The 121,896-nt window shown below is 42.9% G+C and overlaps 6 protein-coding genes across 10 annotated transcripts; 2 read left to right on the top strand and 4 right to left on the bottom strand.

The window, feature by feature from the left end:
- Positions 1–480: 480 nt before the first annotated feature.
- Positions 481–16,080, bottom strand: LOC120031810 (smoothened homolog). Its single transcript, XM_038977631.1, has 12 exons — positions 15,540–16,080; positions 12,545–12,753; positions 11,743–11,952; positions 11,222–11,394; positions 10,602–10,821; positions 10,131–10,254; positions 9,932–10,024; positions 9,420–9,528; positions 8,044–8,229; positions 7,347–7,495; positions 2,026–2,163; positions 481–1,690 (listed from the first exon to the last, which is right to left on the bottom strand). Exons 1-12 carry the CDS (start codon positions 15,802–15,804, stop codon positions 1,071–1,073), a joined length of 2,496 nt encoding a protein of 831 aa, XP_038833559.1. The 5' UTR covers positions 15,805–16,080; the 3' UTR covers positions 481–1,070.
- A 4,370-nt stretch (positions 16,081–20,450) lies between these two features.
- Positions 20,451–36,594, bottom strand: LOC120032244 (tetraspanin-33-like). Of its 2 annotated transcripts, XM_038978244.1 has the most exons (8): positions 36,203–36,594; positions 26,275–26,332; positions 25,216–25,343; positions 24,515–24,589; positions 23,355–23,450; positions 22,846–22,974; positions 22,430–22,591; positions 20,451–22,061 (listed from the first exon to the last, which is right to left on the bottom strand). In XM_038978244.1, exons 1-8 carry the CDS (start codon positions 36,299–36,301, stop codon positions 21,960–21,962), a joined length of 849 nt encoding a protein of 282 aa, XP_038834172.1. In that variant the 5' UTR covers positions 36,302–36,594; the 3' UTR covers positions 20,451–21,959. The 2 variants fall into 2 exon arrangements, with proteins under 2 accessions (XP_038834172.1, XP_038834173.1); XM_038978245.1 differs by lacking the exon at positions 23,355–23,450.
- A 3,253-nt stretch (positions 36,595–39,847) lies between these two features.
- LOC120032127 (prestin-like) lies at positions 39,848–55,667 on the top strand. 3 transcript variants are annotated; one of them, XM_038978073.1, is made up of 18 exons: positions 39,848–40,008; positions 41,149–41,427; positions 41,928–42,067; positions 45,222–45,332; positions 47,765–47,952; positions 48,342–48,506; positions 48,798–49,033; positions 49,358–49,505; positions 49,758–49,871; positions 50,349–50,426; positions 50,697–50,792; positions 51,968–52,074; positions 52,276–52,345; positions 52,586–52,678; positions 52,899–53,027; positions 53,401–53,616; positions 53,844–53,898; positions 54,046–55,667. In XM_038978073.1, the coding sequence occupies exons 2-18, from the start codon at positions 41,273–41,275 to the stop codon at positions 54,183–54,185; spliced, it is 2,241 nt and encodes a 746-aa protein (XP_038834001.1). In that variant the 5' UTR covers positions 39,848–40,008; positions 41,149–41,272; the 3' UTR covers positions 54,186–55,667. The 3 variants fall into 3 exon arrangements, with proteins under 3 accessions (XP_038834001.1, XP_038834000.1, XP_038834002.1); XM_038978072.1 differs by having other exon boundaries at positions 41,146–41,427; XM_038978074.1 differs by lacking the exon at positions 45,222–45,332 and having other exon boundaries at positions 41,146–41,427.
- On the bottom strand, positions 55,640–60,463 carry LOC120032128 (26S proteasome regulatory subunit 7). Of its 2 annotated transcripts, XM_038978078.1 has the most exons (13): positions 60,295–60,463; positions 59,805–59,842; positions 59,458–59,539; positions 59,131–59,230; positions 58,855–58,986; positions 58,668–58,740; positions 58,042–58,137; positions 57,627–57,791; positions 57,253–57,340; positions 56,818–57,020; positions 56,225–56,321; positions 55,832–56,025; positions 55,640–55,762 (listed from the first exon to the last, which is right to left on the bottom strand). In XM_038978078.1, exons 1-12 carry the CDS (start codon positions 60,365–60,367, stop codon positions 55,868–55,870), a joined length of 1,305 nt encoding a protein of 434 aa, XP_038834006.1. In that variant the 5' UTR covers positions 60,368–60,463; the 3' UTR covers positions 55,640–55,762; positions 55,832–55,867. The 2 variants fall into 2 exon arrangements, with proteins under 2 accessions (XP_038834006.1, XP_038834005.1); XM_038978077.1 differs by having other exon boundaries at positions 55,704–56,025.
- Positions 60,464–60,733: 270 nt separating this feature from the next.
- LOC120031984 (dnaJ homolog subfamily C member 2-like) lies at positions 60,734–66,484 on the top strand. The gene is made up of 16 exons (XM_038977877.1): positions 60,734–60,909; positions 61,634–61,824; positions 62,285–62,360; positions 62,505–62,603; positions 63,028–63,250; positions 63,385–63,450; positions 63,790–63,881; positions 64,006–64,127; positions 64,236–64,385; positions 64,524–64,612; positions 64,704–64,773; positions 64,863–65,044; positions 65,382–65,482; positions 65,569–65,679; positions 65,916–66,070; positions 66,338–66,484. Exons 1-16 carry the CDS (start codon positions 60,852–60,854, stop codon positions 66,404–66,406), a joined length of 1,854 nt encoding a protein of 617 aa, XP_038833805.1. The 5' UTR covers positions 60,734–60,851; the 3' UTR covers positions 66,407–66,484.
- On the bottom strand, positions 66,420–70,619 carry LOC120031985 (mitochondrial-processing peptidase subunit beta-like). Its single transcript, XM_038977878.1, has 13 exons — positions 70,515–70,619; positions 69,999–70,136; positions 69,820–69,906; positions 69,586–69,715; positions 69,261–69,459; positions 68,770–68,849; positions 68,429–68,541; positions 67,925–68,068; positions 67,683–67,843; positions 67,383–67,468; positions 67,129–67,217; positions 66,934–67,009; positions 66,420–66,639 (listed from the first exon to the last, which is right to left on the bottom strand). Exons 1-13 carry the CDS (start codon positions 70,614–70,616, stop codon positions 66,575–66,577), a joined length of 1,470 nt encoding a protein of 489 aa, XP_038833806.1. The 5' UTR covers positions 70,617–70,619; the 3' UTR covers positions 66,420–66,574.
- Between the last annotated feature and the right edge of the window lie 51,277 nt (positions 70,620–121,896).

Below are 121,896 nucleotides of genomic sequence, written 5' to 3'. Positions count from 1 at the left end.
AATCAACAAGAGTGATATCTGATCCAAGAGATAGTGACCCGGGATCATGTCAGTGATGGTGACCCTCATCCAATTTGAGTTGAGTTGAGCTGCCTCTTCTGCTGCCATCATTCAATGAAATGTTTCTGACAACAGAAGTTAGTTGTTGCAACATGGGTGGTCATGTCCGTTTTCTGACCAATGCCACAAGTGGAATGATTTTCGGTAAATCACACAGCATTGACTAGTCTGGGAGGCGTTTCCCAAAAGCTGTAGCTAACGAGGTACTATTTCTCTCCACAACTATAGACCCAGACCACTTGTAGAACAGAAAAGTGCTTTATTCAATTAATTTTGCTCATTTAGACAGGCAGACCAATTCTGATATTTTTTTCACTAATTGGTCTTTTTACCAATCAGATCAGCTCTGAAAAATATGTGATGTGAATAGATTTGATGTGATTGGTCAAAAGACCAATTAGTGGTAAAAATATCAGAATTAGGCTGCCTGTCTAAACGCAGCTATAGATTTTTAAACACATTTTTATGAAACTGTAGCTACTGTAATTTGTTAAGAGAAATTCAGAGCCACCCCACTGGGCACAGAAGTCCGTTCAACGTCTAGTTTTGATTTACATTTGGTTGAGTTGTTAACTAACGTGAATTTAATGTGAAATCAACAACAAATGTCACCATTTCATTGGATTTAGCTTAAAGGTTGGGTGAAAGAAATACGAAATGCCCTTACGTTGATGACTTGTTTCAAATACAATCAGTTTTCCACATTGATTCAACGTCATCACATAGATTTTAGGGGTTGAAATGACGTGGAAACAACGTTGATTCAACCAGTTCGTGCCCAGTGGGATATAAGCCAAGAAGCTTTTATGAAACTCACCCTTGGCCTGATCAGTTCTCCTTTAGCCCTTCCCTTTAAATGAGACAGATCTGACCAATTAACTTGACTTGAGTCCTGTTTCATCTTGACTGTTGGGCAGTGACAAAGGAGCACCATAAGTGTAAGTATCCAGCACTTTTCTCTCACAGTCTGTAAAAAAAACAGAAAACCCCACAACCACACATGGTCGCTCTCAGAAGTCAGAGTCAGCATCCATAAGCTCCTCCTCCATCAGGTTGGTTCTAGAGTGAATCTGCCCCCACTCCGCCCTCCTTTGACCCCCATGCGACCTCCCCACGTAGTCTGTCCTCCCAGACACCCCTGCCATAGGCGCCACCTCCCCGGAGCAGTGGAACGCTCCGTTGGGCTGCCAGAAGGAGGGGGGTGGTTGTTGGGGGCGGCAGCGAGGCCCCAGGCCGAGGTCCTCTGGCAGGTCGCTGAGGGAGAGGGGGTTGAGGTCAGGGTACCTGCTCCTTTGGCTAGAGGATGCCCCCAGGGCTCCTCCGTACCTCTCCTGGTAGGGCAGGGGATGAGAGGGCCTAAACTCAGAGTAAGAGCCTGGAAGGACGTCCTCAGCTTCCTCCTGGTGCTGCCTCAGATTGGCCACCAGGCTCCTGTGGCCGGGCAGCTTGGGTAGCCGTGGCACCGAGCTGGTGCCAAACTCTCGCCGACGGTAGCCCTGGTGTTCGGCCAGCTCCTCCAGAGGGCGCGCCTCCTTATTCCTCTTCTTCCTCTTCTTCTTCCTCTTCATCATCTCAGGGGAGATCTCCGCCTCCACCATCCACAGCTTGTTCCTCTCCTCTGGCGGTGGAACTGGGTGAAAGAGCAGGGTGAGATTCAGACTCATAGTGGTAACATGGTAGCAGGATTAAATCAGACTGGTGGCTGAACTGACAATTCTGTAGCCCGGTTATAAAATACTGAATACTGCCATTGTTAGTGCAGCATTCAGTCTGGCTTAACCAGGCTAGTAACATAGGCCCTGTTTGAATCTGTACATGACTGGATAAGTGAAAGCAAAGGCCTTATCCCATTGCTTTAACCAATCCAACTGTCTACGACCTGTTATCGTTTCAAGAAAGAATGCAATGAACTCAAAGAAGAGTGCAGATGTCAGACAATGTCAACAAGCAGGTGGCAGCTCTCACCAGGTGTCCCTGTAGGGGTGACAGAGATGTCCTGCGGCAGAATGGCGCCCCTCCTGGCCACCATCTTGGTGACATGCTGGGCCCAGGCTGAAGACATCTCGTTGGATGGCTCCCCGTTCAGGTCAAAGTTGATGCCAGCTACCAATGAGAAAGAAGACAAGACAGCTCAACCATTACTATCCATTATACAGTAGAAGAGCTCAGCCATTACTATCCATTATACAGTAGAAGAGCTCAACCATTACTATCCATTATACAGTAGAAGAGCTCAGCCATTACTATCCATTATACAGTAGAAGAGCTCAACCATTACTATCCATTATACAGTAGAAGAGCTCAACCATTACTATCCATTATACAGTAGAAGAGCTCAGCCATTACTATCCATTATACAGTAGAAGAGCTCAACCATTACTATCCATTATACAGTAGAAGAGCTCAACCATTACTATCCATTATACAGTAGAAGAGCTCAACCATTACTATCCATTATACAGTAGAAGAGCTCAGCCATTACTATCCATTATACAGTAGAAGAGCTCAACCATTACTATCCATTATACAGTAGAAGAGCTCAGCCATTACTATCCATTATACAGTAGAAGAGCTCAACCATTACTATCCATTATACAGTAGAAGAGCTCAGCCATTACTATCCATTATACAGTAGAAGAGCTCAGCCATTACTATCCATTATACAGTAGAAGAGCTCAACCATTACTATCCATTATACAGTAGAAGAGCTCAACCATTACTATCCATTATACAGTAGAAGATCTCAACCATTACTATCCATTATACAGTAGAAGAGCTCAACCATTACTATGCATTATACAGTAGAAGAGCTCAACCATTACTATGCATTATATAGTAGAAGGGCTCAACCATTACTATTCATTATATAGTAGAAGAGCTCAACCATTACTATCCATTATACAGTAGAAGAGCTCAACCATTACTATCCATTATACAGTAGAGCTCAACCATTACTATCCATTATACAGTAGAAGAGCTCAACCATTACTATCCATTATACAGTAGAAGAGCTCAGCCATTACTATCCATTATATAGTAGAAGAGCTCAACCATTACTATGCATTATACAGTAGAAGAGCTCAACCATTACTATGCATTATATAGTAGAAGAGCTCAACCATTACTATCCATTATATAGTAGAAGAGCTCAGCCATTACTATGCATTATATAGTAGAAGAGCTCAACCATTACTATCCATTATACAGTAGAAGAGCTCAACCATTACTATCCATTATACAGTAGAAGAGCTCAACCATTACTATCCATTATACAGTAGAAGAGCTCAACCATTACTATCCATTATACAGTAGAAGAGCTCAACCATTACTATCCATTATACAGTAGAAGAGCTCAGCCATTACTATCCATTATATAGTAGAAGAGCTCAACCATTACTATCCATTATATAGTAGAGCTCAACCATTACTATCCATTATACAGTAGAAGAGCTCAACCATTACTATGCATTATATAGTAGAAGAGCTCAACCATTACTATCCATTATACAGTAGAGCTCAACCATTACTATCCATTATACAGTAGAAGAGCTCAACCATTACTATCCATTATACAGTAGAAGAGCTCAACCATTACTATCCATTATACAGTAGAAGATCTCAACCATTACTATCCATTATACAGTAGAAGAGCTCAACCATTACTATCCATTATACAGTAGAAGAGCTCAACCATTACTATCCATTATACAGTAGAAGAGCTCAACCATTACTATCCATTATATAGTAGAAGAGCTCAACCATTACTATCCATTATACAGTAGAAGAGCTCAACCATTACTATCCATTATATAGTAGAAGATCTCAACCATTACTATCCATTATATAGTAGAAGAGCTCAACCATTACTATCCATTATACAGTAGAAGAGCTCAACCATTACTATTCATTAAACAGTAGAAGAGCTCAACCATTACTATCCATTATACAGTAGAAGAGCTCAACCATTACTATGCATTATATAGTAGAAGAGCTCAACCATTACTATTCATTATACAGTAGAAGAGCTCAACCATTACTATCCATTATACAGTAGAAGAGCTCAACCATTACTATGCATTATATAGTAGAAGAGCTCAACCATTACTATGCATTATATAGTAGAAGAGCTCAACCATTACTATCCATTATACAGTAGAAGATCTCAACCATTACTATGCATTATATAGTAGAAGAGCTCAACCATTACTATGCATTATATAGTAGAAGAGCTCAACCATTACTATGCATTATATAGTAGAAGAGCTCAACCATTACTATCCATTATACAGTAGAAGAGCTCAACCATTACTATCCATTATACAGTAGAAGAGCTCAACCATTACTATCCATTATACAGTAGAAGAGCTCAACCATTACTATCCATTATACAGTAGAAGAGCTCAACCATTACTATCCATTATATAGTAGAAGAGCTCAACCATTACTATCCATTATACAGTAGAAGAGCTCAACCATTACTATCCATTATATAGTAGAAGATCTCAACCATTACTATCCATTATATAGTAGAAGAGCTCAACCATTACTATCCATTATACAGTAGAAGAGCTCAACCATTACTATTCATTAAACAGTAGAAGAGCTCAACCATTACTATCCATTATACAGTAGAAGAGCTCAACCATTACTATGCATTATATAGTAGAAGAGCTCAACCATTACTATTCATTATACAGTAGAAGAGCTCAACCATTACTATCCATTATACAGTAGAAGAGCTCAACCATTACTATGCATTATATAGTAGAAGAGCTCAACCATTACTATCCATTATACAGTAGAAGAGCTCAACCATTACTATTCATTATACAGTAGAAGAGCTCAACCATTACTATCCATTATACAGTAGAAGAGCTCAACCATTACTATTCATTATACAGTAGAAGAGCTCAACCATTACTATGCATTATATAGTAGAAGAGCTCAACCATTACTATGCATTATATAGTAGAAGAGCTCAACCATTACTATCCATTATACAGTAGAAGAGCTCAACCATTACTATCCATTATACAGTAGAAGATCTCAACCATTACTATGCATTATATAGTAGAAGAGCTCAACCATTACTATGCATTATATAGTAGAAGAGCTCAACCATTACTATGCATTATATAGTAGAAGAGCTCAACCATTACTATCCATTATATAGTAGAAGAGCTCAACCATTACTATCCATTATACAGTAGAAGAGCTCAACCATTACTATCCATTATACAGTAGAGCTCAACCATTACTATCCATTATACAGTAGAAGAGCTCAACCATTACTATCCATTATACAGTAGAAGAGCTCAACCATTACTATCCATTATACAGTAGAAGAGCTCAACCATTACTATCCATTATATAGTAGAAGAGCTCAACCATTACTACGCATTATACAGTAGAAGAGCTCAACCATTACTATGCATTATATAGTAGAAGATCTCAACCATTACTATCCATTATATAGTAGAAGAGCTCAACCATTACTATCCATTATATAGTAGAAGAGCTCAACCATTACTATCCATTATATAGTAGAAGAGCTCAACCATTACTATCCATTATACAGTAGAAGATCTCAACCATTACTATCCATTATACAGTAGAAGAGCTCAACCATTACTATCCATTATACAGTAGAAGATCTCAACCATTACTATCCATTATACAGTAGAAGAGCTCAACCATTACTATCCATTATATAGTAGAAGAGCTCAACCATTACTATCCATTATATAGTAGAAGAGCTCAACCATTACTATCCATTATACAGTAGAAGAGCTCAACCATTACTATCCATTATATAGTAGAAGATCTCAACCATTACTATCCATTATATAGTAGAAGAGCTCAACCATTACTATCCATTATATAGTAGAAGAGCTCAACCATTACTATCCATTATATAGTAGAAGATCTCAACCATTACTATCCATTATACAGTAGAAGATCTCAACCATTACTATCCATTATACAGTAGAAGAGCTCAACCATTACTATCCATTATACAGTAGAAGAGCTCAACCATTACTATCCATTATATAGTAGAAGAGCTCAACCATTACTATCCATTATACAGTAGAAGAGCTCAACCATTACTATTCATTATACAGTAGAAGAGCTCAACCATTACTATCCATTATACAGTAGAAGAGCTCAACCATTACTATGCATTATATAGTAGAAGAGCTCAACCATTACTATTCATTATACAGTAGAAGAGCTCAACCATTACTATCCATTATACAGTAGAAGAGCTCAACCATTACTATGCATTATATAGTAGAAGAGCTCAACCATTACTATCCATTATACAGTAGAAGATCTCAACCATTACTATTCATTATACAGTAGAAGAGCTCAACCATTACTATCCATTATACAGTAGAAGAGCTCAACCATTACTATGCATTCAGTAAAAACCCCAAAGAGGTTATTTATATAGTAGAAGGCTCCCTGGAGTCCCCTGCAGTGTTTCAATAACTAACAGTTCATACAGTCCCTCCAACATAAGCAAGCATGCTGGCCACAGCCGCCTCAGTGCTTACATTATCTGATGACTCAGTCATTCACTACTAGTGTCAGACAGACTTCTCAATGACATTCACTGCCAGTGTCAGACAGACTTCTCAATGACATTCATTGCTAGTGTCAGACAGACTTCTCAATGACATTCACTTCTAGTGTCAGACAGACTTCTCAATGACATTCACTACTAGTGTCAGACAGACTTCTGAATGACATTCACTACTAGTGTCAGACAGAGTTCTCAATGACATTCACTTCTAGTGTCAGACAGACTTCTCAATGACATTCACTGCTAGTGTCAGACAGACTTCTCAATGACATTCACTACTAGTGTCAGACAGACTTCTCAATGACATTCACTTCTAGTGTCAGACAGACTTCTCAATGACATTCACTTTTAGTTGTAACATTGAAGCGTAGTGGAATCTCCATTAATATCAGCCAGGAGTTCCTCAATGATAAAAAAAAATATGGCATTTCATCTGCATAAAAAAATATATATTTTGAATGTTTGAATTTTCAGTTCAGCACTAAAATGTGCCATTTCCCTGAGAGGCATCCAATTCAGCCTTTGGACAGCTCCTTCTCCGGGTCTTTGGGGTCTTACCTACTGGCCCGTCATGGGAGACAGTGTGCATGCTGAAGGACAGCTCCTTCTCCGGGTCTTTGGGGTCTTACCTACTGGCCCGTCATGGGAGACAGTGTGCATGCTGAAGGACAGCTCCTTCTCCGGGTCTTTGGGGACTTACCTACTGGCCCGTCATGGGAGACAGTGTGCATGCTGAAGGACAGCTCCTTCTCCGGGTCTTTGTGGAGCTCCTTGCGCTTGGAGAAGGCCTTGGCTATCATCTTGCTCTTCTTTATCCTCTTGGGCTCATCGTCGCTACGGCCGATAACCCTATGACAGGAACAACAAGTAGATAAATGACAATGTGACAGACAATGTTGACGTATCCCTTGACGTGGCAATCACGGTAAATTGTGCAGACATTAAAGCTGAAATCCGTACTTGGTGAAACTACCACGTCCGTTTGAGATACTACAACAACCAAGAAGTTGCATCAAACAACGAAGATTGTATTTTTTCGCTCAGACATAATTGCAGGTGCGATAGAACAGCATAGTATGTACTGAAGAAAACAAAATGTCTGTGATGCTGGTACTCCTCTCCTCCGTTTCATCAACAAAACAAAAATAATAACAAATGCACCGGGGGCGAACAGTGGCGCTGTTTCACCTTATGCGGATTTAAGCTTTAATACTCAGATAATGCTGTGTGAATGCCTCAGAGATAATAAAATGTGTAACTCCATACTTGGAATATTGTTGTTAAAGTTCATGTACTATTTTCTTACCTTTTATCTACAAGACAACAACTTTTTGCTACAAAGGGACTGCCGCCCAGTCTAATTTTCTGTGTGTGTTCTAAAGGAAATGGCTGCTTACTTGCACCAGGTGCGTTTCCAGATGAGGATAGTGGCCTTGGTCCACACCCAGGTGCTCATGGCGATGCCCGTGCCGAACATGGAGAACAGATTAATCTTTTCCACCAGTAGACTGGGACGGTTCTTGATAGTACATTCTGGGATCGGCTTGTTGGTCTGATGAGCGATCGTCACATTGGCCTCGCACCTGTTCAAAACCAGCGCAGCGTTCATCAATCAACCCTCAAGAGCTCTTTTTACACAGGCAGTTGCATTTTCTGTGGTAAAATACTCGACATACCCACACCCACTGTAAAGCTATATAAATGGGGCATATTCACATACTGAACTGTTGACATTAACCAGTTGTTTACTTGTTGAGACAGGAAAGAGAAATTTACATTTCTGAGGTGAAATTCATACCAGTCCACTCAAAGTCAACAGAGTGGAGAAATAAGGCTGCATTCACAGCACAACAAACCGGTAGGGCTGTGGTTACCACCAGTCTCAACAGCATCATCTGCTGGGAATCTCCCACTACCCCATACAACTGAGGGCATGTTCTAATACTCTTAAATCTCCCACTACACCATACAACTGAGGGCATGTTCCAATACTCTTAAATCTCCCACTACACCATACAACTGGGGCATTGTTCCAATACTCTCAAATCTCCTACTACATCATACAACTGGGGCCATGTTCCAATACTCTTAAATCTCCCTCTACACCATACAACTGGGGCCATGTTCCAATACTCTTAAATCTCCCACTACACCTTACAACTGGGGCCATGTTCCAATACTCTTAAATCTCCTACTACATCATACAACTGGGGCCATGTTCCAATACTCTTAAATCTCCCTCTACACCATACAACTGGGGCCATGTTCCAATACTCTTAAATCTCCCTCTACATCATACAACTGGGGCCATGTTCCAATACTCTTAAATCTCCCTCTACACCATACAACTGGGGCCATGTTCCAATACTCTTAAATCTCCCTCTACACCATACAACTGGGGCCATGTTCCAATACTCTTAAATCTCCCACTACACCTTACAACTGGGGCCATGTACCAATACTCTTAAATCTCCTACTACATCATACAACTGGGGCCATGTTCCAATACTCTTAAATGCATATTTCCTTCCTCCCTTCCTTGAAGTAATCCCTCGTCTGTCATATTGGATTGATGTAAGGAAACTTTCCAAGGCAAAGCTTTTATCAATTATGTCATGTCATATATTGGTGATTACTCCCATGTTCTGAGAAAATATATATATATATATTTTTTTAGAGTATTCCAAAAGGGCCCAGAAGTCCTTAGGTCCTCAACACCTGTTGAATATAGTTCCGGGTTACTGTAGGCTACATGAGGAGAAAAGGAACTCACAACACATATTCTCTGAAGCTCTTCTCCCACTCAGCCTGGTTGAAGAAGTCATAGAAGTGGCAGCCAAACGTGATTAAGACAAAGCCAAACGCCAGGAACCCAAATATACCTGATGAAGAGGAATTACACAAATGATTGGGGATATTTGAAATGCCAGAAACCTCAGGAGTCAGGACACAATATACTTTATATGAAGATAAAACCAAAGTGTTATATAACATATATCGTGCAACAGAATCTACAGTCAATCTATGATGAGGCAATTTAAGTGGCTTTATCAAAAGGTTTATTCTAGCATGCTATTGTAGCATTTTGGGGGGGGGGGGGGGGGCAGTGCTAGGTCTAACTAGGATCGCCTGACCCAAAGGCAGTGGATCTAACCACTGCTCCAAGAAAGCTAGCTCCCTTGTGAAAGTGGTTATCTGTCTTTTCAACACTAGCTAGGTTTGTTACACTGTTATGCCAGTGGTTTGGCTCTGGATATCTGGTGATTTACAGCTAAGGGGTCATACCAAGTCTTAGCATTGTTTCGTTGATTTTGCTCGCTGCCTTCTCACTCAGAAGACCTGGGTGGTTACTCTTGATGGAGAACAATGTCATGACTCCTGCAGACACAAACAGAGGAAATCACTTTGGGAATGTCTGTTTATTTGGTAGCGTTTAAATTCTGAAATATGAAAATGTCTCGTTTTTGGGTTTAAGAGAACTCACCTCGTATGAGGAAATAGCCACCAATGACAAGCACAACTCCAATGGGAGCCAACACAAAGCCAGCACGGTAGCGGTAGTTCTTATAGCCCACGAAACAGATCCCACTGACAGAGTCTCCGTCCACCTGTGTCAAACAACAGAGAACAGAAACGCATACGTGTTTGAATGGCATAACGGCATAAGAGATAAATCATTTGAAAAACAAGAAATTCTGAGTCATTGTCTTTCCATCATGAAAGACAATCATGAAAATAAATAAACTGTAGACACTGTTTGAGATTACCCTATTGCAAAATAACACAGTAACACTTAACTTGAAGCCTGCTGGTATAAAGCATTAAGATTCAGTTACAACGCATTGTGAGACTTGTCATAAGCATGTATAATGTGTTATTATCATAATTATTATAAATCGCAAATCACAGAAATTATTATTTTCAATGGCTAAAATAAATGGTAGGTGTTCCATACCTCAGCAGTGGCTAGAATAGCCACAGTGAGGATGAAGGGGACGGACCATGTGACCATGTGGAAGTATGAGGTCTTGCCCGAGAGAGGCTGGTGGGTGGTGCCCAGGGCCTTGAAGGACGTGTGCCAGGCGTAGGTCAGCATGACGAACCAAATCACCCCAGACATCAGGGAGTAGTAGACGAGGCTGAAGATGATGACACACGACAGAGTCTCGGTAGACCTGGATGGAGAGAGAGAGAGAGCGAAGGAAGTTAATGACTCAATTATTTTTAAGTGTACACTGCCATTGCATTGGCTGTATGGGTGTTATTAATTGTCTGAAACAGTCAATCAATCAGCCAACCAATCAAGTTTGAGAACTAAAGCGAACTTGTGAAAACGAACCTCCTGACTCCTGTACTAGCTAAATACAAGACCCACGAACCTCACCAGAAGATTCAATAAATACTCCTTCAAATTGTATTTTCACATCTTATCTCATAATACTCCCACTTTCTTTCAACCCCTTCAATGTGTGTGTGTGTGCGTGTACAGTGTATGTGTATGTCTCAGGGGGTTGGGTCAGAAACAAAAACCACAACTGATTGACAATAAAATATGAAGTGTTCTCCTTCACTTACGAGGGCTCCCCTAAACGCATGGTGTTGTCACTCTTACACACGATCTCTTTGCGAGCTCCATCCATGAACTGAGCCAGCCAGCCGATACTGCCCATGAAGAAACAGGTATTGATGTAGAAGAGGATGACGGCGGGGTAACGGTTTGAATTCTTCCAGTCCGCCAGAAAGGTGGCCTGTGAAAGGAGAGAGGGAAAGAGAGAAGGAGAGAAAAGATGAATATAAATGAAAAACACTTTTTGCTGTCCTTAGAAAGGCCAACTCACTGAAACACATAGTTCTCCACGAATTACTAACAATATCAGATAAATAAAAAGCATTGTTTTGACAACTTCTGTGAAAAGCAGTATGAACCATTATCTGAACAAGAATGGTATGTGTGTTACAATACCAGTATCTTCATTCCATTTGTAATCTCAAATATAAAAGCTAAAAGTCAAGTCAAAAAAGTTGTTGCTAACAGCTGCAAGTTACACTTGGAATTATGGGTAATGTTGTCCACAACACTGCTGTGTGAAGCTCACCAGAGTGAAAAAGGTGCAGAGCAGGGTGACGGTGCCGAACACAGCGATGTAGGCGTGCATGTCTGAGTGCTCCTCGTCGGTGAACAGGGGGTTGTTGCACTGGATGCCGCAGCCCTCCACATCTTTGTACCAGCTGGCCTGAACGTCTGTCTTCACCAGGGGGGCTTCGCAGTGTCCCGACGTGTTGAACTTCAGCTTCTGCACCTCGTTCTGTCTCACCATGGACGGAAGGCACAGTGAGCTCATAATGTCACTCTGTTTGGTCTATTTTTCATATGAGACATACGCCTCAATATTATATAGTATTTTATAAACTGGGTGGTTCGAGCCCTGAATGCTGATTGGCTGACAGCTGTGGTATATCAGACCGTATACCACGGGTACGACAAAACATTTATTTTAACTGCTCTAATTATGTTGGGTAATCAGTTTATAATAACAATAAGGCACCGCAGGGGTAACAAAATGTGCAAAAAGTCAAGAGGTCAGAATACTTTCTGAATGCACTGTATATAATATATTATAGTATTATATAGTATAATATCGACAGTCATTTTAGACTGAAAAACAATGACACTAGCCTGTTGACTAGATGGGTGGCTCCATGGAGGGGCCACCCACTGGGCACAGACTACAACTCAACGTCTACTCCACGTTGGTTCAATGTCATTTCATTGAAATGACGAGGAAACAACGTTGATTCGACCAGTGTGTGCACAGTGGGTTGACAGTGCTGAAGCCCCCTCAATAATTGGCCTAGCACCCCATCTGGACACATGCATAGTGAGAGCATCTACCATACCGTGCAGCCCATGGGGTACTTGTCCGTCTCCTCACACTTGAGGAAGTTGGGCCAGCCCCTCTCCTGGTCCACGATGCTGCAGGGGCGACGCGTAGCCTGGCACAGGTGCTGGCTGGGAAGCTCCACCTGCCCGTTGTCACACTTTGGCATGTAGACGGCACACAGCAGGGGCTGGATGACCGCCCAGCAGCGAGGGGCGTTCCTCAGACCTGTATGGGTGAGAAGGGAGGTGAGGGACAATAATGTAGCTTGGGTTGACTTCAGTAGAAACCAAATGGATGAGAATGCTCCTAAACTGAGAGAAATTGGCAGGTAGGTACCATAAGAAACACTCATTTTCGTTTTTCAGCAGTGAAACATTTTGCTACGGTGTGCCCTAATGAACACGAACCTGGTGCTCCAGCCTGTTTGTGCTTTATCAAACTCCTCTCTGGGTTTGTTCATTCATTGTCATGCCAACTATCTAAGTACGGTATGATATGACAACTATAATAGTGTTGGCTACAGCATATACAGAATGAGACCAGTCTGGATAAAAATAATACACATTCATCACTTCAGTGTGGTGAGGATGATGATCACTAGGGTCAGGAGATAAGTAGGACCTGGATGTTGATGATGGTGGTCACTAGGGTCAGGAGATAAATAGGACCTGGATGTTGATGGTGGTGGTCACTAGGGTCAGGAGATAAATAGGACCTGGATGTTGATGGTGGTGGTCACTAGGATCAGGAGATAAATAGGACCTGGATGTTGATGATGGTGGTCACTAGGGTCAGGAGATAAATAGGACCTGGATGTTGATGATGGTGGTCACTAGGGTCAGGAGATAAATAGGACCTGGATGTTGATGGTGGTGGTCACTAGGGTCAGGAGATAAATAGGACCTGGATGTTGATGATGGTGGTCACTAGGGTCAGGAGATAAATAGGACCTGGATGTTGATGATGGTGGTCACTAGGGTCAGGAGATAAATAGGACATGGATGTTGATGGTGGTGGTCACTAGGGTCAGGAGATAAGTAGGACCTGGATGTTGATGATGGTGGTCACTAGGGTCAGGAGATAAGTAGGACCTGGATGTTGATGATGGTGGTCACTCGGGTCAGGAGATAAATAGGACCTGGATGTTGATGGTGGTGGTCACTAGGGTCAGGAGATAAATAGGACCTGGATGTTGATGGTGGTGGTCACTAGGGTCAGGAGATAAATAGGACCTGGATGTTGATGGTCACTAGGATCAGGAGATAAATAGGACCTTGATGTTGATGATGGTGGTCACTAGGATCAGGAGATAAAAAGGACCTTGATGTTGATGATGGTGGTCACTAGGGTCAGGAGATAAGTAGGACCTGGATGTTGATGATGGTGGTCACTAGGGTCAGGAGATAAATAGGACCTTGATGTTGATGATGGTGGTCACTAGGGTCAGGAGATAAGTAGGACCTGGATGTTGATGATGGTGGTCACTAGGGTCAGGAGATAAATAGGACCTGGATGTTGATGATGGTGGTCACTAGGGTCAGGAGATAAATAGGACCTGGATGTTGATGGTGGTGGTCACTAGGGTCAGGAGATAAATAGGACCTGGATGTTGATGATGGTGGTCACTAGGGTCAGGAGATAAGTAGGACCTGGATGTTGATGATGGTGGTCACTAGGGTCAGGAGATAAATAGGACCTGGATGTTGATGATGGTGGTCACTAGGGTCAGGAGATAAATAGGACCTGGATGTTGATGATGGTGGTCACTAGGGTCAGGAGATAAGTAGGACCTGGACGTTGATGGTGGTGGTCACTAGGGTCAGGAGATAAGTAGGACCTGGATGTTGATGGTGGTGGTCACTAGGGTCAGGAGATAAATAGGACCTGGATGTTGATGGTGGTGGTCACTAGGGTCAGGAGATAAATAGGACCTGGATGTTGATGGTGGTGGTCACTAGGGTCAGGAGATAAATAGGACCTGGATGTTGATGGTCACTAGGATCAGGAGATAAATAGGACCTTGATGTTGATGATGGTGGTCACTAGGGTCAGGAGATAAATAGGACCTGGATGTTGATGATGGTGGTCACTAGGGTCAGGAGATAAGTAGGACCTGGACGTTGATGGTGGTGGTCACTAGGGTCAGGAGATAAGTAGGACCTGGACGTTGACCCTGACTGGGATTGGTAGCTGGGTCCAGTGCCTTTCAACTCAACACCTCAGCTGTTACGCCAAGAGCTCCAAACCTCTTGATGAGGCAGCTAGCGTTACAATATCATGCACTTGGAAGGTCACTAGTTGTGTGGTCTGTTGTTTTTCCCATGGTGGGGGTGGGGAGTGGGGACAGGAACCACTCTACAGATCAGCTGAGGATTAGTGGAAGGAAACTCAGGTTGATGGCTCACTAATGAGTGTTTATGCATGTGCAGGAATATCTAACACGTCAGAGAATCTTTTATTTTCCTTTCTTTATTTGCTCTTAACCCCCATTTCCTGCAAAAGTCCTATTCCCATGTATTTGGTAATTACAAAAACTATCCATTTGGAGGGGCCCCCAACATTTCATTGCCTAGTTAACAGGCTATACTATACCAATTAACCTACTGACCTCGCATGTGACTATAACCAAATCTACCATAATGTTTAATAGCACAGTGTAATACATCTTATTACATAAATATTATATAGTGCTACTGTTTTTACTTATAATAGAACATTCTGTTTATGTCAAATGGCAAGGTTAAGACTAAATAATCACAAGCGAAAGTTCAATGAATAATCACTAGTGAAAGTTCAACGTATAAAATGCATCGATTTTATTTTACGTTTCCTTTTGCAAATGACAATATGAGCATCTAGATTTTATCCGATGCTAATAGAGGGAGTGGGGTCTGCACTTAATAACACAACACAAATGTATAATACGTTTGTCAATGAATTTAATTTCAATTACAGTAAATGAACAACATGACCCCTTTGTACCTATGCTTATTAACCAAATACAGGCTTACCAGACCACATGGCCAACTTCTCAAATGCTTCGTCTTGGGTACTTGAGTCTTCAGCCAAGACAAGAGACGTGTGCGTGTACGGTAGTGGGGACCCAAGACATGTATTATACTTCAGCACTTCACATGTTGTAGTTTTCTTGCAGAAATCATTGAAAATTGTTTCGTTTCTCTGTACCGTTACCGCATGAGTAGCCAGAAAGGAGGCAGCCCAAACGCAAAGCATCCCCAACACACCAACAATGGCACTCCAGCCATGGGAAGACATCTTGGAGATTCAACGGTGCAACTTTGTTTCCAGGAATTAAAAAATGATACTTTGTATTCCAGTAATCTAAAAAGTAACCGTTAATAAAAATAGCACGAAGTGCTCTTGTTCATTTGATGCCGAATGTAACATTATGATACAATGAAACGAAACGTTTTCCCAGTTTTCACGCAGTCCCGAACTTTTTCATTTAGCATTTTGTCGTATAATCCTTGATTTATCACTGGAATTCCCTACACACAATCCGATCGCCACCAAAAAACGAAAAAATCCATGCATGATATTCAATTAAAATAAAGTGGAACTATTCCTTCCGCTGTTTTTGTTGGATATGCCTATTAAAAAGAAATCAAAGTAACAGATCCACCCTCCCCCACAATTTGCCGTGAAAAGTCTGAAACTGTAACATGATCTCTAGTCTACGCGCTCCATCCCCCTCGCGCTCCCACTTTCCCCTCTTTTGCTGAAAAAACTATTTTCATTTGATCTATGTAGGCCTATCCCAAAAAAGGCCGTTTTGGGGGATTCCTATAGAATTCTGCGATGTGTCTGATGGAGTTTGGTCTTTGTTGTTCTCGCTTGCAGTCGTGTCTGCTATTTTGTTCTGCCTCTGGTATGCACATGGTGGGGGAGAGCCAAAGTAACAAAACGCTCTCATCCCATCCCCCTCTCCATGGGTAAGACTATGCCTTATAGGAATACCAAAAAACAATCTCTCTCCTGCTAGGACAGACTGCAGTAGAAAAGCCATCTGTGTACCTTTATTTCGTATGCTTGTTTGTTTAATCGTCCGTTCATTTAGAGCCTTTATTTCTGACATAACACATTCGTCAAATCAATCACAATCAAATGGTATTGTCACCTGCTTCGTAAACAACAGGTGTAGACAGTGAAACGCTTACTTATGGGCCCTTACCAACACTGCAGAATACAATTAATAAAACAAATAATATTTAAAAAATAGTAACACAAGGAATATATACACAATGAGCAATGATAGCTTGGCTATATAACTGGAGTACCAGTAAGACACTCACTTTGCTCATTTCCAAAAACAAGTATTTGAAAGATCTCAAAAGACCCATACTGTCCTCCACTACTTACATCTGACCGTACCTCCTACATTTGCAATTGTTGCTGTTAAGAATTAGTAGATTTGCAATCATAGACTGATCAGTTATGTTGGTGTGAACAAGCATTTCAGTAGTCTCTTCAAAAGTACTTCAAATCTGTGAATAAACTAGAGCCTCACTTTGCCATACAATTTAAATCTTAGTGATTATGCGAGCACAGTAGGCTATATTTCTTTGTCAGCCCACTCCAAAGACTGTTCATTCACCACCACAAAAATGGTAACTGCGAGTTTATCCGCCAGTGGCATGCCAGTAGCCACTCAGGGAAAGTTTGTTGTCGTGGACATAAACAAGTAAATTATCCACTCCTTAGGCTACTTTGATTCTAAAAGATCAGACAAGATTGTAATTTTCTCTGCTTAAATTGCACAGTTTCTAAATGAGTATGCAGCCTACTGTATGGGTGTTGGTTGGGGAATGGGATGGCCTGGTGGAATTATAAAAAATTAATAACTTCATGGCATTTTGGATGTGTAAAAAAAGTTTGTCTTGTTTATTTCCTTGCAGTCCATATTAATTCAGTTTCCTAGGAGACCCTCATAATGGAAATGTGGATTCTCTCTCCCAGTTAAGGTAGCACTGCTCTTCACCCGAATGAGCCCTCAAACTGACCAAGAAAAGTTCCAGAGGTTGATTATAAGTTAACTGTAAATTAAGCCATAAGTGACTGACATTGGTCAGATTTAAGATTCTGTCTATATCAACCAATGGGACAGCCACTGTAGATTTAATGAATGTTTCATCATTCACATAGACAGAAAACCATACAGTCTCAAACAATCCTCTTCATGCTTGTGATGTGATCAAAAGCCTCTCTCTAACCTGACCATTATGGGGCAGTGCATTAGATGTAATGCTCCAACAGCCTACCTCCTGCTGGTTGAAATGACAATGGATGTTTTGTTTTTGTCCTGTGCTGTATGAATGAGGGGGGCTCCATGTTCCCCCATCGTTCTCTCTGAGTGAAGCATTGGGCCTCCTTAAAACCCACAGCAACATGGCTGTCTGAGAATGAGTCAGGGAGAGACCAGGACCACACACAGAGCACGTGGGCCCCTCACTGGAGCGCCCGGACAAATCTCTCTTGCTTTCTCTGCGCGCGCACGCACGCACCAGAAGAGAGAGACAGACTCACATCTACAGGTCAGTTATTACAGCAGAGAGAAAAGTGCCAATGTGACTTCTCATTTCATAATGGTCTGTGTAACAGAATGTCCACTGGAATACATATTAGTAGTAGGGACTGTGCCTAAGTCCTGTGTGTTAATGAACCTGAGCCTTCCTACAGAACACACTGTCGCTGATGTCTCAATGCCTGCCTCTGAATAACTTCCCCTTAACACTGACATTATGAACACCTGGCCTGTAGGCCTATAATGTTATAGTTCATGCAATTAGTTAAAACAACTGCAGGGCCATGTGCACAAAGCAGAAAGGTGTATGGAGTAGAAGTGCTTCACATGCAGGATTGTGTGTGCTCCCAAGCCCAGGCACATCAGATTTCAGGCCAGGAATGCATCTAAGCTCAGGTTTTCATTCGCCAAACGGGGTGGAGAGGAACCATTTTAATGTTTTACATCTGACTGTTCACAGCTATATTAGACTTTCAGCCCCAACTAGCCTGGAATGAACTTTAGTGTTTGCAACCAAATCATGAACATTTTAAAATATAAATACACTCAACTCACTTATAATTTCCCCTGTGTTTCTAATTCAACATGTTGTATTGTGGGCAGTAGCAAGACCATACTACACTTTTGTTAAGTATTGCAACACTGGCTGGTACAATCTGTGAAACTGCAGCTTAGACAATAAAACAAAATACATTTGTTAAACTGATTGACTATAGAACACACATTTAGTCTTTGTGGATAGCGTACACAGCCATGCTTTCACTTGATACTACTTGCTGCAGTAATAGAACATGGAGCTGTGTAACCTGTTGTCACAATGGTCCTATTGAAGATTATAAAGAGGTTGCAGTTCAGTAGCCATTTATGCCTATATCCATGTGTCATTTTCCCTCATCACCCACCCACTGACAGGTCACAACAAGCCATCTGGGAGTACAATACAGGGAAAGAATGTCATGAGACTCTTAAATATACAGTAACACGTCCTTTTAGACCACCGTTTCCACTGGTATTTACCTGCTGTTTATTAGGACAATTACAAATGGTGTCATTGGGTAGTTTCTGGCACTTAATTACATGAATTCAACACAATTGGTAACCAACTAGCTGATACATGGATTGGAGTGCTTGTTGTGATGATTCCCAAAGAAACAAATAAAGAATTCATAAGCTATTGTCTTTACATAAGAGAGTAATTACCATTGTACCACGTACATTCAAAGTAAATACTCTCTGTACCTAAGGGGAATTGGGAAAATAATTTTGACATGTAAAAATGTGTTTTTTTAATGTTAATTCTTAGGATTTTACATGGGTCAGTTCCTAGAATGAATTCCACACCCATCTGTACCGTTTAAATACAGTGCTAACCAGTAGTCTTGACCAGTAACAGTATGTTGACCCACATTTTGAGAGAAAAAAAACTGGTATGCCCAGTGGACCTAACTGGGTCGTGTTCATTAGGAACAAAACGGACTAAAACAGGACTTGTCCCATAAGAAGCGCTCAATTTAATTTTCCGTTGCGTGCTCTAATGAACACAACCCAGGTGAGGGGAAATGCCAACAGGGCTAGCCGACGGCCCAACATGGTTATGTTATGGAGAGTAACAGCATTAGTGTAAACTCCAGTGTTGCAGCGCTTGCCAATCTAAACACCAGTGCTTGTGTAAAAGGCGTTACGGAAAATAAGACTGTTTATTATAAAATCAGGCCTTTCTGTTGCGCTTTCAAATGGGGAAATCCCTTAGTAGCTCAGTGAGTAATAAACTACAATTACTTTATTGGTCTGTATGGATACCCACAATGCTTCATATCCAAACGATATGATTTATTGAAAGGAATGTATTTACAGTCAATTTAGCTTGAAATATACACTTACTGGCCAGATTATTAGGTAAACCACCCCGTTCGCGAAAATCGGTCGCTCCTACAGACAGTGAGTCGCTTGTCAATGGCTTGCTATATAAAGCATGCAGATAGGCATCCAGTTATTGTCAATTGAATGTTAGAATGGGCAAAACGAGTCACCCAAGTGATTTTGAGCGTGGTATGATCGTTGATGCCAGGTGCGCCGGTTCCAGGATCTCAGAAACGGACGGTCTCCTGGGCTTGTCTAGGGTTTACCGAGAATGGTGAGACAAACAAAAATCGTGCAAGCTAACAGGCGGCATCTCGAAACGCACAACTCGCCGGTCCTTGTCACGGATGGGCTATTGCAGCAGATGACCACACCAGGTTCCAATCCTATCAGCTAAAAACAAGAAGAAGCTGTTCCAGTGGGCACGCGATCACTAACACTGGACAACTGAGGAGTGGAAAAACATTGTCTGGTCCAACGAGTCAGGATTTGGCGTAAGCAGCATGAGTCCATGGCCCCATCCTGCCTAGTGTCAACGATACATGCTGGTGGCGGTGGTGTAATGGTGTGGGGAATGTTTTCCTGTCAAACGTTAAGTCCCTTGATACCAATAGAGCAACGTTTGAACGCCACATCTTGTAGAATCCATGCCCTGAAGAATTCAGGCTGTTCTGGAGGCAAAGGGGGGGACAACAATTTACTCTGTGTGAATGGATTTGATGTAAAACTAAATTGGAATATCCCTTAAAATGTGTAGAAATAAATTGGGTAACACTTTACTGTAAAGGCTGTAGGTGCAATGATTTATTTAAGCAATAATGCTCGAGGGGGTGTGGTATATCGCCAATATACCACGGCTAAGGGCTGTTCTTATGCAAGACGCAACGCTGAGTGCCTAGGTACAGCCCTTAGCCGTGGTATATTGGCCATATACCACAATCCCCCGAGGTACCTTATTGCTATTACAAACTGGTTACCAACATAATTGGCACAGTAAAAAGAAAGGCTTTGTCATACACGTGGTTTATGGTCTGATATACCACAGCTCTCAGCCAATCAGCGATCAAAATACCCAGTTTCTAAAACTTGTTATAGCATGCATGGCAAACTACATTTGGGAGATTTAACATAAACACCATTAGCTAATGAGCTTTATTACATTACTTGGGTTTGCTCTTCCATATTTGAGAAGTGCCGACAGAATTGTCTTGTTCTCAACCCTATGAGAGTATTAGGGGATAACTGGATGGATATAAATAACAGATCAATGTCGTAAACCGCATTGACAAAAAAGTAACTGGACAGAGTCTACATTATTTCAGCAGTGTTTGTACTCCGGTTGCTGGGTTTTTTCCCTTTTCAATAAATTACAGATCGTGCCATATTTGAGATGAGTCAAATGACGAATAGGTGTGAATGGAGGAGTTCTCCATTGGCTGTCTGGCTGGAGTACTTCCTGATTAGATGCATTCCTTTTAGCTCCCCTGGGGCACAGGGTGGGCAGAGTTTCAACATTGACCATTCCATTGGTCATAAAGTGAAAACGCTAACCATCCGGGATACTGGGTGAGCTAAAACGAAACAAGCAGACATTGACACACTGTCCAGGCATCTGGACTTTTTCGGAATCTTGGTTTCTCAGCCATTTCACATGGGTCTTGTTCCTCAGCTACATCAACCCATTCAGGAAATAAACCATTGGTTCTGGTAGCTCAGTTGGTTAGAATATATACTGAACAAAAATAGACATGCATAAGAATCAAGAACGCAGAAAGAGAGCAGACCACTTCGACGTCTCGACTCTTGTCAAATGGTGGATCATCCAACCAGAATCTTTGGCCTCAAAGCCAGTCCTTGCACCATTGAAATGATCAAGCAGCCTTGAAAATGAACAACATCTACATGAAAGCTTGAGCCCCATCCAGCAGAAGGGGGTAGAATTCCAGACTCCCACACCCCCTGGGTGACCCTGAGGTTGATGATCTAGTCCTGGTCCAGTTTGATCGGGTAGGACCTAATCATGACCAGGTTACTGCCAAGGGTCTGTACGGTGCTGCAGGTTGTAGTTCTGAAGCTCAATCTGGTCCTTTATCTGGTTGATCAGAATCTGAGACAAGAGGATCCCCACCAGCTAATGACAGAGAGAGAACACAGGAAAACAATAGAGGCTGGGTGAGCAATGAAGTGACTTTAGAGAAGTAACTTCCCGTGGTTCCTGACCCTCTCTACACTTCTAGATGATGTGCCCATAGAGTTACAATGTGAATCTAAACAGACCAGGGCTGGGGTCAAATTAAATTGAAGTCAGTCAATTCAAGAAGTAAACTGAAATTCCAATTTAACAATTAAAATAACTAAATCTACTTTCAATTACTTCTTAATAACATGAAAAGGAGAAGCTATGTATTTCTAATGTTTGATTTGAAGGAATTGAGTGACATCAATTCGAATGGACCCCAACCCTGAAATAGACTATACAAGTGTGTGTGTGATGTTTACCTGTGGGATAGCCAGACCCAGGGCGATGCCCCCTAGCATGAACAAGTTGCTGTGGATCCAGTTGACCAGCTTGTCGATGCAGCCATTGGTGTGGATGAAGGCACCAGCCTGCAGGAATGGCAGCTCCTGCATCCCCCGACCACACATTGTGTTAATGACCGCCTGCAGAGAGAGAGAGAGGCAGAGAGAGAGAGAGGCAGAGAGAGATACATTTTAATTACAATGCACGTGCACAAGAATGCACAAGCACGTACATGAGCATGCACATTGTGCTCTGTTGAAACTAAACCACACTTGACAATAAAGTGGAACATAAAATAGCACACTTAACTGTAGCCTGTCATGATTTAACCACTGTAACAAGTTGCTGGCAAGATGATTGTAATACCCCAAGGCCCCGATCTCTAACCCCTGACCTCATCTTTAGACAGCAGGCAGCAGGAGAAGGGAACAGAGCAGCGCTCTCGGCTGCGGTTGTCTGTGGTGCAGTTGAAGTACATGTTCTGAGACCAGTCGGTGTAGGTGACACCTCCACAACAGCTGAACTGAGGAGACGAGGACAAACAAGTCATTGGTAATGGTTTGTGTAGCCTGTGTAGTCAACAGCTGTCAGTCTGTATTTGTGTGAAACTCAGTGTGGTGTGTAGATGTTGTCTTTTAACTCAAGAGCTTGTGAGACACATTTCTGATTAAGACCTATACAATGAACTGAACTGTTCTTTTCAGTTGAGGACGATAGAGGAACCTAAAAGGGTCATCTCAAAACCTCGACCAAATCTGACAGAGAACCTTCAATACTGAATAAACAGTAGTGTAACTACCGTCGCTGTACAGTACTTGTTGAGTTCAACGTGTATTATTTGGGAACAACAAGTATTACAGTGAGACAGTGTTGTTTTCCAGTTCTTCGTGGTCCACTCCTCACCTCTTTCTGACCAAAATCGATGAGGTTCTGTAGGTCAATGTCATCCCTATAATGAACGATGGCATTGTTGATAATCTCACTCACTTTATTCCGTGCCTTTAGAAAATACAGAAAAGAAAGATGACATTTGCTTTAAATAATTTGTTTAGTCAATCAACTAATACATTCAATTGTACCCTGAGCAAGACAAGATTGTTCCCACAAGCAGGGGCCATTGAATTACACACATTTATTTATCCTGAGTAAATCCTGGTAATATAATACCCCCATAGTTAGAAAACAGACCTGACTTTCTTTGAGCTGCGTTCTATGTCTTTACACACATGAACACACTCGCAAGCAAGCACGCACAGTGGCACGCGCACACAAAGTATACACGTAGTACATTCCTCTGAAAACCAACAGCCTGCTGCTGGATGAATTAAATCGACCGGTGAAGTGCAGTTGAAGGCAACTAGCAGCAGAGGGCGCTCTCTGGCCACAAGTCACAGACTGGCAAACAGCCCCCCAAAAAAATACTTCCTCTTCTAAATGTACATTAGCATTTTTGTCGTCATTATCATATTTCTGACCCTTATCTTACGGTAATTACTTAAATGAACTGATATGAGCACTAACGGAGCCAATAGAACATTAGAAAGCCAACCATATTCAACAGTCACAATGTATGAAAGTCTAATCCAAAAGCATGGCTTTCGTTGGCTGCTCTTGTAAATATTGTGAATTCACGGCAAATCTTTCTCTTTTAATGATTTCTATTTTCCTCTTGTTGTATATGCTGTGTGTACGTTTCAATTACGCAGATTTTATTCTGCACAAGAACTGCCCTTTGGGGACAGTAACAATCTATTGAATTGACCTCAAAGAGAGATGTTGCACTTCTTTAACAAGAACTGGAGAAGGACAGAATATTAGGACCTGGTCAAGGTATAATGACCTAGCTAGAGGCAGAGGAGACGGGACGTGTGGGAATGAGTTCCCAGAGTAAAATTCTTAGGGGGAACCGACATGTACAGTTTATTATGGGTAATAAAATGCTGCATGATACAACCAATATAAATAATTCCCACAGTGATACCCCCATAATTCCCAGTGATACCCCCATAATTCTCATAGTGATACTCTGATAATTCTATCCTTTCCTAGTGGAGATACAGTACCTTATCTGAGAAGACGAAGCCCAGGACACCTGCAGCTAGCTGCAGCAGAAAGATGATAGTCAGGAAGATGCAGAACTGGAGTAAATAAGGAAGGAAGGAAGGCAGGAAGGAAAGAAAGAAAGAAAGAAAGAAAGGAAAAAGAGAGAGCGAGAAAGAAAGAGAGAGAGAGAGGAAGAGTTAATCATTTGTTCAGTCTGAGGGCATGTCACTCAAGTCTTATGGATAAGAATGTATTAGCCTGGTAATCTTTCAGGGGTCAAAACCCCCCATCAGCAGATACTTTAGTCCTCCTCAGGTTCTCATACTAGGCTATTCAAATGATAGAGCACAACACAGCTGATAATTGGCAGTGGTCCAATTCCAATATTGTTAGAATGCATCCTTCCAGCCTGCCTTCCTTGAGGTAGAGAGCACTGATTCATACGTTTGGCTACGTGAAAGCACCATTTCTATCTTATTGCCTTCACCCACCAATCCTTAACAGATCACTGATTTCTTCAAGGAAGGTAGGTAGGCATGAAGGTTTTATTTATCAAATATTTACAAGTCTGCATTGTGGGGAATAGGTTCGTAAGTAAGCATTTCACGGTGAAGTCTACACCTGTTCTGTGTATTCTGTGAATGTGACCAATAACATTTGATTTGATTTTGATTTGAGGATGCTCTTTTAAAAAGAGTTAGAAGTGGGCTAGACCACTGACTGTCTGTAGGAGGCAGATGTTCTCTCTGAGGGAGCCCACACAGCCACAGAAGGTGATGAAGAACATGAGCACCCCCACGATCAGCAGCAGGATGGCAGGGTCCACCGCTAGACAGGCCATGGCTGCCTCTGGGAGAGGGAGAAAGAGAGGGAGAGAAGGGACAGAGAGCAAGTGAAAGAATCATGTACCGGAGAGAGTGGAGAGAGAGAGTATACATGGCGCCAAAGAGTGAGAGAGAGTATACGTGGCGCTAAAGAGAGGGAGAGAGTGGAGAGAGAGAGTATACGTGGCGCCAAAGAGTGAGAGAGAGTATACGTGGCGCTAAAGAGAGGGAGAGAGTGGAGAGAGAGAGTATACGTGGCGCTAAAGAGAGGGAGAGAGTGGAGAGAGAGAGTATACGTGGCGCCAAAGAGTGAGAGAGAGTATATGTGGCGCCAAAGAGAGGGAGAGAGTATACGTGGCGCCAAAGAGTGTGAGAGAGAGAGAGGGAGAGAGTATACGTGGCGCCAAATAGTGAGAGAGAGGGAGAGAGTATACGTGGCGCCAAAGAGTGAGAGAGGGAGAGAAAGGGAGAGAGTATACGTGGCGCCAAAGAGTGAGAGAGAGAGCTTGATTTGTTTACAATGACTGAAGTTGGTTCTTATCTTAGAAGGAATTACAAACATAGTGGGGATATTCATCAAACCTTAGAAGAAGTTGTGAGCCGTTTGCATATTTGACATTCTTCCTAACAGAGGGACCTTTGGAACCACATAAACAAAATGACATACTCTATAAACGTCCTGTACTGCCTTGGCATTTCTGCCTTGGTGCTGCGACCAGGGTCGTGTTCATAAAGGCACAAAACAGGAGAAATGGAGTGAAACAGGATGGGATGAGACTACCTGGTCCAATAAGAAACTCATTTTCGTTTTCCGTTTAAAAACGTTTAGCTACAGTATGGTGCATGACCTAGGCCTATTGAACTCAGTATGAAAGCACCACTAGAATGCCATACAAACAGCTCTGGAAATTCACACTGAATGTATGCATCGATTGAGTCAATGGAGGATCACTTACCGGCATGTTTCATCATCCTCGCGTAAATGCCAATAGACATCAACACCAATGAGATCATCTGATAAAATGAAAAGAAAAAAGTCACAATGTTATTTTTCTTGTTGTAACTAGGCATATGGAGTAGAACGATATGAGAGTAGACTAAATATGAACCTGGACATAGTGTCTTTGTGAAAGTATAACACAGGAGAAAGACAGTCTCAAAGGAGGAGAACAGGAGGGATTTAAACAGTCCAAAGCAGATGTTTTTATCTCAATATCAAATCATTCATTACCTTACTGTGATTGTTTGTTTTTGACCATTTTAATTGAAAACAAAAATACCTCTTGGCAAATAGCAATTTCTCAATCAAAAATGTTTCTAGGATTGTCTGGGAGTTGTCTGAGTGGGGAGGGGAAAACTGAAAACTAGCTGTTATTGGCAGAGAGGTTTGGAATTATTTTTTTATTGGTCTATTACCAAATGTACTACCTGGTGATGTCACAGGCAGGCCAAAAGTACATTTTCAAACAGCTCTTACAGTAAAAGGGCATTATCATATTCACAATATTATTCCAACCTCAGTGTGGAAATGTATATAAAACAGTAAGGAGGTATGTGAGAAACAGCTCACTCTGGAAATGGAACTCTTCTCCTTTAAGAGCAGACCATCATTATAACTCTATGGAGCAGATACACACACAGCCAGGCAGGCAGGAGCTAGGGGATGTCACTCTGCTGAAGTGAAATTTAACATTCGACTACAGAAACTTTAAGCTGCTTTTCAGAACCAGAATCTTCCCCCTGGAGACCTCTGAATTGTATAAAACATTACATTTTTGTTTCCGTCTGATTCTGAGGAGAGAGAAAATACCCATCCACACAGCAGAGAGTGGAGAGAGAGAGGTTACTGTAGCAGGTGAGGATAAGTCATCTTCCTGCTATACACATCCTGCTATTAATCCTTTCTGGTTAAAGTCGGATTTTACCTTTAAACTACAGTTGTGGCCAAAAGTTGAGAGAATGACACAAATATTAATTTTCACAAAGTTTGCTGCTTCAGTGTCTTTAGATATTTTTGTCAGATGTTACTATGGAATACTGAAGTATAATTACAAGCATTTCATAAGTGTCAAAGTCTTTTATTGAAGTTGATGAAGTTGATGCAAAGAGTCAATTTGTATTTGCAGTGTTTTTGCAGTGACCCTTCTTTTTCAAGACCTCTGCAATCCGCCCTGGCATGCTGTCAATTAACTTCTGGGCCACATCCTGACTGATGGCAGCCCATTCTTGCATAATCAATGCTTGGAGTTTGTCAGAATTTGAGGGTTTTTGTTTGTCCACCCTCCTCTTGAGGATTGACCACAAGTTCTCAATGGGATTAAGGTCTGGGGAGTTTCCTGGCCATGGACCCAAAATATCGATGTTTTGTTCCCCGAGCCACTTCGTTTTGCCTTATGGCAAGGTGCTCCATCATGCTGGAAAAGCCATTGTTCGTCACCAAACTGTTCCTGAATGGTTGGGAGAAGTTGCTCTCTGAGGATGTTTTGGTACCATTCTTTATTCATGGCTGTGTTCTTAGGCAAAATTGTGAGTGAGCCCATTCCCTTGGCTGAGAAGCAACCCCACACATGAATGGTCTCAAGATGCTTTACTATTGGCATGACACAGGACTGATGGTAGCGCTCACCTTGTCTTCTCCGGACAAGCTTTTTTTCCCGGATGCCCCAAACAATCGGAAAGGGGATTCATCAGAGAAAATGACTTTACCCCAGTCCTCAGCAGTCCAATCCCTGTACCTTTTGCAGAATATCAGTCTGTCCCTGATGTTTTTCCTGGAGAGAAGTGGCTTCTTTGCTGCCCTTCTTAACCCCAGGCCATCCTCCAAAAGTCTTCGCCTCACTGTGCGTGCAGATGCACTCACACCTGCCTGCTGCCATTCCTGAGCAAGCTCTGTACTGGTGGTGCCCCGATCCCGCAGCTGAATCAATTTTTGGAGACTGTCCTGGCGCTTGCTGGACTTTCTTGGGCGCCCTGAAGCCTTCTTCACAACAATTGAACCGCTCTCCTTGAAGTTCTTGATGATCTGATAAATGGTTGATTTAGGTGCAATCTTACTGGTAGCAATATCCTTGCCTGTGAAGCCCTTTTTGTGCAAAGCAATGATGACGGCACATGTTTCCTCGCAGGTAACCATGATTGACAGAGGAAGAACAATGATTCCAAGCACCACCCTCCTTTTGAAGCTTCCTGTCTGTTATTCGAACTCAATCAGCATGACAGAGTGATCTCCAGCCTTGTCCTCGTCAACACTCACACCTGTGTTAACGAGAGAATCACTGACATGATGTCAGCTGGTCCTTTTGTGGCAGGGCTGAAATGCATTGGAAATGTTTTTTGGGGATTCAGTTCATTTGCATGGCAAAGAGGGATTTTGCAATTAATTGCAATTCATCTGATCACTCTTCATAACATTCTGGAGTACATGTAAATTCCCATCATACAAACTGAGGCAGCAGACTTTGTGAAAATTAATATTTTTGTCATTCTCAAAACTTTTGGCCACTACTGTACATTAAAAAGGGTTAAAATAAGCCCTGATAAGTAGCTCTACAGTGAAATTCAGTAAAAGTATGAAGGCTTTAGAATGAAGAACTGACTTATTCAAATTAAGATTAGCTCTCATCTTCCTTGACTCATCCAGGAAGTCAGTTCATGGCTATATTTTATTGTGTTCCAGAAATGGTGTCCCCCAGTAGTCTGCTGTCTGAAGAGCAGTTCCTGTGTTCCATCTGTCTGGATGTGTTCACTGACCCTGTCACCACTTCATGTGGACACACCTTCTGCATGGCCTATATCAGTGGATACTGGAATACCACTGACCTGTGACAGTGTCCAATGTGTAAGCAGAAGTTTTACACCAGACCAGAGCTTTGCGTCAATACTTTCATAGCTGAGATGGCTGTTCAGTTTAGAAAGTCTGTTCAAGGGGAAGTTCCCAGCAACCCAGGCCAGCAGCCTGCCGAGCCTGGAGAAGTGTCCTGTGACGTCTGCACTGGGAAAAAGCTCAAGGCACTCAAGTCCTGCTTGGAGTGTCTGACCTCCTACTGTGAGACTCACCTGCAGCCTCATCAGATAGCCCCAGCACTGAAGAGACACAAACTGATCAACCCTGTGGAGAACCTGGAAGACATGATGTGTAAGAAGCACAACACACTCATGGAGCTGTTCTGTAGGACTGACCAGACGTGTGTGTGTGTCAGTTCTGAACAGAGACTGACCACAGGACTCACCACACCGTCCCTCTCGAGGAAGAGTTTGGGGAGAGGAAGGCTCAGCTGAGGAAGACGGAGTCACAAGTGCAGCAAATGATCCGGGAGCGACTGCAGAAGATCAATGATATCAAAACGCTCAGTGGAGGTCAGCAAGAAAGACGCAAATGGAGAAATAGCAGATGTGCAGTTCTTCACTGCTCTGGTGGAGTCCATTGAAAGAAGCCAGGCTGAGCTCATTGGGGTGATTGAGAAGAAGCAGAAAGCAGCAGAGGCGGGCTGAAGGGCTCATTAAAGAGCTGGAGCAGGAAATCACTGAGTTAAAGAGGAGAGGCACTGAGCTAGAGCATATTTCACACACTGAGGACCACCTTCATCTAGTCCAGAGCTTCCCATCCCTGTGCACCCCATGAACACCAGGGACTGGACTAAGATCAGTGTTTACTGTGATCTGTGTGTGGGGAACTTAAGGAGAGCTGTGTCTCAGCTGGAGGTTACCGTTACCAAGGAGATGGAGAAGTTGTGTGATGCTGAGATGAAGGTCCAGCAATGGGGAGTGGATGTGACTCTGGACCCTGATACAAGACATCGCTATCTTGTTCTGTCTGAGGACGGGAAAAAAGTGAGAGATGGATACAGGCAACATACTCTCTAATATGACCTGGAAAGAAATTGGAATATTCCCAGTGTCATGGGAAAGGAGGGCTTCTCCTCAGGAAGATTCTACTACGAGGTGCAGGTTGAGGGAAAAACTACTAGGTTTTGGGAGTAATTAAAGAGTCCACAAACAGAGCCCTCCTGTTACGGTACCCTGAAAATGGATTCTGGAATGCACGACTCCTAGGTGATTGGGTCTGTCCTATTGGTTGCACCGCAATCTGCCTTAAGAAGAAGCTCAGGAGAGTGGGGGTGTTTGTGGATTTTGAGGAGGGTCAGGTCTCCTTTTATGATGTGGAGAACAAGTCTCATATCTTCTTTCATTGGCAACGCTTTCACTGAGAAACTATATCCATACTTCAACCCTGGTTGTTATGGTGGTGACAACTCAGCCCCATTGGTCATCTCTCCTGTCAATCACACAGATTGACAATGAAATGGGAACACATTGATTATCAGTTAACACCCTGCAGAGGTGCTGTCGGCCTACGAGTCCTGAACTGTTCATGATTCTTAACTCAACCATTGTGGTGACTTGAACTCAGTCTTGATCACTAGTAACTTAAGCCTTCTTCACATTGCAGGCCTTAAATGCTCAAATCAGTTTTATTTTCCAAATCCATTTAGGAATAGTGACTGTCCAAACAGCAAGTTACAAGTGACCAAATCAGATGTGTGTGTGTGTGTTAAGACTGCAGTCATTTGCTGACAAGGCTATGCTAGTTGTTATAGTAACGATGGGTGTGTGCACAGTGGCATAGGCTGATTGGTGGTGTGGTGCTCGTGCTTCCTAGCACTCAGAAGTTATGTAGCAGGCTAAGGTGACGACTCCTGCCATGGACGTTTCCTAGTTGCTTTGAATGTTCAAAATCATAGTGCAAGGACACTTTTAAAGCCTCAAAATGATAAGATGATCCAACTTTCAAAAGGAGTCCTTTTTGGCCACAGCAGTTAACTAGCTAGTTGGATAGCTTTCTAGCACATTCACTAATGGGTTTGTAAACAATTAACTAGCTAGTTGGCTACCACATGATCTTGTCAAACTGTCAACAGAGTAGCTAGCAAGCAACACAATATGCCAAATAACAGTCTAAAAACCACTTGATAATTCAGATTTGACCATTCAGACACAAATCTGATTCCTGGCCATGTGACGTATCAGACTTCAAACCACCTATGAAGGTAGTTTGAAATGTGGCTTGAAATATCCTATTCCATGTGCTTTTTGGCTGTTCGGACTGCAGGAAAAATAACAGATGACAATGGGATATGCAACAACAACAAAAAGGATTTGAGTCACTTCCACCTGCCATGTGAACCAGGCTTTAGTTGTTCATTAAAGTTTCTCTCCTTCCCATAATTCAACATGCTATCTACAACTCTTGTATTACCTAACAAGCCTTATTAATATACACTGAACAAAAATATAAAACCTAACATGCAAAGTGTTGGTCCCATGTTTTATGAGCCGAAATAAATGTTCCATATGCACAAAAAGCTTTTCTTTCAAATTCTATGCACAAATTTGCTTACATCCCTGTTAGTGAGCATTTCTCCTTTGCCAAGATAATCCATCCACCTGCCAGGTGTGGCATATCAATAATATGATCATAGAGCATGATCATTACACAGGTGCACCTTGTGTTGGGGACAATAATGTGCAGTTTTGTCACACAACACAATGCCACAGATGTCTCAAGTTTTGAGGGAGCGTGCAATTGGTATGCCGACTACAGGAAAGTCCACCAGAGCTGTTGCCAGAGAAATTAATGTTAATTTCTCTACCATAAGCCGCCTCCGTTGTTTTAGAGAATTTGGCAGTACATCCAACCAGCCTCACAACCTTAGACCACATGTATGGCGTAGTGTGGGCGAGCAGTTTGCCGATGTCAATGTTATGAACAAAGTGCCCAATGGTGGCGGTGGGGTTATGGTATCGGCAGGCATAAGCTACAGACAATAAGAACAATTTCATTGATTCAATGGCAATTTGAATGCACAGAGTTACCGTGACGAGATCCTAAGGCCCAGTTTATATTTTTGTTCAGTATACTAAGCTAGCTATTTTTCTTTACGCTATGAACTGTAGCTTGAAAGATTGTCGGAGCACAAGCTTTAGCATAAGCAAGGAACTTGTGACTCAACTCCAACGCTAGTGACTTGGGACTCTAGTGGGACTTGAGGTTTAGTCACTTGACTACAACACTAGCAATGTGTATGTAACTTAAAACTTAAACAAAAACAATTCAGTGCATGTCAGAACAGAACAGAACCATTGCAAAGTGGGTGTGCTGTAGTATTTACACTAGTTTTAGTCAGAGTGAGTAAAAGTGGCATACAATGTAAAACTAAATTGGATTCTCAAATATACAGTTTGGCACACTGAGAATCATATAACGGAACCAACAAACAACGTTCAACTAGTGACTTTATCCATAATAGGCTGATAGTTCACAGTTCAGAACTAGTGAGTTGGGATATGTTCTGTTCTATAGAGTTCGTTCTCGTTTGACTAAATAAACAACTTGGCAGCGATCAGAGGGCTTTTCTTATAATGGCCCTTTCACTTTTTACTCCAACCTGCAGCTTCACCAACATAACAAGGAGCACACAGCAACCCCTCTCCCACTCCAGTATCCAGTTACCACACCTTGCACTTTGGAGGGAAAAGCCTAGTCTGTCCTCCGAGTAAGGACTAGTCTTCCTCTGCACAAAGGAGGCTAAATGGATAGTTTACAAAAACACTGTTGTTATGTATGCAAAGATAGAGAATAAACTCTTGAGCCATCTATCCAGTCATTAGTTTGAGTTGAGCGATTCATTGGTTGTGGTGTAAATTCTGCCCTCTAAGTTATTTAGGGAAAATGGAAACAGAAAATGAGTGGCCTTCCTACAGCTCTGTACCTCAAATGGAATTACCATGTGGTCACTAGAGATAGATATCTTCCTTGGTGGTTTGTTCAGATAACCTCTCACACCATAGTTCACATTTGTAGCAATACTGATGACTCCCTCGCTTTTAACAGTCTACGCAGGGTGTTAGATGTGTCCTTCCAGACACATTCTCCAGCTAGCCAGGGGGGGTGAAAAACTACGTCAAAAATGCATTCCTCACAGCCAGAGATGCACGTTTTTACAAGATCTTATCCTGTTTGCACAAGGCCGAAGAGTAGCTCTTGCTTGTGGTACGTTGTGAGGGACTGGACTGTAACAATCAGGAGTTTGTTTTTAGGACGTCCATGTTCAAACTTGTAAAACAATGTAGAAGTGGCCAGGGGTGGAGATGGGGGGGAAACCTGGTTCCGTCCGCATTCTGGGAGTGAAATCATTTTGACATGTAAAAAATTGTTTATGGTGAATGAAATTATTTTACATTAGTGTGTTCCTGAGTTACTCTTTTTCCATGTCCACTTCTGCAGGTGACCCATGTGGTAAATTTAGCAGATGTAATGATACCATTATCATACATAATGAAGAATAAAACCTGAAAGGAAAGTATTTTGAGGGCACATCCGGGTGTGGACACACTGACACTGTAGCCTACATGTTGTTTTGCACATAGCTAACCTCAAGCCCTGTCATTTCCTGTTTATGAATCTGTCTTTATCTGCTATGCATAGGAAGGACTAGCTCTGGTCTCGTTGCACAACCAGAAAGAGTTGCCTCTGCTAGTTAATTAACTCCTCTCTGTTAGTAGAGGAAGAACCTACTAAACAACCTGGACAAGAGCTACGGTGTTAGTAGAGGAACGTGTACTAACACCCTGGACCAGAGCTAAGGTCTTAGTAGAGGAATGCCTACTAAACACCCTGGACCAGAGCTAAGGTGTTAGTAGAGGAATACATACTAACACCCTGGACCAGAGCTAAGGTGTTAGTAGAGGAACGCCTACTAAACACCCTGGACCAGAGCTAAGGTGTTAGTAGAGGAATACGTACTAACACCCTGGACCAGAGCTAAGGTGTTAGTAGAGGAATACGTACTAACACCCTGGACCAGAGCTAAGGTAGGCAAACGTTTATGCTAGGTTTCCGCTAGTTATGGAATGTAAACACAGCAGAACAGGACATAAATCCACGTCAAAACCTATTAACACTGCAAAGCAGTACGGACTAAAACCCAACACTGGAAATCCCAGTCTGCAATAACAAGGCTGCTTGTTCTTGCATCTTAGTCAGAAATCCCCTTAAGTGTTGAACAGTGAGTGAAAGTTACGGTTCCCCCAAGCACCTGACAGTAGGCTGACACATCTATACTATCAATTTGCATAGTTTGCAAACTTCTGCTTCCAGAGTTGTTAATGTTTAACAGCTGGCTGCCTTTTTATAGTTGTTATAGATATTCTGTACTCAAGGACAACGTTTGGGGAAGTAGCTAGATGTCATGAGATCAGGAGCATTCAGAGTGGCACATTTTTCCCCAGATGTTTTTCTATTGAACAGATCGTGAGAGATGATGGCAGTGGGGAAAGAGAGAGCGAGAGGTTGTATCAAAGGGCACTAGGCCAGATTCTAGCCTTTGCCGACACTATAGACATGTGTGCCTACACTGACAGCCAAGGCATGGGATGATTGCCTATGCTGTGTGATGTTAAAGCAGGGCCCATATCAAAGGTATGAACTCAATACAGAACGCCAAGCCTGGATATTTCAAAGAGCTCCTAATGTGTCATAGGTCGCTCAGAACAGCGCTGACACTAGTGTCATCACCATCAAAGGCACATCAGTGCTTGGTGACACAGTGATTGGGGGGGAAAGGAGGATGGGGTCCTCCTCACATATTTTGATACAAACTGTGACAAGGAAAGCTCATTCAAAAGGGAAAAAATGGGGCCAAGATTAGTTTCTGATAGTCAAACATGCAAAATGCAACTGTAACAAGCATTTGATGAGGTCTAGCAACAACAAAAAAGATAAGAGCAAATAGCACTCTCACAGATAACTGTTTCAACAGCTTTCTAGGATGTGATTGAAGTATCTAAAAGGCATATTTGATACGCTCATTTGACTGCTAAACAGATTTGGAGAGGAGAGTGCATGGGCCCCCTTTTCACAGAACCCCATGTTGCACCATCAGCATATGAATAAATGAAACTTTGCGTTGCTTGGCAACAGCTTGGTTAAAAAAGGAGTTGTGACAGTGGACTGGCATATACAGAGCAGTGTATAATGGAGTTTTGTTTACTGCTCCTATTGGTTTTCACATTATTATTGAAATGAGAGTCTGGATCCCCTCTATATAAAGACTATTAATTTAGGTCTAAACGTATTCTAGCAGCCAACGTCTATCAAGACTAGGTCCATTATTAATGGAGTAAAATTGGTTATTTAAACACAAATGAGTTCCAAAACAAGGTGACACTTTGACCAATGAGAGAGCTGCAAGGTATGTGCAGGCATTCCTTAGCATGCCTGTAGCTCCATTCCTCACCACTATCACAGCTGTGATGTTGTAGCTGCTGTTTAAACATGTTCATCAGCAAATAAGCACTCCTTTAGTATGACACTAGTAGGAGTCATTGGTGTCAAACATGAAGCAGAATACAACCTCTACATCTCGATCATGTACTCCTTTGAATAGGCAATATTGGTTATTTTCCAAGGTTAAGGATTGATTATGATTGTTTTGTAGCATAGAAGCAAAGGCATAAAAACATTGCTAAATGTTTCATCCTATTGAATATGTTGCCTGAAGGCCAATGGTTAGAAAAACCAGCCCAGTGAACGGTCATTAGGGGAGGGGGGGGCTTTTGATATCATACATGATTGTATCACATAACTATTTTGTGGGGCTTAGAAAGAATGTGTCTTCTTAGTGAGGCGGATTTTCTCATGCATTCACACAGTAATAAACTAACAGCCTAAATCAATGATTAACCAGTCTTCACAGCAAATTTGTACAATGAAAATTTGTACAATGAAAATGTGTGCGTAAACTTAAATTAGGCAGAGTGAGGTGCACAGATTACGCAAAATCAGCAGACAAAGCCAGCAGAAATCTAAACATATTAAATACTTACCCAAAATATTAAGTTAAAAAGGAAAAGTAGATATTTGACAACTGGGCTGACAAAGCTGAACTCTTTATCGTAAGTCGCCAGCGCGGCTCTTTTCCCCATGGTTAAAAATCAGAATTCCCAATCCGTGCGTAAATGTAGGCTATCACCTTCCTTGGTCTTTCCGCAATAGTCCAGGTATATCAACGCATTTATACGTGCGTTTATAGCTACTTTTAATTTACGGAGTAAAGTACAGTAGCCTAAGTTGTAGGGCGAGTCACTTCTCACACTCGGTGGTGCTGGATTCCTATTACATTTCCTTATTCAGACAAGTCTAGAGAAAATAGGCTACATACACAACAGAGACACGAGCAAAAGCCTACAGCCGCAGCGCAATCTTGGGTTTGTAAAGAGGGCGTCTTTCTCTGTATTGTGCGACGTGGGTCACCTGTTTCAAAGTTGATAGTGCTACTGTGATTAATGATTGACGGATGTAGCCGAATGCGTAACTTTGAATTGGTTTGGTATCTGCAATGTAATCAATTACAAAACAATACAAAATAAAAACTATTAATTTGCTTTAATGAATTAAAACATGATTAACAAACCAATGTTATGTTTGAGGTTTGAGGCTATAGGTGCATTTGACTACAGAAGATCAAACTGGTACACAAATTACACAATAAATACACACTTGCTCAAGTTTACATGATTTAGCCTAACACAGTGTCAAATATCTTTAATTTTACGGGTTTGTCAGTTTGACATTAAAGCCCCAATTAGCCGTTTTTATATCAATATCAAATAATTTATGGGTAACAATTAGCTAAGTACATTAATGTAATAGATTTCAATAAAAAATGGGCAAAAAACTATTTCTCAAGCAAGAATTTTGCTAGGACTTTCTGTGAGTGGTCTGAGTTGGGAGGGGAAAACGGAAAACTAGCTGTTATTGGCAGAATTAGGAATTAGAATACTAGACGAGACTTGACACTTCTTATGATGGCCTAAAGGTCAGCCATTCCGATCAGATATTGTGTAAAATAATACATTTTAAGAATTTAAAATATAGCACTCACAGCTTTCCAAGAAAACAAAAATGTAGACATTTCGGGTCATGTATTTTAGAGGCTATTTATACAGAAAATGTGTATAAAAACGGTATTTAAAATGATCTGACAATATTTTAATACACAATTTCAGGTATATCACATGCCTTACATGTATTTTTCTGCATAAGTAAAATCTGGATTATGCCTCAACGGCCATTCATAGACTAGTTTGGATTTGTCCCTGACCAATTTGGCTGCCATTTTCACTCCATTCTGGAACTTTGAGGGTTTATAACATAGACCCCTCTAGCAATTTAATTGGATCTCTATGTTTGGAACTCTCTTTGTTATTGGTCTATTAACCAAATTACCGCCTGGTGACGTCACCTGGCAAACTGAAACTCCCGCCCATGCAAACCTGCTGATTAGAAGGTCCTATGTCGATTGGATTTTCAAGCAGCAACTATCAGGATTTTTTAAACGCTTTTACAGTGTTAGTTAATCAGCTGTTGTACAATTGCTACAAAACATAGAAAAACTGAACTTTGACTGCAATGGGCATTTAAATAATCTGACAAAGTGTGAATGACTCAACATGACAGTTTTGCTTAGGTCATGGCTTTGTCCGGACATGCAGAATTGAGACAGGCAGTTCCTTTGAGATTGATGTTGTCATATGATTACAAAGTAAAACAGATGCACAAAGAGAGAACAGTGAATAGTAGTTATGCCTTGAATTGTGAGGAAATTCAGATTACCATGTGCCTTCATCTGAGATCACCATTTTTTTTTTTTTTTTAAGTGATACAAAATAAAATAAAAAGGACCAAATAATTTACTCTTATGGCCTGTAATGAATGGTGTGATGTGTAAAGGGAGAATGCTGTTATGCCAGGGTATTACACTACACAGACCCTGTCCAGGAGGCTTTTGAGGCCTGGGACTCTCTTAGTCACTGGCAGCCTTCCAGGTAGCCCTCCTCTGGGGTCGCCCTTTAGTGCCAGCTGGCTGCCTGCTAGCACCAGACAAGTTGGATCTGGTCGTCTTATTTTTACAAGGAGGCTATGGATTAAAGGGTCCTCTGTTCAGTACGCCATGCTCCTAGCCTATAGAGTAGAGAAAATACATGAATGTACCCAACCTAAGTTGTTATTTTTTGCCTGATAAGTAGTAGTAATGAAATTAGTGGTGGATATAGTAGTGGTGGTGAAATTGGTACACCCAATTGGCCATTTAAGATTGACTTTGAAGGTTTGAAGTTGTCAAGTTTACACACAGCCAACATTTAGATCCATGACCATTTCATAACCATATGTTTGAATGCAGGACCCACCTGCCCCTTTATAAAGTACAGTACTTAGGCAGTATAGGTGACCTAAGCCTTTGACCAAGTATCTATAATTTAATGCCAGCAATATAATGTCAAAAAGCAGAACTGAGACATCTAGTGATTAGTGACGTACCCTGCTCAAAAACAAGCAGAACCGAGACACGAGCTTGTAAAAAGCATACAATGGCGCCATCTGTCGGAATATTATTTGAGCACGTTAATAATATTTCATGAATATATTTATTTTACACAAGAAGGCCACTCGAGAGCGCCTTTGTATCTGTATGGGTCCGTAGCCCATTGAAGTTGACATTTAAAATGGTTAAGGTAAGGGTTAACGTTCAACACACTGTCACGGCTTATTGTGAAATAGACACAAATTACTTATTCGAAATTCGTGACAGGCACGATTTTCATCACAACGCATTTCCTGTGTATTACACTATTTTCTTGACGCATTTGTGTACATTTCAAGAATTCCAATTTGCCGAGGCTAACATTAGCACGGTTAGGGGTTAAGGTTGTGGTTAATATGCTAGCTAAGTAGTTAAAGGGTTAGGTTTTGGAGTTGGGTTAAGGTTAGGGGAAGGGTTAGCTAACATGCAAAGTAGTTGCAAAGTAGCGAAAATGCAAAAGTTATCCATGAAGCGATTCGAACACACAACCTTTGGTTTGCTAGATTTTCGCGTTATACGCCCCTCCCTTTCGTTTCTGTATTAAGTAACCTACTGTCTTTATCAGTGATTGAAATGCACTGTATACAAAATCGTGTACTGCACACGAAAACATATACTTTTTCGTGTGTCTGTCACACATTTCCAATAGGCAATTCGTGTCTATTTCACAATCTGTGAGACTGGGTTGTTAGGGTTTAGGGTAGGAACGTCCCAAGGACACTGGATAGCAATGCCCATCAATAGGGCCAGGCCGACCGGACTACTATTCCATGGGAGAATGAGTGATCTTGTCTTTAAACATTTTTTATCTGCAAGGCAATTGTCATTGTTGACAACATTCACGGAATTATGTAGTATGATAAACTGAAACAAAACCAATTGATCATTTTTCTTTCTAATTTAGGTGAGTATTTTGGAAATGTAGATGCATATACTTCGGAAAAACACCAACCAAAGAACTATAATACGTATATAGATAGCACCAATAACGATAATAAGAAAAGGGAAATACATTTCTATCATCATCCAACTACTGTAGGAAAGAAAATACAAGTCCCATGATCACTGGTTTAGTGACGTCAGGGTTTACGTGCGCCCCACTCCATCAAGTGATCTTCCTCTGGTCGAGTATGCGGCTGTCGAGTGTCGACGGTTGTAAAACTATTCCCGGTGTTAAGCTGTAACCGGAGCCTAGATGCGCGGTCAGTTTCTAACATTGAATTCGGTCAATCGCGTCAGAGTGTGACATCCTAGGCTGAGGTCGGGAAGGTAAGAAATGGTCCTTCATTCGCATCTGTCATGTGCGCTTTTCATTCTGTAGATAGCCATCACTTTTCCGCTACACATTCCTGATGACACAAGTCGCTAGGCAGCTAACCTGAATTGCAGGTTAAAACATGTGGTTGACGTTAGTTAGCTACCTTTTATTTTGAGGAAGTGGTTGTGTTTTGTCAGTGATGACACAAGTCGCTAGGCAGCTAACAAAACCAGAGGAACAGCCAGTTACTATACACATGGTGTGATAACTTCACGTCTTTGTTGTCAGGGTTCCAGAAGTTCAGTTTAATATATTTAATTTCATGTTGAATTTTTGTTTAAATATTCTGATTTTACAGTAAGTAGTCAGTCATAGCCTATACCTTTACGTCAATGCCTATAAAGGAGGGTAGCTCTCCAGGAACAACGGTTGGAAAGCCCTGCTTTAGACGTTGTTCTGATTAAGAGTAATGTGATCATGTTTACCATTGCCGCAGAAGTCTATAAAGTATATGATAAGAATATGGATGTCTATTTTTAGTAAGGCTGCTGGAGACCTTTCCTCTAAGTAGCTTCCAACCTGAAAGGTCAATATCCTCTGGTTTACCATGTTGTGTAGGCCAGGCTACCACAGTCAGTCTGAAGTGTAGTTTGGACTGTTCTTTAGCCCAACGAATAGGCTCCTATCTCTGCATTGATTTTGGAGTGTAAACTTTCTTATGTAGAACACACATGGGGTGTATTCATTAGTGCCAACTGTAGTACAACTATTTGCAACAACATTTTGCCACGAAAACCAGTTTCTTATTGGACAAGTTCAGGAGTTCACTTCCTGTTTCTTCCCCTTTGGTTCCTAGTGAATAAACCCCTGTTTTTCTTTTTCCACATGGAGCAGAAAATTTGGTCACAATTTTGCGATATCAGTTCAAAAATATTTGCTTGAAAAGATAGCCCATATGTCTGAAAACATTACCCCCCCCCCAAAAAATAATCAGAAACGCATTGTAATCTCCATAAATAGGGCTACTCTATTAATGAAAACTACCAGCCGCATGGTGCTCAACCCTGCTGGAGTTTGGTCAAAACAACGCTTTGCTTCAAAAACATTTGGTCTAAACAGTTACTGACTGTTTTGTCTTCCTCTCTCAGCAGAGCAGCGGGAGGAAGCAGGACGTGTGGAAAAGGAGACAGCGAACCACACAGAGAGAGAGAGAAAGAGCCTACTTAAGCTAGGAGACCCCCCTTTCTCTGACATGCCCAGTGTCCTGTCTGTGTTATGGAACATGTGACGTCCTGCGAGGATGCGCCCCCATCGCTGATGTACCGTGTGGAACGGCCTGTGTTCAATGAGGCCTACCTCTACACCCAGCTCCTGCACCCGAGAGAGAGGATCCCCAAGACCATCAGGCAGAGACTGGCACAGCAGCTCCAGTAAGCATATACGTCGAGTTAGTGTCCACAGACCTGGGTTGTGTTTAATAGTACACACTGTAGCAAAACGTTTTGCAACAGAAAATGGAAAACATTTGTGGTTCTTATTGGACAGGTCCAGGTAGTCCCACCCTGTTACAGATCTGAACAGACTGCAGTGTTGTGCTCTTCAATCCTGGTCATTGGGACCCACAGTGTGTTTAAGTGTTGTTCCAGCCCAGTAGACATACCTATCAGTGTTTTGATGACCTGGATTGAAGAACATTGCTGAGTGTGTGACTGGGATGTGGAATTATGCAATACCTTGTTTCAGGAAATTTGTTGCGACTCTAAAAGCTTATGTGAAGTTATGATTATTATTTTTTTATCTGACAAAATTTGTCTAGTATTACACTAGTAGAAGTACACACCCATTTACTTGCTGCTAGGAAGCTGCCCTAATAGATAAGCTGATTAAGCACACACACACACACCTACTCACTCACTCTCTCTCTTCCCAGCTGCTCATCAGAGAAGGCCAAAGCCATTGCTCTGAGCTTCCTGCCCATTTTAACATGGCTGCCGTCCTACCCTGTCAAGGAGTACCTGTTTGGGGACCTGGTCTCAGGCCTCAGCACGGGGGTCATGCAGCTACCTCAAGGTCAGTGGTGTTGGAGTCAGGGGTATACTGCTGCACTTCCCAGGATGGGTTTAGAGTCACTTCTCAGAATGGTGCTCGTTTTAATAAAGTTATATCGAAGCTGAATCATTGTTGATTGTGCTGAATGTTTGTGATTTTTCCCTTTAAAGCGACTAAAACTCAACAACACGTTCCAATAAAAAGCCTACCAGTTTGTGCTTTGATTGAAATCAAATACAGATATGGCTTGTTGTTGACATGTGCTTTAAAATTCACTCACGAAACAGTAGTTACACATCATTCAAGAAGACTCCATATTCTTTTAACATTAACAACGCAGAGATCAAATGTCTGGTTTGGCAGATGCAGCTTGGAATGTCACCTGTAAAAACATGACAAATTGTCATTCACGATAGGCGATCACCATCATTGACAATTTTGATGTTTAGGAGGGTCTAATTTAGTGCTTGAGGGTAATAAAAAAAAAAACATGTATTTGAGCCAACGTGTAGGTATACACAGATGTTGTATTTTCTTCATATTGTAAAAGGATTTTATTCAATGATACATCTGTCGGTACAAACCTATAAAGAAAAGTGCCACACCGCTGGTGAGACCGGCCATGGGCTGAGCCAACAACAAGGCTGCTAGGCCACCAGCTTCTGCTTGGAGATAAGGGACGAGTGTTGAAGTGGTAATGCCAGATGCTGCCTTTCTGAAGAGATTGTTTTATACTAAACAAAAATATAAACACAACATGTAAAGTGTTGGTTCCATGAGCTGAAATAAAAGATCCCAACAATTTTCCATACACACAAAAAGCTTATTTCTCTCAAATGTTGTGCACAAATTTGTTTACATCCCAGTTAGTGAGCATTCTTTGGCTAGATAATCCATCCAGTTGACAGGTGAGGCATATTAAGAAGCTGATTAAACAGCAGGATCATTACACAGATGCACCTTGTGCTGGGGACAAAAGGCCACTCTAAACTGTGCAGTTTTGTCACACAACACAATGCCACAGAAATCTCAAGTTGAGGGAGTGTGCAATTGGCATGCTGACTGCAGGAATGTCCACAAGAGCTGTTGCCAGATCATTTAATGTTATTTTTTTTAAAACAATAAGCCACTTTCAACGTAATTTTGGAGCATTTGGCAATGCGTCCAACCGGCCTCACAACCGCAGACCAGCCCAGGACCTCCACGTCCGGCTTCTTCTGAGGAGTATTTCTGTCTGTAACAAAGCCCTTTTGTGGGGAAAAACTCATTCTGATTGACTGGGCCTGGCTCCCCAGTGGGTGGACCTATGCCCACCCATGGCTGCGTCCTGCCCAGTCATATGAAATCCATAGATTAGGGCCTAATATATTTATTTCAATTGACTGATTTCTTTATATATATGAACTGTAACTCAGCAACATCTTTTGAAATTGTTGCATGTTGCGTTTATATTTTTGTTCAGCATATACAGTACCAGTCAAGTTTGGACACACCTACTCATTCCAGTGTTTTTCTTTATTTTTACTATTGTGGAATAATAGTGAAGACATCAAAACTATGAAATAACACATGGAATCATGTCGTAACCAAAAAAAGTGTTAAACAAATCAAAATATATTTTATATTTGAGATCCTTCAAACTAGCCATCCTTTGCCTTGATGACAGCTCTGCACACTCTTGGCATTCTCTCAACCAGTGTAACGGATGTGAAATGGCTAGCTAGTTAGCGGGTACGCGCTAGTAGCGTTTCAATCAGTTACGTCACTTGCTCTGAAACCTAGAAGTAGTGTTGCCCCTTGCTCTGCAAGGGCCGCGGCTTTTGTGGAGCGATGGGTAACGACGCTTCGTGGGTGACTGTTGTTGATGTGTGCAGAAGGTCCCTGGTTCGCGCCCGTGTCGGGGCGAGGGGACGGTTTAAAGTTATACTGTTACATTGATGCTGTTGACCCGGATCACTGGTTGCTGCGGAAAAGGAGGAGGTTGAAAGAGGGGTGAGTGTAACAGATGTGAAATGGCTAGCTAGTTAGCGGGTACGCGCTAGTAGCGTTTCAATCAGTTACGTCACTTGCTCTGAAACCTAGAAGTAGTGTTGCCCCTTGCTCTGCAAGGGCCGTGGCTTTTGTGGAGCGATGGGTAACGACGCTTCGTGGGTGTCAGTTGTTGATGTGTGCAGAGGGTCCCTGGTTCGCGCCCGTGTCGGGGCGAGGGGACGGTTTAAAGTTATACTGTTACACCAGCTTCACCTGGATGCCAAGAGTGTGTCTTCACTATTCTACAATGTAGAAAATAGTATAATTTTTTTTTTTAAACTCAAATGAATAAGTGTGTCCTAACTTTGACTGGTACTGTATTTATTATGGATCCCCATTAGTTCCTGCCAAGGCAGCAGCTTCTCTTCCTGGGGTCCATCAAAATTAAGGAAGTTATACAATTTAAAAAATATTTCACAACACATTAAGTGTGTGCCCTCAGGCCCCTACTCTACTACCACATATCTACAACACAAAATCCATGTGGGTGTATGGTGCATATGTTATCGTGTGTGTGTATGCATGTGCCTGTGTTTGTGTTGCTTCAGTCCCCGTTGTTCCATAAGGTGTATTTTTATCTTTTTTAAATGTGATTTTATTGCTTGCATCAGTTACTTGATGAGGAATCGAGTTCCATGTAGTCATGGCTCTATGTAGTACTGTGTGCCTTCCATAGTCTGTTCTGGACTTGGGGACTGTGAAGAGACCTCTGGTGGTGTGTCTTGTGGGGTATGCATGGGTGTCTGAGCTGTGTGTTAGTAGTTCAAACAGACAGCTTGGTGCATTCAACATGTCAACACCTCTCACAAATACAAGTAGTGATGAAGTAAATCTCTCCTCCACTTTGAGCCAGGAGAGATTGACATGCATATATTAATCTTAGTGCTCTGTGTACAGCCAAGGGCCAGCCGTGCTGCCCTGTTCTGAGCCAATTGCAATTTTTCTAAGTCCCTCTTTGTGGCACCTGACCACACGACTGAACAGTAGTCCAGGTGCGACAAAACTAGAACCTGTAGGACCTGCGTTGCTGTTAAGAAGGTAGAGTAGTTCTTTATTATGGACAGACTTCTCCCAATCTTAGCTACTGTTGTATCAATGTGTGTATGCACTGGGTAGTAGAACATCATTCCATCTCTCTCCCCAGGTCTTGCCTATGCCATGCTGGCTGCCGTGCCTCCTGTGTATGGCCTGTACTCCTCCTTCTACCCCGTCCTGCTCTACACCTTCTTTGGGACCTCTAGACACATATCTATAGGTGAGCCATCCCGACGATGGAGCTCCAACTAGTGCAGAGGAAGTCACTTTACACTATTGAGATGTATAATGTGGCTAACCAGGAGCGGAGTCGTGTTCAGTGTTATAAACTGGGTGGTTCGAGCCCTGAATGCTGATTGGCTGACAGTCGTGGTATATCAGACCGTATACCACGGGTATGACAAAACATTTATTTTTACTGCTCTAATTACGTTGGTAACCAGTTTATAATGGCGGTAAGGCATGTCAGGGGTTTGTGATATGTGGCCAATATACCACGACTATATATTGGCCATATACCACACCCCTTCGGGCCTTAATGCTTAAGTAAATGTTTTGAAGCGTGGAGGTACAGATACTACCCGAACGTCTCTAATAAGAACATTGGTTTTTGTTTTCCCTTGCAAACCGGTTTGTTACTTTGTGCCCTACTGAACACTACCCCTGCAGCTTCCCTGTGGTGATAATGGATGTTACTCCTACTGGGTGTTCCAATGAAGTAGTCCTGGTTGTATTCACATAGTTTTCCCGTAGGTCTCGACCCCTGGACAGCCGTGGCCTTTTCACTTCTTGCCCAGAGAGTTTTGTATTCCGATGGCTGTGCCAAGTACAGACTGACCATTCCAAACCACGCCATCTACAGGTGAATTCCAAATAGCACCCTATTCCCTATTTAGTGCTCTACTGTTGGTCAGAGCCCTATGGGGCCCGGGTCAACAGTAGTGCACTATGAAGGTAATATGGTGCTATATGGGACTAAGCCTTCTCATCCACCCAGGGAGCCCAGTCAACCAAGAGTCTGGGTGTTACCTCTGAGAGATTAATATGTTTAAGAGTAACAGATAAAGTGACCAGAATAATAGCTAAACTATTTTTTTCATGACACTTCAGGAAATGAGCCAAGTTTTGAAATGGTTTACTTTGGGAATTGATCGGTGTCCTTGTTAAGCTTGGGTGAGGTCAGGTCTCTTGGCATATAGTGACCCCATCTGTTGCACATAGACAGGCTAGATTTATGGGAACATTCAAGGCAGACATAGCCTTGTCTCCAATTTCAGCCGTCACGTTTGTCTCCTTTTGACAACTCGGTGAGTCAGTGAATCACATTAAACACTTCAACAAGAAAAGAAGAACTAAAACCGTCTTGGAAATAGTTAGCGGCAGCAGTTGTAACAAAATGGCCTCCGCCCAAATTGTGGCCTTAAGGAGGGCAGTTGCTGTAGTAACTTGCGACTGCCTTCTCTCCCTCTGAGGCAGGGATGAAGGAATATTTTGGCACCCGTTCAAGTCTTGGGCAAAAGCCCGTGTCAACATCTCTAGTTGCAAACGTAACGAGCTAACACAAGCAAACCTGACCTGGAAATGAGAACACCTTTTTAACATGACTTTTTACATGGCTTCATACCTCTTTTACCAGACACAGAGACTTGCCCCGGCAGAGGCGCCTGGACTGGGTTCACAGCTGTTTGCACTGGTGTGGCACTGATGTCTCCCCTCTCTCTATTAAACAATTACTGATAAAGAACCCGGCACCTTGGCGACTGACTGATAACCTCGAGGGGAATGAGTGCTATGATCATTATTTGACCAAGGGGGAGTGCCAAAGCTACCAAGTCAAACTGTTTTATGAGTCAATGTCATGAAATAATAATATATTCCATTTAACAGACACTTTTATCCAAAGCGACTTTCAGTCATGCGTGCATACATTTTCCGTGTGTGTGGCCCCGGGAAGCGAACCCACAATTTTGGCGGTTCATGCTCTACCAATTGAGCCATACAGGATGAGAGGCAATGGTCAGTCAGACTCACCCGGCTGAAGAGAGAGTGCTCCTCATAGTTCATTTCATTGAATTCATTTATACTTCTATTATTCTATTTTATTTCAGAGTGATGATGTCATCATATTCAGTATCAATAAGCTGCCAGGTGTTAAGTCCTTTGTCTGTGTCCCTGAACCCTATAACTCCTTAACCCTGTCCCTTAAAAGCCCATACCCCTAAACCATTAACCCCCAGCGGTGTCGGAAGTCAATTCCTGGAGGGCCGAGTGTCGGTTGGTTTTCGCTTCTCTCCTGTTCTTCATTGATCAGTTAAGGTCACTAATTAGTAAGGAACTCCCTGGTTGTCTTGGTCTTAATTGAACACATTTTGCATTTACATTTGAGTCATTTAGCAGACACTCTTATCCAGAGCGACTTACAGGAGCAATTAGGGTTAAGTGCCTTGCTCAAGGGCACATTGACAGACTTTTCACCTCGTCGGCTTTGTGATTTTGAACCAGCGACATTTCGGTTAGTGTCATAACGCTCTTAACCATGAGGCAGCCTGCTACCACAAATGGAAAGGAAATAGCAAAAACAGCTAACATTCAGCCCTCCAGGAGTTGAGTTTGACACCCCTAATGTTAAGGCTGTGGCTGTGCTCTCTGCAGGCACGTTTGCGGTGATCAGCCTGATGATTGGAGGAGTGGTGGTGAGGGAGGCCCCTGACTCCATGTTCACCATCCAGGCCCTGAATGGTACCGCCACCAACACCACCGTCTTCATCGACACAGAGGCCCGCGATGCCAGGAGGGTCCACGTAGCCGTAGTCCTCACCACCCTGGTGGGAGTCATACAGGTGGGTTACACTCCCCTCTTCCACCTTCAGAAAAATGTCCCCTCAAATAACCCAGCATCCTCTCTGCTGGACAGTAAGTGCATGAGACCACTGATTATTCCATGTTGCCACTAGCTTTCCCACCACTAGTCAGTCTCTCAATAAGAGGTCAAAGTTTTCATGCTGAAGATAAGGATCATCCCATAACCTTGGGGGTTTGTGGTTTCAACAGGTTGCTCAGCGCCCACTGTTTACTCAACCATAGTGGGATCCACAGGACCGCAACTTAGTTGACCTAATGTCAACCTACTTTATCTATGTTGACATTTATTATGCAAGTAAATCGTCATCATCTACTCTCCCCTTGTTTGTCTTTCTCTCTGTTTGTCTCTTTCTTTCCTTCCCCCCAGCTGGTCCTGGGGTTGTTGCGGTTTGGCTTTGTGGCCATCTACCTCACGGAGCCCCTGGTACGCGGATTCACCACGGCCGCGGCAGTCCACGTCTTCATCTCTCAGCTTAAATACCTGCTGGGCATTCAGACCCCGCGCTTCAGTGGGCCCCTGTCCGCTCTTCACGTGAGTCACTGACGGGGCCTCTCAGAGGCCTCTGCCGCTGGATGGGGTCCCCTGCATGAGGAATGGAGTGGTTAAATTTTAAACGGCAGCAGACAGGAAAGTCATCCACATTATAGGAGTCCGTGGATGTACTCTGCTGTAATACATGGGCATTAGGCCTAGTTTACAAGCCTGCATGGTTTAGTTATAAATCGACAAATGATTAATTCCTGATAAATATAGATTGTGAGTTTTATGCAATGCTCTCGGGGACACACTCCCAGGTCTCTCACACCCCCTCTCTCCTCCCAGAGTGTTACGGCCGTGTTCAGTGACATCACCAGCACCAATGTGACCACGTTGATTGTGGGCGTGGTCTGCATGGTGGTCCTCTACTGCGTGAAGGACCTCAACGAGCGCTTCAAGAAGAAGCTGCCTGTGCCCATCCCTGGAGAGATCATTGTGGTCATGGTCTCAACGGGGATCTCCTATGGTCTCAGTCTGTCAGAGAACTACCAAGTGGACGTGGTCGGGGCAATTCCATCCGGGTAAGAAAAGGACTTTTCACACTACTGGGCTGATCCAAACCAAGCTGTACTGAACTGGCCTTCGGCCCAGCCAAATCAATAGGGTTACTGTATGCATCCTACATGGTTACTAGAACCTGAAAAGCACAATACGATAACCCAATATCCAAGCCAGTACGGTTCAGGTCAGCTCTATAGTGGGAAAAGGTATCGGTGGCATATTATGGTCCAAAAAGTGTTTAGTGAGTCAAAATGCACAAGTAACAACATCAGAAGACATGTACTGTACAAACAGTTGTTACTATTCAATCAACTTTTCAGACAATATTTGTTATTTGTTTCCAGGCTGCTTCCACCTGCAATCCCAGACTTCTCTCTGTTGCCCAACTTGGTAACGGATTCTATCGCCATAGCGGTGGTGGGCTTCTCCATGGGAATCTCTTTGGCCAAGATCTTTGCTCTGAAACACGGCTACAGTGTGGATGGTAACCAGGTCAGTTTCTCCACAGTACTGTAGCCATTATAGCCTTGGAGAGTGGAGATGTCAAAGAACGTCATAGCATTTCTCCCACTAATGGTTAGGATTGGGGGAGGGAAGCTGATCCTAGATCTGTATCTATGGGATACTTTACCCCAGAGTCTAACCCGTTGGCTCTGTGTTGCCCTGTAGGGGCTGATCCTAGATCTGTACCTGTGGGATACTTTACCCCAGAGCCTAACCCGTTGGCTCTGTGTTGCCCTGTAGGAGCTGATTGCCCTGGGCCTGTGTAACTTTGTCAGCTCCTTCTTCCACACCTTCGCCATCACCTGTTCCATGTCCCGCAGTCTGGTGCAGGAGAGCACTGGAGGCAATACGCAGGTAACACACATGCTCAGACACACACACATACATAGATGCATAGTCACTTTAATAACTCTACCTACATGTACATATTACCTCGACTAACCAGTGCCTCCGCACATTGACTCTGTACCGTTACCCCTGTATATAGCCTCGCTATTGTTATTTTACTGCTGCTCTTTAATTGTTACTTTTAAGGGCTTGTAAGTAAGCATTTTTCTGTAAGGTCTACACCTGTTGTATTCGGCGCATGTGACAAATAAAATTTGATTTGATACAGTGACACACACACCCATCCTGTTTGCTGGGCCCACACTGAGTGTATGGCCATTAACATGACACAGTTGTCCTTTCATTACATGTGTCACCTCATAACGGGAGCTAAATTGGTGCCATGAAGCCATAAAGATTAGATCAACAGACGCTTCTGTGCAGACTCAAGGAAGGCTAAATGATAGGTGTGTTAACTTACCTTATCTCTGTGTGTCTTTGCAGATTGCGGGTCTGTTGTCGTCTATGGTGGTGTTGCTGGTGGTGGTGGCCATTGGTTTTGTCTTCCAGCCTCTGCCACAGGTGGGTGTAACTGTTACCGACCAACTCCACCTACAGCGGGTGTTCTGTGAGACGGCTGAGGAAGGGAAACAGTCCTGTCAGAGGCACTATCTTTATTTAATATATCCCTTGCAAAATGTCAACCAATTAAAAAGTCGCATTGATGTTGGAATTTGAATCGCTATTACAGTAGCCTATATAATAAATATTTGCATTGAAATGTCCAATCCTATTCTTTTGAATGGTAATTCACCCCAACTCAACCCTGATCCCTCCCCCCTGTCCTTTCAGACCGCGCTGGCTGCCATCATCATGGTTAACCTGCTGGGGATGTTTAAACAATTCAGGGACATCCCTGCCCTGTGGAGGACCAGCAAGATCGAGTTGGTGAGTCTGGACCGCAACACAACTCCTTCTGATTACATCTGACCCAGGGTCATTTCAGGAAGTACACTGTAATTTCAATTATCTTAAATGCTTTTCAATGTAGAAAACTTGGAATTTGGTTTACTTTCTGAATTGACTAAAATGTAAACAATTTAAATGATCTGACCGCACCATGACCACATCACACCAGAAAACCCAATCGGACAGATTCCTTCAGTACATGTCATGCTATGGTAGCCTTGTCCCAGATCAGTTTGCTATGGTAGCCTTGTCCCAGATCAGTTTGCTATGGTAGCCTTGTCCCAGATCAGTTTGCTATGGTAGCCTTGTCCCAGATCAGTTTGCTATGGTAGCCTTGTCCCAGATCAGTTTGCTATGGTAGCCTTGTCCCAGATCAGTTTGCTATGGTAGCCTTGTCCCAGATCAGTTTGCTATGGTAGCCTTGTCCCAGATTAGTTTGCTATGGTAGCCTTGTCCCAGATTAGTTTGCTATGGTAGCCTTGTCCCAGATCAGTTTGCTATGGTAGCCTTGTCCCAGATCAGTTTGCTATGGAAGCCTTGTCCCAGATCAGTTTGCTATGGAAGCCTTGTCCCAGATCAGTTTGCCATGGAAGCCTTGTCCCAGATCAGTTTGCCATGGTAGCCTTGTCCCAGATCAGTTTGCCATGGTAGCCTTGTCCCAGATCAGTTTGCTATGGTAGCCTTGTCCCAGATCAGTTTGCTATGGTAGCCTGGTCCCAGATCAGTTTGCTATGGTAGCCTGGTCCCAGATCAGTGTGCTATGGTAGCCTTGTCCCAGATCAGTTTGCTATGGAAGCCTGGTCCCAGATCAGTTTGCTATGGTAGCCTTGTCCCAGATCAGTTTGCTATGGTAGCCTTGTCCCAGATCAGTTTGCTATGGTAGCTTTGTCCCAGATCAGTTTGCTATGGAAGCCTGGTCCCAGATCAGTGTGCTATGGAAGCCTGGTCCCAGATCAGTGTGCTATGGTAGCCTTGTCCCAGATCAGTGCTATGGAAGCCTGGTCCCAGATCAGTTTGCGCTGTCTTACCGTATGATCATATGGTCATTGCATGACAGTGACTGTAGGAGTTGGATACACAGCACAAAGAGATCTGGGACGAGGCCTATACTATGGATCTGTAACCATTGTTGCTTTGGTCTGTATGTCTTCCAGGCTATCTGGCTGGTAGCCTTTGTGGCCTCTGTGCTGTTGGGCCTTGATCTTGGACTTCTGGTGGCCTTAGGATTTGCCATCCTGAGTGTCATCTACAGAACACAGAGGTACTAAACCATCCTACTACTTTTGAAATATATTCAAGTTTAGTATTTAATATTCCCTTCACGATCACTGGTAACCACTTCATATCACCAGCTTCATTTGGAAAAAAGTTAGATTTTTTCAGTTTTAATCTGTCCAATGGAAATGTATGAAATAACTGTGCTAAAACGTTTCAATATCTCTCGCCCCCTTCTTTTCCACAGCCCAAAGAGTGTGATCCTGGGACAGGTCCTGGACACAGGCCTGTACTGTGACGTGGATGAATATGAAAAAGTAATATTGTAACTCTCTGTATGGTCTTACAGTTGCAGGCACTAAAAAGCTAGGTTTCATTAAAGTATTGAACAATTGCCTAGCGGTAGTTTGTCACAAAAAAATTGTAATGGTGGACAAGGTTTTTATAAATGAACTTTTTAGTGGCCGTAACTGGCCTGTAACTACCCTTGGATAGACTGAGAAAGTACATGGTGTTGGATGAGGAGTGAGACCTGTGATTCTGCCTCTCTGTTCCAGGCAGCTGAATGCACAGGGATTAAGATTTTCCACTCAAACTCTTCAATCTACTTTGCAAACAGTGACCTTTATTTGAACGCCCTCAAAGAGAAGGTAATCTCAGCTGCCGTGTGTGTTTCTGTGTGTGGAATATGCAGAGTTGCATAAGTTTTCATTTTTGTCCGACTATGTTACGGGTAAAGCACTTTAGGCCTAGCAAACTAGTCCATCTCTCCTGTAGACTGTAGCTACACTACAGTTCAGTGAGGGATCCTTGCATTGGGAAAAAACAGCTTGGCCCATCCTGTCTCGTCATATTTAAACATGTGTACAGACAGGAGTGGACCCCGTACATCTCCAGGCTATACGGAAAGCCCGAAAAAGAGAACTCAAGAAGGAGAGCGCAGAGAGGGAGAGCCAGAACCACAAGTCACCACAAAAAATGAGAGCTGTCGTCAAACTGGTGAGCCCATTCAATATGGGATTTTTCTACTCTGTCATTCACAATATCACTATTTGGTTTACTTCCCCTGCTTCTTGTTGAAACACGCCACATATTGACACTGTAACCAGAACACCAGACAGACGGGCAGAATTGAAGGCCTTCCCGTAGTCATTTTCTAAGAGGCTTTTGCTGTTAGTCTTGTTGTGGTTGGTTTGAAGCCAAAAGAGGTGTGATTGCCTGGTACAATTTTGGTCTCCTTCATTCTACTGTGTGATTGGCTAACACTTGGTCTCGTTCATTCTACTGTGTGATTGGCAGACACGATATTGGTTTCCTTCATTCTCCTATATGATTAGCTGATACAATTTCCGTCGTTTTGTGATTGGGACAGGATGTGGAGCTGGGCGTAACTCACGAAGTGGTGGCAGGGGGCGGCTCCCAGAACCACTTGGAGGTGCAGGGGAACGGGCAGGTGGCCGAGACCCACACAGAGTCAGACTCTGAGGAGACCCGGTTCCTAGAGCCCCTCTGTCCTGTCCACACCCTCATTCTGGACTGGACCCCCGTCAACTTCATTGATTCTGTGGGAGCCAAAGCAATCAAGTTGGTAAGGGACCTTATCTCGACTCGCAGAGCACTGGGGTCTGTTCAGAAGTGTAACATTACAGAACAGATGTGTTGTAGAACAGATATGCCTTTGTCATGCAGAATTGGGCGTAATGTCAGCTTTGTTCATGACATTTCTATTGTAACACTCTGGTGTTACTGCTGACCGACTCTTAAGTTTCCAACTTCCTCATTTCGTGGTGTTCTCATGAGTTTTTCTCTCTGCAGGTGATCAAGGAGTATGCAGCTGTGGATGTGTGTGTCTTCATCGCCGGCTGCAGCAGTGAGTTATAACATACTGGTCTAGATTACTATTAAAAAACCTGAGGGTAACTGAACTAGAGGTTGTTTAAGACACTAGCCTGAGCAACGATAACACTAGTCAGTCAGATATAGGCCTACCTACCAGCTGTGTGTTGTTTCCTAACAGGAACTCTGCTGGCTGAACTCCGTACCCTGCAGTTCTTCACCGGGGTCGCGACCCCAGAAATGGTCTTCCCCACCGTCCATGATGCCGTATTGCACTGTCGGCGCCGGACTGCCCCGCCCACCATCCCAGCCATCCAATGACATTGTCCGACGGGGACATCAAGGGGGAGGGGACACATGCACCTAAGGCTGCTCTAAAGCCGTGTTCACATTGGCAGTTTGAAGTGACTCAAATCCTTTATTATATATAGATATATAAACAATTCAAATCTGTTCCTGCAGTCTGAACAGCAAATGGATTAGGATATTTCTAGCCACATTTCAAACCACCTTCGTAGGTGGAAGTCAGATACAAATCTGATTCCTGGCCATCTGACGTGTTTGAACAGTGAAATCTGATTTATTTGCCCTCAAGGTGTTTTTAAACTGTTATTTGGCATCTCTTGATGCTTGCTAGCTACTCTGACAAGAACGTGGTAGTTAACTAGCTTGTTAATTGTTTAAAATTATTTTGATTTTGAACATGCAAAGCAACTGGGAAACGTCCATGGCAGGAGTCGTCACCTTAGCCTGCTACATAACTTCTGAGTGCTAGGAAGCATAAACACCACCAATCAGCCTACACCACTGCACACACACCCGGTGTTACTATGACAACTAGCGTAGCCATGTCAGCAAATGACTGCTGTCTGAACACAAACTAATCTGATTTGGTAACTTGATGTTTGGAGAGTCAGCATCCCAAAATGGATGAGAAAAAACTGATTTGAGCATTAAGGCCTGCAGTGTGAACAAGGCTTAGGTGACCCAGGGGAGTTGGGACTGGAGACAGTCTGAACGCCCATCTCCAAGTGCAACTTTTTGTTTTAAGCCGAGATATATTTAATAAAGATGGGTTTGGTTTTATTGCTAACATTCCTATGGGCTGCAGCGTGCAGTACTCTTGGCGTTTTATGCTAAGAGCAAGCCATTTATGAATTTACTTCGTCTTTGAAATGGTTTCAAGCACTTGTGTTCGTCACAGCATTGTCCCAAAGTAGAAGAGAAATAGCAACACTCAGGTTTTTAGGTCACATTTTGTTGAGTGCCGAGGGTCTTTTCAGAGCACCCCCTTTAGTGGTTACATTTGAGATCCAGGAGAGCAACACTGAATAGGCCCACCACTGTAGCTCTGGCATGTTGAATAGATGTTACTTTTACTGTGATGTTTTCCTCAACGATTGGCCTCTTGTTACCCCTTTCCTGCTGAATATCTAAGAAATGCATCATTCCAGTTCCAGTCATTGTACAATCGGTGTGCAAATCTACAACAAACTAATCAGGGACGCTGTCAGGATGGCCACTTCAGATAATAATCTGCTGTTTTGTCAAGTGTCTTTAAATCAGTGATATGCAGTTTAATTTACTATATGAATAACCAGTCACCACAGCAGCTGAACACTGCGTTTGGTCCGATTTAAGTCACTCATCTAGTGCTGTATGTAGTGTTGGTACAAAGCTATGAATTTGTACATTTGGAAAGTTATCAATATTTTTGTGATAATAATATACCGTTCAAATGTATTGTACATATCTTACAGCTTAAGACTTTTACATCAATAAACAATGCCGTTTTATAGTACAGGTCAATGTGTGATTGAATGAAAACTTTAAAACGTCTAAACTGGAATAAACTTTAATTGTGTAGGTAATGTTGAATGACAGAAAATGAGCATCGCCTCTTGGGAAACAACCCCAGATGCAGGCGGTGCTGTTTAGTTGTAGGTCATGTATCTCTCCTCCCCAGCCTCTTGGGAAACAACCCCAGATGCAGGCGGTGCTGTTTAGTTGTAGGTCATGTATCTCGGGGTGGCGCTGAACTTGGCGTAGGACTTGATGACCTTGTTGACCGCCTCCAGGAAGTCCTTCTCAGTGGCGATCTTCCGGCGGGCGCGGATGGCGAACATACCCGCCTCCGTGCACACGCTGCGAATCTCGGCACCTGATAGGACAAAACAAACGGTGTGACTGACTACCTTGCATCCCAAATACGGCTTGACAGGGTGTGGGCTACATGGTTGGAGCCCGTCTTTGGGCTGCAGTAGAGTGCAGGGTAGAGAATTCCAACGCAACCTTTTTACATGTCAATTACTAAAAATAGTGTCGCATCACCGGAACAACGCGGTGTCGGGTCATCTTACCTGTGCTGTTGGGACAGAGACGAGCCAGCAGCTCGAAGCGGATGTCTCTCTCCACGCTCATGGAGCGGGCATGGATCTTGAAGATGTGAGTACGACCCTGAAACAACACCTCATTCTTTACCACACTGCCAGGCCACTACATTCATATTGAGGAGTACATCTCAACCCAATCACATCTTCACTATTCATCCAGTAGGAGTAATTGTTGGCAGCTAACTTCATTCACTACTCATTCATCTTCATGCATTTTTTATTACCACCTTTGTAATGATGTAATCTGTTCCTCTGCATATTCACCAAGTCAGGGAGGAGTCAGTGGCTACGTTCCAAATGGCACTCTGTTCCCTAATATAGTGCACTACTTTTGACCAGCCAAATGGCACCCTGTTCCCTAATATAGTACACTACTTTTGACCAGCCAAATGGCACATTATTCCCTAATATAGTGCACTACTTTTGACCAGCCAAATGACACACTATTCCCTAATATAGTGCACTACTTTAGACCAGGATCCAAAGGGAATAGGGTGCCATTAGGGACTGGAATCCGAGAGGTCAGAGTTACTCCCGTTTTAATCAGACATTGTATTCACCTCCAGGTCTGGCAGGCTGAACTCAATCTTCCTGTCCAGTCGCCCGGGCCTCATGAGGGCCGGGTCCAGGGTGTCGGGCCGGTTGGTGGCCATCAGGACCTTGATGTTCCCCCTGGGGTCGAAGCCGTCCAGCTGGTTGATGAGCTCCAGCATGGTCCTCTGGACCTCATTGTCCCCACCGGCTCCGTCGTCAAAACGGGCCCCTACAAGACAAGACAACCCACATGTAAGTCGAGGCACAATAACAGACAGGGCTACTATTTCTGGTGACAAGATGAGCATCCTGTGCACGTCAAGCTGCCTCCTGCTCTATGGGTTGTTCTGGCTCGGACAAGGCTACTTACTACCACTTCTTGTGAAATGCATAAATGTGTTCTTTTACAGAGTTGTCTGGCATTTAAATCAGTACACAAGTTTTTTTTTTTAAGTGCTGACCTCCAATAGCGTCAATTTCGTCGAAGAAGATGAGGCATGCCTTCTTGGTTCTGGCCATCTCGAAAAGCTCCCGCACCATTCTGGCACCCTGAGGAAGTAAAACAAAGCACAGAGAACAAGGTAAGCTCACACTGATTCAGGACCACATTCTTGAGTTAATTCTCCATCATCCTGAGTTCTCAAATCAATTCAATACATCCTGAGTTCTCAATACAACTTGATTGCGACTCGCTCAGGGTTGAAGTTTCCCCTATATACAGATCTAGGATCAGCTTCCCATCCTCCGATCCTAACATTAACCATTACTGGGGGAAATTCTAAACTGACCCAAAATCAGTGTCTGGGGGCAACTTCACCATCCATCATTGACTCACCTCTCCCACGTATTTCTGGACCAGCTCTGAGCCGATGACCCTGATGAAGCAGGCATCGGTGCGGTTGGCCACGGCTCTGGCACACAGGGTTTTACCTGTACCGGGTGGGCCGAACAGCAGAACCCCCTTCGGGGGCTCAATACCCAGGTTGACAAACCTCTCGGGCTGAAAGCAGAACGGACAACGAGAGGAGACATCAGCAGAGGTACAAAGGATCCAATATGTTTTAAGTGTACAAGATGTCTAATAACCCTGCCACAAATGCAGGAAATCTGAGGGCACTCACCCATGTTTTTATTGCCTTACTTATTGATACTTTCTCATTTTAAATGTCATGAATGTATAGTTTATACGCATTTTGTGATATTTGGTAGAGTAATTATAAATGACAAATCGAGACTATAGGAACACTTACATGGAGCAGTGGGGTCTCCACCACCTCCCTGAGCTTCTCAATCTGCTCTTTACATCCACCCACATCACTGTAGGTCACATCAGGCTTCTCCTCCACCTAGTAGACAGGAACAGAGACAGGGAGAGATGTTGCTGTTAGTTCAGGTAGCTACAATACGTTGACAAGTATCCTTCAGGCCATGGTCGTAAACATTAGGCACAAAGCAGAAAACTGACAAACGGGGAGGCACTACTTGAGGTGTATTCACTAGGAACAAAACTGAACCAAAGGGGGAGGGACCTACCTGAATTTGTCCAATAGAAACTCTGTTGCAAAGAATTTTCCGTTTGCAGTAAACAGTTTCAGTAGAAAAAATGTTTTGGGCTAATGATTACACCCCAGAACTTGAACAAGAAGAAACATTTATTTTTTTCTGTTGCAAAAAGTTTTGCTACTGTTTGCCCTAATGAATAAAACCCCTTCCTCAAAACAGATGTTGGCCTTCTTTGCGCTGACCGGGTGATAGCCAACCTAAGGATGAGCTTCTACCATATTGTTTTCAGCCGTCAAGTACTTTTCCAATCGGTGCAGATAAAGGTGAGGAAACAGATCTTGAATTGAGATCAAGCGGTTGTGTCACATCTTACCTGCATCATAGTGACTGTGGGGTCAATCTTGGGAGGCAGAGGAATGTGGATCTGGTACTTGTTTCTGTCCACACTAAAAGATAAACACAGGAGACTTAAGTATCTAACAATAATACTGTACCAATGCAATATTGAACATTGGCACACGCGATTCTTATTGGAGCAAGATATCACCCTTCAGCCTTACCCGACTCTCATACCCTCCTCTATGTCAGTGGGGGCCACCTGGTCACTCAGGTCCACCACAAACTTGGCAAACTGCTTCACATTGATGATGTACTTTGGGTCTTCAGAGTCCGCGTTGATGATCTTTGTGCATCTGCCACAACAAAATACAACAAGCATGTGGGTGTTTAGCTCAAACTAGAAAACAAAACCTAAAACAATTTCCATTGTTTTTAAAGACAGTTAAATCTATTAAATGATGCTGGTGAGATACAGTAAATTGAGAAGTGTGCCATACCTTGCCACCTGCAGAGGCTGCTCGCTCTGCAGAGTCTGTTTGTCTGCAGCCAGATCCCATAGAGCAGGGGGAGCCAGGCCAGTGTCCGATTCCTTAATGCCTGCATGGTTAGATAGCTGAGGTTAGTGCACGTACGCTATCTGCCAGACTTGAAAGCAACAAATAACAGATGTTCTGCTATCACTAAGGAAAAGCAAGCCACATTCTAAATATTTTCAAGCATCATGGGAGAGTAGAATACTGAAGCTAATCCCTATTCAATATACACTACATGTTTAATGAGTGATAATGCACATGGATGTTACGTATAACCACATTGCAGCCTACCGGTTAGTTCATTGATCTTCTTGAGCAGGTTTTGGATGTCATCTTCCACTTGCTTAATCTGTCTGGAGTAAGTGCTCTGGCCCTGTACACAACCAGCAATACAAAGATGTCAGTCAAGGAATTGCATGTTTTTCAGGGAATGTAGACTATGTAGTTATTGTAGCAGATAATGACATTTCAATCAGTGATAATCAACCTTTAATCAATAGGTAATAACGGGAAAATGAATTGGTCTGCCCTACACCATTAGACATCATCATCACAGGGGTCATTATGATTGTAGCTAGGCCTACAAGATGTGAAATAGCAATCAATTAATGTACAGGTATAGACTAGCTCATACTCACATAAGTTTTCAATAAGGCAATGTCTCCTTCATCCAAAGCTGGAGGGCAAAAACACATTTCAATTTGAATTTACATAACATTCACGAACAACCAATTCATAGCTATTAAATAGGCAAATATCATTATTGTAATAGCTTGTCTTTACATCCAGGCATAATTGATCATTTAAAGAACCCACTGTGACATAGGTGTCCAAAACAAAAATGGCAGCGTTCATTAGCCAGGGCTAGCTAACGTTAGCCCTGGCTAGATAACTAGCTAACTAACGTTAATGATATTAAGCCATACTAGGAAAGATCACGTAACACCGTGGCTTGTTTGATTTTTGTTCTAGCTCATATTGTTATTAACTAGCTATCTTTGTTAAAAGTATTCAGTGCATGACAATGTATTGCATGACTTAAATTAGCCATCATAGCTAACTGTCGTACTGACCAAGCTAGCTAACGTTAGCTAATAAACAGTGGTTCTCAAAAATATCATCACATACATCTGATAGGTTTATCCTCCTCTTCTTTGACATCTTTGATTTTCCTTTGATCGCCTCCCAAATAATCTGGCATTGCTAATGTTATTCTGTGTATAAAGTTTTACTAGAAGATTTTGTGCTTCAGCACAACAAGGATTACACAGCAGGTTTGTTACTTCCGCTATGCACAATTGACCGGAAATGGAGGTCGGACCTTTAATTGACGACCCATTGTCATAATGTTCCAATTTAAAAAATATATATATTTTATACAACCAATATCTGTTCAAATGTATGAATGTTTTTTATTTTTAATTAAGCGACATACTTAATATTAGCATAACAGTCGTTTGTGAGAAGATCGTCTCTGAAATTTAAAACTATTATTTAGGAACTAAACATAAGGTATCCTATGTGGGATATCGGAATTATAAGAGTGTAAGCCCGGTCTACCCAGTAAGGCACTTGTAAAAGCAGGCCCATGTGGTGCACTAAAAAACCGGGCGACATACTAGCACTTTATAAAACATTTAACTGAATACATTTCACAGCTGAATGTTATAGCAGATCTTTCCAGTATGCTGATAGAAGCATTAGAAGGGGATGTTACAGTCGTCTACTGTAATGCCATTTCTGGTAAGCATTGAATGAGAGTGAAAATGCTGCTGATACTGACACAATTCGCTATCATGCAGCTAGCTAGCGAGCAACTATGCTAGTTAACTACCGGTATATCAGATAACAGCTAACGTTAGCTAGTTATCGCATACGAGTATGGAGTGTTATTTAATTCATATTGTTAATATAATCATTGTAGCTTACTAGCTAGCTAACGTTACTGTCTATGAAAATCGTTACGCTTATTTAATTCATATTGTTAATATAATCATTGTAGCTTACTAGCTAGCTAACGTTACTGTCTATGAAAATCGTTACGCTAACTAGCTAAATTACTAAGAGAGACAGCATTGATGTTGTGCATGTGTTTGCTGTTGCTGAATCTTAGTTTGGAATAAAGACACCTGCTGCACAGATTTGTTCATATACTGTAGCCCCACATAGCTAGCTATAACACTTAACATGGCCATTTTTTTGTTCATTTGTGAACGTTTAGTGATCATTTGTATAAAAAAAATATATATATATATATATATATATATATATATATATAAAAAAAAAATAGGACACCACTCAACTTATTAAAGGATATTTGACAGTTCTAGCTCACACTTACTCATACAACATGTATGTTTTGTTAACAAGGGAATTGAAGTTGTTTGATAGGTTGCAGAATGTTATTCTCCGTTTAGAGAATGCAGCCAGATGGAGGGGATAATGGTTGCCCTCCTCTCTCCCTCAGCCTCAGTGCAGATCGAGGTGGAACCTGTTGGTCGGTGGTTCGAGGCTTTTCTGAAGAGGAGGAACAGGAATGTGTCTGCCTCCTTCCAGGAGCTTGAGGAAGAGGAGGAGCTGTCTGAGGAATCTGAGGATGAAGAGCTGCAGCTGGAGGATTTCCCCCTGCTGAGAACACTGGACCCCAAAGACTGGAAGGTAGTTGGGTGTATTCATTCTGCCGATTCTATTGAAAATCATTAAATGGAAACAAACGAAACAGGGATAAACATACCTGAATTTGTCCAATCGAAACACTCGTTTGCAACTGTTGGACTAATGATTACACCCTAGATCAGCTAGATGCATGCAAGAAGTGTGCAAGGCGGTATTAAATGTGTCACACTGCGTTACTCAAATTTTTCTCTTGACCTGTTGTAGCAACCTCATGATGGGTATTGACGTTATATTGAGCTGGGTGAATGGAATATGAATGGGACTTATCCAATATGCTGTAATAGAAATCGTCCTCCCTCATCTTAAACAGCACCGACTGCCACTGAGTTAGACGTTATATCAGTGGGACCTCACTTCAGAACCGTTAGGAACACTGTATTGAATTCTACCTTTGGGAGTACGTAGTAAAGGATGTCTTCCCCCTTGGCGTTTCTCCTTTCAGAATCAAGATCACTATGCTGTCCTTGGATTGGCTCATATGAGATACAAGGCGACACAGAAACAAATCAAAGCTGCCCGTGAGTATTTCCATGCGTTCTGTTTTCGTCTTCTGAACCACATTATATTTGTTGACCATAAGGTTTCTCTGGCATTACTTCCAGAGTTCATTAGAATAGCAGCTTGTTTTACCGCAGTATATTAAGTCTAATGTTTTTCGACAGACAAGGCAATGGTGTTGAAGCATCACCCTGACAAAAGGAAAGCTGCGGGAGAGCAGATTGTAGAAGGAGATGGTGACTACTTCACCTGCATAACTAAAGGTAAGGACATTGAAAAACATTGTCAGCAATGCCAAGGTCATGGTTTGTTCAAATCTCGCAGGGATCACATGCACATCCTAAAAAAAGTCCCTTTGGATAATTGTCTTAGATAGATAGGTGTTATACCTCACAGTACTCCCTCTGTATACAAATACAATGATTATAGTATGAAATATAGTATTGTTTTACCAGAGGGTTGCTGGCATCAATATCTGCCAATGTTCCCTTGAGCATCAAACTTAACCCCCTAAACTGCTCATTGGGCACCGCAGCTGCCCTCTGCTCCAACCGAATGTGTGTTTGTGTGTTTGACAGATGTCTATCTGGTGGACTAATAAAGTAGACGTTATCTCATCATATGAGGCTAAACATTCTGTTTCAGCTCCTATTAACAATAATATTTTGTGTTTTTATCTCATACCAGCTATAGAAATTCTGTCAGATCCTGTGAAGCGAAGAGCATTTGACAGTGTAGATCCTACCTTTGACAACGCTGTGCCCTCAAAGGGCGAAGGCAAGGATAACTTCTTTGAGGCGTATGCTCCCGTTTTTGAGAGAAATGCCCGGTGGTCTTCCAAAAAACACGTGCCCAAACTTGGCACTATGGATTCCTCCTTTGAGGATGTGGATAATTTTTATTCTGTTTGGTAAGTAAGATCCTTTCAGCCCCAAAAAAATCTGAATTTGGAACTTATTGTGGACATGCGGTGTATAGCAACTTCTCACAATTTGTTGTTCATTGATTTGAATTGTGAATTTGTTTCCCATTCATAATCTCAAGGTACAACTTTGACTCATGGAGAGAGTTTTCTTATTTGGATGAAGAGGAAAAGGACAAGGCAGAATGGTAAGTAATATCAGAACATGGTGGGTCATATCAAAACCATCCATGTGGAATGCACTTTCTTATATTTATGTATTGTATATGTTTTATTGTCACCAGGTACAGTAGAATGTGTTGCTTTACAGGGTTAGCCATAGTACGGTGCCCCCATGGAGTAAATTAGGGTTAAGTGCCTTGCTCAAGTGCACATCAACCATTTATTTTTCTTTTTTTCACATAGTCGGCTCAGGGTTTCGAACCAGGGACCTTTCGGTTACTGGCCCAGAGCTCTAACCGCTAGGCTGCCTGTGTCTTCCATTCTCAGTAGTGTCTGATTTATATGCTTTCATCTGTTGAATTCAGTCGTGATGAGAGGAGATGGATTGAAAAGCAGAATCGTGCAGCCAGAGCCACCAGGAAGAAGGAAGAGATGAATAGACTACGGACACTTGTTGGTAAGGCCCACTAGGCATGCATACCTGTTCTTACTTGAACAATAGAAAATGACTAACTCCAAACTGAAATACCTGGCAGATGGGTTCATGGAATGACACTGTTTGGGTGCGTTTCTGTTGAAAGACACGGCCTACAGCCTTGATCCCAGGATAAAGAAATTCAAAGATGACGAGAAGGCCAGAAAGGAGAATGAGAAGAAGGCCAAAGCAGACGCCAAGAGGAAAGAGCAAGAGGAGAAGGAGCGGGTCAGTCCGACACATTAGAACATCCATTTAGTTTTATTCTTGCCTCTCCCTTGTGTCCAGGTTGTTTCTGCATAGACTTCAATGCGTTTCTGACTCTGTTGGTATCAGGCTCGGCAGGCAGAGCTGGATGCTGCACGGCTGGCCAAAGAGAAGGAGGAAGAGGAGGCCAAACTGGTTGCCCAGCAGGCCAAGAAGGAGAAGGAGATCCAAAAGAAGGCCATCAAGAAAGAGAGGCAGAAACTGAGGACAACTTGCAAGGTGCTGCTTGAATGGGGTGGCCTCTCTCCAGGGAATTAATTAACATTTGCTGATTAGTGGGCAAGATTGTAATGCTGTTTAAGGTACCCAACTCATCTTAGTATTTTCCTGTCCTCTTTTTTTTGTTTTCCCCTGAAGAACTGGAATTACTTTGGTGACAATGAATCTGATAGTGTGAAAATGATGGAAGATGTGGAGAAACTTTGTGACCGTTTGGAGCTTGTGAGGTAAAGGATATTAATAGAAATTGCCTTATTGGTAATACTTTATACAAATCTGGAGTTTAACTCTACAGTGGGAATCACTTTCTTTCTCCAGTCTGCAATCCCTGAATGAAGGATTGGCATCGGGTTCAAAGGAGGAGGGCAAGGTAGCGGTGGAGAAGCAGGTAGAGACCGGCACCGCATGATGACTGGGTGTAAATATGGTACACAGCTTCCATCTGTACCACTGACATTGTTTTGTGTGTATGTACAGGTGCAAGAGGTGAATGCCCAGCTGCAAAAGGAGAAGGATGCGGAGGTGCAGGCCAGGCAAGCTGTCCGCACTACCGTACAGGCCAGCGGAGGAGGCGGGGGTGGTGGAAAGGGCTGGAATGAGGAAGAGCTCCCGCTGCTCATCAAAGCAGTCAACCTGTTCCCTGCTGGAACCAACGCCAGGTACCCTCCCAGGGCTGCGTTCAACAGGACACAATGTTGAAGTAGAACAAACAAGCCTAAAAATACATATATAATGAACTTGCTTCTCATATGTAGAATAAGGAATCCACTCTATTCATGACATTTCTGTATTGACATGTTTTACTGCTCATGGGAAACCGGCACTTTCATTTAAACAATGGTACAGTGAGGTTATAAATGGTACAAGTTCAATATTCATTACATTTATATCTGCAATGTTTGCCTAATGAACTTGGCTGTGTTCTGTTCATGAAGCAGATTTCTGTTCATGAAGCTTTTACTTTAAACGATTCGTCTTTTGTTTTCTATCCTGTAGATGGGAAGTCATTGCCAACTACATGAACTTGCACTCCACCAGTGGCATCAAAAGGACAGCCAAAGATGTCATCAACAAAGCCAAGAACTTACAAAAGCTTGGTGAGCAACTGTCATGTCACCAGATGTAGGAGTCTTTGTCAGTGTAATTCTCTGCAAAACACTTGACTTTATTGCCACTTTTTCAGAACCCGGGCAGAAAGATGAGATTAACAAGAAGGCCTTTGAGAAGTTTAACAAAGAGCATGCAGCCGTGCCCCAGACAGTGGACAACGCAGTGCCCTCTGAGAGATTCGACGGTGAGTGGTCATTTAGTAGTGAATTTTTGCTTGCACAAAAGCCCATTGGATTTATACCCATGACTGAAAGTACTTTGTCACTGACTCCATACTTTCTACACTTAAGGATCTGATTAAGCAATATGGGGATGGAGGGGGGGGGGGGGGGGGGGGGTGTAGTAGTGACTCCGGGTTCTTTCTGGATATGTTTCCTAGTGTTAGCCATTCACCGTCCTCTTCAATTCTCACTGCTTCAGGTGCTGAAGCCAACACTGCATCCTGGACCACAGAGGAGCAGAAGCTGCTAGAGCAGGCCTTGAAGACCTACCCAGTCAGCACCAAGGAGAGGTGGGAGAAGATCGCTGCAGCTGTGCCTGGACGTACCAAGAAGGACTGTATGAAGAGATATAAGGTAAGCTGGGCCTTGTTATCATTGATCCTTCTGTGTGTGGTTTCAATCCCTGTTTGTATGTACAATTTAGATGACAGTATACAGGCTGGGATACAATCTGATCGCGTTTAGTCTGCTATGCACCTTTTTAAAGGCATTGTTCCCATGTTTGTGGAGCCCGAATTCACGGTAAACGCCGCATAGAGCACATGTCCAGTGACCTTTTAAAAGGGATCTAGCGCTGATCAGATTGAATGCCTGCCTAAAGCTAGTTCTCCTCTCCTACAGGAACTGGTGGAGATGGTCAAAGCCAAGAAGGCCGCCCAGGAACAAGTTGGCAGTAAAAGCAAAAAATGACAAGACAAACATCCCTGTTCTTCTTTTAACATTATTGTGTTGGTCTTTATTTTATAATAAAATTAAAAGAAACCACAACTTAAACTCTGTTTGTAAAAGTTGATATACTGTACAGTTGGCTGCTCGCTGTTATTAACTTTCCTAAGTATCTAAAGAGAGCGCCAATTCTCAGGTTCTCATCCAGTACATCCCACTGCGAATTCGGTTGTAGTCTGGGAGCTGCTCGATTGGTCCTGAAACAAGAGGGAAATGTACTGAATGCTCTTTATACCACACCAGTGTTGTAAGTAGTCAACCTTCAACAGTTCAATTCCACTGTTCTGACCTAGCAGCACAGGTAAGGTCTTGACTGACTGCAATATTGTATCTATTGTTTTGGCAACATAAATGAAGTGTGTATATTTGTAGCTGAAATTGCATAACTTTGACGACCCCTAATGGCCTTAATTTGGAGGGGGGGAATGCCAGTAAACAGGATGAATTAGAATCTGTTCTCGATGTCAATAAGAATAGAAATCACAACGTACCGACTGCTGCGATGGCAGGCGATTTGTCATAGATGTATTTTGTACACACGTCCTTGATGGTCTTTGCATCTATGGCCTTCGAGGGACATAAAAATATTTCAAATAAAGACACTGCAATTTCCCAATACAGTCCACAAGTGTCTTTGCTATGTTAATCACAGCTTACATTTGGCATCGAAACATTCATTTACTCACATCAATTCTGGCCTCCAGTTCATGCAGAGGGATCCTACGGCTGTAACAAAGCATCTGTCTGCCGATGTCCTCACAGATTGGGGTGGATCCTAGAAAAAAGGTCAACTTGATTTTATGATCATTGGCAGGGTTTGAATTAAAGGGTGGCTGGCTAAATACCTCCATAAGAATTGAAATGTCAATGTGCCCGCAGATAGACTGTGGGTACCCCCAAAAGTCCATTGGTAATTCAAACCCTGATCATGTGGCCTTACCATCAAGATGCAAAAGCATGTTTGTCTTGAGGAGGTTCTTGGCTCTTGCAACTTCGCTCTCAGTAACGCTAGTGCAGAGTGACATCCTGAGGTAAACAAAAGTAAACGTCAGTCAAATTTAATGGAAAGAAGTCATAGTATGAACTGAGCGGCAACCCCCTTTCACACTACCGTGCTGACCCAAACTATGCTGGGTCAGATTCTTTTTCACATTGTCATTTTCAGCCCTGTTCCAGCATAACCAGGCCAGCTTGGTTTGACTGCCCACTCAGGTGACAGCTGGGCTCAGTCAGTGCTCACCATTCCAGCTGGGCGAAGTGCATCATCTCGTTGATGGTGCCAGGCTCACACACCATGTAGAGTCCCCACAGGCCTGTGTCAGTGTAACAGGTGTTGAAAGACTGGAAGCTGTGGCACAGGTTGCCCTGGCACGCCATCTGCGCCAGCTTGCTGGAGAGATTCTGGCAAAGGTCAATACACAGATGGTAAGAGGGGGAATCGACCTGGAAGGAGTCCTGATGCCTGGGAACATGAGAACTTACCACACCCCCACCAAAGGAGCGGTCCCAGTTGCCGATGAGTGTGTTTGCCACCATAAGGGGAATGGTATCGGGGTGCGACCAGCCCACTGCTTCCACAGCAATGGCAATGTGTGCCAGGGGCATCTTGTCGTCACGAACTCGGATCTAACCAACAACAACGTAATCAAATTGGCCAATATACAAGGGGAAATTCCACATTAAACAAAAACCAACTACTGCAAAGTTAAACAAACCATATACCTTTATGCACAAAGACTACTTTAAACACTTACCAAACTTTGCATTTTCATTGTTCAAGTAAGAGAATGACAGTTTGTCATTTTGTTATCAAACTTTGCATCTGCACTGTTCTCAAGTAAATGTGTTTTTGTAAACATTTCTTTGTGCATAGTAGTTTGACATACACTTTAAAGTGAAATCTGAGTGTCACCCTTACCATGGAGTTGACCATGGGGAGCAAGTTTGCCTCTGTTGGAGATAAACAATAAGGGCCTTCAGTCTCACCTCACTTCCAGTAAAGTCACATTGTGGGAAAGTTGGCGCCTCTCCCTTGTATCTGGCAGGAAGATTCCCAAAGTGGTACTTGGCCAAATCTATCAATTCATTGTGTGAAACCCCTGTTTGAAAGACAATGTTAGCACAAAATATCTTCCATGGATTCTATTTCTCAATGGCAGTGTACATTGTGTGATTTTGACCAATTGTGTAGGCATTTCCTACTAATTGGTTGATGTCATTAGAAACACTTATCTTTATTACTACAAAACATAAGCATGCCATTTTCACAAATGTTGGGATGGTGCTGGAACATTTTTCAAATGTCCCTTTAAGATGAGAAAACCTACCTCCAGCAGCAGCCAACACTATTCTCGGTCCTTTGTAGTGAGTAGTGATGTATTCAACAAGGTCTCCTCTGTTTATTGTTCTATAAACACAGACAGCAGAAATATCACTGCATATCCCCTGTGGTTTCTATGAAGCAAACTGATCTGAGTTGACAGGAATAACCAAGTCTAGGGGTATATTATTCAGTAGTGAGCAATTCACAACATTGCAGATATAAAAGGTAATGGAATAGTTAACCGGATGCCCTGTTCAGTATGACAGGCAATCATACCTGTTATGCACAGTACATTTCTATGTTAACATTCTGTAACATTGTTCTCTCGTGAGCTGGGTTATGTTCATTAGGCACAAAACGGAAGAAAACAGACTGTATCCGTGTGGGACTAGGCTTCCTGGTCCAATAAGGAATGCAGATTTTTTTGTTTTCGGTTGCAAAACATTTCCCATTCTGTGCCGTCATGAACCCAGGCCCCAGGTGAGACAGTCCTACTTGATGTTCTCCGTAGGGCCCAGGATGGTTCTGCCCAGCGCTGTGGCTTGATAAGCTGTGGCGTGGAGGTAATCAAACACCACTTCCTGCAGGTTGGTCTCTACTTCCTGCATCTCTCGGAGGATGACCCCTCGCTCTCGCTCGATCTCTGCTCCCCCCAATGTGCTGTTCTGGATGATGTCTGCCAGGATCTCTACCGCTGGAGAACAAGCATTATAAACGGTCTCTGCTACACTTATAGCAAAATGTCCACTATCCATCTGTGGCCACACACAGTTCAGTGACAAGACAGTGGAGCAAATCTCTATACAGTCAGTGGTCATACCTCTGGGAAGATCCTTTGTGAATGCTTTGGCGTAATACACAGTCTGCTCCCTCGAGGTGTAAGCATTCAGATGGGCCCCCATATTTTCAATCTCCAGCTCCAGGTCAAGCTGGGAGCGCTTCCTTGTACCCTGCCAGACGCACATCACAGATGAACAGACATGTCAAACGGTATCAAAGTTGGTAATGGAACTTTGGTTGCGATTTGCAGTGAATGTAGCACTTGTCATCTAACCTTGAAAGCCATGTGTTCCAAGAAATGAGCAGTGCCATTGTTCCTCTCATTCTCATAACGACTCCCTGCATCTATCCAGAGTCCAACCTGCAAGGCACCAATTGATGACATCCGACTTCAGCACACTACTATATAGTAGATAGATTGTACTTAACAGTGGGAGGGTCTCTGTTACTCACCGTGCAAGTCGAAAGACCGGAATCCTCAGATGCAACACGTAGTCCATTTTCTAAGGTGGTAACCTTGGTTTCAGGGACATTTAACATCACTTGGTTGGCGGTCTGTGTAGCCAATAGTCTGTGTGATCCAACTATGGACTGCAATGAGAAGGGTGGGAGTGAGTACTATTAGCGACTAACGGTACTAACGTTAGCTAGCTACAGGAGAACGTTGATCGCATTTGCAAGTTTTACTTGGCTGGGCATTACAGTTTATTCTAGTCTAGACTATGAAAACAAATATCTAGGTAATGCTACTGGTTTGAAGTAAGTTGTGTGATCATTTCACACGCAGAGTCAATTATCACTAGAAGGAATTATTATACTTCATCAAAGCTTCAGGACCTGCAGAACACAGGCAATGCTGCCTGGATATCCCTCTTATTTAGCTACTATAGTTAGCTAAGTATCTGTTATTGATAATTCTACCAAGGTTTACAGGCTAAAATTGTCACCCTTCTGGATATCGAGACTTACCCTGGTTAAGACATTACTCTTCAATAAATTCCGTTTTACAAGATATCTCCCAGCGGAGGTAAGGCGCTGTAAGGACGTCGCCATGTTGATTATTTGTGACATGGCTATTGCGCAAGTGCGATTATTTAGTGAGCTGCCGTAATGAGCATGTAACACGCCCACCAGCATTTGCCATGTCATTATGATTAGTAAAATGTCATATTCATAAATATACATGTACAAATGTAGCTATAATTGTAAATGTATGAATAGAAAACAATTGTTTATCATCTTTAAGAATGAAATTGTACAATACTTGAAAACCATTTCCTCCTCTAGTAATAAAAAAGCTGTGAAGACCGTGAATGTATGAAACTTTTTCAAAGGTTTTGGTTTGAATGTACTTTATTATCATAATGCTTTACTATTCTCTCCCCTGGTAGTTATGTTCTAAATTTTTCATATACTCTTTGTTTATTTAGTCTGTCTATTTCCTGTGTGCTTGATATGGATTAATAAAAAATAATTTCAATTAATATAGCTGCAGGCAGCAATGAACGGGGTTCACAGGATGACAGTCAAGACACACTATCAGTTAGATAACAAAGCAAGCACTCTATCATGTAGAAATCTTCCTTTATGTGCAATCAATTAAAAATTAAAGCATGAAGCACCAGTGACTCAGTCTATAAAAAAAGTGGTCAGATGAAGCAGATGCTAAACTACAGGACTGTTTTGCTAGCACAGCCTGGAATATGTTCAATGATTCTTATGATGGCATTGAGGAGTACACCAAATCAGTCACTGGCTTCATCAATAAGTGCATCGATGACATCGTCCCCACAGTGACTGTGCGTACATACCCAACCAGAAGCCATGGATTACAGAGTGGGACTCTAACCCGGAAGCTTATAAGAAATCTCGCTATGCCCTCCAACGAACCATCAAACAGGCAAAGCGTCAATACAGGACTAAGACCGAATTGTACTACACCGGCTCCGACGCACGTCGGATGTGGCAGGGCTTGCAAACTATTACAGACTACAAAGGGAAGCACAGCCGAGAGCTGCCCAGTGACACAAGCCTACCAGACAAGCTAAATAACTTCTATGCTCGCTTCGAGGCAAGTAACACTGAAACATGCATGAGAGAACCAGCTTTTCCGGGCGACTGTATGATCACACTCTCCGCAGCCGATGTGGGTAAGACCTTTAAACAGATCAACATTCACAAGGCCGCAGGGCCAGACGGATTACCAGGACGTCTACTCCGAGCATGCACTTACCAACTGGCAAGTGTCTTCACTGACATTTTCAACCTCTCCCTGACTGAGTCTGTAATACCAACATGTTTCAAGCAGACCACCATAGTTCCTGTGTCCAAGAACACTAAGATAACCTGCCTAAATGACTACCAACCCGTAGCACTCATGTCTGTAGTCATGAAATGCTTTGAAAGGCTGGTCATGGCTCACATCAACACCATTATCCCAGAAACCCTAGACCCACTCCAATTTGCATACCGCCCAAACAGATCCACAGATGATGCAATCTCTATTGCACTCCACACTGCCCTTTCACATGTGGACAAAAGGAACACCTATGTGAGAATGCTATTCATTGACTACAGCTCAGCGTTCAACACCCTAGTGCCCTCACTAAGCTAAGGACCCTGGGACTAAACACCTCCCTCTGCAACTGGATCCTGGACTTCCTGACTGGCCACCCCCAGGTGGTAAGGGTAGGTAACAACACATCTGCCACGCTGATCCTCAACACGGGGGCCCCTCAGGGGTGCGTGCTCAGTCCCCTCCTGTACTCCCTGTTCACTCTTGACTGCACGGCCAGGCACGACTCCAACCCCATCATTATACTTGCCGATGACAGAACAGTGGTAGGCCTGATCACCAACAACGATGAGACAGCCTATAGGGAGGAGGTCAGAGACCTGACCGTGTGGTGCAAGGACAACAACCTCTCCCTCAACGTGATCAAGACAAAGGAGATGATAGTGGACTACAGGAAAAAGGAGGACTGAGCATGCCCCCATTCTCATCGACAGGGCTGTAGTGGAGCAGGTTGAGAGCTTTAAGTTCCTTGGTGTCCACATTACCAACAAACTAACATGGTCCAAGCACACCAAGACAGTCGTGAAGAGGGCACAACAAAACCTATTCCCCCTCAGGAGACTGAAAAGATTTGGCATGGGTCCTCAGATCCTCAAAAGGTTTTACAGCTGCACCATCGAGAGCTTCCTGACAGGTTGCATCACTGCCTGGTATGGCAACTGCTCAGCCTTTGACTGCAAGGCACTACAGAGGGTAGTGAGTACGGCCCAGTACATCACCGGGCCAAGCTTCCTGCCATCCAGGCCCTCTATACCAGGTGATGTCAGAGGAAGGCCCTAAAAATTGTCAAAGACTCCAGCCACCCTAGTCATAGACTGTTCTCTCTGCTACCACACAGCAAGCGGTACCGGAACGCCAAGTCTGGGTCCAAGAGGCTTCTAAACATAAGACTCCTGAACATCTAATCAAATGGCCACCCAGACTATTTACATTACCCCCCCCCCCCCCCTCTACCCTGCTGCTACTCTCTGTTATTATCTATGCATAGTCACTTTAATAACTCTACCTACATACATATAACCTCAATTACCTCAACGCCGGTGCCCCCGCACATTGACTCTGTACCGGTACCGCCCGTATATAGCCCCGCTATTGTTAATTACTGCTGCTCTTTAATTATTTGTTATCTATTACTTTTATTAGGTATTTTCTTAAAACTGCATTGTTGGTTAAGGGCTTGTAAGTAAAGATTTCACTGTACACCTGTTGTATTCGGCACATTTGACAAATACAATTGGATTTGATTTGATCAGTTTGGTATTTGGTATTTTATTAGGATCCCCATTAGCTGTTGCAAAAGCAGCAGCTACTCTTCCTGGGGTCCACACAAAACATGAAACATAATACAGAATGACATAATACAGAACATCAATAGACAAGAAGAGCTCAAGGACAAAACTGCATATAGTTTTTAAAAAGGCACATGTAGCCTACATATCAATGCATACACACAAACTATCTAGGTCAATTAGGGGAGAGGCGTTGTTCCGCGAGGTGTTGCTTTCTCTGTTTTAGTTAAATAATTACCATGTTTATCTCTCAGTACCACAAGGATGATGCAAGTGAAGTTGAGTCTAGTGCTGTAGGTTGGTTATCTTGAATGCAGGTAATCATTCTTAAAGTCATTACTTAATGTATTGAGTTTATATATAGTGTACCTATGCTGGGGTTAAGATTTGTAAAATATTTCAGCGTTAGTCTATTGGTATATTGCAGTGATCTTATTTTGTTAAACTCGTACCAAATATGGTTGGAATATGATTTGTGGTTTTCAAATTGTTCTTTTAACTGTTTTGCTATTGACTCCTTGTGCATCCCTTTGAGCGTGTTCATCAAGTAGTTACTTGTGTTATGGTGTGAATTTGGTTTAGGAATTGTATTGATTGTAATGTGCAAACTGAAATACACTACAGTTAAGTCCTTACACCATTAGTTAAGGCAATTCATTAGAATATATATACAAAATCTGAAGTCAATCTGATTTATGGTTCATGAGAAGATTTTATAAAGTATTTTAAACATTAGCATATATGGTACAATATGTACAGTTGAAGTCAGAAGTTTACATACACTTAGGTTGGAGTCATTAAAACTTGTTTTTCAACCACTCCACAAATTTCTTGTTGACAAACTACAGTTTTGGCAAGTCGGTTAGGACATCTACTTTGTGCATGACACAAGTAATTTTTCCAACAATTGTTTACAGACAGATTATTTCACTTATAATTCACTGTATCACAATTCCAGTGGGTCAGAAGTTTACATACACTAAGTTGCCTGTGCCTTTAAACAGCTTGGAAAATTCCAGAAAATGATGTCATGGCTTTAGAAGCTTCTGATAGGCTAATTGACATCATTTGAGTCAATTGGATGTGTACCTGTGGATGTGTTTCAAGGCCTACCTTCAAACTCAGTGCCACTTTGCTTGACATCATGGGAAAATCAAAAGAAATCAGCCAAGACAAAAAAAAAAACAGTTTCATCCTTGGGAGCAATTTCCAAATGCCTGAAGGTACCACGTTCATCTGTACAAACAATAGTATGCAAGTATAAACACCATGGGGACCACGCAGCCATCATCCCGCTCAGGAAGGAGACATGTTCTGTCTCCATGAGATGAAAGTACTTTGGTGCAAAAAGTGCAAATAAATCCCAGAATAACAGCAAAGGACCTTGTGAAGATGCTAGAGGAAACAGGTACAAAAGTATATCCACAGTAAAAACGAGTCCTATATCGACATAACCTGAAAGGCCGCTCAGCAAGGAAGAAGCCACTGCTCCAAAACTGACATAAAAAAGCCAGACTACGGTTTGCAACTGCACATGGGGACAAAGATCGTACTTTTGGCGAAATGTCCTCTGGTCTGTTGAAACATAAACTGTTTGGCCATAATGAATATCGTTATGTTTGGAGAAAAAAGGGTGAGGCTTGCAAGCCGAAGAACATCATCCCAACTGTGAAGCATGGGGGTGGCAGCATCATGTTGTGAGGGTGCTTTGCTGCGGGAGGGACTGGTGCACTTCACAAAATAGATGGCATCATGAGGTAGGAAAAATATGTGGATATATTTAAGCAACATCTCAAGACATCAGTCAGGAAGTTAAAGCTTGGTCACAAATTGGTCTTCCAAATGGACAATGACCCCAAGCATACTTCCAAAGTTTTGGCATAATGGCTTAAGGACAACAAAGTCAAGGTATTGGAGTGGCCATCACAAAGCCCTGACCTCAATCCTATAGAAAATTTGTTGGCAGAACTGAAAAAGCCTGTGCGAGCAAGGAGGCCTACAAACCTGACTCCGTTACACCAGCTCTGTCTGGAGGAATGGGACAAAATTCACCCAACTTATTGTGGGAAGCTTGTGGAAGGCTACCTGAAACGTTTGACCTAAGTTAAACAATTTAAAGGCAATGCTACCAAATACTAATTGAGTGAATGTAAACTTCTGACTCACTGGGAATGTGATGAAAGAAATAAAAGCTGAAATAAATAATTCTCTCTACTATTATTCTGACATTTCACATTCTTAAAATAAAGTGGTGATCCTAACTGACCTAAGACAGGGCATTTTTACTAGGATTAAATGTCAGGAATTGTGAAAAACTGAGTCAAATTTTGTGTTATTTGTACTTATGGGTCATGAGAATATGTTTTTTCTCCCCCAAAGATTTTCCCAACATTCCAACATGGAGGAAAATCTATCCTGACGGACCTTATGGGCCCTTGAGGTGAATTTGTTCAGCGTGAGGAAAGACACCAACATTCCAAGTTTCTAAGTATCTAAGTCAAACGGGCGATGGATATGAGGGTTTAAGTGAGACTGCTTATAACGGTGCCATTCTTTTTGACCAACGTAGTCATGGCCTTTAGTTTTTGTGTGCCAAATTAGAAAAGAGTTACCAATCTATGCTTAAGTTTTTTGGCCATGTCAACAATAACACAATTCAGAGAATAAGAACAGGCTTCACAGGTAAAACATTTCTAATTTAGCAGGTGCTCTTCCCCAGGGATCTAGTGCAGGGCGGCAGGTAGCCTAGTGGTTAGCGCATTGGGCCAGTAACCAAAAGGTTGGTGGATCAAATCCCTGAGCTGACAAGGTGCAGTTAACCCTCTGTTTCTAGGCTGTCATTGTAAATAAGAATTTGTACTCATTGCCTAGTTAAATAAAGGTTAAAAAAATATATATATATATCCAGACCAGCTAGGGTTAAGTACCTTGCTCAAGGCCACATTGACATACATTTCACCTAGTTGGCTCAGGGATTTGAACCAGCAACCTTTTGGTTACTGGCCCAATACCCTTAACTGCTAGGCTTCCTGCTGCTATGAACCCCCCCCAAAAAGTGTATTTGCCCACACTTTTAAGCTAATACAACAGCTGGAAAACCAAAACCCCCGCGTAAAAGCGCACATATTCTAAAACTCTAAATATCTATGTCTAGAATTTAGAGCAGGTCCGTGCCTAGTTTCTGTGGCGTATCCTGAACTTACTACTGATGTCCAGTAGATGGCAGCCTGTTCAAACTCCAGTACCTTTGCAGATTTGTAATAGCACTATGGAGTTTTTTGTGTCTCAAATATTGCTTCATGAGGTTGTGTTGAGCGTGTATATTAATGCCTTGCATATCCTGACTCTGCCAATTTATAGTTAAATAGTCCCTGTTTTGAAATGTAGCCTATTATTGTTATCCAATAAAAACATGTTGGAGAAAAAGTAGACTAACCTGGGTTATTGCAGATCGGATTGAATCCTATTCTTATTATGTCCCCCTTGTAGCTCAAGGTAGGCTAAAGTGTGGCCCGCTTTTTCTTGGGTAGGACTAGTCTAATTGAATACTGTTTACAGCTGTTGCTGTTCATTGCTGTAAATCAGAAAATGGGACACATTTGACACACAACTTTGTCCTTTATGTCCATAGTATTACAATTGTCGCATTATTCAATATATCTCCTGATGGTCAGAAGGGGTGAAATTCAGGACAACACAGATCCTTGTTACAGTTTTGAGAATTTATCCACTACATACAGATAAATCAAACAGTGAAACCACCATTTCATGTATCGTTTGCCTCTCAAATGAGGGTTTTACTAAAGCATAACTGAAAGGATGATTCTTTGTAAAGTAACATTCCCTGCTAAAAGATTGTATCTAATGAAGGTATTTTAAGTCTTGTGTTGAGTTCAGCTGCTTCAGGCTAGAATAAAAGGCGTTTGTCAACACTGTATCGCCTTGGAAATGATCATTATCTCGGTACATGGCTCACCCATGAAAGTGGCTGCTTTCAGTCAGACGGCAACGTTGGATATTCCCACCAGTAATGACTGTGTCCATATTTGCTGTGGGATGTTTCTCTTATAATGAGCCGCCTCTGCTTCCATAACTGCAGCAATTAGACAAATTTAGGTAAAATACATTTGATCTGTTTTTCTGCACCTATGAACACTTCCATACTTTTTCTATAATGATACTGTATCTTAATATAATGACTTGAAAATGTACTTTTGAATTCATATGTGAGTGTAGTAGAATAGCAATCCTGAGTTATTTTTATAGGCTTTTCCCAATCAACATTGGTATATGAAAGATACTGAGGAAGTTTTGAGGTGAGAGAAATTCTGTCTTGTCTTAGTCTCAGGATGACTCTGGTCTCAGGACCTCTGTGTCTGTCACCTGGCAACAATCTTGTTGCTTGGATAAAACATGCTGTGCCTTATTTTCATAAGATCAAATAGGCTGGAGTTGAAAGACTTATAAGCTAGAACAGGAGGCGGTGTTGTATTGCATATGATGTGAATGTTTTGAGGTGATCATACAGTCCTTTGTGATGCATGGTCAATCCTGTAATTAGAACCTCCAGCATCACTTGGGTTAGAAGTAGAGGGAGGGGGGGGGGGGGGGGGGGGTTTGAGGTAGGTGGGGTTTGAGGTAAGGTTAGGTTAGGGTTAACTTCTTTGGCATACTGGTTATTGTTCGGAATTTCAGATGACTGACGTGCCCAACGTAAACTGCCTGTTACTCAGGCCCAGGAGCTAGGATATGCATATAATTTTGGGGGGATATTTTTGGGACTTTTTGGGATATAAATAAGGACTTTATCGAACAAAACTACCATTCATTGTGTAGCTGGGACCCTTGGGATTGCAATCAGAGGAAGATCTTCAAAGGTAAGTGATTTATTTAATCGCTATTTGTGATTTTGTGACGCCTGTGCTGATTGAAAAAGTATTTTGATGTGGGGCACTGTCCTCAGATAATCGCATGGTATGCTTTCGCCGTAAAGCCTTTTTTAAATCTGACCATGCGGTTGGATTAACAAGAAGTTAAGCTTTAAAATGATGTATGACACTTGTATTTTCATGAATGTTTAATATTACGATGTTTGTATTTTGAATTTCGCGCTATGCAATTTCACCGGATGTTGTCGTAGGTGTCCCGCTAGCGGTTCATGCGCCCAAACAGGTTTTAAGGTTGTGGTTGTGGTTGAGGCCAGGGTTAGGGTTGAGCCGGAGTGTGGACATGAAGGTACAGTAGGGTTAGGATTGTGGTTGTGGGGTTAGGGTTGAGCCGGAGTGTGGACATGAAGCTAGGGTTAGGGTTGTGGTTGAGGTTAAGGGTTGGGCCAGTGTGTGGAGATGAAGCTAGGGTTAGGGTCAGGCTAACAGAGAGCATAGCCACGGGAAGTAGTGGTGCTGAAGATGCTACAATTTCAACAGAAAATTTCAGCACCCCAAAACATCTTCCCATGGCCATGACAGAGAGCAGTCTGTAATACGGCGAATTTAGCAAACAAGGCATTTGTGGTGAGTGCATAGATTCTGTCATCTTTATGCATGTCTGCCATTGACCAATATGGACCATGTAAAAATGTTATGGTATTGCTTTTCTTAATAAATAACATATTTTTAATACAGTGGGGCAAAAAAGTATTTAGTCAGCCACCAATTGTGCAAGTTCTCCCACTTAAAAAGATGAGAGAGGCCTGTAATTTTCATCATAGGTACACTTCAACTATGACAGACAAAATGAGAAAAAAGAATCCAGAAAATCACATTGTAGGATTTGTAATGAATTTATTTGCAAATTATGGTGGAAAATAAGTATTTGGTCAATAACAAAAGTTTATCTCAATACTTTGTTATATACCTTTTGTTGGCAATGACAGAGGTCAAACGTTTTCTGTAAGTCTTCACAAGGTTTTCACACACTGTTGCTGGTATTTTGGCCCATTCCTCCATGCAGATCTCCTCTAGAGCAGTGATGTTTTGGGGCTGTTGCTGGGCAACACGGACTTTCAACTCCCTCCAAAGATTTTCTATGGGGTTGAGATCTGGAGACTGGCTAGGCCACTCCAGGACCTTGAAATGCTTCTTACGAAGCCACTCCTTCGTTGCCCGGGCGGTGTGTTTGGGGTCATTGTCATGCTGAAAGACCCAGCCATGTTTCATCTTCAATGCCCTTGCTGATGGAGGGAGGTTTTCACTCAAAATCTCACGATGCATGGCCCCATTCATTCTTTCCTTTACACGGATCAGTCGTCCTGGTCCCTTTGCAGAAAAACAGCCCCAAAGCATGATGTTTCCACCCCCATGCTTCACAGTAGGTATGGTGTTCTTTGGATGCAACTCAGCATTCTTTGTCCTCCAAACACAACGAGTTGAGTTTTTACCAAAAAGTTATATTTTGGTTTCATCTGACCATATGACATTCTCCCAATCTTCTTCTGGATCATCCAAATGCTCTCTAGCAAACTTCAGACGGGCCTGGATATGTACTGGCTTAAGCAGGGGGACACGTCTGGCACTGCAGGCTTTGAGTCCCTGGCGGCGTAGTGTGTTACTGATGGTAGGCTTTGTTACTTTGGTCCCAGCTCTCTGCAGGTCATTCACTAGGTCCCCCCGTGTGGTTCTGGGATTTTTGCTCACCGTTCTTGTGATCATTTTGACCTCACGGGGCGAGATCTTGCGTGGAGCCTCAGATCGAGGGAGATTATCAGTGGTCTTGTATGTCTTCCATTTCCTAATAATTGCTCCCACAGTTGATTTCTTCAAACCAAGCTGCTTACCTATTGCAGATTCAGTCTTCCCAGCCTGGTGCAGGTCTACAATTTTGTTTCTGGTGTCCTTTGACAGCTCTTTGGTCTTGGCCATAGTGGAGTTTGGAGTGTGACTGTTTGAGGTTGTGGACAGGTGTCTTTTGTACTGATAACAAGTTCAAACAGGTGCCATTAATACAGGTAACGAGTGGAGGACAGAGGAGCCTCTTAAAGAAGAAGTTACAGGTCTGTGAGAGCCAGAAATCTTGCTTGTTTGTAGGTGACCAAATACTTATTTCCCACCATAATTTGCAAATAAATTCATTAAAAATCCTACAATGTGATTTTCTGGATTTTTTTTCCTCATTTTGTCTGTCATAGTTGAAGTGTACCTATGATGAAAATTACAGGCCTCTCTCATCTTTTTAAGTGGGAGAACTTGCACAATTGGTGGCTGACTAAATACTTTTTTGCCCCACTGTATATATAAATATTTTTAATTCTAAAAGTCAAAGGGGAGTTTTTGGAAAACCTGGGAATTTTGGGAAAGTTACTGGAATTTTGCAACCCTGATAAACCCTATGCTTAAGTATGGGCAGTCTAGGGTCCTGATAAACCCTGTGCTTAAGTATGGGCAGTCTAGGGTCCTGATAAACCCTGTGCTTAAGTATGAGAATGTCTAGGGTCCTGATAAACCCTGTGCTTAAGTATGGGCAGTCTAGGGTCCTGATAAATCCTATGCTTAAGTATGGGCAGTCTAGGGTCCTGATAAACCCTGTGCTTAAGTATGAGAATGTCTAGGGTCCTGATAAACCCTGTGCTTAAGTATGGGCAGTCTAGGGTCCTGATAAACCCTGTGCTTAAGTATGAGAATGTCTAGGGTCCTGATAAACCCTGTGCTTAAGTATGGGCAGTCTAGGGTCCTGATAAATCCTATGCTTAAGTATGGGCAGTCTAGGGTCCTGATAAACCCTGTGCTTAAGTATGAGAATGTCTAGGGTCCTGATAAACCCTGTGCTTAAGTATGGGCAGTCTAGGATCCTGATAAATCCTATGCTTAAGTATGGGCAGTCTAGGGTCCTGATAAACCCTGTGCTTAGGTATGGGCAGTCTAGGGTCCTTATAAATCCTTTGCTTAAGTATGGGAAGTCTAGGGTCCTGATAAAATAATTACGGGGAAGATGACCAACAGGAATAAGTCAGGGAAGATGGCCAACAGGAATGAGAACACTTAATCACATCACATGAACCATGTTTAAACGATTCCTTGCTAGTTTTTAGAAAAATAAATCCCAGTCTGGCCCCATTTTCTTTAAATAGCCTGCTATTTAAGGTTGGCTTCGCTTGCATGGGGTTTCCTGGATTTTCTTATCAGTCCTACCCAGATATACATTATTTTTTGCCCATGGGTCTCTGAATACTGACATCACAGGCTTCCCGAGGCTCTGAGGCATATTGGCATCTCTCATGATGCCCTATCCCAAATTATAGGGGACATATATTCCCATTTGGCCATATTGTCATCAGGCTGAAAGCAGTGTGTCCTTAGGCCTACACTAAATTTGAATGAGTAGGAGGATTGTGGAAACAAGTGGAATAATACTAAGCCAACAGAGAGACACAGTAATTGAAGGAACATTTTTATTTACAGCTATTTATAATGAGTGCATTCATCTTAAAATAGCTAGGTGAGACAACAACGCATCACAGTTATTTCCCTCAACGGTACATTTCCCTCAACGAAGTACTTACGTCGGGGGTGCCATAAAAGTAATTTAAGATAGGTAGCGTTTCAGACATTTTCGAAAGATGGGCAGGGACTCCGCTTGGGGTAGCTTGTTCCACCATTGGGGTGCCAGGACATAGAAGAGCTTTGACTTGGCTGAGTGGGAGCAGGGGTGGGAGGGCCAAGAGACCAGAGGTGGTGGAACAAAGTGCTCAGGTTGGGATGTAGGGTTTGAGCATAGCCTGAAGGTAAGGAGGTGCAGTTCCCCTTGTTGCTCCGTAGGCAAGCACCAGGGTCTTGGAGATGATGTGAGCTTCGACTGGAAGCCAGTGGAGTGTGTGGAGGAGCGTGGTGACATAGGAAAACTTAGGAAGGTTGAACACCAGACGGGCAGCAGCATTCTGGATAAATTGATAGCACAAGCAGGGAGCCCAGCCTACAGAGAGTTGCAGTAGTCTAGACAGAAGATACAGTTGAAGTCGGAAGTTTACATACACCTTAGCCAAATATATTTAAACTCAGTTTTTCACAATTCCCAACATTTAATCATAGTAAAAATGCCCTGTCTTAGGTCAGTTAGGATCACCACTTTATTTTAAGAATGTGAAATGTCAATAACAGTAGAGAGAATGATTTATTTCAGCTTTTATTTCTTTCATCACATTCCCAGTGGGTCAGAAGTTTACATTCACTCAGTATTTGGTAGCATTGCCTTCAAATTGTTTATCTTGGGTCAAATGTTTTGGGTGGCCTTCCACAAGCTTCCCACAATAAGTTGGGTGAATTTTGACCCATTCCTCCTGACAGAGGTGGTGTAACGGAGTCAGGTTTGTAGGCCTCCTTGCTTGCACACGCTTTTTCAGTTCTGACCACAAATCTTCTATAGGATTGCGGTCAGGGCTTTGTGATGGTCACTCCAATACCTTGACTTTGTTGTCCTTAAGCCATTTTGCCACAATTTTGGAAGTATGCTTGGGGTCATTGTCCATTTGGAAGACCAATTTGTGACCAAGCTTTAACTTCCTGACTGATGTCTTGAGATGTTGCTTAAATATAGCCACATATTTTTCCTTCCTCATGACGCCATCTATTTTGTGAAGTGCACCAGTCCCTTCCGCAGCAAAGCACCCCCACAACATGATGCTGCCACCCCCATGCTTCACAGTTGGGATGATGTTCTTCGGCTTGCAAGCCTCCCCCTTTTTCCTCCAAACATAATGATGGTCATTTGGTCAAACAGTTCTAATTTTGTTTCATCAGACCAGAGGACATTTCTCCAAAAGGTACGATCTTTGTCCGCGTGTGCAAACTGTATTCTGGCCTTTTAATGGCGGTTTTGGAGCAGTGGCTTCTTCCTTGCTGAACGGCCTTTCAGGTTACGTTGATATAGGACTCGTTTTACTGTGGATATAGATACTTTTGTACCTGTTTTCTCCAGCATCTTCACAAGGTCATTTTCTGTTGTTCTGGGATTGATTTGCACTTTTCGCACCAAAGTACGTTCATCTCATGGAGACAGAACGTGTCTCCTTCCTGAGCGGAATGACGGCTGCGTGGTCCCATGGTGTTTATACTTGCGTACTATTGTTTGTACAGATGAACGTGGTACCTTCAGGCGTTTGGAAATTGCTCCCAAGGATGAACCAGACTTGTGGTCTACAATTTCTTTCTGAGGTCGTGACTGATTTCTTTTGATTTTCCCATGATGTCAAGCAAAGTGGCACTGAGTTTGAAGGTAGGCATTGAAATACATCCACAGGTACACCTTAATGACGCCAACGTAAGTGTATGTAAACTTAAGTGCCTTGATGAGTGCCTTGATGAGTGCCTGTAAGTGCCTTGATGAGGACCTTCACCACTTCTTGTGTGAGGTAGGGTTGTACTCTATGGATGTTGTAGAGCATGAACCTGCAGGAGCGAGTCACTGCTTTGATGTTTTGCAGAAAACAACAGGGTGTTGTCCAGGGTTACGCCCAGGTTCTTTGCACTCTGGGAGGAGGACACTGTGGAGTTGCCAACTGTGATTGAGAGGTTTTGACTTTTCATGCTCAATCATTCGTTTGTGGTTGTAATGAGTGTTGATATTAGATGACATTGATACCTAGTGAATAAGGAGACGGAAAAAATTTGATAATTCATGACACTAATTGTGTATCTCAGTTGTATCCTCTGCTCAGTCGTGAGGTGGCATGCGTGTCACAGCTCCATGCCACTCCAGCATCACCTATAGGACAACAAGAGGACAGACTCATGGTTGCTTTGGCAAAATGTAAACGACGTGAGTGTGTTTGTCATGCTTCAATGACAAACACATGGTTCGAGGAAGAGACAAGTGACAGATTAATTCACACCGACTATTCATAGGAAAAATAGAGAGATTTGCTTTAGAATTCAACAGAAGCCAAATCCTTGGTTAAGGATGTACCAAAGCATACATAAGCCCTGACAACTATTGAGTACAGCTTCATTGAAATGCACTGAAATACACTACAAACTGACATACAACATTAGATTTGTATATATAGGTATGTGGGACCGATGCACCAAGTCTGTAACCAACAGGAACCTGAATAGCTTCTACGCCCAAGCCATAAGACTGCTAAATGGTTAATTAAATAGTTAACCAATAGCTACCTGGACTATCGAGGCAAGCAACACTAGACCATGCATGAGAGCACCAACTTTTCCGGACGACTGTATGATCACGCTCTCCTTAGCCGACGTGAGTCTTTAGACCCTTAAACAGGTCAACATTCACAAGGCCGCAGTGCCAGTCAGATTACCAGAACGTGTACTCAGAGCATGCGCTGACGAGCTGGCAAGTGTCTTCACTGACATTATCAACCTCTCCCTGACCGAGTCTGTAATACCCACATGTTTCAAGTAGACCACCATAGTCCCCGTGCCCAAGAACGCCAAGGTAACCTGTCTAAATTACTATTGCCCCGTATCACTCACATCTGTAGCCATGAAATGCTTTGAAAGGCTAGTCATGTCTGACATTAACACCATCATCCTCGACACCCTGGACCCACTCCAATTCACATACCGCCCCAACAGATCCACAGATGATGCAATCTCTATTGCGCTCCACACTGCCTCTCCCACCGGGACAAAAGGAACACCTATGTGAGAATGCTGTTCATTGACTGTAGCTGAGCGCTCAACACCATAGTGCCCTCCAAGCTAATCACTAAGATAAGGACCCTGGGATTAAACACCTCCGTCTGCAATTGGATACTGGCCTTTTTGACGGCTGCCCCAAGGTAGTGAGGGTCGGCAACAACACATCCGCCACACTGACCCTCAACACGGGAGCCCCTCAGGGGTGCGTGATTATTCCCCTCCTGTATTACCTGTTCACCCATGACTGCGTGACTGTACATGACTCCAACACCATCATTAAGTTTTCTGATGACACGATAGAGTAGGCCTGATCACCAACGACGATGAGACGGAGGTCAGAGACCTGGTTGTGCAGTGCCAGGACAACAACCTCTAACCTTAACGTCAGCAAGACAAAGAAGCTGATCGTGGACCACAGGAAATTCCCCTATTCACATTGACTGGGCTGTAGTGGAGACAGTTGAGAGCTTCAAGTTCCTCTGTGTCCACATCACCAAGGACCTATCATGGTCCAAACACACCAACACAGTTGTGAAGAGGACTTGACAACGCCTCTTCCTGCTCAGGAGGCTGAAAAGATTTGGCACGGGCCCTCAGATCCTCAAAAAGTTATACAGTTGTGTCACGACTTCCTCTGAAGGTGGCTCCTCTCTCTGTTCGGGTGGCGCTCGGCGGTCGTCGTCGCCGGTCTACTAGCTGCCACCGATCCCTTTTCTTTTTCGTTTGGTTTTGTCTGTCTTGTGTTCACCTGTGTCTAGTTTAGGCTAATCAGTGCTGTATTTAATCTCACCCTACCCGCTAGGTTTTGTGCTGGATTGTTTGTGTATCTGTCGTTGGTTTGGGTTGCGTTTTGTTTGTTCTGTTAAACAGGTGTTTTCATGGGACTGTTTTCCCGCACGTTAGTTTAGTCAGAGGAGTGTGTTCCTCCGTGTTCGACTGGACTGGGTTCCTGTTTCTTAGTGGCTGCTGCTGTGGTCCTGTGCCTGTTCTGTTGATGGACTTGAAATAAAACGCCCTTCTTGAAATTCTTACTCTCCTGCGCCTGACTCCACACCCACCTCTCCTAGGGAGAATCTGACAAGTTGCATCATTGAGAGCATCTTGACTGGCTGCATCACCACCTGGTATGGCAACTGCTTGGCATCTGACCGTAAGCCGCTACAGAGGGTAATGAGTACGGCCCAGTACATCACTGGGGCCAAGCTCCCTGCCATCCAGGACCTTTATAACAGGCGGTGTCAGAGGAAGGCCCTAAACATTGTGAAAAACTCCAACCACCCAAGTCACTGCTCTCTCTTCTACCGCACGGCAAGCGGTACTGTAGCGCCAAGTCTGGGCCCAAAAGGCTCCTGAACAGCTTATACCCCTCCATCATTCTTAAATGGAAGAAGTTTGGAACCCCAAAGACTCTTCCAAGATTTGGACTCTTGACAATGACAAAAAATATTCTCTGGTCTGATGAAACCAAGATTGAACTCTTTGGCCTGAATGCCAAGTGTCACGTCTGGAGGAAACCTGGCACCATTCCTATGGTGAAGCATGGTGGTGACAGCATCATGCTGTGGGGATGTTTTTCAGTGGCAGGGACTGGGAGACTAGTCAGGATCGAGGGAAAGATGAACGAAGCAAAGTACAGACAGATCCTTGATGAAAACCTGCTCCAGAGTGCTCAGGACTTTAGACTGGCACGAAGGTTCACCTTCCAACAGGACAACGACCCTAAGCACAGAGCCAAGACAGTGCAGGAGTGGCTTCGGGACATGTTTCTGAATGTCTTTGAGTGGACAAGCCAGAGCCCGGACATGAACCCGATTGAACATCTCTGGAAAGACCTGAATATAGCTGTGCAGCAACGCTCCCCATCCAACTTGACAAAGCTTGAGAGGATATGCAGAGAAAAATGGGAGAAACTCCCCAAATAAAGGTGTGCCAAGCTTGTAGCGTCATACCCAAGCGGACTCAAGTCTGTAATCACTGCCAAAGGTGCTTCAACAAAGTACTGAGGAAAGGGTCTGAATACTTATGTAAATATAATATTTCAGTTTTTTTTTATACATTTGCATAAATTTCTAAAAACCTGTTTTTGCTTTGTCATTATGGGATATTGTGTGTAGATTGATGAGGGAAAAAAGTATTTGATCAATTTTGGAATAAGGCTGTCACGTAACAAAATGTGGAAAAAGTGAAGGGGTCTGCGAATCCCCCAGCGATCATACACTGTTTACCAGGGGGCAGGGCTACCGACGTTAAGGCTAATCTGAAGATGGTGCTTGCTAAAGCTAAAACTGGCGAGTGTAGAGAGTATAGAGATATTGTTATCCACGTCGGCACCAACGATGTTAGGATGAAACAGTCAGAGGTCACCAAGCGCAACATAGCTTCAGCGTGTAAATCAGCTAGAAAGATGTGTCGGCATCGAGTAATTGTCTCTGGCCCCCTCCCAGTTAGGGGGAGTGATGAGCTCTACAGCAGAGTCTCACAACTCAATCGCTGGTTGAAAACTGTTTTCTGCCCCTCCCAAAAGATAGAATTTGTAGATAATTGGCCCTCTTTCTGGGACTCACCCACAAACAGGACCAAGCCTGGCCTGCTGAGGAGTGACGGACTCCATCCTAGCTGGAGGGGTGCTCTCATCTTATCTACCAACATAGACAGGGCTCTAACTCCTCTAGCTCCACAATGAAATAGGGTGCAGGCCAGGCAGTAGGCTGTTAGCCAGCCTGCCAGCTTAGTGGAATCTGCCACTAGCATAGTCAGTGTAGTCAGCTCAGCTATCCCCATTGAGACTGTGTCTGTGCCTCGACCTAGGTTGGGCAAAACTAAACATGGCGGTGTTCGCCTTAGCAATCTCACTAGGATAAAGACCTCCTCCATTCCTGCCATTATTGAAAGAGATTGTGATACCTCACATCTCAAAATAGGACTACTTAATGTTAGAACCCTCACCTCAAAGGCAGTTATAGTCAATGAACTAATCACTGATCATAATCTTGATGTGATTGGCCTGATTGAAACATGGCTTAAGCCTGATGAATTTACTGTGTTAAATGAGGCCTCACCTCCTGGTTACACTAGTGACCATATCCCCCGTGCATCCCGCAAAGGCGGAGGTGTTGCTAACATTTACGATAGCAAATTTCAATTTACAAAAAATAAAATGACGTTTTCGTCTTTTGAGCTTCTAGTCATGAAATCTATGCAGCCTACTCAATCACTTTTTATAGCTACTGTTTACAGGCCTCCTGGGCCATATACAGCGTTCCTCACTGAGTTCCCTGAATTCTTATCGGACCTTGTAGTCATAGCAGATAATATTCTAATTTTTGGTGATTTTAATATTCACATGGAAAAGTCCACAGACCCACTCCAAAAGGCTTTCGGAGCCATCATCGACTCAGTGGGTTTTGTCCAACATGTCTCTGGACCTACTCACTGCCACAGTCATACTCTGGACCTAGTTTTGTCCCATGGAATAAATGTTGTAGATCTTAATGTTTTTCCTCATAATCCTGGACTATCGGACCACCATTTTATTACGTTTGCAATCGCAACAAATAATCTGCTCAGACCCCAACCAAGGAGCATCAAAAGTCATGCTATAAATTCTCAGACAACACAAAGATTCCTTGATGCCCTTCCAGACTCCTTCTGCCTACCCAAGGACTTCAGAGGACAAAAATCAGTTGACCACCTAACTGAGGAACTCAATTTAACCTTGCGCAATACCCTAGATGCAGTCGCACCCATAAAAACTACAAATATTTGTCATAAGAAACTAGCTCCCTGGTATACAGAAAATACCCGAGCTCTGAAGCAAGCTTCCAGAAAATTGGAACGGAAATGGCGCCACACCAAACTGGAAGTCTTCCGACTAGCTTGGAAAGACAGTACCGTGCAGTATCGAAGAGCCCTCACTGCTGCTCGATCATCCTATTTTTCCAACTTAATTGAGGAAAATAAGAACAATCCAAAATGTATTTTTGATACTGTCGCAAAGCTAACTAAAAAGCAGCATTCCCCAAGTGAGGATGGCTTTCACTTCAGCAGTAATAAATTCATGAAATTCTTTGAGGAAAAGATCATGATCATTAGAAAGCAAATTACGGACTCCTCTTTAAATCTGCGTATTCCTCCAAAGCTCAGCTGTTCTGAGTCTGCACAACTCTGCCAGGACCTAGGATCAAGAGAGACACTTAAGTGTTTTAGTACTATATCTCTTGACACAATGATGAAAATAATCATGGCCTCTAAACCTTCAAGCTACATACTGGACCCTATTCCAACTAAACTACTGAAAGAGCTGCTTCCTGTGTTCGGCCCTCCTATGTTGAACATAATAAACGGCTCTCTATCCACCGGATGTGTACCAAACTCACTAAAAGTGGCAGTAATAAAGCCTCTCTTGTAAAAGCCAAACCTTGACCCAGAAAATCGGAAACTATCGGCCTATATCGAATCTTCCATTCCTCTCAAATTTTTTTGAAAAAGCTGTTCACTGCCTTCCTGAAGACAAACAATGTATACGAAATGCTTCAGTCTGGTTTTAGACCCCATCATAGCACTGAGACTGCACTTGTGAAGGTGGTAAATTACCTTTTAATGGCGTCAGACCGAGGCTCTGCATCTGTCCTCGTGCTACTAGACCTTAGTGCTGCCTTTGATACCATCGATCACCACATTCTTTTGGAGAGATTGGAAACCCAAATTGGTCTACACGGACAAGTTCTGGCCTGGTTTAGATCTTATCTGTTGGAAAAAAAATATATATCAGTTTGTCTCTGTGAATGGTTTGTCCTCTGACAAATCAACTGTACATTTCGGTGTTCCTCAAGGTTCCCTTTTAGGACCACTATTGTTTTCACTATATATTTTACCTCTTGGGGATGTCATTCGAAAACATAATGTTAACTTTCACTGCTATGCGGATGACACACAGCTGTACATTTCAATGAAACATGGTGAAGCCCCAAAATTGCCCTCGCTAGAAGCCTGTGTTTCAGACATAAGGAAGTGGATGGCTGAAAACGTTCTACTTTTAAACTCGGACAAAACAGAGATGCTTGTTCTAGGTCCCAAGAAACAAAGAGATCTTCTGTTGAATCTGACAATTAATCTTGATGGTTGTAAAGTCGTCTCAAATAAAACTGTGAAGGACCTCGGCGTTACTCTGGACCCTGATCTCTTTGACGAACATATCAAGACTGTTTCAAGGACAGCTTTTTTCCATCTACGTAACATTGCAAAAGTCAGAAATGTTCTGTCCAAAAATGATGCAGAAAAATGAATCCATGCTTTTGTTACTTCTAGGTTAGACTACTGCAATGCTCTACTTTCCGGCTACCCGGATAAAGCACTAAATAAACTTCAGTTAGTGCTAAATACGGCTGCTAGAATCCTGACTAGAACCCCAAAATTTGATCATATTACTCCAGTGCTAGCTTCCCTACACTGGCTTCCTGTTAAGGCAAGGGCTGATTTCAAGGTTTTACTGCTAACCTACAAAGCGTTACATGGGCTTGCTCCTACCTATCTTTCCGAGTTGGTCCTGCCGTACATACCTACACGTACGCTACGGTCACAAGACGCAGGCCTCCTAATTGTCCCTAGAATTGGCAGGGCTTTCTCCTATAGATCTCCATTTTTATGGAATGGTCTGCCTACCCATGTGAGAGACGCAGACTCGGTCTCAACCTTTAAGTCTTTACTGAAGACTCATCTCTTCAGTAGGTCATATGATTGAGTGTAGTCTGGCCCAGGAGTGTGAAGGTGAACGGAAAGGCTCTGGAGCAACGAACCGCCCTTGCTGTCTCTGCCTGGCCGGTTCCCCTCTCTCCACTGGGATTCTCTGCCTCTAACCCTATTATAGGGGCTGAGTCACTGGCTTACTGGTGCTCTTTCATGCCGTCCCTAGAAGGGGTGCGTCACTTGAGTGGGTTGAGTCACTGACGTGATCTTCCTGTCTGGGTTGGCCCTGTCCGGGGGTATCATCGGATGGGGCCACAGTGTCTCCTGACCCCTCCTGTCTCAGCCTCCAGTATTTATGCTGCAGTAGTTAATGTGTCGGGGGGCTAGGGTCACTTTGTTATATCTGGAGGACTTCTCCTGTCTTATCCGGTGTCCTGTGTGAATTTAAGTATGCGCTCTCTAATTCTCTCCTTCTCTCTTTCTTTGTCTCTCTCGGAGGACCTGAGCCCTAGGACCATGCGTCAGGACTACCTGGCATGATGACTCCTTGCTGTCCCCAGTCCACCTGGCCTTGCTGCTGCTCCAGTTTCAACTGTTCTGGCTGCGGCTATGGAACCCTGACCTGTTCACCGGATGTGCTAAAAAAGCCAACTGACATTTACTCCTGAGGTGCTGATTTGCTGCACCCTCGATAACTACTGTGATTATTATTATTTGACCATGCTGGTCATTTATGAACATTTGAACATCTTGGCCATGTTCTGTTATAATCTCCACCCGGCACAGCCAGAAGAGGACTGGCCACCCCTCATAGCCTGGTTCCTCTCTAGGTTTCTTCCTAGGTTTTGGCCTTTCTAGGGAGTTTTTCCTAGCCACCGTGCTTCTACACCTGCATTGCTTGCTGTTTGGGGTTTTAGGCTGGGTTTCTGTACAGCACTTTGAGATATCAGCTGATGTACGAAGGGCTATATAAATATATTTGATTTGATTTGATTTGGTCTGAATACTTTCCGAACGAACAGGAAATTCAGTTAAAGACCCAGTACATACAATTGGCTATTGACCTTCACTTGAGTAGACTGCAAAAGCAACGCCCCCCTAACATCATTCTGTGTTGTAGAGTATATTCTCTGTGCCTAACATATATCCATCCTTAAAAATATATATATATTTCACCTTTATTTAACCAGGTAGGCTAGTTGAGAACAAGTTCTTATTTACAACTGCGACCTGGCCAAGATAAAGCAAAGCAGTTTGACACATACAACGACACAGAGTTACACATGGAATAAACAAACATACAGTCAATAATACAGTAGAAAAAGTCTATATACAGTGTGTGCAAATGAGGTAAGATAAGGGAGGTAAGGCAATAAATAGGCCATGGTGGCGAAGTAATTACAATATACCAGTTAAACACTGGAGTGATAGATGTGCAGAAGATGAATGTGCAAGTAGAGATACTGGGGTGCAAATGAGCAAGATAAATAAATAAATAAATACAGTATGGGGATGAGGTGGTTTGATGGGCTATTTACAGATGGGCTATGTACAGGTGCAGTGATCTGTGAGCTGCTCTGACAGCTGGTGCTTAAAGCTAGTGAGGGAGATATGTGTCTCCAGCGTCAGTGATTTTTGCAGTTCGTTCCAGTCATTGGCAGCAGAGAACTGGAAGGAAAGGCGGCCAAAGGAGGAATTGGCTTTGGGGGTGACCAGTGAGATATACCTGCTGGAGCGCGTGCTACGGGTGGGTGCTGCTATGGTGGCCAGTGAGCTGAGATAAGGCGGGGCTTTACCCTAGCAAAGACTTGTAGATGACCTGGAGCCAGTGGGTTTGGCGATGAGTATGAAGCGAGGGCCAGCCAACGAGAGCGTACAGATCACAGTGGTGGGTAGTATATGGGACTTTGGTTACAAAACGGATGGCACTGTGATAGACTGCATCCAATTTGTTGAGTAGAGTGTTGGAGGCTATTTTGTAAATGACATCGCCGAAGTCGAGGATCGGTAGGATGGTCAGTTTTACGAGGGTATGTTTGGCAGCATGAGTGAAGGATGCTTTGTTGCAAAATAGGAAGCCGATTCTAGATTTAACTTTGGATTGGAGATGTTTAATGTGAGTCTGGAAGGAGAGTTTACAGTCTAACCAGACACCTAGGTATTTGTAGTTCTCCACATATCCTAAGTCAGAACCGTCCAGCGTAGTGATGCTGGACAGGCGGGCAGGTGCGTGCAGCGATCGGTTGAAGAGCATGCATTTCGTTTTACTTGCATTTAAGAGCAGTTTGAGGCAATGGAAGGATAGTTGTATGGCATTGAAGCTTGTCTGGAGGTTAGTTAACACAGTGTCCAAAGAAGGGCCAGAAGTATACAGAATGGTGTCATCTGCGTAGAGGTGGATCAGAGAATCACCAGCAGCAAGAGTGACATCATTGATGTATACAGAGAAGAGAGTCGGCCCGAGGATTTAACCCTGTGGCACCCCCATAGAGACTGCCAGAGGTCCGGACAACTTCTCTATTAGAGAAGTAGTTGGTGAACCAGGCGAGGCAGTCATTTGAGAAACCAAGGCTGTTGAGTCTGCCGTTAAGAATGTGGTGATTGACAGAGTCGAATGCCTTGGCCAGGTCGATGAATACGGCTGCACACTAATGTCTCTTATCGATGGTGGTTATGAAATCGTTTAGGACTTTGAGTGTGGCTGAGGTGCACCCATGACCAGCTTGGAAACCAGATTGCATAGTGGAGAAGGTACGGTGGCATTCGAAGTGGTCGGTGATCTGTTTGTTAACTTGGCTTTCAAAGACCTTAGAAAGGCAGGGTAGGATAGATATAGGTCTGTAGCAGTTTGGGTCTAGAGTGTCTCCCCTTTGAAGAAGGGGGTGATCACGGCAGCTTTCCAATCTTTGGGGATCTCAGACGATAAGAAAGAGAGGTTGAACAGGCTAGTAATAGGGGTTGCAACAATTTCAGCGGATCATTTTAGAAAGAGAGGGTCCAGATTGTCTAGCCCGGCTGATTTGTAGGGGTCCAGGTTTTGCAGGCCTTTCAGAACATCAGCTATCTGGATTTGGGTGAAGGAGAAATGGGGGAGGCTTGGGCGAGTTGCTGTGGGGGGTGCCGGGCAGTTGACCGGGGTAGGGGTAGCCAGGTGGAAAGCATAGCCAGCCGTAGAAAAATGCTTATTGAAATTCTCAATTATAGTGGATTTATTGGTGGTGACAGTGTTTCCTAGCCTCAGAGCAGTGGGCAGCTGGGAGGAGGTGCTCTTATTCTCCATGGACTTTCCATGGACTTTGCATGGTGCTATGTCCCAGAACTTTTTAGATTTTTTCTACAGGATGCACATTTCTGTTTGAAAAAGCTAGCCTTAGCTTTCCTAACTGCCTGTGCATATTGGTTCCTAACTTCCCTGAAAAGTTGCATATCACGGGGGCTACTCGATGCTAATGCAGTATGCCACAGGATGTTTTTGTGCTGGTCAAGGGCAGTCAGGTCTGGAGTGAACCAAGGGCTACATCTATTCCTGGTTCAACATTTTTTGAATGGGGCATTCTTATTTAAGATGGTGAGGAAGGCACTTTAAAAAAATAAGCAGGCATCCTCTACTGACGGGATGAGGTCAATATCCTTCCAGGATACCCGGGCCAGGTCGATTAGAAAGGCCTGCTCGCTGAAGTGTTTTAGGGAGCGTTTGACAGTGATGAGGATTGGTCGTTTGACCGCAGACCCATTACGGATGCAGGCAATGAGGCAGTGATCGCTGAGATCTTGGTTGAAAACAGCAGAGGTGTATTTGGATGCCAAGTTGGTTAGGATGATGTCTATGAGGGTGCCCGTGTTTACGGATTTGGGGTAGTACCTGGTAGGTTCATTGATAATTTGTGTGAGATTGAGGGCATCAAGCTTAGATTGTAGGATGGCTGGGGTGTTAAGCATGTCCCAGTTAAGTCACCTAGCAGCACGAGCTCAGAAGATAGATGGGGATGCAATCAATTCACATATGGTGTCCAGGGCACAGCTGGGGGCAGAGGGTGGTCTATAGCTAGCGGCAATGGTGAGAGACTTGTTTCTGCAAAGGTGGATTTTTAAAAGTAGAAGCTCAAATTGTTTGGCTACAGACCTGGATAGTAAGACAGAACTCAGGCTATCTCTGCAGTGGATTGCAACTCCGCCCCTTTTGGCAGTTCTATCTTATCGGAAAATGTTATAATTAGGGATGGAAATTTCAGGGTTTTTGGTGGTCTTCCTAAGCCAAGGTTCAGACACGGCTAGGACATCCGGGTGTGCAGAGTGTGCTAAAGCAGTGACTAAAACAAACTTAGGGAGGAGGCTTCTAATGTTAACATGCATGAAACCAATGATTTTACGGTTACAGAAGTCAACAAATGAGAGCACCTGGGGAATAGGAGTGGAGCTAGGCACTGCAGGGCCTGGATTAACCTCTACATCACCAGAGGAACAGAGGAGGAGTAGGATAAGGGTACGGCTAAAGGCTATAAGAACTGGTCATCTAGTACGTTCGGAAAAGAGAGTAAAAGGAGCAGGTTTCTGGGCGCGATAGAATAGATTCAAGGCATAATGTACAGACAAAGGCATGGTAAGATGTGAATACATTGGAGGTAAACCTAGGCATTGAGTGATGATAAGAGCGATATTGTCTCTAGAAACATTTAAACCAGCTGATGTCACCGCATGTGTGGGAGGTGGAACTAAAGGGTTGGCTGAGGCATTTTGAGCAGGGCTAGAGGCTCTACAGTGAAATAAGACAATAATCACCAACCAGAACAGCAATGGACAAGGCATATTGACATTAGGGAGAGGCATGCATAGCCGAGTGATCATAGGGGTCAAGTGAGTAGTTAGGCTGGCTGGAGACACGGCGATTCAGACAGCTAGCAGGCCGGGGCTAGTTGGGGGATTCCGGTTCAGAAGCAAAGAAAAATACTTTAGAAAAAAGCAGATCCACACCACATTGGGTGAGGCGGGTTGCAGGAGAGTATTTTGAAGTTGAGGTTTAGAAAAATATATTTTTAAAGATATATACATGGGACACTACAAGACGAGGACAAAGACGTCTGACTGCTACGCCATCTTGGAATCCTTCCAAATTCAAAGTTGTATTAAACAAAGTATTGGTAACACTATTCGGATAGTCCCAAGTAAATTACATGTCAACTATCTACTAACCATAAACTTAACCCTTATCCTAAGCCTTATTCTAACCCTAACTGTAACCTTAACAAACATTTGCTTATCAACAGTTTGTTGATAGTATGACCATCTGTAGATCATATATGGGACTATCCAAATAACGTGTGACCGAAGTATTTCCATATGTCAAAGATATATTATTCTATGTGCTGTTGCCATGATGTTGCCAAGTCTACATAGCTACAGATGTTTTTTTTCTGTTGTTATTGTTTCTATGATGTCATTGCTGCACATTCCACACCAGAATAAGAGTAGAACATCACAAATGCATGTATGCGTCTGTTTTTTACTCTTAACAGACAAGCACAGCCAGAGAAAATGACATCAGAATTTAAGACACGGTCCTACTGTTTCAAGATCTTTGTTACGTTTTTACTTTTGAACTGTGTTACTTTGTGCACCTTTAATCTTTAAACCTCTATGCATCTTTCAGGGTTGGAGGGCTGATATCAGTCAATGGTTTAGTGTGTCTCTTCCCTGTTCTACCAGAGCACATGCTATGCTCTTTGTCAGCCTACATCCCTGTAATTGAGGGTGCCATGACAGTTCACTGTGCTCATTACTAATAGTGGGCAAATGAACACAGCTTAGTCTTCTCTAGCACAGTTTGCGAGGTAAAATTCTGGAGAGGAGCCAAGGAAGAATAACATGGGGAGGACTGTAAAATTCTGCCATTTTATAAGATTACTGACTATTGAATGAGGGCAAGGGCCATCTAAGAAAACAGATCTCATCAGGAATATTGTGGTAACTGTAATGGCGTTCCTCCTCCTCTTCATCCGAAGAGGAGGAGCAGGGATTGAACCAAAATGCAGCGTTTGAATTCGACATAATATTTATTTAAACAAGACGAAAAAACGAACTACACTTGAATAATTAACAAAACAAATAAACGACGTAGACAGACCTGGACGACGAACTTACATGAAACACGAAGAACGCATGAACAGGAAAACTGACTACATAAAAGAACGAACGTACAAACAAACCGAGACAGTCCCGTGTGGTGCGACAAACACAGACACAGGAGACAACCACCCACAACAAACAATGTGAAAACACCTACCTTAATATGACTCTCAATCAGAGGAAATGAAAACCACCTGCCTCTAATTGAGAGCCATATCAGGTCACCCTAAACAAACATAGAAACACATAACATAGACTACCCACCCAAACTCACGCCCTGACCGTCAAACACATACAAAATAACAGAAAACCGGTCAGGAACGTGACATAACCCCCCCCTCAAGGTGCGTACTCCGAACGCACCACCAAAAGTCTAGGGGAGGGTCTGGGTGGGCGTCTGACCACGGTGGTGGCTCAGGCTCTGGGCGAGGTCCCCACCCCACCATAGTCAATCCCAGCTTACGTCTCCCCCTCTGAATGACCACCCTCCTATTCCACCCACTTAATTTAAAGGGTACCGTCGATATAAGGGGCAGCACCGGGATAAGGTAGCTCAGGACAGAGAGATAGCTCAGGACAGAGAGGTAGGTCAGGATAGAGAGGTAGCTCAGGATAGAGGGGCAACTCCGGACTGAAGGTCAGCTCCGGACAGAGAGACAGCTCTGGACTGAGAGGCAGTTCTGGATAAATGGCCGCTCTGGGCTGAGGGGCAGCTCATGACTGGCTGACGGCTCTGGACGCTCATGGCTGGCTGACGGCTCTGGACGCTCATGGCTAGCTGACGGCTCTGGACGCTCATGGCTGGCTGACGGCTCTGGACGCTCATGGCTGGCTGACGGCTCTGGACGCTCATGGCTCACTGGCGGCTCTGGACGCTCATGGCTCACTGGCGGCTCTGGACGCTCATGGCTCACTGGCGGCTCTGGCAGATCCTGTCTGGTTGGCGGCTCTGGCAGATCCTGTCTGGTTGGCGGCTCTGGCAGATCCTGTCTGGTTGGCGGCTCTGGCAGATCCTGTCTGGTTGGCGGCTCTGGCAGATCCTGTCTGGTTGGCGGCTCTGGCAGATCCTGTCTGACGAATGGCTCTAGCGGCTCCTGACTGACGAACGGCTCTGACGGCTCGGGACAGACGGGCGGCTCTAATGGCTCGGGACAGACGGATGGCTCAGACGGCGCTGGGGAGACGGATGGCTCAGACGGCGCTGGGGAGACGGATGGCTCAGATGGCACTGGGCAGACGGATGGCTCAGATGGCACTGGGCAGACGGATGGCTCTGGCCGGATGAGGCGCACTGTAGGCCTGGTGCGTGGTGCCGGAACTGGAGGCACCGGGCTAAGGACACGCACCTTCAGGCTAGTGCGGGGAGCAGGGACAGGGCACACTGACCTCTCGAAGCGCACTATAGGCCTGGTGCGTGGTACCGGAACTGGTGGTACCGGGCTAAGGGCACGCACCTCAGGGCGAGTGCGGGGAGAAGGAACAGTGCGTACAGGGCTCTGGAGACGCACAGGTGGCTTAGTGCGTGGTGCCGGAACTGGAGGCACTGGGCTGGAGACACGCACCATAGGGAGAGTGCGTGGAGGAGGAACAGGGCTCTGAAAACGCACTGGAAGCCTGGTGCGTGGTGTAGGCACTGGTGGTACTAGGCTGGGGCGGGAAGGTGGCGCCGGAAATACCGGACCGTGTAGGCGTACTGGCTCCCTTGAGCATTGAGCCTGCCCAACCTTACCTGGTTGAATACTCCCCGTCGCCCATGGCTTAGTGCGTGGTGCCGGAACTGGAGGCACTGGGCTGGAGACACGCACCATAGGGAGAGTGCGTGGAGGAGGAACAGGGCTCTGAAAACGCACTGGAAGCCTGGTGCGTGGTGTAGGCACTGGTGGTACTAGGCTGGGGCGGGAAGGTGGCGCCGGAAATACCGGACCGTGTAGGCGTACTGGCTCCCTTGAGCATTGAGCCTGCCCAACCTTACCTGGTTGAATACTCCCCGTCGCCCGACCAGTGCGGGGAGGTGGAATAACCCGCACCGGTCTATGTAGGCGAACCGGGGACACCATGCGTAAGGCTGGTGCCATGTAAGCCGGCCCGAGGAGACGTACTGGTGGCCAGATATGTAGGGCCGGCTTCATGACATCCGGCTCAACGCTCAATCTAGCCCTACCAGTGCGGGGAGGTGGAATAACCCGCACCGGGCTATGAACACGTACAGGAGACACCGTGCGCTCTACTGCGTAACACGGTGTCTGCCCGTACTCCCGCTCTCCACGGTTAGCCTGGGAAGTGGGCGCAGGTCTCCTACCTGCCCTTGGCCCACTACCTCTTAGCCCCCCCCCAATACATTTTTGGGGTTTCTTCTCGGGCTTCCTTGCTAGCCGCGTACCTTCATATCTCCGGTCTTGAGCTTGATTCTCCGGCTTCCAGCCACGTCTCCTTGCTGCCTCCTCATACCACCGCTCTTGGGCTCTCGCTGCCTCCATCTCCTCACGAGCGCGGCGATATTCCCCAATATGTGCCCAGTGTCCTTTTCCCTCCAAGACTTCTTCCCATGTCCAAGACTCCTGTTTAGTAGGCCACTGCTCGAACTTACGCTGCTTGGTTCTGGATTGGTGGGTGGTTCTGTAACGGCGTTCCTCCTCCTCTTCGGATGAAGGATGTTTTTGTGCTGGTCAAGGGCAGTCAGGTCTGGAGTGAACCAAGGGCTACATCTATTCCTGGTTCAACATTTTTTGAATGGGGCATTCTTATTTAAGATGGTGAGGAAGGCACTTTAAAAAAATAAGCAGGCATCCTCTACTGACGGGATGAGGTCAATATCCTTCCAGGATACCCGGGCCAGGTCGATTAGAAAGGCCTGCTCGCTGAAGTGTTTTAGGGAGTGTTTTAGGGAGCATACAGTAACACTTTACTGTATGTCCGATTGCATTCCAAAAACCTTTATAACAGCTACACTACCGTTCAAAAGTTTGGGGTCACTTAGAAATGTCCTTGTTTTTGAAAGAAAAGCAAATTTTTTGTCCATTAAAATTTGAGAAGGCCAGCATCCCGGAGTCGCCTCTTCACTGTTGACGTTGAGACTGGTGTTTTGCGGGTACTATTTAATGAAGCTGCCAGTTGAGGACTTGTGAGGCGTCTGTTTCTCAAACTAGACACTCTAATGTACTTGTCTTCTTGCTCAGTTGTGCACCGGGGCCTCCCACTCCTCTTTCTATTCTGGTTAGAGCCAGTTTGCGCTGTTCTGTGAAGGGAGTAGTACATAGCGTTGTATGAGATCTTCAGTTTCTCTGCAATTTCTCGCATGGAATAGCCTTCATTTCTCAGAACAAGAATAGACTGACGAGTTTCAGAAGAAAGTTATTTTTTTCTGGCCATTTTGAGCCTGTAATCGAACGCACAAATGCTGATGCTCCAGATACTCAACTAGTCTAAAGAAGGCCAGTTTTATTGCTTCTTTAATCAGAACAACAGTTTTCAGCTATGCTAACATAATTGCAAAAGGGTTTTCTAATGATCAATTAGTCTTTTAAAATGATAAACTTGGATTAGCTAACACAACGTGCCATTGGAACACAGGAGTGATGGTTGCTGATAACGGGCCGCTGTACGCCTGTGTAGATATTCCATAAAATATCAGCCGTTTCCAGCTACAATAGTCATTTACAACAATAACAATGTCTCACTATATTTCTTATCAATTTGATGTTATTTTAATGGACAAAAAAAAGAGCTTTTCTTTAAAAGACAAGGACATTTCTAAGTGACTCCAAACTTTTGAACTGTAGTGTATATAACACATAATATTTGCTATAAGCTGTCATAAACTGTTTTAAATAGTTCCGGCATAAGATGTTATAAAACTAGTTATGATGGGTGTCATAAATGACTGTTCATCCTGTCATATACTCAGACCATTGCTTGAAACACTACAATGCCGTGATAATGTTTTGCTTCCAATAGAATGGTCTAAATACCTGAAAGAATGGGAAAGATTATATACTCCATTTCCTGTACTTTTGTTTTAGGACATTTTCATCTCTTTTTTGTTGCGTAGAACTCGCCATTTTCACATATGTGAATATGAAGTGGAGATAATGTATGGCATTAAGAAGCGGGGGATTTCCCTCACCACTGGAAGTTAAAAGTATATCCAGGGGCGTGTTAATTAAAAGCCATCTGTGGCAGGAGTGAAGCTTTGGGATATTTGGCTCCATTCAATAATTAAATACTGTGTATTCACCAAAATGTGAGAAAAAACACCCACTCGAAAACGAAAATACTATAACACCTCATTGTACAGTAACTGTGAGAAATGTTATTTTGTATGTCTGCTAAATAATGTATTTATGCTTCCACCTGTGTGGGTGATAAGATATAAAAAAAGAAATCAAGTCTATCTATCCCTTTTAATATGCACTGTATCATGCCACTTGGATGACTGATGCCTTGGAAACCCTTGTTGTTGTGTGTCAATACAGCCCACTGAAAATACCCTGGCAGTTACCAAGACCTGGGATGTTACTGTACAATTATAATAGAACAGCATTGACATAATGACCACAAAATTATTACTATCCAGAACAGCTTCTAACTTCCAACCATTTTACAGAGCAAGCTGTGATTACATTAGTATATATCTGTAATTATGGTGGTGAAAAACACCTGCTGCTAGAGAAGGAGGACCGTCTTGAAGCCCTCTCTCCCTTTGTAAACGCCAGGACTGCGTCCCAATAATATATCCTTTCTCCTGAAGTACACTGTTCCCACAAATCTAAGGGCATTGGATTGGTGGAGGCAAGGTCTAGTGGGAGTTTCCACCATATTTCTTGTAGGCCTACTAGTCATTTACTTGTGTAAACAAGTGTACACTTATGTGGAAGGAGAGATACTTGGGACATATCCCACAACTCTCCTTGATGGGTTTTCAAACAGCACTAATGGGAAACGTATTATTAAGAAGCAGATGGACAGTCGTTGCATGGAAAGGAAATGATAGTTTGTGTTATTTATTTAAACACTGATTAAAGGTCTGCTGAGGCATTGAAGTTCACTTTATAAAGAAACACATCCATGTATACTTGTTTTGCTCGCAAAGTCATACAATTTTTAGGAGAACAAATAGAAATGTAAAGGGAAATACATGAATAGATATGTAACGCGTTGTCTGAGTTGTGAAACATAAATGACATGTGCAAGAAGCAACGTAACTGAACGAGGCCACGCAGAGACTTCTATTGTTGATTGCTTTCAAAGTGAAATAAAATACGTCTCATAATGGAAGCTTAACTGCTTGAGTGCTTTTATCAAGCGTTTCGTCCGACAATTCTTGTTACTGTACACTTCACAGATGGCTTGAGTACCTCTGCGTTTAACGCCCAGTGGATATGAAAGTATTCAGGGTAAATGGATGGAAGGAGCAGGTGTTCTTAATGTTTTGTATACTCAGTGTATATACGTGTGTGTATACACTGAGGGACTTGTCAAGATTATTACCAAAATGGCCCTATATTTGGGCTACATCCCAATGACTCCTAGGGCTCTGGTCAAAAGTAATGCACTATGTAGGGTGCCAGTTGGGTGCCTATGGTGTAACGTCAAATCCGTTGGTATTTTCATATCTAAAATTCAAAAAGTCTTAAAAACCCACTGGGTACAGATGTCAGTTCAAATGTTACTTTTTATTTACATTTGGTTGAGTTCTTAACTTCTTGTCAATAGGGGGGCGCTGTTTTCACTTTGGAAAAAATCGTGCCCAAATGAAACGGCCTCGTACTCTGTTCTAGATCATACAATATGCATATTATTATTACTATTGGATAGAAAACACTCAGAAGTTTCTAAAACTGTTTGAATTATGTCTGTGAGTAAAACAGAACTCATTTTGCAGCAAACTTCCATGCAGGAAGTGAAAAATCTGAAAACGAGGCTCTGTTTCAGGGCCTGCCTATTCAATTGCCTTATATTTATTATATTTATCGATATGCATGCACTTCATACGCCTTCCACTAGATGTCAACAGGCAGTGGAAGGTGGAATGGGGTGTCTAGCTTGATCTGAGGTCGAACAAGAGCTTTTGGAGTGGCAGGTCAGGAATTTCCTTTGTCTACCAAGAAGTACCTCGATATTGTCTTCTAATAAGCGTTCGGTTTACACGGCGAATATCTCCGGCTCTGATTTTATTTGATACATGTGATAATAACATCGTAAAGTAGGTTTTTTCAACTGAGTTTTATCAGTTTATTCAACGTTTATTGGGACTTTTGGAGTTTTCCGTTCTTTGCGTCGAGAGAAGATGGGAACGTTATCAACCTTGGCTAGCATTGTGGCGCGAATTCGACAGAAGAAAAGGACATTCTAAAACCAAACAACGATTTGTGATTTGAATGTGAATACAAAAAACAATGTCACCATGTCATTGGATTTAGGTTAAAAGTTGTGTGAAAAAAATATACAATGCCCTTAGGTCGATGTCTTTTTGCAAATCCAAGTTATTTTAACTTCATCGCATGACATTTATTTTGTTGAATTAACGTTGAAACATTGTTGATTCAAGCAGTTTTTGCCCAGTTGTAAGCCTTCAATAATGCAGGGCCCTGGTCCTGAGGATCTGACGGGAAAATCCAAAGTTACTGGAATTATGTAAAGCAATACACTGGCAGCTTCTTATAGCAGTGACTGACTCCCCGTCGGCATGGAAACCAACTGCCATAATTGGCCCTGACTTGTGATGGTGTGAAATAATGCATTAATCCGTTCAGCATTTTGTTGTGGTGAAAGGGTTTGGAGGGGGTTCACACAAGCACCTAAACGCACACACACACACACACACACACACACACACACACACACACACACACACACACACACACACACACACACACACACACACACACACACACACACACACACACACACACACACACACACACACACACACCTCACATTAAGACTCCCTGATCGATGTTAACATAAAACAACTGTTGGCTAACAGCCATGCGACATAGAACCAATGTCACTGAAAAGAACAGGTGGAACATTGTCAAACTGTAATTAGGCCTACATGTTTAGCTACTGTAATTCAACAATGTTGGATTTCAATTATCATATTAGAGGGAATAACAGAACCGCAGGGCCCTCAATTAACTGGAAAGTCCCTCATGAAGTCAGTTTTTAACATGGTTTATCTCACCTCAGTTTTCTACTGTCCTCCTGCTTTCCATTTCTGCTTTGTTCTTCTTCTGGTCCTCACACATAGACATTTTTCTTCTTCTGGTCCTCACACATAGACATTTTTCTTCTTCTGGTCCTCACACATAGACATTTTTCTTCTTCTGGTCCTCACACATAGACATTGTTCTTCTTCTGGTCCTCACACATAGACATTTTTCTTCTTCTGGTCCTCACACATAGACATTGGTCAGCATCAATGCCAGACCCTTAGTTGGTGGTGCAAACATCCATTAATCAGTGTCAAACAGAACAGCTGATGACAAATGGCAGGTCATGTCATACAACTGCATAAGAAAGATTGATACATTTCAATATATACTGAAAAAAAATATAAACACAACATGCAACAATTTCACTGAGTTACATCAATTCATATAAGGATTTCTGTCAATTGAAATCAATTAATTAGGCCCACCTACTTGAGAGCCAGGCCACCCACTGGGGAGCCAGACCCAGCCAATAAGAATGAGTTTTTCCCCACAAAGGGCTTTTACAGACAGAAATAGTCCTCAGTTTCATCAGCTGCCCAGGTGGCTGGTGTCAAAGGATCCTGCAGGTGAAGAAGCTGGATGTGGAGGTCCTGGGCTGGTGTGGTTACACGAGGTTTGTGTTTGTGATGCCGGTTGGACGTACTGCCAAATTCTCTAAAATTACGTTGGAAGCAGCTTATGGTAGAGAAGTGAACATTCAATTATCTGGCAACAGCTCTGGTGGATATGCCTGCAGTCAGCATGCCAATTGCACGCTCCCTCAAAACTTGAGACATCTGTGACATTGTGTTGTGTGACAAAACTGCACATTTTCTTGTTCCCAGTATAATGTGCACCTGTGTAATGATTATGCTGTTTAATCAGCTTCTTGATATGCCACACCTGTCAGCTGGATGGATTATCTTGGCAAAGAAGAAATGCTCACTAACAAGGATGTAAATAAATTTGTGGAACATTTCTGGGATCTTTTATTTCAGCTCATGAAACATGGGACCAACACTTTACATGTTGCGTTTATATATTTGTTCAGTATATTTGACTAGAAATCCACAAGATTAATATCCCATATTGCCCCTCTTTTTACCAACTTTTTTACCACAAAACGTTTGTGGTCACATTTTATATTTGAGTAATTTAGCTCTTATCCAGAGCAACTTACAGTAGTGAGTACATTCATTTTCATACAGTTCCCTGTGGTAAACGAACCCTAAAACCCTGGCATTGCAAGCACCATGCTATACCAACTGAGCTACACAGGGTGAAAACCGCTCATGCCTGAGTAGTAGGCCACCCCCGACAGGCGGAGGCAGCAGTCCCCTGCCCTCCAGCCTCATGTTCTCTGGGCTCCCTCAAACAGTGTGCTACTACTCCTCACAATGAGGTCCATCGTATGTCCCTGGCACACAGGACAGGACCACTGACAGGAGGGCTCTGACCTGGATGAAACACATGGAGGAGACACAAGACATTCTGATCCACACACACACACACACACACACACACACACACACACACACACACACACACACACACACACACACACACACACACACACACACACACACTGACGGATGAACAGAAGAACACATACTCACAGACGAACACACACACGCTGACGGACGAACGGACGAACATACACTCACAGACAGACAGACAGACAGACAGACAGACAGACAGACAGACAGACAGACAGACAGACAGACAGACAGACAGACAGACAGACAGACAGACAGACAGACAGACACACACACACACACACACACACACACACACACACACACACACACACACACACACACACACACACACACACACACACACACACACACACACACACACACACACACACACACACACACACACACACACACACACACACACACACCGTCTGTCATGATTTTTGGTTTTCATACAGTTACAGTAGCGTTGGTGTCCCATGTTAAGGGAACTTTGCCCTAACTAAAAATGTATCAACCACTACAAAAAATGTACATGGATTACAATCCACATTTCCTGTTGCTGCATGATTATTTTTAAAGGTGTAGCAAACTGGTTCAAATTAAGCTCCTACCTCTGTATATGGTGGTGGAACTTGCTGATGGCTTCATGCAATCATAATGAACACTCAAATGTTAGTCACACTCCTGGGGATTAATATATTGTCTTACCTTCTGAAACGACTGTGCAAAGAAAAACATTTAATCAATTCACATCTCAGTAGTTAGTTCAGTAGCCAAGGACTTCTAATAGTGGGAGTCATTTTGATGTTAGGGGAGACAGGGGAGTCATTTTGAGGTTAGGGGGTGACAGGGGAGTCATTTTGAGGTTAGGGGGGACAGGGGAGTCATTTTGAGGTTAGGGGGAGACAGGGGAGTCATTTTGAGGTTAGGGGAGACAGGGGAGTCATTTTGAGGTTAGGGGGAGACAGGGGAGTCATTTTGAGGTTAGGGGAGACAGGGGAGTCATTTTGAGGTTAGGGGGAGACAGGGGAGTCATTTTGAGGTTAGGGGAGACAGGGGAGTCATTTTGAGGTTAGGGGGAGACAGGGGAGTCATTTTGAGGTTAGGGGAGACAGGGGAGTCATTTTGAGGTTAGGGGGAGACAGGGGAGTCATTTTGAGGTTAGGGGAGACAGGGGAGTCATTTTGAGGTTAGGGGGAGACAGGGGAGTCATTTTGAGGTTAGGGGGAGACAGGAGAGTCATTTTGAGGTTGGGGGGAGACAGGGGAGTCATTTTGAGGTTAGGGGGAGACAGGGGAGTCATTTTGAGGTTAGGGGAGACAGGGGAGTCATTTTGAGGTTAGGGGAGACAGGGGAGTCATTTTGATGTTAGGGGAGACAGGGGAGTCATTTTGATGTTAGGGGAGACAGGGGAGTCATTTTGAGGTTAGGGGAGACAGGGGAGTCATTTTGAGGTTAGGAGAGACAGGAGAGTCATTTTGAGGTTAGGGGAGACAGGGGAGTCATTTTGAGGTTAGGGGAGACAGGGGAGTCATTTTGAGGTTAGGGGAGACAGGGGAGTCATTTTGAGGTTAGGAGAGACGGGAGAGTCATTTTGAGGTTAGGGGGAGACAGGGGAGTCATTTTGAGGTTAGGAGAGACAGGAGAGTCATTTTGAGGTTAGGGGAGACATTTTGAGGTTAGGGGAGACATTTTGAGGTTAGGGGAGACAGGGGAGTCATTTTGAGGTTAGGGGAGACAGGGGAGTCATTTTGAGGTTAGGGGAGACAGGGGAGTCATTTTGAGGTTAGGAGAGACAGGAGAGTCATTTTGAGGTTAGGGGAGACAGGAGAGTCATTTTGAGGTTAGGGGGAGACAGGGGAGTCATTTTGAGGTTATGGGGAGACAGGGGAGTCATTTTGAGGTTAGGGGGAGACAGGGGAGTCATTTTGAGGTTAGGAGAGACAGGAGAGTCATTTTGAGGTTAGGGGAGACAGGGGAGTCATTTTGAGGTTAGGGGAGACAGGGGAGTCATTTTGAGGTTAGGAGAGACAGGAGAGTCATTTTGAGGTTAGGGGGAGACAGGGGAGTCATTTTGAGGTTAGGGGGAGACAGGGGAGTCATTTTGAGGTTAGGAGAGACAGGAGAGTCATTTTGAGGTTAGGGGGAGACAGGGGAGTCATTTTGAGGTTAGGGGAGACAGGGGAGTCATTTTGAGGTTAGGGGGAGACAGGGGAGTCATTTTGAGGTTAGGGGGAGACAGGGGAGTCATTTTGAGGTTAGGGGGAGACAGGAGAGTCATTTTGAGGTTAGGGGGAGACAGGGGAGTCATTTTGAGGTTAGGGGGAGACAGGGGAGTCATTTTGAGGTTAGGGGAGACAGGGGAGTCATTTTGAGGTTAGGGGAGACAGGGGAGTCATTTTGATGTTAGGGGAGACAGGGGAGTCATTTTGATGTTAGGGGAGACAGGGGAGTCATTTTGAGGTTAGGGGAGACAGGAGAGTCATTTTGAGGTTAGGGGAGACAGGGGAGTCATTTTGAGGTTAGGAGAGACAGGAGAGTCATTTTGAGGTTAGGGGAGACAGGGGAGTCATTTTGAGGTTAGGGGGAGACAGGGGAGTCATTTTGAGGTTAGGGGAGACAGGGGAGTCATTTTGAGGTTAGGGGGAGACAGGGGAGTCATTTTGAGGTTAGGGGAGACAGGGGAGTCATTTTGAGGTTAGGGGGAGACAGGGGAGTCATTTTGAGGTTAGGGGGAGACAGGGGAGTCATTTTGAGGTTAGGGGGAGACAGGGGAGTCATTTTGAGGTTAGGGGGAGACAGGAGAGTCATTTTGAGGTTAGGGGAGACAGGGGAGTCATTTTGAGGTTAGGGGAGACAGGGGAGTCATTTTGAGGTTAGGGGGAGACAGGGGAGTCATTTTGAGGTTAGGGGGAGACAGGGGAGTCATTTTGAGGTTAGGGGGAGACAGGAGAGTCATTTTGAGGTTAGGGGGAGACAGGGGAGTCATTTTGAGGTTAGGGGGAGACAGGGGAGTCATTTTGAGGTTAGGGGAGACAGGGGAGTCATTTTGAGGTTAGGGGAGACAGGGGAGTCATTTTGATGTTAGGGGAGACAGGGGAGTCATTTTGATGTTAGGGGAGACAGGGGAGTCATTTTGAGGTTAGGGGAGACAGGAGAGTCATTTTGAGGTTAGGGGAGACAGGGGAGTCATTTTGAGGTTAGGAGAGACAGGAGAGTCATTTTGAGGTTAGGGGAGACAGGGGAGTCATTTTGAGGTTAGGGGAGACAGGGGAGTCATTTTGAGGTTAGGGGAGACAGGGGAGTCATTTTGAGGTTAGGAGAGACAGGAGAGTCATTTTGAGGTTAGGGGAGACATTTTGAGGTTAGGGGAGACAGGGGAGTCATTTTGAGGTTAGGGGAGACAGGGGAGTCATTTTGAGGTTAGGAGAGACAGGAGAGTCATTTTGAGGTTAGGGGGAGACAGGAGAGTCATTTTGAGGTTAGGGGGAGACAGGAGAGTCATTTTGAGGTTAGGGGGAGACAGGGGAGTCATTTTGAGGTTAGGGGGAGACAGGGGAGTCATTTTGAGGTTAGGAGAGACAGGAGAGTCATTTTGAGGTTAGGGGAGACAGGGGAGTCATTTTGAGGTTAGGGGAGACAGGGGAGTCATTTTGAGGTTAGGAGAGACAGGAGAGTCATTTTGAGGTTAGGGTAGACAGGGGAGTCATTTTGAGGTTAGGGGGAGACAGGGGAGTCATTTTGAGGTTAGGGGAGACAGGGGAGTCATTTTGAGGTTAGGGGAGACAGGGGAGTCACAGTCGACGTGCTTGCTGTGAATCATTTGGGAGAGACTTCAAAGACCCCTTTTGACAGCCCACTCAGTGTACCCTGATGATTTAGAGAGCAGTGTGTGTGTGTGTGTGTGTGTACCTTATTACTTACACCTACTGGAGTTGTCACTCTCTATATTTATACAGCTACCAGCCTCACAAGATTACACACTATCAATATTACTCCTTTACATCCTCTGCCAATTTCTAGTGAGGATTTACACAGTCCTATCTATGCATATCCTTCTACGCGTTTCTCCCCATTTACAGGTGTAGGATCTTGATTTGACAATTTTCTCACAGCAGGAAAATAAGCCAGCAGCAAAAGGAAATGTGAATTATTGTGAGGATTATAACTAATGGTCATTTTTGTCGGGGTTGATACATTTTTTGTTAGGGCAAATCTAGTATGAAATGTTAAAGTGTAAATTACAAATGTTATATTTTTATACCTTGAATACACAACAAGTTTGAATTTCCTGATGTGCAGGACATTTTCTGCAACAACAGGGTGATCAGATTTATACCTTACATCTGTACACCGTGGAAAACGTTTGGAGCATGTGAAATATTTGCATATGCCTTCAACACATCACAATAACCTAGAAATTACGTACATAAAGGGGATACAAAACGATATGAGAACCTCTTACGATGTGCTTGAATTCAGTTCATAACGTGTTGATCTCTTCCAGAGCTGCAGAGTTATAGGGACATGTAATACAGAGTTATAGGGACATGTAATACAGAGTTATAGGGACATGTAATACAGAGTTATAGGGACATGTAATACAGAGTTATAGGGACATGTAATACAGAGTTATAGGGACATGTAATACAGAGTTATAGGAACATGTAATACAGAGTTATAGGGACATGTAATACAGAGTTATAGGGACATGTAATACAGAGTTATAGGGACATGTAATACAGAGTTATAGGGACATGTAATACAGAGTTATAGGGACATGTAATACAATATACTCACACATTATCATATGTAATACTGTCATAGAGACATGTAATACAATACAATCACACATTATCGTATGTAATACTGTACTTTTCTTTATGAGAAGTGACTCTGACTCTGTCTCCGTTGGGCTCATTTCCAATTAATTGTGGTTATTATTAAATGTGAGCCATATTCCCCAGTCACAGATGCTGCAGGGAAATCTGCACAATAACACAAGCAACAGTTGAACACGGTCACAAAATAACACAAACTCCCCACAATGGAGAATGTATAGAACAGACTTCCCCATTCAGGTCAATTATGTCATAATGGGTGGACTGGCGGATATTTTGAGTGTCTCAATGACATTACCTGTCAAATTAACAAGTCCTTTCTACTCATTCTATTTATATGGGTCAATCAATCCATATCAAAGATGGTGGATCAATTAAGATAGTTCACTCAGGCTGTTTACCATTGAAAAAAGAATAATACAGTTATGGTCTGCTTAACGGGGTGGTTCTCCCATAGACACCAATGCAATAGCAGCTAGATCTGCTTAGTTCATTGATTGTAATACAAATAGAAAAAATTGGGAGTGGGGTGTCTCGCTTCCTCTTCCATCTCTGTCCATATGTCCCAACTTTGAAACCTTTTACCTTCTATGACCTCTTTCATATTTTCAACTACCCAACCAGTTATCTTGTGATTAACAAACTGTCAAACCCCCTCTGAATTACTTACATAATTAACTTGCTGACTGAAGTGTAATGCAAATTACTTGGTCACATGTTAAAGAATTACAATAGCCCATAGCAATTTAAATGACAGATATACTATCTGTAATGTGTCATATCTGTCTGGTTTCATACTCATTAGAGAGTTGTAATATGTTTTAAGGTGTGGTAAGTTCGAGCGGAATATCAAATCTCCCTTATGAAATGGCAAACAGAAACATACTTATTCAGTAGGGCAGACAACATGGAATATACTTGTAGGGTTGAATAAAAGTGTCTGGAGCCACACTGGACCAAGGACAGTGCCACTGGACCAAGGACAGATCCACACTGGACCAAGGACAGAGCCACACTGGACCAAGGACAGAGCCACACTGGACCAAGGACAGAGCCATACTGGACCAAGGACAGAGCCACACTGGACCAAGGACAGAGCCACTGGACCAAGGACAGAGCCACTGGACCAGGGACAGAGCCACTGGACCAAGGACAGAGCCACACTGGACCAATGACAGAGCCACACTGGCCCAAGGACAGAGCCACACTGGCCCAAGGACAGAGCCACACTGGACCAAGGACAGAGCCACTGGACCAAGGACAGAGCCACATTAGACCAAGGACAGAGCCACTAGACCAAGGACAGAGCCACTAGACGAAGGACAGAGCCACATTAGACCAAGGACAGAGCCACTGGCCCAAGGACAGAGCCACACTGGACCAAGGACAGAGCCACACTGGACCAAGGACAGAGCCACACTGGCCCAAGGACAGAGCCACACTGGACCAAGGACAGAGCCACATTAGACCAAGGACAGAGCCACTGGCCCAAGGACAGAGCCACACTGGACCAAGGACAGAGCCACACTGGACCAAGGACAGAGCCACACTGGACCAAGGACAGAGCCACACTGGCCCAAGGACACAGCCCCACTGGACCAAGGACAGAGCCACATTAGACCAAGGACAGAGCCACTGGCCCAAGGAGAGAGCCACTAGACGAAGGACAGAGCCACACTGGCCCAAGGACAGAGCCACTGGACCAAGGACAGAGCCACTGGCCCAAGGACAGAGCCACTGGCCCAAGGACAGAGCCACATTAGACCAAGGACAGAGCCACTGGCCCAAGGACAGAGCCACTAGACGAAGGACAGAGCCACACTGGACCAAGGACAGAGCCACTAGACGAAGGACAGGGCCACACTGGCCCAAGGACAGAGCCACACTGGACCAAGGACAGAGCCACTAGACGAAGGACAGCGCCACAATGGACCAAGGACAGAGCCACTAGATGAAGGACAGCACCACAATGGACCAAGAACAGAGCCACTAAACGAAGGACAGAGCCACACTGGACCAAGGACAGAGCCACTAGACGAAGGACAGCGCCACACGAGACCAAGGACAGCGCCACACTGGACGAAGGACAGAGCCACTAGATGAAGGACAGCACCACAATGGACCAAGAACAGAGCCACTAGACGAAGGACAGCGCCACACTGGACCAAGGACAGAGCCACTAGACGAAGGACAGCGCCACACGAGACCAAGGACAGCGCCACACTGGACCAAGGACAGAGCCACTAGACGAAGGACAGCGCCACACTGGACCAAGGACAGAGCCACACTGGACCAAGGACAGAGCCACACTGGACCAAGGACAGAGCCACACTGGACCAAGGACAGAGCCACTAGATGAAGGACAGCGCCACACTGGACCAAGGACAGAGCCACTGGACCAAGGACAGAGCCACACTGGACCAAGGACAGAGCCACTAGACGAAGGACAGCGCCACACTGGACCAAGGACAGAGCCACTAGATGAAGGACAGCGCCACACTGGACCAAGGACAGAGCCACTGGACCAAGGACAGAGCCACACTGGCCCAAGGACAGAGCCACACTGGACCAAGTACAGAGCCACTAGACGAAGGACAGCGCCACACTGGACCAAGGACAGCGCCACACTGGACCAAGGACAGAGCCACTGGACCAAGGACAGAGCCACTAGACGAAGGACAGCGCCACACTGGACCAAGGACAGAGCCACTGGACCAAGGACAGAGCCACACTAGACCAAGGACAGAGCCACTAGACGAAGGACAGCGCCACACTAGACCAAGGGCACCGCACAATAAACAGTTATTCATACAATGTTATGTTTTACCTCCTGAAAATGTGGACAGGTGTTAATTGAACATTGGTTAGTAGAATCGGGAATCAATGTCAGTTTCACATGATGACATCACTTGCAACACACCAGGGTTGTGTTCATTAGGGCACGCAAAGGAAAATGTCTTTAAAAAAAAATGTATGACGGAAAATGAAAATGAGTATTTCTTATTGGACAATCAGAATCACCTTTATTTGCCAAATACATTTGCATGTAGAGGAATTTGACTTGGTGAAATGGTGTTGCCACAATAAACAGAATACACAGACAGACAATACATAAACAAGATATTTAAGATATTTAAACACAGAATTGACACAACCCACATACAGTATGTACACTATAAACACCAAGCTAAAAACTACAGACTACATTATAAACACGATAAGCTACATGATGAATTCTGCTTGTATAAATGTATAAATAAAGCAATTTACAATAGGGGAAATATATACAGTGCATTCGGAAAGTATTCAGACCCTTTGACTTTCCACATTTTGTTACATTACAGCCTTATTCTAAAATGGATTAAATACCTTTTTTTCCTCATCAATCAACACACAACACCCCATAATGACAAAGTGAAAACAGGTTTTTGAATTTTTTTCAAACGTATTAAAAATAAAAAACAGAAATGGTTTATATAAGTATTCAGACCCTTTTCTATGAGACTCGAAATTGAGCTCAGGTACACCCTGTTTCCATTGATCATCTTTGAGATGTTTCTACAACTTGATTGTAGTTCACTTGTGGTAAATTCAATTGATTGGACATGATTTGGAAAGGCTCACAACAAGATTCTTTGGTCTGATGAAACCAAGATCGAATTCATTGGCCTGGATGCCAAGCGTCACATCTGGAGGAAACCTGGCACCACCCCTACGGTGAAGTATGGTGGTGGCAGCATCATGCTGTGGGGCAAAGTACAGACAGATCCTTGAAGAAAACCTGCTCCAGAGTGCTCAGGACCTCAGACTGGGGCAAAGGTTCACCATCCAACAGGACAACGACAATAAGCACACATCCAAGACAACGCAAGAGTGGCTTTGGGACAAGTTCTTGAGTGGCCCAGCCAGAGCCCGGATTTGAACCCGATCAAACATCTTTGGAGAGACCTGAAAATAGCTGTGCAGCGACGCTCCTCATCCAACCTGACAGAGCTTACGAGGATCTGCAGAGAAGAATGTGAGAAACTCCCCAAATGCAGGTGTGTCAAGCTTATAACGTCATACCCAAGAAGGTTTACATCACTGCCAAAGGTGCTTCAACAAAGTACAGAGTAAAGGGTCAGAATACTTATTTAAATATAATATTTCCATATTTTTTTTGCTTTGTCATTATGGGGTATTGTGATGTCATTATGGGGTGTTGTGATGTCATTATGGGGTATTGTGTGTCGATTGAAGAGGAAAAAACTATGTAATACATTTTAGAATAAGGCTGTAATGTAACAAAATGTGGAAAAAGTCAAGAGGTCTGAACACTTTCTGAATGCACTGTATGTAAGGGTCAGTCTGTGGCAGAGAGCAAAAGGCAGGTGTGGGATGTGCAGAGAGTGCAAGTGGACAATGAGCAGTTCTATGAAAGAGCAGGGTGCATAGTCCCTGGATGAATATTAAACATAGTCCTGGATGAATATTAAACATAGTCCCTGGATGAATATTAAACATAGTCCCTGGATGAATATTAAACATAGTCCCTGGATGAATATTAAACATAGTCCTGGATGAATATTAAACATAGTCCTGGATGAATATTAAACATAGTCCCTGGATGAATATTAAACATAGACCCTGGATGAATATTAAACATAGTCCTGGATGAATATTAAACATGGTCCCTGGATGAATATTAAACATAGTCCTGGATGAATATTAAACATAGTCCTGGATGAATATTAAACATAGTTCCTGGATGAATATTAAACATAGTCCCTGGATGAATATTAAACATAGTCCTGGATGAATATTAAACATAGTCCTGGATGAATATTAAACATAGTCCTGGATGAATATTAAACATAGTCCTGGATGAATATTAAACATGGTCCCTGGATGAATATTAAACATAGTCCTGGATGAATAGTCCCTGGATGAATATTAAACATAGTCCCTGGATGAATATTAAACATAGTCCTGGATGAATATTAAACATAGTCCTGGATGAATATTAAACATAGTCCCTGAATGAATATTAAACATGGTCCCTGGATGAATATTAAACATAGTCCCTGGATGAATATTAAACATAGTCCCTGGATGAATATTAAACATAGTCCTGGATGAATATTAAACATAGTCCTGGATGAATATTAAACATAGTCCCTGGATGAATATTAAACATAGTCCTGGATGAATATTAAACATAGTCCCTGGATGAATATTAAACATAGTCCTGGATGAATATTAAACATGGTCCCTGGATGAATATTAAACATAGTCCTGGATGAATATTAAACATGGTCCCTGGATGAAGATTAAACATAGTCCTGGATGAATATTAAACATGGTCCCTGGATGAATATTAAACATAGTCCTGGATGAATATTAAACATAGTCCTGGATGAATATTGAACATAGTCCTGGATGAATATTAAACATAGTCCTGGATGAATGTTATAAATAGTCCTGGATGAATGTTAAACATAGTCCCTGGATGAATATTAAACATAGTCCTGGATGAATATTAAACATAGTCCTGGATGAATATTAAACATAGTCCTGGATGAATAGTCCCTGGATGAATATTAAACATAGTCCCTGGATGAATATTAAACATAGTCCTGGATGAATATTAAACATAGTCCCTGGATGAAAATTAAACATAGTCCCTGGATGAATATTAAACATAGTCCTGGATGAATATTAAACATAGTCCCTGGATGAATATTAAACATAGTCCTGGATGAATATTAAACATAGTCCTGGATGAATATTAAACATAGTCCCTGGATGAATATTAAACATAGTCCCTGGATGAATATTAAACATAGTCCCTGGATTAATTTTAAACATAGTCCCTGGATGAATATTAAACATAGTCCTGGATGAATATTAAACATAGTCCTGGATGAATATTAAACATAGTCCCTGGATGAATATTAAACATAGTCCCTGGATGAATATTAAACATAGTCCCTGGATGAATATTAAACATAGTTCCTGGTGGAATATTAAACATAGTCCTGGATGAATATTAAACACAGTCCCTGGATGAATATTAAACATAGTCCCTGGTGGAATATTAAACATAGTCCCTGGATGAATATTAAACATAGTCCTGGATGAATATTAAACATAGTCCCTGGATGAATATTAAACATAGTCCCTGGATGAATATTAAACATAGTCCCTGGATGAATATTAAACATAGTCCCTGGATGAATATTAAACATAGTCCTGGATGAATATTAAACATAGTCCTGGATGAATATTAAACATAGTCCCTGGATGAATATTAAACATAGACCCTGGATGAATATTAAACATAGTCCTGGATGAATATTAAACATGGTCCCTGGATGAATATTAAACATAGTCCTGGATGAATATTAAACATAGTTCCTGGATGAATATTAAACATAGTCCCTGGATGAATATTAAACATAGTCCTGGTGTCACGTTCCTGACCTGTTTTCTGTTAGTTTTTGTATGTGTTAGTTGGTCAGGACGTGAGTTTGGGTGGGCAGTCTATGTTTTCTGTTTCTATGTTGGTTAATGGGTACCTAATATGGCTCTCAATTAGAGGCAGGTGTTTTTCATTTCCTCTGATTGAGAGTCATATTAAGGTAGGTGTTTTCACACTGTTTGTTGTGGGTGGTTGTCTCCTGTGTCTGTGTAAGTGTATGTTGCGCCACACGGGACTGTTTTCGGTTTTGTTTGTTTGTTCGTTTTATGTAGTCAGTTTGCCTGTTCATGCGTTCTTCGTGTTACATGTAAGTTCTTACGTCCAGGTTTGTCTACATTCGTTTTGTTATTTTGTTAGTTAATTCAAGTATAGTTCGTTTTTTTGTCTTCGTTGTTTTTGTCGTGTCTAAATAAATATAATGTCGAAGTATCACGCTGCGTCTTGGTTCAATCCATGCTCCTCCTCTTCGGATGAAGAGGAAGAGGAGAACCGTTACACCTGGATGAATATTAAACATAGTCCTGGATGAATATTAAACATAGTCCTGGATGAATATTAAACATAGTCCTGGATGAATATTAAACATGGTCCCTGGATGAATATTAAACATAGTCCTGGATGAATAGTCCCTGGATGAATATTACACATAGTCCCTGGATGAATATTAAACATAGTCCCTGGATGAATATTAAACATAGTCCTGGATGAATATTAAACATAGTCCTGGATGAATATTAAATATAGTCCTGGATGAATATTAAACATAGTCCCTGGATGAATATTAAACATAGTCCCTGGATGAATATTAAACATAGTCCTGGATGAATATTAAACATGGTCCCTGGATGAATATTAAACATAGTCCTGGATGAATAGTCCCTGGATGAATATTAAACATAGTCCCTGGATGAATATTAAACATAGTCCTGGATTAATATTAAACATAGTCCTGGATGAATATTAAACATAGTCCCTGGATGAATATTAAACATGGTCCCTGGATGAATATTAAACATAGTCCCTGGATGAATATTAAACATAGTCCCTGGATGAATATTAAACATAGTCCTGGATGAATATTAAACATAGTCCCTGGATGAATATTAAACATAGTCCTGGATGAATATTAAACATAGTCCCTGGATGAATATTAAACATAGTCCTGGATGAATATTAAACATGGTCCCTGGATGAATATTAAACATAGTCCTGGATGAATATTAAACATGGTCCCTGGATGAATATTAAACATAGTCCTGGATGAATATTAAACATGGTCCCTGGATGAATATTAAACATAGTCCTGGATGAATATTAAACATAGTCCTGGATGAATATTAAACATAGTCCTGGATGAATATTAAACATAGTCCTGGATGAATGTTATAAATAGTCCTGGATGAATGTTAAACATAGTCCCTGGATGAATATTAAACATAGTCCTGGATGAATATTAAACATAGTCCTGGATGAATATTAAACATAGTCCTGGATGAATAGTCCCTGGATGAATATTAAACATAGTCCCTGGATGAATATTAAACATAGTCCTGGATGAATATTAAACATAGTCCCTGGATGAAAATTAAACATAGTCCCTGGATGAATATTAAACATAGTCCTGGATGAATATTAAACATAGTCCCTGGATGAATATTAAACATAGTCCTGGATGAATAGTCCCTGGATGAATATTAAACATAGTCCTGGATGAATATTAAACATAGTCCCTGGATGAATATTAAACATAGTCCCTGGATGAATATTAAACATAGTCCTGGATGAATATTAAACATAGTCCCTGGATGAATATTAAACATAGTCCTGGATGAATATTAAACATAGTCCTGGATGAATATTAAACATAGTCCCTGGATGAATATTAAACATAGTCCCTGGATGAATATTAAACATAGTCCCTGGATTAATTTTAAACATAGTCCCTGGATGAATATTAAACATAGTCCTGGATGAATATTAAACATAGTCCTGGATGAATATTAAACATAGTCCCTGGATGAATATTAAACAAAGTCCCTGGATGAATATTAAACATAGTCCCTGGATGAATATTAAACATAGTCCCTGGATGAATATTAAACATAGTCCCTGGATGAATATTAAACATAGTTCCTGGATGAATATTAAACATAGTCCTGGATGAATATTAAACATAGTCCCTGGTGGAATATTAAACATAGTCCCTGGATGAATATTAAACATAGTCCCTGGATGAATATTAAACATAGTCCCTGGTGGAATATTAAACATAGTCCCTGGATGAATATTAAACATAGTCCTGGATGAATATTAAACATAGTCCCTGGATGAATATTAAACATAGTCCCTGGATGAATATTAAAAATAGTCCCTGGATGAATATTAAACATAGTCCCTGGATGAATATTAAACATAGTCCTGGATGAATATTAAACATAGTCCTGGATGAATATTAAACATAGTCCCTGGATGAATATTAAACATAGACCCTGGATGAATATTAAACATAGTCCTGGATGAATATTAAACATGGTCCCTGGATGAATATTAAACATAGTCCTGGATGAATATTAAACATAGTCCTGGATGAATATTAAACATAGTTCCTGGATGAATATTAAACATAGTCCCCGGATGAATATTAAACATAGTCCTGGTGTCACGTTCCTGACCTGTTTTCTGTTAGTTTTTGTATGTGTTAGTTGGTCAGGACGTGAGTTTGGGTGGGCAGTCTATGTTTTCTGTTTCTATGTTGGTTAATGGGTACCTAATATGGCTCTCAATTAGAGGCAGGTGTTTTTCATTTCCTCTGATTGAGAGTCATATTAAGGTAGGTGTTTTCACACTGTTTGTTGTGGGTGGTTGTCGCCTGTGTCTGTGTAAGTGTATGTTGCGCCACACGGGACTGTTTTCGGTTTTGTTTGTTTGTTCGTTTTATGTAGTCAGTTTGCCTGTTCATGCGTTCTTCGTGTTACATGTAAGTTCTTACGTCCAGGTTTGTCTACATTCGTTTTGTTATTTTGTTAGTTAATTCAAGTATAGTTCGTTTTTTTGTCTTCGTTGTTTTTGTCGTGTCTAAATAAATATAATGTCGAAGTATCACGCTGCGTCTTGGTTCAATCCATGCTCCTCCTCTTCGGATGAAGAGGAAGAGGAGAACCGTTACACCTGGATGAATATTAAACATAGTCCTGGATGAATATTAAACATAGTCCTGGATGAATATTAAACATAGTCCTGGATGAATATTAAACATGGTCCCTGGATGAATATTAAACATAGTCCTGGATGAATAGTCCCTGGATGAATATTACACATAGTCCCTGGATGAATATTAAACATAGTCCCTGGATGAATATTAAACATAGTCCTGGATGAATATTAAACATAGTCCTGGATGAATATTAAATATAGTCCTGGATGAATATTAAACATAGTCCCTGGATGAATATTAAACATAGTCCCTGGATGAATATTAAACATAGTCCTGGATGAATATTAAACATGGTCCCTGGATGAATATTAAACATAGTCCTGGATGAATAGTCCCTGGATGAATATTAAACATAGTCCCTGGATGAATATTAAACATAGTCCTGGATGAATATTAAATATAGTCCTGGATGAATATTAAACATAGTCCCTGGATTAATTTTAAACATAGTCCCTGGATGAATATTAAACATAGTCCTGGATGAATATTAAACATAGTCCTGGATGAATATTAAACATAGTCCCTGGATGAATATTAAACAAAGTCCCTGGATGAATATTAAACATAGTCCCTGGATGAATATTAAACATAGTCCCTGGATGAATATTAAACATAGTCCCTGGATGAATATTAAACATAGTTCCTGGATGAATATTAAACATAGTCCTGGATGAATATTAAACATAGTCCCTGGTGGAATATTAAACATAGTCCCTGGATGAATATTAAACATAGTCCCTGGATGAATATTAAACATAGTCCCTGGTGGAATATTAAACATAGTCCCTGGATGAATATTAAACATAGTCCTGGATGAATATTAAACATAGTCCTGGATGAATATTAAACATAGTTCCTGGATGAATATTAAACATAGTCCCTGGATGAATATTAAACATAGTCCCTGGATGAATATTAAACATAGTCCTGGATGAATATTAAACATGGTCCCTGGATGAATATTAAACATAGTCCTGGATGAATAGTCCCTGGATGAATATTAAACATAGTCCTGGATGAATATTAAACATAGTCCTGGATGAATATTAAACATAGTCCTGGATGAATATTAAACATAGTCCCTGGATGAATATTAAACATGGTCCCTGGATGAATATTAAACATAGTCCCTGGATGAATATTAAACATAGTCCCTGGATGAATATTAAACATAGTCCTGGATGAATATTAAACATAGTCCCTGGATGAATATTAAACATAGTCCTGGATGAATATTAAACATAGTCCTGGATGAATATTAAACATAGTCCTGGATGAATATTAAACATAGTCCTGGATGAATGTTATAAATAGTCCTGGATGAATGTTAAACATAGTCCCTGGATGAATATTAAACATAGTCCTGGATGAATATTAAACATAGTCCTGGATGAATATTAAACATAGTCCTGGATGAATAGTCCCTGGATGAATATTAAACATAGTCCTGGATGAATATTAAACATAGTCCTGGATGAATATTAAACATAGTCCCTGGATGAAAATTAAACATAGTCCCTGGATGAATATTAAACATAGTCCTGGATGAATATTAAACATAGTCCCTGGATGAATATTAAACATAGTCCCTGGATGAATATTAAACATAGTCCTGGATGAATATTAAACATAGTCCCTGGATGAAAATTAAACATAGTCCCTGGATGAATATTAAACATAGTCCCTGGATGAATATTAAACATAGTCCTGGATGAATATTAAACATAGTCCTGGATGAATATTAAACATAGTCCCTGGATGAATATTAAACATAGTCCCTGGATGAATATTAAACATAGTCCCTGGATTAATTTAAACATAGTCCCTGGATGAATATTAAACATAGTCCTGGATGAATATTAAACATAGTCCTGGATGAATATTAAACATAGT

The sequence above is a fragment of the Salvelinus namaycush genome, chromosome 38, assembly GCF_016432855.1.
Source record: "Salvelinus namaycush isolate Seneca chromosome 38, SaNama_1.0, whole genome shotgun sequence".
Lineage (NCBI taxonomy): Eukaryota > Metazoa > Chordata > Actinopteri > Salmoniformes > Salmonidae > Salvelinus > Salvelinus namaycush.
Note: the sequence above shows the minus strand (reverse complement) of the source record. Positions and strands in the feature narration are given on the sequence as shown.

Excerpts from the sequence above, each read along its gene's own strand:
- LOC120032127 (XM_038978073.1), top strand. The coding sequence starts at position 41,273 with ATGGAACATGTGACGTCCTGCGAGGATGCGCCCCCATCGCTGATGTAC. Across the intron at positions 45,333-47,764 it reads CTCTAGACACATATCTATAG|GCACGTTTGCGGTGATCAGC; the intron begins GTGAGCCATCCC and ends TGCTCTCTGCAG. Across the intron at positions 47,953-48,341 it reads CCCTGGTGGGAGTCATACAG|CTGGTCCTGGGGTTGTTGCG; the intron begins GTGGGTTACACT and ends CCTTCCCCCCAG.
- LOC120032128 (XM_038978078.1), bottom strand. The coding sequence starts at position 60,367 with ATGCCAGATTATTTGGGAGGCGATCAAAGGAAAATCAAAGATGTCAAA. Across the intron at positions 58,138-58,667 it reads CCACAGTCACTATGATGCAG|GTGGAGGAGAAGCCTGATGT; the intron begins GTAAGATGTGAC and ends CCTGTCTACTAG. Across the intron at positions 56,026-56,224 it reads TCTCTGTCCCAACAGCACAG|GTGCCGAGATTCGCAGCGTG; the intron begins GTAAGATGACCC and ends TTGTCCTATCAG.
- LOC120031984 (XM_038977877.1), top strand. The coding sequence starts at position 60,852 with ATGCTGATAGAAGCATTAGAAGGGGATGTTACAGTCGTCTACTGTAAT. Across the intron at positions 60,910-61,633 it reads CTACTGTAATGCCATTTCTG|CCTCAGTGCAGATCGAGGTG; the intron begins GTAAGCATTGAA and ends TCTCTCCCTCAG. Across the intron at positions 64,128-64,235 it reads AGCAAGAGGAGAAGGAGCGG|GCTCGGCAGGCAGAGCTGGA; the intron begins GTCAGTCCGACA and ends TGTTGGTATCAG.
- LOC120031985 (XM_038977878.1), bottom strand. The coding sequence starts at position 70,616 with ATGTCACAAATAATCAACATGGCGACGTCCTTACAGCGCCTTACCTCC. Across the intron at positions 69,460-69,585 it reads CACAAAGGATCTTCCCAGAG|CGGTAGAGATCCTGGCAGAC; the intron begins GTATGACCACTG and ends CTTGTTCTCCAG. Across the intron at positions 67,469-67,682 it reads CACTTCGCCCAGCTGGAATG|GATGTCACTCTGCACTAGCG; the intron begins GTGAGCACTGAC and ends TGTTTACCTCAG.
- LOC120032244 (XM_038978244.1), bottom strand. The coding sequence starts at position 36,301 with ATGGGGAAAAGAGCCGCGCTGGCGACTTACGATAAAGAGTTCAGCTTT. Across the intron at positions 25,344-26,274 it reads GAGGATGATGAAACATGCCG|AGGCAGCCATGGCCTGTCTA; the intron begins GTAAGTGATCCT and ends TCCCTCTCCCAG. Across the intron at positions 22,975-23,354 it reads TCGATTTTGGTCAGAAAGAG|TTCAGCTGTTGTGGAGGTGT; the intron begins GTGAGGAGTGGA and ends TCGTCTCCTCAG.
- LOC120031810 (XM_038977631.1), bottom strand. The coding sequence starts at position 15,804 with ATGTCTTCCCATGGCTGGAGTGCCATTGTTGGTGTGTTGGGGATGCTT. Across the intron at positions 11,395-11,742 it reads TCTGCACCTTTTTCACTCTG|GCCACCTTTCTGGCGGACTG; the intron begins GTGAGCTTCACA and ends CTCCTTTCACAG. Across the intron at positions 9,529-9,931 it reads CGAAACAATGCTAAGACTTG|GTATATTTGGGTTCCTGGCG; the intron begins GTATGACCCCTT and ends CCTCTTCATCAG.